The 144,179-nt window shown below is 42.9% G+C and overlaps 3 protein-coding genes and 1 long non-coding RNA gene across 4 annotated transcripts; all 4 read left to right on the forward strand.

The window, feature by feature from the left end:
• Positions 1-19,129: 19,129 nt before the first annotated feature.
• Positions 19,130-56,758, forward strand: LOC144104478 (venom peptide isomerase heavy chain-like). Its single transcript, XM_077637519.1, has 7 exons — positions 19,130-19,158; positions 32,587-32,660; positions 36,363-36,478; positions 38,842-38,980; positions 45,498-45,600; positions 49,484-49,638; positions 56,314-56,758. Exons 2-7 carry the CDS (start codon positions 32,658-32,660, stop codon positions 56,653-56,655), a joined length of 858 nt encoding a protein of 285 aa, XP_077493645.1. The 5' UTR covers positions 19,130-19,158; positions 32,587-32,657; the 3' UTR covers positions 56,656-56,758.
• Positions 56,759-59,501: 2,743 nt separating this feature from the next.
• LOC144103429 (brain-specific serine protease 4-like) lies at positions 59,502-95,176 on the forward strand. Its single transcript, XM_077636149.1, has 8 exons — positions 59,502-59,748; positions 60,541-60,568; positions 69,807-69,880; positions 73,603-73,718; positions 75,964-76,102; positions 79,475-79,568; positions 84,395-84,607; positions 95,172-95,176. The coding sequence occupies exons 1-8, from the start codon at positions 59,677-59,679 to the stop codon at positions 95,174-95,176; spliced, it is 741 nt and encodes a 246-aa protein (XP_077492275.1). The 5' UTR covers positions 59,502-59,676.
• Positions 95,177-110,456: 15,280 nt separating this feature from the next.
• LOC144104495 (mite allergen Der f 3-like) lies at positions 110,457-132,160 on the forward strand. Its single transcript, XM_077637557.1, has 8 exons — positions 110,457-110,647; positions 112,862-112,889; positions 118,657-118,730; positions 122,383-122,498; positions 123,276-123,417; positions 126,814-126,916; positions 129,476-129,618; positions 131,785-132,160. The coding sequence occupies exons 1-8, from the start codon at positions 110,576-110,578 to the stop codon at positions 132,094-132,096; spliced, it is 990 nt and encodes a 329-aa protein (XP_077493683.1). The 5' UTR covers positions 110,457-110,575; the 3' UTR covers positions 132,097-132,160.
• Positions 132,161-135,586: 3,426 nt separating this feature from the next.
• Positions 135,587-140,180, forward strand: LOC144105000 (uncharacterized). Its single transcript, XR_013308681.1, has 3 exons — positions 135,587-135,925; positions 139,639-139,666; positions 140,072-140,180. It is a non-coding gene; the product is annotated as an uncharacterized LOC144105000 (long non-coding RNA).
• Positions 140,181-144,179: the final 3,999 nt, after the last annotated feature.

Below are 144,179 nucleotides of genomic sequence, written 5' to 3' on the forward strand. Positions count from 1 at the left end.
TACTAGACTCCTATGCACGTTGGCCCGAGTTTTAGCCGAGCCTCCGGGACGGTAGCTTTCGCGATGGAAGATAGCCCGGAACGCCCAAGCAACAGGCAACAAACTATCAAAACATCGATCCATATGTGAACAGTAGCACACCCTGCACGAGCCGTTTTCACCTTTCCAGACACGGCAGTCTGCTCAATTGAATGCGGGAGCGTGGCTTATGAATATCAACGCAATATCATAATATATATCTCTGTATACACACTCAGCGTCACCAATGCGCAATGTTGCATGCGCTACCAGACGCCCTTCGAGCTTGCGGCGGTAACGGTTTCGGCCTCTAACGAGTTTTGCTCGAGTCGGCTTGGCAAGCTCAGGCTAAAACCAGCCACGAAATGAAGAAGGGCTGCGGTAGTTTGGTGTCTAGCTTGCGCCGGTCGCAATCTAGAGAATGGATCAGAGTGAAATGTTCTTAAGCATACCAAGCTTTATACAGCAGAGACGATAAACTGGAATATCTAATCACTCGTGACAACTCATACAGGGTAATGTACAAAACTATGTACCATATGCTAAGTAACACCAGAGAGGGTGCAGCATTAAGAAAGATCTAACGGCAACAGCACACCAACGCAGGAGAGAGGCAAACAAATAAATGAAATTTGCGAACCAACAATAGAGGATGACCATGTTGCCGTCCTGCAGACTGGCGCGCGCTTCATCGCCGGTATGTGGCTGGGCGTCAGAAGAGCGCTTGGCTAGATGGGGAACTATGGCACGGGCTGACCCAAAGGTAGTTAATTATCCCTCATATATAAAGTGTGCCGCTTCTGTTTATTAGTTCGCACCGAAGTAAACATGCACACATGCGTACTTTTGACTGCACAGCCGCTCTCTCATTTTCTGACCAAGGAACGCCTCGACAGTTTCTGCGAGAGTCAACCAAATCGGTTAGCAACATGTTTTTTGGGCGCGTCAAGGCTTGTTCTCTGTATCTGGCATTATCTGTTTATCCACAGTCAAAGGATAGCAGTTGTCAACCGTCGAACCTTTCGCCAAGAATTACCGGATTTTTAATACGTTAAGCACTGATAAAAAATTATCATTATTTTGTTTATTTTTTCTGCTTTCAGTAATAAATAAAATTTCAATTTAGTTTAGAGCCAGCTAAGAGGGTGTCGCCAATTTTTTTTTTAATGGCGCAAGGGCAGCTGCGGCCAAAGAGCTCCATGGCATAAGGTATATTCGTTTGCTCAAGGTATGGTCAAAGACCCATTTCCCAAGCATTTCACCCTAAAGAAGCCGAACATCAAGCAGGGGAAGCTTGTACCCATTCTATCACCGGTGGGTACCCGGTGACAATGAGGATCGAACTCCGCACCTCCCGCATGCAAAGCGGAGGCTCTACCACTAGGCCATCGCTGAGGTCAGTCGCCAAAATTGGACGCTTACTGAACCAGGCGACGACAGTGAGCCGAAAATGTCTAGGTGGTCATGTTCGAGTGAATATAAAGTGGACTAGAGGAGCAGCCGAGCGTACTTAAAACAAAAACAAGGCCATACGGTAACACACTACCAGAGGCGCTGCTGTGCCATTCCGGTCGGATGCCTTGTCTTGGAAATGCTGTGAGTGGCTGCTAAACGCTATATATTTTCGTTTTGTTTTTCTACCAGCGCTATTAATGACTAGCGTTTTAGAGGCCCCGTCGCCATGAAATTATATTCCAGCCCTCGCTTGTCGAAAGAGGTTACTCTTGACGCGATAAGCTTTTGTTAAAAAAACACTTCCTAAAAAGCCAACTTCGTTCGCGCTTGAACTGCACAGGAAGGAGCAGCTTTGAAAATTCAAGCCCATTTGTGAGCGAGTTTTCATTGCGAATGAGTGCGTGGTGAAGTCATTGTCATTAAGTCATGATGACTTTAGTCATGAAGCCATCGAGCACGCAATCTATGACCATTCCACGCCGGGACATAGCCAATCAATCATGCAGTCACAACACCAGAGAACGACAGCGTAACTACGAGTTGGGAATAAAATAAATAACAGTAAGAAAAGTGAACAAGGCTTAAAACATTGCTCATATTATAGCGGACACAACAGCAACTCGACGGCCTAGACTTGTAATTTCAAAACGCTGCACGCTACAGCAGTCCTATCAATGCCTTTGGAACCTATGCACTTCACAAATGCATTTCTGATCGAGATTTAGAGTCGGAAATGCCGAATGTGGAAGTGGGGCTGCAAATGAGATGAACGAAAACAGGGAATTGTCTAACAAATACTTGCGCCCGCAGGGCGACCGACACAATTTCATATGCTTGCAGAAAAAGGAGGTGACACCAAAATCGGCAAGTTACAAAAACTACCAGGGAGAGGGCTAATATATGTTCGCTGCCATACCCTAACATGGAAACGACTATTCCACATTAAATCGTACAAAGAGAAATAGAGTGCCTTGTTAGAGCTTTTCCCACGCAGGGGGAAGGAATGTACCATTTCCTTCTCTGCGCATACATCATTCCCAAGTTTAGGCACAATCGCTTTCATTCCCTTTTCCACGACACGATTCTAGGATAAAAGAAAAATTCTTTCTTTATAGTAAGGCTTTTCAACGCCTTTGAAGCATCATGAGGGTATCGAACAGAAATGCCTTAGTGCAACTACTTGTCGATGGCGAAAAAGCAAGACGTAGTGACGCTCCTAAATGAACCGTGTTGTGATTCAGGAATACGAAACATCGTCACCACCAACATGTCCCCAGACCTCACATTGGCCAAAAACGTGGTTAACTGCTTGTGGTTCAGCACAGAGGTATGCCCGGGAAGCGACCACTATATATTGAGTGCAACAATGCCCCAACCCTAGCTTTTTTTGTGCTTTTTCTTAGTGTAAGTCACCTTTCAAGGCTGGACCTGCGCCATCAAAGCATTCTCCCGCCACCTGGTCATATAATAATTTCGAGTAAAACCAGCATGACTAACATAATGGGATTGAATATAAAAAGTCAGATAGGAGGTGGTGCCTAATAGCAATCACTACATAGAAAAGTGAACGCACTAGCTCTCTGATGGCGTTCGAACCCTCAAACTCGATATCGCAAAAGACGTGGCACCACAGAGATCGACAGTCGGCTACTTCACATGAGGAAGGCACGAAAACCTCTCCGTAATTCCACAAAAGTAGAATAGCCCCTCAAACTCAAGTCAAGTTAAACCAAGAGATTGAAGACTACGCATCAATAGCACCAAGACTGCTGCAACATGAAGAGGACTTAGTGATGTCGGAAACATACCATCTCCAAAGGCACCAGCTCGACCAAAAAAACAAACGCGGAACCAGAGACGCAGCATAAAAGGACTCGTGCATCATTGCCAGGATAGTATGAAAGCAATCTTATAAGAGCTACAGAATTAGTACATTGGGGGCCAAGCACCTACCAGTATTCCCAATTACACAAAAATATGCCTTTCACGTGGCCTCCGATTGTGACTCTGCCTTCCGCCTTTTTAAATTTCTTCTGACGTTAGGCGTTATCCTGCGCCAGTTCTGCCCTTCTGCTCCCATCGAAGTTCACAACCAACGCCAGTGGTGTCGGAGTTGGTGCCCAAACTACACACTCATCACTGTGCTGCCGATGTACGTCACTTCTGACCCCTACAATTGGGATGACTTTTTCTCTTTCATTGTTTATGCGTACAACACTGCGCAACATGACACAACTGGATACAGCCCATTTTACCTTCTGTATGCTGACGTGTCCCGCACCTGTCGCGGTACAATCCTTCTTGTTGTTCTTCACGAAGAGCCTTCAATCGCCGCCACTGTTTCCCGAGCTGTGTAAGCACGCCGTCTTGGCCGCACTCGCATTTTGGACTCACAGCAGCGCTCCAAGCAGCGCTGCGACATCCACCGCCGGCTCATCTCCTATGTCCCTGGCGATTTAGCGCGGCTACTGACGCCGCTCTGAAGGCGTATGTTTTGAAAGAAACTTCTGTCACACTGCACTAGCCGTTTTGTTGATTTGCAGCCTTTAAGTAGTTTGAACTACGTCCTCTAGCGCCTTACTAACAGCGGCAATGCTGAAGACAGACCCAGAGGGTGCAGGTCGCTTGGCTTAAAACAGTCAAACTTTGGGAACCTGTCCAGCCTGCCTGGAGAGCTCCGCCTGCAAGAAGCGAAGTTTCAAGTGCTCTATCGACGACGAAGCGAAGAAGGAGCTCAGCGTAGATGTAGACAGAGCTGGTCGACCTGGCCGTGTTGAACTCTTGGTCGCCGTCACCGAACGTTGCAGACAGACGCCCAAGTGCGTGCTGAGTGCGTGCTGTGCATGTAACAATATCTTCTAGTGTGACACGTAATTTTTTTTTTCCAAGCGAACAATGTAGACCTGATATTGAGCCTTTTTGTAGTAATGCGTATTTTTGTGTCCGCTAAGGAGAGATCTTTTAACCGTGAGTTAGATTCATCGTTTGAAGCAGGAACGAATGGAATATATTTGTTAACAAGATTAGTGATCATATTTTTAAAGCGGCCAAATGTCTGCCCAGTGGGCCTCTCAGAAGAATAACTCAACAATGTTTGAAAAAAAAATCGCTAAGTGTAGTGTTTATACCGTTAAAAATGGCCTTATTGTAGTCGCATATTTGTTTGAATGCATTTACTTGAATTTGCATTAGGAAAATTAGTTGCAGCTATATAGGCTTGTTTTCAGAGAAAGCGTTGAGAAATAGTACTTCCCCAAATATTTTAGGTACACTTCAGAATACACGGTCTAAAATGTCACAACCGAGAGTAAAATATAAGCTCTAACGCGTGGTTTATAAATTCTGCTGAGGCGAGACACCAAGATGAGAAATGTTACCAATCTGTATGTGGGACATTAGTAGTCAATAAGAATTAGTCTTCAACCATTGGTGCATATTTGAACGGATGAAGAAATACACGCACGTAGTTTAGGAATGGCGCGATTATAAAAACAAAGCGGATGGTAACAGACTGCAACCACTGCCGTCAGCAACGCTGTCCCACAGTGAGCCCAAACTTATTCAAAAGAAAAATCAGTACTCACGTGATATGAAGGTAATGCTTTTCTTATGGCGATAGGTAAACTGTGACTTCTTTTACTGAACGATAGTGCTATATATATATATTCTTAGAGCACGATGCCTCTTCCAAGAAAGTGCTTGTTAACAAAGAGTACCAAATGCGCTCTGATTACAAACTCCGTTGTGTCGAATCAGCTGCATTAGAAAAATATGAAGCCAAAATCTAAATGAACTTAGCGCCATAAAAACAAGAAAGTTACTTCGTGACAACGTGGAGTGCTCTTTTCCCCAGCAACAACTTAATGGTTATCATTTCGGTCCTCATTCAAGAGCCACAGATTGGCCCTCTGCTTTCTCGGAAGTGCCCGCCATCAACAAAAATCTTAGTAGTCAAGATATTTCGACCGTAATGAATCACTCTGTTTACAAATTAACCTTGGAAGAAAACAACGTGTTGTCGCGTGGCCTTAGATTTTGCCCCTCTATAGGCGGCTACAGCGGGTTCCAGCTGCTGAAAGGTGTGGACAATTTTGCCCGCAACCTGCGCCTGCTAGAATGTTTTTACGACAAAGCTAATTCTAACGCCCCACGAAATTCATTGCCATCTTACAAGCACTGGGCTCCCCCAACACAGCGGGACAAGTGCCTAGAGTTGTATATTGGTGCTGTGCAAAAAGGTATTCTACAACTGTACAAGAGTAAGGTACCTTTCCATCGTTACCTTTCAGTTCGCAAAAGAAGATCAATGGAACAGCAGTCAGCATCTCGTAATGAAATCATCATTAAGCCTGCTGTCAAGGGTGGAGCTGTGGTTGTAATGAACAAGAGTTATTATGTCACAGAGGCATACAGGCAGCTAGCAGACAGTTCTTTTAATCGACTTCTAGACTATGACCCCACAAATCAGTTCAAAGAAATTCTCAAGAATACATTGCTAGACCTTTATAATGATAACCAAAAACAGAAAACGTTTTTCGCTCAATCATTCCGCTTAGCCCGATTGCTGGTAGATTCAACTTGTTACCAAAAATTTCTAAAGTAAACATTCCGTGTCGACCCACCGTTTCTGGTGTCGGCACTGTTACAGAAAATCTATCCCGCTACGTCGATACGCTAATTAATAGAATTCCGCCCACATTTCCGTCCTACATAAAGGACACTACTAACTTCCTGTCTGATATCGTTGATCTTGTCATTCCTCAGGGTTCTTTGCTTGTCACCCTCAAAGTCACTTCACTCTATACGAACATTCCGCATGCAGATGGTATCCGGGCAGTCGTGGCCGTCTACAATGAAGCTCGCATTGAAAAGATAGTGGACGGTGGTACACTGGCCACCTTACTTAAACTGATATTAGAACTTACAACATTGAGTTTGAGAGAAAGCATTAAGTTCAAATTAGTGGCACTTCTATGGGCACGCGCATTGGGCCTAATTATGCAAACATAATTATGGGTTTGTTCGAAACCGAATTTTTGAGAAGCAGGTCATTAGTACCATTTTACTATAGGCGTTACATTCATGACATATTTCTTACTTGGCCCCATGGTGAAAACGAGCTTCTTTCATTTGTCACGTAGTGATGACGGTAGTCGAAGCAGCGATGAAGACGGACGAAAGGGTCTTCTAAAAGAACTGTTTATTTGGCTGACTTGCACCCAAAATGGACTGAATCACTCGGCGGCGGCGAAGCGACAAGCGTGCTCGGCGGTCGTCGAACAGAATGCCCGCCGCTGTCGGCCGCGCTCCATTTAAAGCTGATAGCGAACATTCGAGATAAAGAGCGCAAAGTTACTAGAACATTCCGGAACGATGTAGAATAAGCTCTGCCTGGCTGCGATCAATCGAGATAAATCTAGTCGCGTCTTGCGTCGCAAACAAAGCGATAAAGTGGTGTGGCTGCTGATTTGAAAAACAAACACTGCAAATATTCGCGGCATTACTCCCCTCTCAAAGAAGCATCGACCCGATGCATCAAAAGAAATAATGCGACTAGTAAGGGAAAAAAAACGGATCTTTCGAAAATAGAGCATGGAAATGCAGCGGCCTTTAGCGCGCATAATACGGCTTCAGACGGACTACATGGACAACTTCTGGTCGTACGCGGCGTCGCTGGGATGCAGTCATTGCGTCAGGGATGACTTCATAATCCAGTTCACCCAGCCGACGAAGAAACTTGCACGGGCTGAAATAGCGGCGCAAAAGCTTTTCACTCAATCCACGGCGGCGAATGGGCGTGCACACCCAGACTTGGTCTCCTGGCTTGTATTCCGCGTTGCGTCTTCGTAGGTTGTAGCGTCTGGCGTCGGCCCGCTGCTGATCTTTGATCCGTAATCGGGCAAGCCTTCGAGCTTCTTCTGCGCGTTGAAGGTAGGCGGCAACGTCAACGTTCTCTTCTTCTGTAACGTTGGGCAGCATGGCGTCTAGCGTGGTCGTGGCATCCCTGCCATGGACGAGCCTAAAAGGCGTCATCTGGGTGGTCTCCTGCACTGCGGTGTTGTAGGCGAAGACGACGTACGGCAGGATGACATCCAAGGTTTTATGTTCGGCATCGACATACATAGCGAGCATATCGGCGATGGTTTTGTTCAGGCGCTCGGTCAGTCCGTTGGTCTGCGGATGGTATGCAGTTGTCCTCCGGTGGCTGGTTTGGCTGTAGCGCAGGATGGCTCGCGTGAGTTCCGCCGTAAATGCTGTTCCTCTGTCCGTGATGAGCACATCGGGGACGCCGTGTCGAAGAAAAACGCACTCCACGAAAAATTTGGCGACTTCTGCTGCTGTTTCGTTTGGTAGGGCTTTCGCCTCGGCGTAGCGGTTCAGGTAGTCGGTTGCTATGATGATCCACTTATTTCCAGACGTTGACGTTGGAAAAGGGCCAAGCAAGGCCATGCCAATCTGTTGAAAGGGCCTTGAGGGAGGTTCAATGGGGTTCAGAAATCCTGCTGGTCGTGTGGGAGGAGTCTTTCGTCGCTGACAATCTCGGCATGTTGTCACATAGTGTGCGACATCGGCAGACAGTCGGGGCCAGTAATACTTGTGTGAATGCGGCGGAGGGTGCGAGTAAACCCGAGATGTCCAGCTGTCGGCTCGTCGTGTGAAGCCTGTAGAACTTTTTCGCGGAGACAAGTAGGTACAACAAGGAGGTAGGCTGTTTTCTTCGCTGTAAAGTTCTTCACAAGGACCTCATTCTGCACACAGAAAAAAGACAGTCCTCGCTTGAATGAAGCGGGGGGTGAAGAAACCTTGCCTTCCAGGTACACGATGAGGCCTTTTAGGTTGGGGTCCGAGCGTTGCTGCTGTGCAAAACAGCTTGCACTGATGGGTCCCAGGAAGGCGTCCTCATCGTCGTCCGGCGGCGGTGCATCTACTGGGGCTCGTGAGAGGCAATCGGCGTCAGAGTGCTTGCGTCCGGACTTGTAAACGACGGTGACGTCAAACTCCTGGAGACGCAGACTCCATCGAGCGAGTCGGCCAGAGGGATCCTTCAAATTGGCAGGCCAGCAGAGCGCGTAGTGGTCGCTGACCACCCTGAACGGCCGTCCGTAGAGGTAGGGGCGAAATTTCGACGTAGCCCAGATGATGGCAAGGCACTCCTTTTCAGTTGTCGAATAGTTAGCCTCGGCCTTGGAAAGGGAACGGCTAGCGTATGCGATGACCTTCTCCAGCCCGTCACTTTTTTGAACGAGAACGGCACCTAGGCCCACGCTGCTTGCGTCGGTATGAACTTCATTATCGGCGTTTTCATCAAAATGCGCAAGGATCGTTGGGGACTGTAAACGACGCTGAAGTTCTTTGAAGGCTTCTGCTTGCGGCGCTTCCCATTTAAATGGCACGTCTGTTTTCGTCAGTTGGGCCAGGTGCTCGGCGATGCGCGAAAAGTTTTTCAGAAATCGTCGGTAATATGCGCACAGTCCGAGAAATCTGTGCACTGCTTTCTTATCGGCCGGCGGTGGAAACTGTTCAATAGCAGCTGTTTTCTGCGGGTCCGGGCGTACTCCCTCCTTGCTAATGATATGGCCTAGAAACAGTAGCTCTTCGTAGGCAAAGAGGCACTTCTCTGCCTTCAAGGTTAGGCCAGACGACTTGATGGCATCTAGTACTGTTCGAAGTCTTTTGAGGTGCTCTTCAAAGTTCGAGGCAAAGAAGACGACGTCATCTAAATATACCAGACAAATTTGCCACTTCAGGCCTGCCAGCACTGTATCCATTACTCGCTGAAACGTCGCCGGTGCAGAACAGAGACAAAATGGCATCACCTTGAACTCAAACTGCACATCCGGAGTTATGAATGCTGTCTTCTCGCGATCTCTTTCGTCGACCTCAATTTGCCGGTAGCCGCTCTTGAGGTCCATCGATGAGAAATATTTGGCGTTGCAGAGTCGGTCCAGTGTGTCGTCGATACGGGGGAGGGGGTAGACGTCCTTCTTTGTTATGTTGTTCAAGCGGCGGTAATCCACGCAGAATCGAAGTGCGCCGTCTTTTTTTCTCACTAGAACAACCGGTGCCGCCCATGGGCTGTTTGAAGGCTGGATGACGTCGTCGCGAAGCATTTCTTCGACTTGATCCCGGATGGCTTGTCGTTCTCGCGGAGACACACGGTAGGGGCTTTGACGGAGAGGTTGGACGTGTTGATCCGTTATAATGCGATGCTTGGCAATTGGCGTCTGTCGCACCTTCGGCGATGTCGAAAAGCACTCACTGCAGCTTTGAAGCAGATTGCGGATCTGGTCTTGTCTGTTCCGGTGCAGGGCTGGGTTGATGTCGAAAGTGGGCGAGTTGTCTTGGTCAGGCGAATCTTCTGCGGACGGGTCGTAGAGGGCGAAGGAGTCTCGTACGTCAGATATTTCGTCGAAGAAAGCAATCGTCGTTCCTCTGTTAATATGCCGGTATTCTTCGCTGAAGTTAGTCAGCAGTACTTCGGCCTGGCCATTGCGGAAATGTGCGATGCTGATTCCTCGGTCTAGGAGCAACTGCATGTTGCCCTCGATGATGGCTTCAGCGTTAATGGCTTTCGTGGCGCCTACGGCCAGGATAACGCTTGACCGGGGTGGGACGCTCACTTCTTCCTCTAGGACACTAAGGGCAACGTGATTTTCCAGAGTTCTCATCGATGCGATGGCTTCGTCCGTCGAAAGCGTGATCAGCTTGGATCGCAGATCGCCTAATGCTCATTAAGAAAATCCATACCCAAGGTCACTTCGCGGGAGCATTGCGGTAGCACAACAAAGGTCGCAGGATAGGTATGTCCTTTGAAAGTCACTCGCAGTGTGCATCGTCCTGATGGCGTAATGAGGTGGCCCCCTGCGGTGCGCATTTGTGGGCCGTCCCAAGCCGTTGTGACTTTTCTCAGCTGCGCAGCGAATGTTCCGTTCATCTCCTAGTAATCGGCTCCTATGTCGACTATAACGGTAACTTTCCGGCCGTCGATAGTCACTTCTAAGTCAGAGGTCCTGGCTCTTGCATTGCTCTTCGCTCTTGGCGTCGGGTCACGGCTTTGGCGCGTATACGAGTCGCGGGTGGGGCGTGTGGTCGAAGCTCTTCTGGGTGGCGGCGTCGTTTTCAAGGCAGCCTGCGTCGTGGTCGGGGTTCTCATTGTGCGCGGCGTCGGTGCAGCGTGTGCCGGTTCATCATGCGTCGTCGCGGGTGCAGCATCTTCATGGGGCGTGGTTGGTGGAGGATCTTCGGCGTTTCGCTCTCGAGCAGCCTCACCTCCAGAGGTTGCTGCCTTTAGTTTCCCCTACGGGAGCTGGGAGACCTTCCTCGTACCGCGGCTGCGTAGCTGCGGCGTGGCGACGCAAAGCGCGAGGTTGACGGCGATGGTGAGCGCGAAAAGCGGTTCGGCGTGTACTCTTCTCGACGCAGGTACTCATCGATTTCCTGCGGACGTCATCCGAAGCCTGGTCGTGGGGCGTCAACGGCAAATCCTCGAAGATCGATACGTCGGTACGGGCAGTGACGAAGAATATGGGCGGCCTCACCGCAATGGAAGCACAACGGCCGGTTGTCGGAAGTCCTCCAGGCGTCGCATTTCCTGGGGCTTGAGCGTCGGTCATAGGTTGGGCGGGCGGGGGCTGGGAGGCGGCGTTGTGGAACAAGTGGCTCATCTCGGGGAGGACGGGGGGGTTGTCGTTAGGGCTGGGCAGTCCTTACTGCAGCGGCGTAGGTCATTGCCTAGGGTTCTGTGGCCGTCGGGGTGCCAAGTGCCTGTTGCACTTCTTCCCGTACCACGTCCATCGGAGTCGCTGCTTGTGGCTGTGGGGAGGATGTCAGTAATTGGCGTAGCTCCTCTCGGACGATTTCGCGGATAACTGCTCGCAAGCTGTCGCTGTTGGTAGCCGGCGTGTCTGAACGGATTGCACAGGCAGAGGAAGGACGATTGTACTGCCGAGCTCGGACGTCGAGGGTCTTCTCAATCGTGCAGGCTTCTTGCATGCATGAATTCCTCGACTGTTTTTGGCGGCTGGCGGACGAGGCTTGCAAAGCGTTGTTCTTTTACGCCGCGCATTAAAAACTGAACTTTCTTTTCCTCGGTCTTTCCGGGGTCGGCGCGGCGAAATAGGCGCTTCATCTCCTCGACGTAACCGCGGACGGGCTCATTCGGAAGCTGGATCCTGGACTCGAGTTGTCGTTCGGCTCTTTCTTTCCTCACGACACTGGTGAATACCTTCAATAGTTCACTCTTGAATAGCTCCCATGCCACGCGCTCAAATTGGTCCAACCATTCTTCAGGGTCTTCGCCTAGGGATCAATTGAAAGTTGGAGGCACCCGCGGCTGCTGCAGTATGATCAGTGTCGACATCTTCGGCGAGGTTGCGGTGCTCGTAGCCGCGTCTTTTCGCTGTCTTGTGTGGTCCGGCACTTTCCCGAACTCAGGCTCCTCTCCCTGGAGACGTCGGCTGGCTGGCTGAGCTGCTGGTTCGTCCTCGGATGCGAAGCGCTCAGGGCTGGCTTCACGACTTGAAGGGGGCGTCCGGAACATGGAAGGCTACCCCGCAGCTCCACCAGATGTCACGTAGTGGTGACGGCAGTCGAAGCAGCGATGAAGACGGACGAAAGTGTCTTCTAAAAGAACTGTTTATGCGGCTGACTTGCACCCAAAATGGACTGAATCACTCGGCGGCGGCGAAGCGACAAGCGTGCTCGGCGGTCGTCGAACAGAATGCCGGCCGCTTTCGGCCGTGCTCAATTTAAAGCTGATAGCGAACTTTCGAGATAAAGAGCGCAAAGTTACTAGAACATTCCGGAACAACGTAGAATCCGCTCTGCCCGGCTGCGATCAATCGAGATAAATCTAGTCGCGTCTTGAGTTGCAAACAAAGCGATAAAGTGATGTGGCGGCAGATTTGAAAAACGAACACACTGCAAATATTCGCGGCAATATTATCCACTAGCTCGACCTGTCGGACGCCTGTTGCGAACATTGTATAACTGAATGAAAGTATTTTCATCTGTAACACCTAAAATTCTGAGAGAAGAATGATATCCACAGGGTGCACGAAACATTCAAATTGCAGACCCTAATTTTTAATGCTAAACGACAAGAAACGCTTGACAGCAGCCGCGTAACTGAAGGTGGCTTTGCAGACTTTTTTATGCGAAGCATACTAGCCGTACAAACGAGCTCTTCCTTGCTGCGCCGCGCGCGGACGCGTAGCTACCACTTGACCTACATCGGCGCACCACGTGATATGACGACACAACAGCTGTGAAAGCTGGGGCTGAACTCGTGCGCTCGCTTGCTGACGCGCAGCCTCCGCAGGCGGCCTAACTCCCGCTCCCACCGCTAGGAGATACTGACGTCGCGCAATTGTATAAAAGGCGACGCACTCGTTGAGTCGGTTGAGCAGCGAGATGTCGGCCAGGGAGAGGGCGGCTCGCCAGGCCGCAAAGCGCAAGTTACAAAGAGCCACGGAAACGGGAGAAGTACGGCTTGCCAAGCGACGTATGCTTCGCATCCTAGGCTTAGCCATAAGCCAAGCCAGGCCATCTTTTTTACTTGCAGAAAAAAAATAGTTCCCATACCTAAGTTCATGCAGACGTAACCATGTACGATTGGTGGTTGACTCAGTACACGCCGCGGTGGTTCAGTGCTTAGGGCACTTGGCTACTGATCCGGAGTTCCTGGGTTCGAACCAGACCTCGGCGGCAGCGTTTCGATGGAGGCGAAACGATTAGGTGCCCGTGTGCTGTGCGTTGTCAGTGCACGTTAAAGATGCTCAGGTGGTCGAAATTATTCCGGAACCCTCCACTATGGCACCTTTTATGCGAAGCATATTAACGTAGGTTTCGGGCCTTCGCGCGACGCCCGGCGGTGGCCACCATTGACCGTGAAGTGGGGTAACGTGACATGACGTCACGTGATGACGTCACACAGGCTGCAGATGGGGCCTCATATCGCGCCGTCCGTCGACTCCCGGCGGTGGCCACCATTGACCTTCAAGTAGGTCACGTGACATGACGTCACGTGATGACGTCACACCGGCTGCAGATGGGGCCTCATATCGCGCCGTCGGTCGCCTCCCGGCGGTGGCCACCATTGACCCTGAAGTGAGATCACATGATGTGACGTCACGTGATGACGTCACACCGGCTGCAGATGGGGCCTCATATCGCGCCGTCGCACGTCGCCCGGCGGAGGCCTCCACGCTTCGGTTCGCGCCGTCGAGCGCGACGCGGCGGCGGCGCCACCATCGCTGCATCACGTGATAAGTGACGTCACGCCAGGGATGAAGCGGCGCGCGCCCGCCGTCGCGTCAGTCTCTGTGCCCGCAACCGCGCCAGCGTCTTTGCGCCGGGCGTGTATGCGGTCAAGATGCCTCCAAACGCTAAGGACGCTGCTTAACATGCTTCGCATCCACTGGGCTTAACCTTGATAAGCCTCCAATTTTTTTTCTTACTTTCTTCTTTCACACCCTCCTTTATTCCTTCACTTACGGCGCAGTTCAGGAGTCCGCCGATATGTGAGACAGATACTGTGGCTGTTTGTTTCCCCAAAAGCCAATTTTCAATTCTCATTTTTGAATCAGTAATTATGTTCGACAAATTTTCCCGGGCAGACCGAAAGCGGCGCAGTTCTTGCGGTTTTTAGCGCAGCAATAAAAGGTGTTAAGTGACGATGGGTACCAAAAAGAGTCTCAGATTTTCTACTTGTAGCTTCTAGATGCGCAAATGTTGCTTCTTTCGAAATCCGCCTTAACAAACGGCACTGCAGAGCTACAGCGCAAACCCGTTGCAATGTAGTGGTCGGGAACGAATTTTCCTGTCTGAAATTTTCTCTGAAGAAATTTTTTAGAACGTTCCTGACGGTTTGTCTCCGCTTGCGAGCTTAGTGAGAACGCCTCCTAATTAATATGCCTTGCTGATCGTTACGTTGCACGATGAGAAATCGGTCACAGGTAAGGAATAAATAGAAAATGCTTCTGGGGACTAATGCATTGGGCAGGCATGATTTTCTTTCAAAAACGCACTCCCTTTCTCCGCTCTCCCACGCTGCTTTTTGAACGCTTTCCTCCTTTCGCTGTCCTCCTTGCAGAAATACTCAGAGGGAGGCTAAACCCATCGGAACTACCACGAAACAAAATGTACGCCGCGCAGCGGGGCAGGTGGCGCATATGACCCGCCAGCGTAGTGCCCAAATAAAGTTACTAGAGGAGCCGGTGTGCCGATTCGAGTAGGTCTGTGCTTCCCCACTTTATGACAAGAAAATAGGCGCTGCGACCAGTGCCCTCTGGCTACGGCAGGTGCTGTCTTTTACTGTGCCGTTCACATCACAATATTTTAAATAATAAAATGTACGATATTTCTGGCTGAAATGAGGTTTATTACGATTAATTATAAAATAGATATAGTGCAACTTTTTAATGTTTGTTTCTTGATATGAATAAAAAATGGCGCATTTATAACACCCGCTATAGCGTCATAGCACTTGAGCTCGGAACATAGCACTGCAATTTCTACTTATTTTGATCTCTCATACCGTTGAATTTTACCGCAACTGTATCCTGCGCACATTAGGTTTGAGGAAAAGCTTCTGGTGAATCCGAAACATGTCAAATAACTGCAAAAGTAGGAAAACTTTAACTGAATACACTTGTTTCGCACCGAACGAAAATTCGGCTGTAAACACGGAAGTGAACGTTGAAGAACTTCGAAGTTTTTGACTCCACAGGACAGAGAACTGTTTCTGACAGAGGATCGTGCTCTTGATAGGTTGTTTGAGACAAAGCTTGAATCGTTTGCTTTCCGCTTATGCGTGTACGTCAAACTTCGGCGCAAGATTCGAGTATGGGGAAACCAACCCTCCGCCTTTTAAAGATATATGGTGCTTGACTACATGGCCACCAATATACAGACGGCTAATGAAATACCGGTCGTCAGAACGTTTAAATGTGTACAGTGCAGTCGTAGTCGATAAAACAGTACTCTCTGAGCACCTCACGTTAAGGTTCGACACTCAAACCTCTAGACGGCAGTTAATAAACAGGTTCAAGCGGGTAGTCCTATTTTTTAACAACCAATTTATTCTCCAATTTTCCCGGATTGAATCACACAGGAGAGCCTCAGGAGAGGTGAAAGGTAAGATGATCTGAAATAAAAAAGACGGCGTTTACACTCCGAATCGCCGGTATTTGCCCCATTTGCAAAACTACTGAAAAGTGCAAATTTTTTGCGGTCGCTCCGATTATGAACTACGAGGACGGCGAGAACGACGTTAAGCAGGACGTAACGTTAGGTGTTGAGTAATTGCTGACTGGAGAAAGGAAGAGGTGAAGGCCTCGACGCTATGGTGAAAGAGAGGATGGTCGGGTGAGCGCTTGCCCGTCAGCTCCCGGGTCACAGGTCACCCGGAGCCGGCGGCAGAGGCCTATGAACGCACTAACGGGATGGGGAGAGGGCTCTGTTCTTATATGCAGGCGGCTTGGCGGGTCGATGGCCGGCGTCGTCATTTCATCCTGTCTACTGATGGAGGCGAGGTACGGGGTTGTGGGGAACGTCGACGTCATATCAAGGGCGGAAAGTCGAGGTCAGGTCAGGCGGTGCTGATCAGAAATACGACGGAAGCAGCACGCTGGAGTTCTGGGACCATGATGGCGTTGATATCCCGCACCTCCACAGAATGTCACATAACAGCAAGACAACAATCACAGAACATTATGGAGCATGATTGTTTGTTATAAAGGCTTCAGGCCTTTCGCGAGCTCGCGTGCCCACGCCACTGCCCGCTTTGTGTTCGTCTAGTACTTGGCAATATAGCCAGTACTTAACATAGTATTCCTTTTTTGCGTAGTGCATTAATTTATAGCTATTCTCCGTTTTAAATAATGTATTTACTCTGCAACTGGTCGATACGTTTTATAAATTCACGAAATTCACAAAGTGTGAAGAGGAATAAAAATTGAGTCTAATCCTCACCGGAGAAGAGATCCTTCGTGTTTTCCACTATCGGGCGTACTTTTTGTAAAATTGAACTGGCGTATGGTGCCTTACTTTTTTTTATACCTGCGCGTATAAGTGAAACGCTTGCTTAAAGCATGGTGCTTCAGCAACCCGTGCTGTTGTTCCTATTAGGCTTTCATTATCTTTGATGAACAGCCCAAAATAACAACGAGGAAGAAGCCCTAACTTCTACGCGGCCAATCAACTTCTCCTTTGTCCTGTTGCCCGGGTTCATCAAAGGTTAAAGGATGGTGCCGAGATCCCTTGCCAACATTCGGGAGGTGCTTGTCGCCGTAGAGCGGGGCACCTGCAACAAGTTTTGGTATCAAAAAGAGGCCCCCAAAGTGTATTTCTGAGCAGCGGTGAGGAGGTCCGGCTCAGGTGTTTTTGTTGAAGCGTAGCTTTGTTGAAAAATTAGAACGTAGCTACACATTTGCGCTGAAATTGCGGTAGAACTTCGTAGAAGTGAATTCTCAAAGGCGGCCAGCATTCACAGGTGCCCACAAAGTTTTCACAACTCCCAAACCACGAGAAACGTCAGTTTAATTACTGACTAGAAGCGTAACCAGTCACTGAAGGCTGCATGGAGTAGGTCACGTTATGTACCACAAAGCACACAATTCAGTTCATGGCTGCATGCTTATGCTGCCCAGTAATTAATGTTTTGTTTTAATTTTCGTGTTCCTAAAACTTTTGTGGGCACCATTACAGTTGTCATCAATAGCAACACTGTCGTCGCTTTCTACCAGAAATTCGAGACAGCGGCCAGTGAGCCCCATTAAGCCTAGCGGCCTATAACCCCTAAATCGTAGCCATAAGTCCATTCTCTTCCTTTTTTACATCATGGATGATGCCCACGCACTTTTTATTTATTTAAAGCTATGCGCGCCGTGGTGAAAGCGAAGGCCACTAGAACCGTCGTTTCGAAAATCTTACCACTGATCTGACATTAGCACTCGGTTCACGCCTCTCGCTTATTAGCCCAACCTCCGGCTTGAGGAGCCCAAATTTGAAGAAAATATAATCAGGCCCCAATGTACACCAGGGTCAGTGAAGAAATGTATTGCGTGCTCAAATTGATATCTTTTATTTCGATTTTAGAGTACGTCTTGCTCATCTGCGCTCTGCGTGATTACCTTAAAGTGCGTTATATGCCTTTTATTGCAAACGATTTAAGACACATCACAAGAATCAATCATACGAAATGCTCCAAGTCATAAGCAATCATAGCGCACTCCCGTTTTTTAACAGTCAGCAGGACAAAATGTTTACAGCAGGCTTTCTTGAGCCGTCAAGCCTTCTGTTTAGTTGTCAGTTGTTTGAGAGCACGTCGCGATCTATAAGTAAGGCTTGATTTTCATCTCCTCAGTTTTCGATGCAGAAGCTTTGCGCATAGAGACGGTACCAAGAACCCTCATTGATTTACTTCGACACAAATTTTATCGCCTGAGATACATTATGACATTGCCTGGCTGGGCACTAGGCGTCTCAGTACCAAACCAATTTGCTTTCGTTCAATGGGCGTCGACAGCTAGGTAAGTCGGAGAACTTTGTTTCTATGGGAGCGCTAAAAGAAAGTTGTTTGTTACTCAGCTCCTGGGCTTCGCCAGAAGTGAAGCCACGTTTCAGCCCAGTCAGGTGTAATACTAAAAGCACTAAGCACAATAAAAACATGGTGCAGAAGCAATGCTTCCGCTTTCTAAGACAGACGACTCAGTTGTTTCTCTTCCAAGGTGCGGAGATATTGACTGGCAAGGTTTCGATGCCTCTAACAGTAAATATTCCTGCCTGGAATATTTTCCTGTTGCTTCTGTTCTTTAGCATTTTATACGAGGTAAGACATTGCGTGCTAAATATTTTTCACTCGCATCTAAAAGTTCAAGTTTTTATCTGGAAGTTTTTATAATGAAGTTTTTTTTATTTCATACTTTTCCTGAATAACGGCACACGCTGAACTGCCTGCTGGTAGTCGCTTTGCTTGCATTTGCTCCTTCTATGCTGCAGCACTGATAAGAACAGTGCGCTCAGAAACTACAGTGCCGCATTGATGAACAATTGATTTCAGCGAAGTACGCATCAGGAGCGTACAGAAAAGAGACAGGTGACGAATAAGAAGAATAAAAATTCTGCTTCAATGTTCAAATTGCCTGAAAATTTTACATCCTGATATCCATAGACAATGCGCTGGCTTTCCAAGTTTATTTAGAAAGAGAAATGTAATTTCGCAAAATTAAAAACTCAGGAATTTCGAAGACATCCTGGAAATTTAATAAAAACGTTTTCTTGACAATAGGCGATTTAAATCTTTTCCGTACTATTACGCTAATATAATATTAACCTCAACATTTAGATCAGATAAATATTTTTGACCGAGGCATTTTGTATCATTGTCAATTCTAGATGATGGCCTTCAGTTGCGATCTTTAGAGCTTCAAGTGTAACGTTAGTCTACCTTCCTCAACTTATTCTCAAAATATTTTCACAATGCAATTTTTAGTTAATGTGAATACGAGTAGCAATTTATATACTCATTTGACCTCCGTGCGAGGCTTTTGCTCCATATACACAAATTCCTAAATATTTGAGAGCCTAATATAGTTTAGTTTCCGTGACTTGTAAAAACAACTACATGTTCATAAGTTTTCTATGTTTCATTTCAGGCATGTTCCGACCAAATAAACTACTCAGGTAAGCTTTGAAATATGATTTAGATATATTTGTTGATACTCTGCAGTTGCTGAAATCCTTGCTACAGTTATAGGTCAATTCTTTGAAACTAAATAAATCTATCTGCTTTGCACACTGATTATAAAATTAAAATTGAAAATAGTTTTTAGGGAAAGGAAATGGCGCGGTATCTCTCACATATCGGCGGACACCTCAACCGCACCCTAAGGTAAGGAATAAAGGAGGGAGTGAAAGAAAAAATTAAGAAAAAGGTGCCCAGCCGCGGTCGCTCAGTGGTTAGCGCGCTAGAGTACTGATTTGGAGTTCCCGGGTTCGAACCCGACCGCGGCGGCTGCTTTCGATGAAGGCGAGAGGATCTAAAACCGATAAAGCTTTTTCTCGGGACCAGAATATCTATGCCTTCTTTCCTTGCTCTTGCACATGCGCCAGTGTAAGGGCTGAAGACATAATTTAGGAGTGCGCGCATTGTTCGGGCCACACGCTAGCTAATACAAACCACTGCTATGGCTGCCTTCATATTATTACACAAAAACATTTTAGAAGGTGAAATATTGTTCAAATTTTGAATGCCCTATTACAAAGCAACGAAGAAGCCAATGAAGAATAAAAAGCCTCTGCGGCATCTCATTAGAAGTATATTAATATACCCAGAAAAGGCTTTAGAGTAATTCTTCAAAAGACATAATACACTTTGTCTCATGATATGAGAAAGGTGTGATCGCGAACCTTCGAAATTATGTGGTAGCTAGAGCAGGAATCTAGAACTCTGGAGGCATTCACGTGCGGTGGGAGAGTACTACTACTGCGTTTTTGGGTGAACAGGTTTGTGCATACCTATAAAGAAGTATATCTATGATGTCTCTAGCTCAAGCCTTTGTTTTTCGTTAGAAGTGGTTATACGTGTAGTTATTGATTTATTAGTTAAGTATGAGGTGCTAAGCAATCAGCAACACGCTTAGATTAGAATATTTGGATTAAGCTCGCTGGTTTACGGCGAACATTTTCTCAGTCTTCACAGATCTTATATGTTTTCTTTTCGAATGAGAATGAAAGCTTTTAATACGGTGAATCAGGCATAGTATGCAACAAGCTTTCTTACTATGGATTTGTCAGGCGACTGTTTTAAATATACAAAATTACCTATTATGCTCACAGATTGAAATTTTTCCTCCTGTTCATAGTAATATACAGTTGTAATGAGGAGTCACATAAGAATGAAATATTAACTACTTAACTTATTCCACTGAATGACTTTTTCAACGTATGCTGATCCTTATTTTGAAACTTATGAGAGACGTAGGTACGTTTCACGATGCTCGAATGCTCAGCCTGGCTGGCAATATAGAGCTCATATGGATCAAAGCATAGATGAATATACAACCTGAAATAAATAATAAACTTTCACTCTTAGTAGGATGACACGGTTGTACTGCAAAATTCATGGCTGTCAATATCTCAAGTTAGCTCTGTTTTAAATTTTCTTAATTGGCAATGTCGGCTGAAGTATCGAAAGTCCAAAATACACATTAGAAAAGTTCTTGAATGGCTTTCCCGCATTACAAAATATTACTATGCAGTCACTGCGCATGCCATCTTCGCAGAAATCTATGTAACTTCTGCGTCATGCAAAGACGATCGAAATCATCCAAACAAGAACAGACACACCTGAGGTAGACTGACATCTACTCCATTTATGGGAAGTGCAAAAAGGTGTAGAAAAATGGTGGAAAAAACAAAGATGAAATAGAAAAATACAATTAAAAATAGTGTAGGTTCTGGAAGAAGCCCTGCAGTGCGCTATAAAACTCAGCAAGCAAAACTAGATGGGGTTTTGTGACTCGCTGAAATGTACATGGTACATGAAAGGTACATACACCCATCCACAGTAAAATCGGGCTCAAACAGAACACTACAGTCTTAGGTTAGCCCATTAATACCCGGGCACGAATGCAGATTTAATAAATGCCATGCACAAAGATACATTGGGTACTCGTCCCCGGCTTGCCAAGCTCCATATGACTGCCAGCCAATCTACACCCTCGATTCCGCCATAGCACCGGCAGAGGTGTACGCAGCAGCCCGTACGTCCCCAAGAAACACTACCCCGGGAGGTGTCATGGTTACAAAGGGTATAACCAGTAACCTGAACACCGACTACCCGACGAACCTAATCTAGTACATCAAAGAAAAACGGTGGGAGAAGAGCCAGCTGCCTTTAGATTCGAAACACGTGGACATTATCACTATGCCTAAGCCAGGAAAGCCTCCGGCTATAGAGAATCTCCGTCTAATCTTCCTCACTTCTTGCCTGCTATAGATCTATGGACGAGTAATCCACCTGTGCCTTCAAAATTATATAAATGAAAACAACCTATTTCTTTCCTGCATGATGGGCAGAAGAAATCATAAATAACAACCCTAAACACGGCGAAAACCTCTTATTTGCACTAGGCAAGAAAGGAGCACTCGAGAATATTGGCCACAGCACCATATTACGAGAATGAAAATATCAACTGCGGGGAAAAAATCTTCAACTACGTGATGGTCTTCGTCTCGGATCGCACAGCCACATAGGAATTGGAGAGATCCGGTCACCCACGGTACCCATGCCCAACAAAGGCACGCCGCAGGGCTTTGTAGTCTCTCCAATGCTGTTTAACATAGGAATGCTCAACTTAGCGAAAAAGCTCTTAACCCGCGAAGATATCGGCTTCAACTTCTTCACGGACGACATCACCATATGAGCTACAAAGTGATGCTTGGTGCAGAAGGAAGAAGGAAGAAAATGGTTGAAGAATTTGCTGAAAAGAGCGGTCTTTATTGGTCCCCGGAGAAGTTTGAACTTATCAGATTACACAGGAAACATACAAGTCCCCGGGAGAGATTGAACTCTACCTAGGGAAGCAAAAAATTCAGGAAAAAGAGAAGATCAGAGTTTTGGGCCTGTGCCTAGAAAGCAATCTGAGAGCAGATCTTACAATCAAAACTCTGAAGGCCACAGTCAAAAAAATACTAAGAATGATTAGAAGAGTAACCATGCATAGAAAAGGGATGAGAGAGGAAGACACCCTCCGCCTATTCTAAGCCCTAGTCGCCAGCAGGATTACATATTATGAGCTCCCATATTAAAAGATTAGAAACGTTGATAGAAGGGCCATTGATATCATCATAAATCAATTCAATAAAACTGACTTAACATCCCACCAACGACATCAACAGAACGTGTTTTGGCAGTCAGAGTACTCAGTGTACTGAGGGTACTCCGATTAACATCCTCGAGGAGCTCAGGGAGGCGGATCTGGAAGTTCAGGAAGTACCTAATCACAGCAAAAGCGGGCAGGGATATTTTAACTAGACTGGGGCTATGGCAGGCACTACGAACTAATAAGAAAAAGTCCCATATTCCGACACCTGCAAGAGAGAAGATCTATGTAAATCCGATACCAAGACGCAAGCACCACGAGCGGCAGAAGGGTAGAAGGAGAGCCAGAGTGAAAGCGCTGGGAAAAAAACTCAAATGACCCGGTAGCAACATAAGTGGACATCGGAGCCTTAGTCGAGCCAGACAGGTTCGGAATTGCTGTGCTCGGCAACGACTAGAGGCCAATCATTAGGGCTTCAATCATGCGAAGGACCCTGCGGAAGCTGAATCATTGCCCACAGCCATCACCATCAGGATTCAAGACCGACAAGGCGAGTCATCGCATGTCGTGACGGATTCCCAACAAGCCCGCAGAGACTACCTTGCTGGAAACATCACGGATGGACTAGCCCATAATCAAATACACTCTCACAGTCACAGAGAAAAACTTGTCCACCTCTCACAAACCGAGCGGATCCCCAACTGTACTCCTACCTTTTCCTCGGACCGGATTGTGACAGGCTTGAACCCCTTAGGTAAGAAACACGAAATTTCTCACCGTGAGACAACAAATGTCCTCCTCACATGCCATTAACTGGAGGAGAATACAAACACATATCCAAGTCTTCATATTTTACACAATACGAGAAACACATAAAGCAAAAGTTAATGTACTTGGTGCGGAGCAAGCCCCACGCTCTACCATACATCTTGGGAATGCCAGGAAAAACCGGTTAAAAACTAGTGCCACAGACGACACTTGAGCATTGGTAGGACGACCTGGCCAGCGAAAAAACTGGACCAGCAAGCCTAGATAATCTAACTACTCCGCAAATAAGCTGCCGCCAGTGCAGCCCTTGACTCGGAGCCCCGTCTCGTCGGCTCCTGCGAATTAATCAGCTAAATAAAAGTTATCTCTCTCTATGCATCATCAAATACACGCGTTGTGCCCGTATTTGGTGCATAGCAATTGTGAGGGATACAATTGTATATATATGAAATGCAGAAAAGCGTGCTTAACGAGCTCTTATATGCGTATTTCCACGGTCGATATTACAAACAACTTTGCTGATCAATTAAACACGGCACAACTTCGAATTTGACAATCATAGGCTTCCAATTCTAACCTTGCCTCTCAGCTAAAAAATAGAAGTATTCTTATTTCATGACTATCAGTCATCTGATTATTCATGGTACAATCAGGCTCTAGAGATTGTGCAGACGTGTCTCTCGCAGTGTTTAAAATAAAACCCTGTAATGGTTAGAAAAATCACCATTAATACAGCAATAACTTCAGTTGTGTGGTAGTGAATACTTAATGTTGTAACCATGCTGACAATACGTTGCTGGCATCAACAGAAATGAAAAAATTTGATTCCCATCCAAATCTTCAATCAACTTCACCACGGCTTTTTGACTGGATATAATCAAATAGAATTGAAATGACTGCTTCAAAAACTGAGTTTAATTACTTCGGAAACCCCCACAAGACTTTACCCACTGTCTTAAGCATCTATCTGCATGTAAATCAGGTGTCTGACTCATAGAGATTCGTCCTTTGGGTCAAAATATCTTGGCATTCATAGTGATTATGATTTGTCTTGGAACACTCTCACGAGAATATTTAGCAGAAGACCCTCCACGGTGCAGAAAGATTTTTACCCTTACCAGGTGGCAAGATGGTTTCAGTGCCCTCTGATATAGAGTGTGTCGAATTTAAGTCTTGTACCACATGAATAAGCAGAATTGTTTTATCAAATTCAAAGCAGCAAAAATTATGTTATTTGCCACAGGAGGTGTTAGCTTTCAAATTTCTTTTAAAATGTCGAGTTTAAGTTCATTTGACACTTGATCTAAAAAAGCCGATCCGCGAAAAAACTTCCCGAGCAGTGAATTCAAAGTCACAACTGCAAGGCCCCTTTTTGTATCTGAAGCAGATCACTCGTTACTCTCGCACGCTGGTGTGCACATACTTTGCATTAATTGATGCGAGATTGTGCTGCATTCCGTTTATATTTAATGAATATCCTGATATAGGGTCAGTTGCTGTAATCTGAGAGAGGTGCGTTTTGCTGTCAGATGTAAAAAAAATTTCTTAAAGTTTAATTCGTTTTTTAGTTAAGTGATGCTTGCCTTATGCCAACAAGTATCGCAACGCATCGAGTATCCCAACGCAACAAGTATCACAACGCATGCCATTCATTTTGAAGCTTGAAGGCTCAAGTTCATTCATTGATAACAGGTTACAAACGCGCAATAAAGCAGGAGCTAATTGCGTAGCCTGACGGCGGCTCCTGATCTATCGGGCAGTAACGACAGACAAGGTGCAATTTAAAACAAAACTGGCAAACATATACCATACATCTTCTACAGACAGCAAACGTGAACCGAAAATAAAACTGTAAAAGAAACACTAACACGCATATAAAATACATCAAATATACGTAGCACATGTTTAAACAGAAAGTTAAATTGTTGTATTTTAACAAAGCAAATAAGGAGAAATTATAAATTGAGTCATTTATTATTTCACTCTCAAGCAGGAATCTTCTTAGTGACATCATTGAAATACATGCCCTGAAATCAATCCTGTTTCCTAGGTTATTTAAAAATAAGGAGACTTGGTGGTTTAAGTGTTGCGTGCCATAGATTGTACGTATGCATACAAACTATGGCACGCAACAGTTGTGCGTATGCGTATGCGTTGAGAATCGTCGCCCTACAAGCCCGCCTGTGGACCTCTAGCGTCCTCTAATGATAGCTGTGTGTTCATTTAATAAATAACGCAATTGTTTTTCCTACTACTAACAGCTGCACAACAGTTACTGTTATTATCTAATTACACTTGCTTAATGCGGACTGGTCTGCACAATTATACTTATCACCTGACGACAATCTGAGCAGAAGGCCACCCGTCTTTGGTCACGACAGCATAGACTTTGGATTACCTAATTTTGATTTTCTTTCGTGAGTAATCACGCAGTATCTCGCAGATAACTGCAATGTGCTGAAGTTCTGGAAATTAGGTTCGGCTAAAAACCGCTGCAGGTAAAAAAGAGAAGCAAACAAATAGAAGCCAGATTTCCCCTCATGACCGCCGATGACTGTAGTTCGGAATAAATGATTATACCGGTGGTTATACGGTTTGCAAGCAGATCAGTGGCCAGATTAAGAAATTCTAGATGCGGTGCTTCAGGAAGCAAAGGTGAGCTCACATCTAGTTATCTGATGCGATGATTGATGCTATTACTAAAAGGTTGCTTTTTTCCGGCAGCGCGACAAGCTTTTCCGAAAACCTCTGACATTCACAGAGATTACACAATTGCCATGTTTAGGTTAGTTGCTCTGCATCGTTCTCAGAAGCGCTAGTATTTTCAAAAACAGTTTAAAGAATGTCCTTTATTCAGTTTTCTAACGTGGGCATTAGTTAAACATCCTTGCGAAAAACCAGCAGGACACGTACCTTTACTTATCAGCTTTTAGAACGACCCTGAATTTCTTGGAAATGCATTTGGCAAGCACTTTGGTCGAGCGGAAGATAAGACGCTGTCAACATCAACAAACTGATGCATTTTGAAACGGACTGAGCAAAACTGTACCTTCCTTCAAGCTTGCCGAAAAGATCTACCACGTAATATTTTCAGCTTTTTGTGTAGAAAACTGCCCAGAACAGGCAGAATATATGTGTCTCTGGTACAAAGGCATTTTGAAACCTCAGTAGAGGTAGTGCTCTTTATTATCAATAGAATACGAGCTTCCAGTAAAATGGCAATTCTCTCCCAACTGTTTCAAATGAATCGAAAATGGTTATTCAGGATATGCCATTTTCTGCGTTGCTTGTTACGGTACAAATATTTGAAAAACCTTTTTTATAGTATTTGGCATGTATATTAAAAATTTTTATTTGTTTCGGGGTGTCAGATCGTTTTTCTTGAAAAATGGGCCTAATAATATTTTCAAAGATTTGCAAATTATATTTTAAGTTCCTTAGAAGAAACCCTGCGTAGCGATTGCTTATTTCAATACTGGTCGAATGATTAACTATAGAAACTTGATATGCTCAATTTTTTAGAGAAATTTGCTTATGAAATAACCGCCGTGGTGGCCAAAATTTGTGGATATACGCCAACAAGTACAAATAGGTAATACATTCTTCAAAAATGCAGGTTTTACGCAGCGTGTGATACTTTCCTTTGTTCTAAACTTTTATATTCACGACTTTCCTGCAACTACCAAAAAATACGTGGTCTTTCGATAAGTTGATAACATCTTGTACATATGTATGTATGCTATAAGACTTAAGTAAAGGAATTTCAAGCCAATGCACGTTCAGCAATGGAATGGATCGGCAATAAACACTTTAATGAAACAAACATATAACTAAAATTATATACTTCAGAAATCTCCTAAAGAGTGTAGTAACCCTTTCTGAGACAATATAACTCGACGTTCCCCAACCTAGAGGGCATTTAAGAGGCAGTAGGACGTACAAGTCTCACTTATGGTGTGCTCCCACCTATCTTAGTTTTCGATACTTTCTTAAATTTTCTCAGCTGCGTCTGCTAGATGAGGTAGCGCGTCGAGACTACTAAATTTCTTTCTACATTTTGGGCGTGTTGCAAGTTTGTGGCTATATTTGATCTCGCAAAAATGCGAAATCAAAATGCTCAGTGAGCATTTCCTTTTTCTGCATAGAGAGCAAGATCTCTAAATCACAATATGCACTTGTCCCCAGCATTCGAGATATGTAAGCTTTTGAGAAAGCACTTTTTTACGATGCTGAACATTGTTCGGCACTAATGACTTAATATTTAGTGGTAATTATGAAACAAGCTAAGTAGAGTCTCTCTTTGGAAGTGGAATCATCAGAAGATAAACATTCATAACCACCAGCAGCAAGAAGACCTTCCGAATGAAGACAGAGGGTGAAACATATACTAAAAATAGCTGTCGTTTTCGGTAGACTTACACTCATCGGCTAAGAACACAACCCTGTGACAATCGAAAAAAGACGTAGACGCCCTTGATGTTCCACGACGAGAGAAGTGCGAACAAGTTCAGAAACGAGCCAACAAGTTTTGAATTCGTTATTCGGATTTGGGCTTCCTTAAATAACAGAGAACAATATGTACAATCAGATGAAGAACGCTCATGGATTTTACCAATATCATCTGGTGTTCGTTAATCGGACTTAGGCTTCCTTACATAACAGAGAACAATATGTACAATAAGATGAAGAACGCTCATGGACTTTACCAATATCATCTGGTGTTCCGCAAGGGTCCGTTCTGGGTCCTATATTGTTTTTATTATATATTAATGATATTGCGAAAGACGTATGCCCTCTCGTCGAAGCGCGCTTGTTTCCTGATGATATTGTGTTATTTTGTCGCATAAAATGCCTGCAAGACCAGGTTCTCTTGACTGACTCTTTGAAGCTTGTGTATGATTGGTGTGTAAAGTGGGACATGAAAGCTGATTACGAAAAGTCAACTTCATTGATTTTGTCGAACAAAAAGCAGCCAATAACATTCTTGTACGTAATTAATGACAGAACACTAAAGCGTTCTAATAAATAAAAATAATCAGGTATCACATTTAGTCATGACTTAATTTGGAGTGATCATGTAAAAAACATTTGTGGAGCAGCTCAACGAAAACTCGGATTTATAAGGCGAAAGCTAAAAGATGCACCCGTCAGATGTTAAACTACAAGCCTATAAATCAATAGTAAGATCAACTCTGGAATACGTAGGTATAATTTGGGATCCGAATCAGCAATATCTTGTAGATAACGTTGAACGTGTTCAAAGATCGGCAGTAAGGGTCATATTTTCGTCTTAACAAAGAACGCAGTCTGTATCAGAAATTCTTTTACGAGCGCAGTTACCAAGATTGGCTATTCGCAGAAAAATTGCTAGGCTAAAGTTTCTTTATCAGCTTTATAACAGTATGTTCAATCTGAATTCCAGCTTGTACTTGCGGCCACCCGGAAGATTGTCATCGTGTACTAACCATCTTTTTGCAGTTATGCCATTCATGCCGAGGGTTGATGTGTATAAGTTTTCATTTCTTCCTAAAACAAGTACAGAATGAAATAACCTTGACCGAGGCGTATTCGACAAAACATATTCACTTGAAACCTTTGTAAAACAGCTGGGACTGTGTTGTATTGACTGATTATCCCACTCCCATTGTGTAACAACCCGCAAGGACGAACAATATTTGAAAATAAATAAATAGAATGAAGTGGTCAAAAGAAACTAACTCTGTGAGGAAGCCAGTTTGGGTCAATGGGACAAATGCGTGTCAGTTTGTTTACCCCTATTCAGTGCCACTGGGACATAAATGTCCTACATTTTTCCACTTTACCCTTTGTACTACAATTCTGAAATTTGTTGTTAACGGTTCCTGTGTGCCTCATCTGCATGTGTAATCCAAAAATTTTTATCAGTTTTGCAAAAAAAAAATATATGTTGTCCCACAAAGTGTTAAACGTTAAACCACTATTCATTCACGAGTACGTTTTTTCTTGTGTCAGTGAAGTACAAATGAATATCTAGATATCTGGATACGTTTGCTGCCAGAATTCACAAAATAATTGATAAGTACATTCCAACCCGCACCATCATTTCTAACCCGCAAGCTCCATTGTACACAGCCCATATCCAACGCCTATCAAGCAGGAAGAAGGTCGATATCGCACCGCTAAACTGTCTACCAGTAACTCTCATTGGCATGCATATAAAGCAGCGGCTAATGCCTACATAACAGAATAAAACAAGGAAAAGAAATTTTTTTGTAACCATACCATCTATGCTATCGACGAAGATTAGAAAATTCTGGCGCATTATCAACCCACCAACTGACGAATCTATTGCTTTGGTAGACGAATCAGCGGATCCTATACCGAGCAATTCAGGTGTTTTCGTCCTTTACAAAATCTTTGTAAACATTTTATCCTGTACATCAAGCGTTAACCTTCCTGCCGCCCACCGGTATAATTATGTAGTAACACCTCCTACACACTTTCACTCGCCGGGAATTGCTATACTTATTGAAGACCTAAATTTCAGTCGTCACCTGGCTACGACTGCATTAATGTCAATTTTTTTAAATATCTTTGGCTCTACTTTTGTTATACTAACCAAGATTTTTCAGCAATCTCCTAAATCCTCAAAATTGCCCACACAATGGAAAATCGGGAAGGTGGTTCCATTCTTCAAATCAGGAATAAAAACGTCGCCTGAAAATTATCGACCCATGTCGCTGACCAGTACATGCTGCAAATTATTAGGACACGCAATTTTCACAAAGCTTGTTATTTTCTCGAGACTAATTCTTTCTTCACAGCCGCACTGCACGGTTTTCGAAAATCATATTCATGGGAAACTCAACTTGCCTGCTTTACTAACAAGCTGCACCTTAAATTAGGCAGCGCCGCAGAGGCGGACTGCATTTTCCTCAACTTTAGATTCTAAAGCTTTCTACAAGGTGTGTCAACGTTTATTACTTTTTAAGCTAAATCAACTGATCATTGATCATAACGTTTTGAAATGGATCGAATACTTTATTCGTAACCGATCACAATTTGTTTCCGCTAACAACTACGATTCACCTTTCAGTGACGTTTACTCGGGAATGCCTCAAGGATCAGTCATTGAAACGCTTCTGTTTCTTATTTACATCAATGATCTTCCTTCCAAATTAGCATCTAACATTCATTTCATTGCTGATGACTGCGTTGTTTTTCGCGAATTAACATCACACGAAGACGCTAACCTTCTTTAGACCGATCTTACCTATATTTCTAATTGGTGCAATGATTGGCTCATGGACCTAAATACAGAAAAATATAAAGTTATGCGAATGTCCCGACATGCTAACACACCTTCCAGGTACTACTTAAACACATCACCTTAGAATTGTCCGCTTCATATAAATACTTGGACATCCACATTTCTGCAGACATCTCCTGGTCGCACCACAACGAGTACATTATTAGCAACGCTAACCGCATGCTGGGCTACGTACGCCGAAACTTTACGAAAACCCCGTCTTATCTTAAAGAATTGATTTACAAAACTCTGATTTGTTAAAAACTGGAATATGCAGCTGCTGTAAGGATCGCCACTACGAAAAACTGATTACTTTGCTGGAGATGGTCCAAAAAAATGCCCGGCGCTTTATTTTATCTAACTTTAATCGCTGCGCAAGCGTATCCAGCATCAAATCTCACCTCCCTTTACAGCCTTTAGCATGCCGCAGAAAAACAATTCGTCTCAGTCTTTTTCTTAAATTGCACCATCCTTCCACTCTCTGGAACGCACTCATTGCTGCTCTCCACTATGTTTCAAGCCGCACTGATCATCGCCACAAGGTTGAAATTTCAACATTTCACACCTTATCAGCATTTCATTCCTTCTTGACTGGTGCTTCACCTGAATTGAGCCATCTTCCTGCTGAAATTATCGACTTCAATGAAAACCAGCATTTTCGCAACTCAATAGCTAACATTGTATAAATAGCAGAAATTTCTAGTAATACTTATTTCCTTGTCTATGCATTTTTGTACTCACTCCCATCTTAAATGGCTCCGGCACTGAGGGTTCGATAAATGAACTAAATGAAAAATAAACTATCTGGGTCCATTCTTTAGCAGAGATTAGACCCAGAATTATCTTTTGCCTATTTTAAGGCTTACAATAAAGTATGGGGAATTTTATTTGCTATAAATTGCTTGCCCCCATTTTAGGTTGAAAACAATATAGGGCATGCTGATGCGCCTCGCCGCGGTGGCTCAGTGGTTAGAGTGCTCGACTACTGATCCGGAGTTCCCGGGTTCTAACCCGACCGCGGCGGCTGCGTTTTTATGGAGGAAAAACGCTAAGGCGCCCGTGTGCTGTGCGATGTCAGTACACGTTTAAGATCCCCAGGTGGTCGAAATTATTGCGGAGCCCTCCACTACGGCACCTATTTTTCCTTTCTTCTTTCACTCCCTCCTTTATCTCTTCCCTTAAGGCCCGATTCAGGTGTTCAAAGATATATGAGACAGATACTGCGTCGTTTCCTTTCCCCAAAAACCAATTATTATTATTATTATTATGCTGATGCTTTTAATGTACAGCGATATCGAATTGCTGTTCCTGCACGCTTATCCGCTTGTTTCGAGGACAAACCAAATAAATACTACAGATATTTAAGCTACACTGCTTTTAACTTGTCTACAATCTTTGCTGACAATTTACTGAGGTTCGTTGGTTCTGCGTCTTTTGAATAACTTTTACAGCTAACAGTAACAATAGGACACTTTGCACTGGGGAAGTTAAAAAGAGATACGCAGGTCGAAGGCAGCACACCCAGGTACGGTCCAGCGAGGAGGTCTGCCTATGTGGCGAAAGCTTTGAATGCATTTTTGAATTGATTTTCACAGCAGGCATTACAAGTAAGATTTAAATGTTTGCAGTCATTTTCGAAGTTCTTGCTCTGCGCTGTATACATTCTGCAGAATTATAGATACTGGCTTTTTTCTTAGCCTAAGATAATATAAGACTTATGTTGGGTGTAAATACTGGCGACCTAATGTCCATTTTGTGTGCTTTATTATTCTTCATAATCTTGTGCTTAAGTTATTTTTGAACATTCAATGACTATTATTTCTTTGCGTTGTTGTTTTTGTTCTTTGCATTTTTCTTAATTTCTCTTGATCACGTTGATGTGAAATTTTTTTGATATTCTTATTTCGGGTTTTCTAATTTATCTTTTATTATGTTTATTCTGCTGGTTTTCTTTATGATGTTTCAGCCGATTTGCCAGGCCTAGACCCCCTCAAATTGTAATAAGCATTCTGGCAATAAAATTATTATTACTAAGTTTACTACTACTACTAGAAATACTACTGGTGCTAATAATAATAATACTGTATTGTACTTCCCGTCGGACAACACACTTATAGATATGATTCAAATGTATGAAACAGTTCATCTTCTAATGTCATAGCCACCTGCAAGACTTCTCTGCACATAATCAAGGCTTTGACTGGTGTCTATGAAATGGAATGCTTTCAGATTGTGGCAAGCTGAGAACCAATGCACGAATTCTTAATGGGAAGGATGTGAAAAGGGAAGAACAGCCGTGGATGGTGACGTCTTTACTTTTTTTTCTTGAGACCGGATAACTTTGTGTAGTTTCGCAATGCTGCCGCGGTAAACTTTGAGTTCCAAGCAACCAGGCACACAAAGACACCTTTGTAATTAGGTAACTTGTACATATTTGTTCCCCGTTGGTTCCCTAAAAATTAACACCGCTTTTTTGATGCAAATGAATTTTCCATACTAGAACTTCAATTTTTTATATTATGCGATATTACATTCCATCATCAATGTTAAATTGCCTTTGAGGATACTAGGTACTGCATGGTACACTTTGGCATCATTTCAACGAGCCGGAAGTCTTCAAAAATGGCAATTATTTTAATTCTGATTGTTGGACTTGGATCCTGCACATCCGAATTACATATTTGCGCTGTTGCATATGGTTAAATGAGGGAAGGCTCCAAAGCTAGAAGATAAGTTTACAGGGACACGAATAGATAATCGAACCTCTTTGAGTGATCGGTATGTTTCAACGAGTTTTTAGACATAAATTTCAAAAGATGGTTGCTATTTGCTCGGAGTTTTAGCTAAATAGTACTTGTGAGAGGCCAGAACAGGCTTTTACCAGTTTAAAACTTTGCAAGAACTGACTTTACCAGCTGGTTCTTTCCACTTGAGAATTATTATTCGAGAACATTGGAGAGGCATTTGGTGATATATTTACGCGCTCGACAAACAGAGTGTTTGGTTGTATCATGTATATTGTGATGTGCAAGGTCAGCGTGAAAAGGCGATTAAAATGTGGCCGATAAAGTGGCAGTCTGCTGTCAGCTGGCCTGGGTAGCAAGTTATATTGAGCGTACAAGGTTGGAAAAAACATTTAAGCTATATGATCCGGCTTTTAGCATTCCAAATAAACACATAATTATTAGCGATACAGTAGTGAAAGCCTCTACAATCAATGCGACCACATGGGTAAGTTAAAGTACGCTTACATTGCAAATCACGCGATTAATGTTGGTTTCGAATACATTGCCATTCTGTCCCGCCAATAGCGATTAGTTTCCACCATCTGCGAATCACAGTACAAAACACTGAGAATCACAGCGGCCGGCCATCTGCAGTATAGTTCGCGGCTTTCGCATTTACACTGACGTTCAAAAAGTGAGGTGGTGTTAATGTTTAGTGAATTTTCGCTTTGTTAATTAAAAAGGAAATAAACTATAACTAACTGCACTCTCTCACGCGTCTCTAGAGCGAGGGCATTAAACGAGAGATTACTATTTTTATTGCCGGCATCCCTCTGTGTACGTCCCTCAGTGTGGAGTAATTTCACTTCAAAGCTTGAGACGGAAAGCTTGGATAGCTGATGGATAACATAATCTACGTATAAAAAATTGTGGGACTTCGTAGCGATATTTAATGTCCAAAATGCGGGAGCACTTAGGTGCTCAGCACAGCCGCGTGCATGAAAATTTTATTGTTAATCCTTTGATTAAAATGTGCGCCTTTGGTCTTCACTGTTTTATGTCAACACAATCAGAAACAACCTTTCAGAGACACACCGACATACATTAAGCTCCCTGCAGAAAGACGCTGCGTGCCACATCGCCGCACATGTGCCATTTTTTACTGCAAACTACCGCTTTAAACAAGACTTCACCTCCATTTACACATCATGCAACCGTTTCCCTCCAAAACCAGTTCAAAACATATATTCCTGCCCTTGTTACATTATGCCACCTTTTCCTGCCAAAACTGGAAATCCACCCACTATGGCAACCGATGTTAGGTAGACAACTGCCGCATTTGTTAAAGGTAAAAGTACACCAAAATTTGAAGAGGTGGCCAAGTGCCAAAATTTTGTGCTGCGCGAAGCGAGAAATGTTTTGCAGGTGGGTCAGCTTTGAATTACTCTTGGTCTAATTGGCAAATATTGGGCGCGGGCCGACTGCGATCTTTTGCAGATGGGCGCAGTGACAAATTTTATGGGCGGGCGAAGTGCCAATTTCTTAGCGCGCAAATTGCAAAATATTTGGGGTCCTTCGGAATTTTGAATTTGAATGTACTCTCTGGAAGGTGCAAAATCTTGGGAGTTCTTAACCATTTAAAATGCTCTCAATGCTCTCTGGTTGTTTCTTGTGGGTTCACGTAACTCTGATGACGCCGTCATCCAATTCACCAATTAGCAAATTTCGTTATGAGAAACTGGGGGGGGGGGGGGGGGGGGTTCAATGCGAGATCCTAAATGCTTCGCATTAAAACACTAGCGCTTCAGAAGAAGACACGCATCTAGCTCTGGTCAAGTCTTAAGTCTCAGGCTTAGCGCACCATGCGTCTTCATTTTTTTTTAAAGATATTTTCTTGTGGGCACACTTCCGTTCCTGGTCGTTTTAGTGTTTTTATGGATTTCATGAGATCTCGCGGACAATTTTAATAATTTGTCATTCATTTCGCTCAGGTCATTTCTCTTCCATGGCCTTTCTGCAAACTAGAGTGCTATGCTCCTTCAGGTGGAAGTTGGCCGACAGTTTCTCTTTTTTCGTTCGTCTTGCATTTCTTGTTATGTTATCAGAAAAAAAATAGAAGTAAACTTTTCCTCATGAACCCACGAGAATATTCCCTTGCCTCAACAAAGACTCAGTCTTCGTATACTTCTACTTCCCAAGCGTATGCATTCATAGCATTAAGCCGAGCGCAGTGCCGATCGAGACCGGCAACTCTAGAAATGTTTCACAGGTCAGCCCTACATAACGTACGCAGATACTTCCCACCACCCCCTTCACCCGCGGCTACGCTTTCGGTCGTATTAGCACCGCAGCGCAACAGGCACAATGCCAGCAACATCCTCGACACTGCAACTGTTACCACCGCGGAAGAGGTTGTCATCGCGCCAGCTCTGACCGACCCCTCCCTCAAACTAGTCTTAAGCGGTTCACAACAAGCCATTCGTAACTTTGATGCAGGTGGTATTTACGACAGGCACACCCTATCCACCGATCTCTCCCATTACCGTCTACACTCGTCTTCTCATATTAACCTCAGCACATAAGGCGCTCAGTGGGAACGTGCAGGCGCATGCTTTAGCCCGAGCGATCTCATCAGCCCGCCCCTTTTTCTCACACGCTCCGAGACACTCATACGCTAATTTTTCGCAAACGGACATCCTCCAGCATTATCGACTCGAGCGGTCGCTATACTCCACCAGCACACCAGGACCTCTCCCGGCGCGAAGCCATCTATTGGCGCAAAAAGCAAACACGAACCTTCCCAAACCAATGTTTATATAATTGACGTTCCCTAAGTCTTACTGCACCGGCGTGAAAGCACTGCTCATAATCGGATACATTTCTTCACCTGATGTGTACATGTACACAACACAAAGCTGAAAATACATTAACACTACCGTGGATACATGGGAGTCCCTCCTCCATACAACTGAGCTGGTCCAAGAGCGCCAGCTCATTTCGCACGCAGTGTAGGTGGCAGTGTCACAAGGGATCCCTGACGATCTCTTCAAATGCAGTGCCATTAGTCTTTGGGCTGGTTTTCCTATTTTTGAGAGTTAACAAAGTGTTTATCATCATCATCATCTCTAACCACGTTCTAGAGAGAGATTTCAAAAACCGCCCTGAAGGGTGCTAAGGATACGTCTTTATGTGTTTAGTAACCTGCCACTGTAGACGATATTGCATATGCGCTCATGCGGTTCACAATGGACGCATTACTAACTCTACCAATTTAAACAGGTGAGCGTGGTCTCTATGTTTGTTCTGACATCGAACCTCACCGACAATGTTTACTGCGGCGGCACACTGATCACGTCGAGGTTTGTGCTCACCGCTGCCCGCTGTGTCACCAGAAAGTAAGTCGTTGACAGCGTTCTGAAAACGCATTGCGTTCAATAAATTTGAACGAGAAAAATAAGCCAGCATAAAGTCAAGAACGAGTGAGGAAAAGAAAGAATCGCCAACAAAAAAAACTACTGCACTTCCGGTAACCAACCTGGACAGCGAACAAATGTTTATTTTATCCAGCTCTTCAAGCTTAATTTACTCAAGAGATTTGTCATCTCTGATATTAAACGCGTGTAGTTACATCAAACAAAAGAAACAAGGTTGGCGCAATCTGTTGAGATGTTGCGAGAATTAAAAAGAACCAAAAAAAGGACACACGACCACAGCCCTCGGAAGGAAACGCCCGAAAATGTGGAATTGAAAAATAACGTCTCCTTGCTTATTAAACTCCTGGAATTAGGTGCACTTTGAGCCCACCATTCTGTGTCGGCGTAGTTTTGGGCGCTTTTCATCTCCTAATATCAAACAGCTTTTTTACACCAAACTGATTTTTTTTTCTGCCGTAGGCCGCATAATACATACCGGAAAACAATATATCCCGAATCATAAAGCAAATGCAAAATACTAATAATCGTCTTCATTCTGAAGAAACACCATACTTTCAACATGATCTGGCTTAAACAGGCAGATACGCTAATGTGACAAAAACTTCTATGTTTGTTTGATAAGTAAGTGTCAAAGTTCAAAAATAGCTAAATTCTAGGATCTAAGGCAGTCCTGTTACATAATTTTCGGTTTCATAGCTCGTTTGCAAAATTTGTTTCACTAACAAAACAGAGCCTAATATTGTAATAAATTAAGCGGAGCACCACACGTTTACTCAATGTAATGCGTTTATTATCAAATATTTTGGAAATGTTACTACGGGCGAAAACCGGATTTTAGTAGATAATCTACGCAGCTGACAGAAGCCTTCGTAAAAAAAGAGCAGATGATCACATAAACTTGCGTCATTCTCTGTACCAAAACAGCATGCCTTATTAGGCACTAAATGGAATTAAGACACCTTTATTTCCTATTACTTAGTTTATGCATAAAAGGCCTTGCCCTGTTTTAAAATAAGTTTAAATTTGAATTGAAATATAAGCTATAAATAGAAAAGGGTTGTTCCATTTACCTTGTTAAGGTAGATTTAAAGCTGATCTTCTACATTTAGGAAGAGTTATAAATATAGGGTTTGTAACCGGTCATCTGGGGAGAAGGTTGTTCCATCAACCTTGTTAAGGTAGGTTTAAATCTGATGTTCTGCATTTAAGAATAGTTTTAAATATAGGCTTTGTATCCGGTCTTCTGGGCTCTGCCAAGGAATAGCGGCCGATTCCACGGCTATCAGTATATCACGCGCCCTGATGAAGAAATTATCTGGACAGTGAAGACAAATCGAAGATTTTGTGATGCAGTGTTGTATGTATAGGAAAAGAACTGTCCGGCAAAACTTGCTCTAGCATTGCCAGTCTAAAAATTTTCTTATGCTTTTTTTACTGCAATATTGTCGTCACGTCAAAGCTGCCTAACGCACCGACTTCTTTATTGAACCCTGTGATAAATGTAACAGAGAGTGCACAGAACGAGAGGTTTTCCGAAATAAAGGAGAACTGTAAGTTTTCCGTAACCACAGAAGAGCACGAGAATAAAGTTCGTTGGGTTTAATAAAGTATGTATTATACCAAACCTCAAGCTCGAGACAACAACGGATTTTTGATAATAAAGTGTCGGATATAGAATTGATTTGGCCGCTTTACAATCATTCATGGGAAGGGTACCATCATCAAAAAAATGTAAAGAAAATAGTGATGGAATGTTTTCTATTGGGAGATATGCGCTTTGTAATCAGATTGTTTTTCAGTGTCAAGTGAAATTATGCATTTATTTTTTTATATCTTTTTTAACTTTGCGCCTCGCATATCTCGTTGAAATGCATAGTTGAATTTGTTTTGTGCCTGTTGCCGTACTTGCTGTGCTAAAAAGAGAGAAAATGATTTTTTTCAATAATTTTTCTTGCTTAAAAAAACGTACATGTGATCTTAAGACCTGTACATGAGTGTTGAACGCTGTTTGCCGCAGTGTTACGTTTGCTCTTCAAGCAGTTTATTGCCCACTTCACTTCTCCGAAGAGATTTGCTCTTTCTAATTTTCTTGATTAACACAAAATATAGAAATGAAAAGAATGATTTTTCTTGCAATGAACGCTTGCTAGAGACAATTATGCAGGTGAATGGTTCTAACATCGTAATAAAAATTCAAAAGAACTTACACTAAATATGACCAATAAATTGAACTGTCTTTTAAGAGATAGTAATAGAAAACTTGACAATGCACTTCGTTGGTGCGCTCATTTTCTCATTTATCCTTGTTCTTTCCATTTCCCCAGCTCTTACCATGGCAGCAAAGTGTACGTGTACCACGAAAGTGTACATCTTGAGCAGAAACCCTACATTAAGGCGCGGGATGTAGTGGTTCACCCTAACTACGAATGGAAAAAACGGAAACACAACATCGCTTTGCTCAGGGTAAGTTTCTGCGGCATTCTGAAGGTATTTTTACGTGCAAGCGGACACCACATGTCTCCAGTTTGTGCTAAACCAGTTCACAGTTAAAATAGCACGCATTTCGCAGCTCTCCTGTACCCTAACAAGAAATTGAAGAAAGGACCAAGAAAGGTGAGCCGAACTTAAACGCTGCGTACTGATGCAGATTATAACGAAGAGAGAAAAATAAGCTCAGAGTTGTATGTAAAGCATTTGAAGTAAATAATGAAGTGTTACAAGTAATTTTTCTTTTGCTAAATTTGAAATCCGTTGGTTCCTTGTTGCAAGTTGTAACACAAGTGGTTGCAATAAGCTGCTTTCTAATCACAGAACAAATTGTAACTACTGGCAGCACTTTGAGATTGTGATCTTTGTGAGAATTATGCTCCATAAAGAGAACGTTCAGTCTGCCATATGCCGACTGCGCGAGAATGTCCAGGCACGCATTTTATAGCCCCATCTTACACACTTTTCATTGCTTTGCGACTAAAAGACAAAACGTCATGGTTTGTGAGCTTGAGCTTTGTCCGTTCCGCCCGCGCACAAGAAAGCAATCCTATTTCCTTGAATTTGAGTTGGGGCGTTACGTGATTGCACATAACTACGCCGCCTTTCCATCGAGCCCGTAGAGCGATGAAGCCTACTTTTCCACTCCTGATGTTTTCACGAAGAAGCGAAGAGCGAGAGAGAGAGATGGTTTACTGACGAGAAAAGAAACGAAGAGAAAATGCAGACGTAGACTTGAAAAACAGATGCTGGTGAAAATAACACTGTGAATTCTAATAACCAACAAAAAAATGAGAGAAGTAGAATTTCTTTTAAAAAAAGAGAGAATTTTGCCGGCGTTCAAACACTGCTGGCATTCTATTCTGCGTGGATAAGGGAATTTGAGAGACAAAGTCGGAAGGAGAGCCCTGCGTAAAGATAAAATGAAATCGGGAGAAGATAAATTACGACCATTAAATATGCACTAAAGTGAATCGGCAAGCAATGACATTACATTTGAAATGATGAACCGCATGGCCCGCAAAATAGGCTAAAAAAGCTCACTGCTTGAAGAATGCATGGGGATGAAATGCAAGGTGGAATTGCAGCTTGTCAAGATGTCAAATGTCCTTGAAATAAGCAAAGAAAAAGTGTCTTGCATGTCTCTGTTGCCTAGGGCAAGCTAAGGAACCTAAACTGCTGACCTTTAATACAGGAAAGAGGTCCATTGGATGGAGAGAGCCTCTCTATTCAATGTTCATAGTACGCATGCTCGTCAGCATACGCAGGGAACTCGAGCAGGATACGTTCCAGAATTTCTATCGAGCCACAGTTGTCCCAAGCTAACTGTTCATTTCACCCAAACGCTATAGAAAAGCGTTTGTAACTGCAGCGCTCAGACGAAGTGAGTTATAAAGTGCTTCCAGATGGGGAGGAATTTGGACTAGGAGTGTTGATCTGAGATTTGGTTTGACTGAGTGCAGAAACTGGTAGTTATGTGTCGGCAAGCTACATAGCCGATGCATTTCTTCGGAAGCAAATGTTTTAGCCATTTGGGAGGCATCAGATTTCGAGAAGAAAGTCCCAATGCATCTCCGATGTTGGTGGCTTTTACGAGCTGCTTCACCTGCTTATTCAATGGCCAGAATGCTAGAGTGTGCTGTCATCCGGTGAAATGTTATGAGTGGCCTGCGACAATAACCAAATGATGTAGATACCCGATGCCAATCGAAATAAGCTGATGACTGGTGCTCTTCAGCTGGTTAGTAAAAGTCGACAGAGATGTTTTAGAGTCCATAAAGATAGCCCGTCGGCCATGGATTTGGCGCAGGATATAAGCAGCAGCTTCGTAATGCCGTGAAAGTCTGGATATCTTCCGCTGCAGCCGGAAAGAAAGAATATGGTTTGTTGAGGGCGCATAAAAACCACAGGAGGATCAATCTTGAGTAGTCGAACTGTCGGGGAATATGTGGGTGTGCTGCGTATATTTTTCGGTTGAGTAGGCTGGCTAGAGTTGCTTGCAGAAGCGCTGCCTCTGCCATGCGGCTCTTTGCATTCATATAAAGAATAAACTTATTCACCCTTGGAGGCGAGTGTGTCCAGGTTGACATGGACCGAGATAGTTGTTTCTGTGGCTGGTTAATAGTATGGAGGAGCAAGAGCTGCACAGCTTGGCTGAAGGCAGATTTGCAGTGAGTTAGGAGAACACGGTGTAGGAAGTGGTTCTTCTCTTGGATGACATGGCGGATGCGGGCACGCATAGTTTCCTGGGCGGCACTTACATCTAGAGAGAGAGACAGCCTGCTTCCGCTACTGTTTCTGATGCAGAGGGACCCTTTGGGAGGAAAAGGCACATGTGCAGGCAGCTTATCCGCGAGGCCTCCAAAATCTTCTTGTTTGTAGGAGATAATCTTTGAAGCACCGGTAGACAATAGCGCAAGGTTCCTTCAACGTAGGCGTTTTCAAGCCGAACTTTTCAACGGCAGTGGCTGCCCCACCGTGTTCCCCGCGCTTAACATGAAAACCTGTGCTGATTCACTGATCCAGTCGCGAAGTTTTTGATATGAGGTGACCACGAGAGGTTACTGTCTGCCACAACACCTAGGAATTGCTGTGATTGTAGATAAGGTAGTGACCGTCCACCTAAGAGCAGCGCGTATCGAGTCATCTTTTTTCTTGTAAAAGCCATGGCAACACTTCTTTCTGAGAAGAGACGAACACCTGTTAGGCCAGGTGCATCAAGATGTGCAGTAACACTCTCTGAAGACGTTGTTGGGTATTATACCGCGAACGTGACGCGTTCCAGGTGCAGATGTCGTCTGCATAAAACGTTATCGGTAGTCCTAGCGGAAGGTTTCTTGTCATTTGTATGAGGGTAATATTGAACAAGAGACGGCCGAGCACCACTCCTTGAGGTAGCCCCTATCTCCGCTGCAAGAAGGAGTGCTGGACCAAATGAAGTGCCCATAAATTATTGTTGTTCTTTCAAATAGTGTCCAATCCATTTCTGCAGCTTTCTTCGAGGGCCAAAACACGCCAAGGACGCGAGAACTGTATGGTGAAAAAGAGAGTCAAAAGCGGCCTCGATGTCAAGGAAAACGGCTATCTGGCTGTGCCCAGCGTGAAGGAACTCTTTATGTGAAGAGACGAGGGCAATGGCATTATCAGTCACAGACCTATTTTGACGGACCCCGTCCATTTCTTGGTGATACCCATGGCGGCTTTCTAGGAACTATATAATGCGCTTGCAGATCATTCGTTCCATAAGCATACGTACGCAGCTAAGCATCGGCGATGGGCCAGAAGCATGCGTTGCTTGTTGGCTGCTTGGAAGGTTTCAAAAGAGGCACAATTTTTGCCAGCTTCCAATCTTTGGGGATCTCACCAGCCATCCAGGAATAATTGTAATATTCCAGGAGTCGAGGACGGGACTTGTGCGGTAGCTTTGCGATTTCGTCATAGGTCACTTCATCGTGACCAGGACACGTGCAACTGTTTAATTTAGCTCTTAATTTGCGTGCTTGCGTATTCTCGTGTATAGCTCTTCATTTGCGAACGTCAGGTCCAGCGCTGGCACTGCCGTCTGTGGAATGCCTTAATGACCATCTGTGGAGAATGTCGAAGTCCCTGACTCCGGAAACAGTATTCCGCAGTATATTTTTTAGGCTCCTTTTAGGAATTTTTGTTCATAGAGACAGAGTGCAGCGAAAGGTTTAAGCTTTTCGAGTGGCGTACGCATACTTCCAACAGTGCGCGAAGTTTTTGGTTACTGGTTGGCGCAGACCCAGCGTGTATAAATAGTCGCGCCATCTTTGCTGACTGAGTTTATCCAGATAGCGCCAAATGTGGCGTTATGGCTTTCCTTTAAGCTGCCGTGCGAATAGCGCACAGTCTTTAGATTTTCTGATGATTTGAAGTTTTCCTATCATTTTTTGCTGTATTGCTTGTAGATTCTGTCAGGCAATGAGCCATCGTCGATGCTAATTCCTTAATCCGGTCTGCGGCAGTATTTTCTCTGCTTGCAGCGGTCGTGTAGGCAACGCAGTCTGTATATTTTATAAGAAATTTCTTTGGTGCCGTCTGTGGGTGGACAGCTGGTGTGAGGACTGGGTAATGGTCACTTCCACGTGTTGCCAGTTTCGTGCACCAGGCAAAGTAATCGGCAATTGAACTTGTAACAAAGGCGATATTGCTGGGGTCGTCAGGCCTCGGAGGTAGGTTACGCTGCCATCGTTTATCGGCTCAATTCAATGTGTTGAGAGACGTTCTGGAAGCTTGGCTCCTCGGGCACATGAATGTGAGCTTCCCCAAATTTCATTGTGAGCAACAGATGAAAGAAGCCGCACCAGCTCATTAGATTCCGTTGCTAAGGCTAATGAAAGCGGGAGGCTAAAAAGCTCATTAGTAATCGATTATTTTTTTTTGCGGTTTTGAAGTGGGTTTTTAGGTTGTGATTTAACTAAGCTAAACATAGGATGATCTACATGTTGAAGCAGTTTTGTTCTTGTTTATTGCAACATAAACAAGAATATTCTCATCAAAAGTAATGTCCTATCTGCGTCTGTGTTGTCACTAGGGTCTGATAAGAGCAACAGATTTTTGCGAAGGAAGTGCAACATGAAAATACAATTAGTCAATTAATAACCAGCGCATAATGTACAGACGCACATACAATCTACGGACACTTCATTGTTCGAAGACTTCTGCCGCGCTCGGTAAAAAAAATATAAGAAGCTTCTCTTCAAGCTCGCAAAAGAATAACAAAATATCTACACTACGGCGTTTCATAAGATATAGGCACGCGAAAGAAAACAAATGCTAATCGCTTGGTGCAGGAACGCTAAGTGTAAAAGCAAACCACCGCGCCAGCCATCGTGCTGTTAAAACTGTTATGCTGGTTCATAACGAAGAGAAGAATTTGTCTTTTTTTAGATAATATATTATATGCGCATGAATAGTGCTCAGCAGATATTTTTAAAAAGAAATAAATTTCCCTAATACTTTGTTTTTATTTGCAGAACATTAATTTTAACTCAAATGATGCATTAGTTTTGCTTTTCTATAATCTTGGCGTTGTATGCAAGGATATTCACAACCCTCTACTTAGTTATTGAAAGCTGGCAGCACAGAGATCAAAATATTAGCCCCAGAAAAAAAAAACGAAAACGATACTAAACCAGAACTTTACTTCCATAGACGTAACGAGGTTGTTCGCAAAGCTACTGCATTTTTTAACGTTCTCAACTACTTTATCTTTAGGAAATAGAAATTATAGAGACCACAAAAAGACACGACCGTAGAACATCTGAAATCTTAAGGATTTACTAAAGGAAAGGAAAAAAAACAAACACCTAATTCCAGACGCATTTATTCTTAGAATATATCTAACAAAAACATTGCGACTCAAAAAAAAAAAAAACATCTCGGCATCGCAGGGTGTAGGCTTGAAAATTGTAGTTTACGATCCCGTAGCGGTGAGAACAATAAAAGGCATACATTTATTCTTACATAACTTTTTGTGATCAGAAAAATTTCAAAAGACATCTACCACTCAAAATCTTTCAAAAAGAAAGTCGTCACAATTAAATTGTCTGCCTTGCTCACTCCAACAAAGAAAAGCCATCGGACATAGCTATAGACACACGTAGATGCTGGCCAGTTTTCCTGCCCAAATTTCTAGACGCGGATCAAGCTAGGCTTCACTAAAAGCGAAGGGAACTGTACGGAATAATACAGGCGTAACTTTTAATTGTGATTGCTACTGATTTTTTGAAGTCCTCGGATCAAAATCTAGAACTCTCTTTTTATGCTGAAGCCTGTTTGCCAGCCATTGAATCACTATTTATTACATTTATTTATATAATACACAAATGTGCATCGTCCGAAGGCACTATTGCAGGGATTGGGGACACAATAACTTCTGCTCGTTTGGGCAAAAATACAACATAGCAAAAATACGACACAACTACTAATGGATGAGGAAAAGCATGCACTGAAGGAGGACATGGTTGGTTTATAGGGTTTAACGTCCCAAAGCGACTTAGGCTATGAGAGACGCCGTAGTGAAGGGCTCCGGAAATTTCGACCACCTGGGGTTCTTTAACGTGCACTGACATCGCACAGTACACGGGCCTCTAGAATTTCGCCTCCATCGAAATTCGACCGCCGCGACCGGGATCGAACCCGCGTCTTTCGGGCCAGCAGCCGAGCGCCATAACCACTCAGCCACCGCGGCGGCTACTGAAGGAGGACAATCGCGCTTCATAAATACAATGACACTAATGAAATGAAAGACACGCGCAAGAGAACTACGACACGCCACCTCACACATCAAATAAGAATCTGATAAGAATCTGATAAGAACCTTTTCTGTGGTTAGAATTGTGAAATAACTTTTTATTTCTGAAACGGCGGTTGAGTTGTAGCGAATCCTGCCACATGGTTGTTTTTTTTTTTTGAAACTCTGCTAGCTTCGAAACGCTTTAAATTTTCATGCATTATTATTTTTTCCTAGCTGGAGAAACGGATAACCAAGGGTCCAATGTCGCATCCAGTGTGCCTCATGGATAAGAAAATTACCCTCCTAAATAAGGGCGTGATCGTGGTAGGCTTTGGTCGTAAGTATGTCACTTTTTATTGGTATATTAAGCCTGGTATTGTATCGTGCGGTATCCGCGGTTCACGGCACTGGTGGTATTACAGCCGCCGTATAGTAAAGGGGCTAAGACTATTCTCGACCAACTATGTTTATAGGTGTCCTTGAGATCGATATTTATGCGGGCGCGTTTGCGTGTCGGCTCGACGTGAGTGCGGTAAACTCATCATTCATAGCTTTACTTTAATATCCTGTTTTTCATAAATATCCTGCCTAATTTCGCTTTTCTGTGTGATGAAGGTTAGAGTGCAATGACTCTGATTGTGCTTGAAAGAGGAGATCAAAAATGCGCCGTTAATGTTTTTTTTTGAAAACATACATTAATTAGAGAAGGTTACATCCTTCTTCTTAGTAGAGCCAAAGTTTTAACTTGCTTATTTCGAGGTCACTGCTTTGGCATGAAAAAGCGAGCAGAACAAGCTATCTCGTCGCATATAATAACAAGAGTACTCTGCATGGCAGTATTTATTTTCACAAGTATGGATGCCCCACGTGAGAGGAAGTACCAAAAAAGTTAAAATAAAGCTCCGGAAAAATATTTCCGTGCTTATGTTCGTTAAGAACTCGAACACACTGAAATCAGGCAGACTCGCGCAGTTTCACATTAGAAAAACATTTTCAATGACACAGCATTGGACACAACAAAAGTCACTGAGCGGCCAAGGGGGCGATCACTTTACAAGGTCACGTGACCATGGCGCGAAAATCAAAAACTGAAAAACAAGCGGAGAATGTAACGGGGAAAGGGCCACATAAGAAGGTTGAGAGTTATTTGCTTGTAACGCGGAAGCGAGTGCAACCGGCGGCAAAGAAAGCAGAAGACTGAAATATAAGGGCGCAGCACACAACAGGAATGAGCGAGACGAGCAGGTTTGAGCAGGTAAAAGTGCGGGTAGCCAACTGTAGAAAGAGCATTGCACTGAAAAGAGTTTTATGCGCGCGCTTGGGAGACGGCAAAACATGAAGATCTTAAAGAGCTTCTGGCCGCGAGAAATGAAAGCACGGGCAATAAACAGCAAAAAAGTCACAAACTGAAATCAAGAGCAGAGCTGGCTAACGAGAAAGGCGAACAAGCAAGTTTTTTAAGATATTCTCCTCGCGGGAGCCAAAAGTGCATACAACAAGTTGAAAGAGACAAAAATTAAAAAAAGCAACGGAGAGAGCAAAACCGGGAAAGGCGAGAGAAGGACGTTAAAACATGTTCGCGGATGGCGCGGCGGCCCCCCGTCGACCGCTGTGTCATGGACGTCGTTGAGTATGACGTTTTTGAGTATAGACATGAGGGGGCCGAGTAGCATTAAGGTGTAGGTGCAGCATTAAGAGACAGGAAGAGGGCAGAGTGGGTCAGGGATCAAACACGGCATAATGAAATACGAGTCGTAATGTAGAGAACTGGGAGTGGCCGGGTCATGTAAAGCGAAGGCAGTATAACTGATGGTCCTCAAGGTGTACAAACAGGATTCGAAGGGAAGGGAAGCATAGCGGGGGGAGCAGAAAGTTGGGTGGGCAGATGAGGTAAAGAAGTTTGCGGGGATAAATCGGCGGCAGCTGGCCCAGAAGAGGGTAAATTGGACGGTTAGGGAAGAGGCCTTTGTCCTGGAGTGGGCATAGTCACGCTGCTGCTGATGATGATGATTATTACTCTGTGCAGACCAGCGGCATTGTGCGGGGAACGGGCTGCAAAGTATTCAGGTGATAGTAGAACAACGTAAAATTTTTGAATGAGTGCAGGACGCTTTAACAATTACTAGCATAACGGAAGCAATATTTGTGGTTGAACACTTATCTTATTTTTCGAACAGATGCAAAAAAGATTCAAATTCAACATTTTAGATCTCATTAATATCGACACCGCATTTCTCACTCAGAGGCTGCATTGGAGCAGAGATGCAGTAGTAAGGCTTCTTTTCTGGAACAGGAATGCAAGATATCTTTCCTATTGCTTTGGAATATCACATTTCGTTCACCGCTGCCAGTGCATAACGAAATGTCGAAACATTAGCTATGGAAAACTTGTTCACGGGTTGATGGACGCAGGTCAAATTGTTTCGGCATGTTACTTCAGTTATGTTCCCAGCAATATGCACATTCTGGTTTTGAGGCTAATGTAGCAAGGCAAGCATTTATTTTATTTTATTTTATTTATTCAATACTGCCAGGCTTAGTAGGCCCAGGCAGGAGGGGCAATTCAACGAGATGCAATGCAAGGTAACATTTAGCACAAAATTTAAAAGATAAACAAACCAAAGACAACACATTCATGATTGGAGTAAAAAAAGGGGAAATTTAACACAATTTTTCGCTGGGGCTGGGCATACAACATTCAAAAGTCTTTACAAAACTGGCAATGCTCTCAGTGCTTAACAGCCGACTTAAAGGAATCTTGTTCCAGCATGGTATCTTTCGGGGTAAATAAGAATATTTGATCAAGTTCGTTCTGGCACGACAAGGTGTTAAGGACTGTGCGTGACGATGTTTTGCTAATCGCGTCACAAGTGGTTTTGAGTGAGGGTCCGGCCTCATTGATAACTTGTTAATTTTCAACAAAAAGATAAATTTTAGTCGCAAAAGCTTTCTTCGAGTTTCCAGTGTCTCTATGCCATTAACATTCATTAAAGTTGTGAAGGAATCGGTAGTGCGGAATTTAGAAAAAATAAAACGAACTGCTTTCTGCTGAATCATTTGGAACGCATGGATATTAGTTCTAATGAAAGGATCCCACACTGTACAGGCATACTCTAATGTCGGTCTAATGATTGACGTATAAGCTAAGAGCTTGGTTGCGGAAGCGGCTCGTTTTAATCTATATCTATGAAAACACAGTTTATGGAAGGATGATGCACAAATGTTAGAAATGTGAACAATCCAACTCAGGTTATTTGTGATTGTTACGCCAAGGTACTTGTACTGCGTCACTTTTGAATATTAAGCAGACTGCAGTAGTACCCTTCATGTAATCACTTTCCAGGTTGCTTTAGTTTTATTTGGCACGTTGAATAATGCAGTGAATATTCGAATTTGTAATATTTCAATTTGAATTTTAATGAATTTGAATTATAATGAATATTTCCAAAGAACAAATGTACATTCATTGGAATACTACAACAGGCCTGTGCGACACTCGCGCCGAGTTTGCACGTTAGTGCTACCGCAGCTGCTTGAGAGAAATTTTGAACACACCTAAGCTGGAGTGCTGAACAACTACTGCTGCTTTTTTCCGACACAGTAATATGATTCCGGAGCCTCGTTTTTTTTTCTACTTTTATTTATCTAAAGGGTGGATTTCAATTTATAAGATCGGCCTTCCTGACTAATAAAATAAAGCCAATACAACCTAAATGCCTGAAAATCTTACTTATTGTGTTGGCAACATTCATGAACAGTTTATATTCCATATCAACGTTAATAATTCAGAGAAAGAAAAACGTACCAGACCCAAGAGAGTTTCAGAAAGCCAAACTTGTGAATTTCTCTTCTGCGCAATCCTGTGCAGTACTCACGGATTGAAATAGGACATTCGGAGCGCGTGGCCGTAGCTTCATGGAACGCCGCCCGTAGACGCTCATGGAACCAAGGTGGTGCATTGTGGTATGGCGCGAGAGGGAGAACATCTACAAAGCAGAATTGTTCCTTCCAGTAGCCATGAGCCGGCCTGTGGTTTACCACATGCCTGCGTGGCACTGCAAGGCTAGCGCTCCGAATGTCCTATTTCAATCCGTGAGTACTGTACATTATCTTGCTACGTCTTTGATTTTCGGATTGTTAAACGGCAACGCTAACTTCGCCCATAATGTTCGTTTGTACGTGATTACACCTGTTCTTGAAATGCCTTCTTGCTATTTCAGCATCTCATGGTCAAAAAAAGCTCCGTTCCGTAGAGGACAAAATACTTCCATTCACAAACTGTTCGAAGGCCATAAAACCACTACAGGAGGATGCTATAGCATTCAGCAACAACACAGTAATTTGCACCGCTGGGAAGGGCAAAGGAACATGCTTGGTAAGTAAAAACCTCCTTTATTCTTCGTAAGATTTGTTATTGTTCGGCAGTTAAGTTCAAATGGCATTGTTTAAAACATGTGTTAATTTTCTCCTCATAGTCTTGAAATGTAATCACAGTGCATTCGTTGACTACAAGCTTCCAAAATTTCATGAAACTAGCAAAACGTCTGGCCTCAATGACCTTGATTAGACTTCGTTTCAGAAGTAGAAGCAGATATAAAACCATGCTATATTTGACATTATGAAATTTTGGCCAGGTCTTTTATTGTTAACAATCACACTTTACAGGAGAGGGAACAAAATAAACAAATACATTATAAGCAAAGATATTCACTTAGGTTTGAGCATACCAGACTGCTCTGAAGAATCTGGGAATCAAATTGTAATACTGCGACTGCACGTCGACAAGGCTGTCTACCAAGCTCACCAAGAAAGCCTCCTGATGTACAGCCCTGCACACCTGGGCTCAGCAATATTATAGAGGGCTGAAATGGCTTATGGTAATCGCGCGACTAAGGCGGTCACCAATTAACTAGTTACAGAAAGGTTTCTGGTAGGGTTGTGTGAATGAGAAACATTTGCTGATTTTAGTTTTTTCAATACCATGGGTTTTCAGCCATTTTGTTTGTGCCATTCAAAAACAAACGGAAAAAAAAACATAGATTTTTGATAGTTAACTAAAAATATACGCAGACGACATATCCGTTTTTTGCATCTCTTTTTTAAATACTACTGCCAACCAATTTATATGCGGAAATGTATTGTGTTTTGTCATGGGGTTCAGTGCAAATCAATCTTTTTTTGAACGCCCTTAGGACAGTCTTCGCACGGATCGTCGCCTCATCTAAGTAACTCATGCCTCAGCCTTTTCTACATTTATTTTTGTCTTAACTCAGAACACAAGTTCTTCCACTAAAAACGAAGACCAACAAAATTCTGACTTTCCCCTCCTTAATCTTTGGGCAAGGCGCAAACAGCTGGGCGTATACGTCACTCAGCATCCCTCAGATCAAAATGCACGAACAGAACTTCACAGAGTCACCGCTAAAACCCGTCCGTATTCTAAATGCCTTCTGCACAAGTGCTGTACAGAGTGGCGTACTCAACTCAGTACTGTCGCCAAACGCCACTTGCGGCCTGTATTTCATTCCATGGAACGCAAGCCATCCGTAAAAGACTACTCCAAGAGTATTCGCCTCGCCCTTCGTCTTTCTCCAGATGTATTCGGTTCGCTAGCTGCCCTTCAGTTCTTTTCGATTTATGACTGCTCACCTGCCCCTGTTCCAGTCAGTCCCAAATAAGTGCCAGAGGATAAGATGACATGTCCGTTAACCATGGCTGAGCTTATAGCTGCCATTGAAGATATCTGCGCTAACACTGCACCTGGCCCTTACGGTGTACCTTATGCCCTAATCCGGAATCTGGACGGTGGAGCATTGACTTCACTTCTCAGAATTTCTAACGAAATCTGGACATCCAGTGCAATGCCAACTGATTGGAAACATTCAGTGGTAATTCCGATACCAAAGCCCGGAAAAACGCCCACAGCACTTGGGGCTATACGACCAATTTATCTTACCCCAACTATTTGTAATCTGTATGAAAAACTGCTTTCCACTGGAGTGTACTGGTGGCTAGACCATCATCAGAAATACTCGTCTTCCTAAACTGGTTTTCGACCAGGATAAGGAGCTGAGGATGGTCTTGACCGCTTTGCCAACGACGTGATACGTCGCTCAAGTTACAGCCGCATCGTTCGCAGTCTTAGCAACAGATATCACGAAGGCCTACGACAACATTCTCCAGGAAGCCATTCTGAACACTAAGTCATCATTTGGCATGCCCTTGAAGCTATGTCGAGCAATTCATGGTTTTCTCTCACAATGGGCATTTGCTATCCGCGTTAATGGTAAACCCACCGCCGCCTCATTTCTAATCGCGGAGTAGCGCTGGTCTCAGTTCTAGCCCCAACTCTATTTAGCATCGCATTCATTCCTCTGATACACAGTCTTTCCACCCTTCCTAATGTTCAAGTTCTTGCATATGCAGACGACATCACTCTCTGGTCCACAAACCGTTCAGCTCAGGTGCAGCAAGACTACCTGCAAAATGCTCTCAATCTTCTCAACTTTCTTGACAACAGGGGCCTCTCCCTAAACTTTTCTAAATCCTGCTATGTCCATGAGGGCAATAAAGCTGGTCGCCGTATTTTCAAAGCCGCTGCGTTCGTGCTCACTATTGAAAATGCACCACTTCCTGAAGAGGAACATACCATGCTTCATTCGTGCTACATTCATGCTTCAGGCAAATTCACGGCTTAGTTTTCAGCTATGCCCAAGAGTGCTATAAACACACTTGGCCTCATGCGCAGAATAGCCAATCACACTGGAGGCGCCCGCTCAAATAGAGCTCGTCGACTTGTTCGTGCTGTCTTTGAACATCAGCTCCTATACCAGGCTTAGTTTCAACAACTTACGAAACGATAGTGATCTACACTTGAAGCACTCAGTCACGAAGCCATGCGAGTCATTACTGGCCAACCCCTAGCAACTCCTGTTTGTTTGCTGCAGGAGTATGCGCAGCTCAACACACTGGAAGATTTAATTACCCAGTGACAAACCAATCGAGCACGGAAAGTTTATTTTCGTCTGATGTTCAAGCCTCAACTAGCTCCATGGGACTACTGTCACATTACATCAAACAAACCCGCTCATCATAGGAAGTCGGAGTTCTCTCCGCCGTTGCCACCAAGTTTTTCTACGCAACATGATGCCTGTATCCTTTTGCACAGATGTAGCCATAACCCCAACGGGTGGATCAACTGCTTTTATAAGCCCTGCACACCCTCAACTCTACAGCCGCCAAACCTACTGTATTGACACTTCGTCGTCTCTTCATATGGAGCTGCAAGCAATTTTAAATTCTGTAGCAGCTTTAACTCACGGCCCTCCTAAAAACCAGGTGCACCTATTTACTCATTGACAAGAAGTTCTGAAGCATCTAAAGAACGTCCGTGGTGCCCTTCAGGTTTCCCAGGCCATACAAGCTGCTTGTAAATCTTACCCGGTGCCTATACTCATCCACAGAGTTCAAGCGCGCACAGATGTCGCTAGCATCGCACCTGACATGATATCTCGTTTAACGGACGTTCGACAAACTCCTCCTGCCTCTTTGCCACCAAATCCACTTCTGACACATTTAGCATCTTCAGCCTCCGTCAGGCACTGTGCACGTGCTCTTATTCGCCCGTGTACCTACCCTCTTCCCCCCAACCTATCACAGGTTGAGGAGGTCTCTCCGAGGCGGCTGCAAGTCGGAGTGTCCCTTACGCCTGCAGTTCGCCACTAGTGGCAAAGTGAGAAGTTTTCTGTGCGGTAAAAATGGCCTCACTACGAAACACCCGTTTCTGACACCACTGTGCACCACCTATTGTGTACATGCCCAGGAACTTCGTTGGTGCGCGCTCGCGTTCTTCAAGAGGCAGGCCTGTACTCAAACAATGACTCCGATTTCCACTTGTGGCTAACAAAAAACATTAACGCCCCAAGATTATGTGACTTAGTGTACATGACTGGACGTAATTAGTTTTGTTAATGCATTATAACGTTCGTTAATGACACCACGTTTTATGCCGTGCAGTACATTTAGCTTCCCAAATAAATATAAATAAACGAGATTCTTAGTGCTCAACACTAAAGCTGACTAGGTTGTTTAATACGCGTGCTGAGGGCGTTAAACAGTGAAATGGGGTTCATTATTTCTTTTTAATGGCGTTCCTGATAATATTTTTTGTTACAGAAGTATCGAAAGTAGTGCAAGCACACTCCTTGTAATGAGTTAGCATGCTTTGAGGCAGTGAAGTGGTCGTTGTTTTAGTGTGGGATTTGTTTTCAGGAGATCTTTCCAACAAGATTTGTCACCGATGGAACATTGGAGGACTCTGTTTAGCCTAATTTATTTCTGCAGAAAATAACGGCAAGGTTCACGTTCTTCCAGCATCAAAGTGATTCTTTTCTATTTATGCTGTAAATTTAGACTATATCCTCATCTTCCTTTTTGGTGCCTCCGGGAACAATCAGACATGATTGAGTCGATTTTTCGGAAAGCACTTCCGGCTCCGATTATATTGAAAGTGAGGTATTCAGTCCAATTCCCCTTCGTAACGACTCGAAATGAGCTCTACAATGGCTTCTTGGATGCCATGTTATGAGTTCCTGCTTAGCGCCCTTTGTGCTTCGGTAGTTGCCCGTTGGACGATGGCTGAGAGAAGCTTTTTTATTCATGCTCGGTTGATCGCCCGACACACCAGAATGAAAAAGACACAAACAGATCCTTTTCTTGATCGCTAGGATACAGTACTTCTATGGGATATTTTGCAACGGGCTTCAATCAATTGCTTCCCTGCGGCGCCATATGGGATGCGATTTCAACCTCTCGGATGGCAAGCGAGTGCATTGTGCAATTATTTTACTCGCCCTCCACTTTTTACGCAGAACTAGTATGTCTTTTATGTGTGCAGATGTGGATGCTCGTGGAAGGGGGTGCTGCAAAATAAGGGACATTTGTTTAAGAGAAATGTGCAACTGGCAGGCTAAGATTGCCGAAATGATGCCAGTGGGAAAGAAGCTGGCCAACTTGAAACGTTCATAAAATGAAACATTGCCATAACTCACGTGCCGCAGTTAATATTATTGTATCGTCCTTCCGGGTTCTTCTACAATTTGTTTGCTTATGAATTGTAATTCTGAAAAAAATCAGTCTTTCAATACTGTTTTCAGACGTTGGAAAGCCAAGTTGCTGTCGTAGCCAAAATGCACGTTTGAGTACTTCATGGCTTTGAACTCTATGTCCTGACTACCATCTGTTCAGGAAAATTAAGAAAGCTTTGCAGATCACCTTCATACTAGACCACCTGTTCCCAGAAGTTTCCTGATGGACATCGCTTCAATTTTCATTGTATATACGGAAAAGGAAGTACGTGCCCAACACATGGAATGAAATACCTTTCATTGTTTACCCAGAAGGAATTTTCAGAAATCTTTAGTCCTCTCCATTGAAGTGCGACTTCTCCGCCTGCTGGAGGTCTAAATAAAGGCAATCGTTTGATGATCGTTGTTATTCAGCTCTAGATGACGCTTTTGCATGCCAAATTTGTCGTGAAGATTTAGGCACCGCTAAGTTGACATCACAAATTTAACAACGCCTTGGTAGGGACACACTCATTCACTATCCTTACCGCAGTTTAGCACATTTTTCCTCAACGCCAGCCGTAAAGGAGGTTTTGACGTAAAAATGAAAATGGCTGCTGCTGTTTAAGTTTAGCTTCAGTAGGAAGAGTTGGAAGTACTAAATGGTTCGACACTCATTCTTTAGCCTGAGAATGGTATAAAAGGTTGTTCAGTAAATGTAATCAAGGATTTAGAAAGTGCCCTAGCACAACAGTATCAAGCGAGATCTCTTGAGTGTCGCCTCACCTAGCCCGCATTGTTTGTCATTCTCCAAACGTAATTACTTAGCGAAGTATCAGATCGTTTTGATAAGGAGCTCACCGAAATATTAGCAGAAAGCTACAGTTTATGGAAGTTAGTTATTTTGCCGGCCTAAACCTTAACTCGTTTAATAGACAAAAGACTCCAACAGACTACGGGACCAATTCAGCCTCTGTACTCGCGTCTAAGAGAACAAAATACGATTCTTATTCGAGTAGTTTTGCCGATGAGGCTTTACGCGTATTCCACTGAAGAGATGCGAGCTAGAATCTGGCATTAGTAGATTTCCTCATGCGCTAATGCATAAAGCTACTGCTACCATAACTCTCTTCAAAACGAAAAACATTCTGCTGACTAGCCATGCAACTCTGAACATCTCACAGTTGACTACACCTCTCTTTTAAAAGAGTGGCTTTCTTTAGCGATTGCGCGAGTGGCTGAGGCCAATCGACTTCTGTTCACGACCTTACAGTCGGTAAACCTGCAATGTAGTTCGACGCATCCCCCTGCAAATAGGATAGGTCATTCACGACAACTTTTTGTACTTTATGACGACAGGTAATGCAGATAGCTGTGCTGAACGACTCTAACAGATATTGAGTATGGCATGCATTTTGGCCTAGCAATGAGACAGAGTAATTCAAGGAATCATTCGCATTCTCGTCAGCAGTGCAATAAAATGGATTGGTGCACCTTTAGTAGCATTTACACCAACGCTGAGAAAGGATGTGTGTCCAAAAAGCACGCATTTTCAATCTCGTTTCAACTTACGCGAGGTCGCATGGTATTAGCCTCATTTGCCCGATATTTCGTGTTACGCGATATTCCTTAGCAAGGATGTGCCCCTTACGTTCCAAATAAACATCCTTTATTTTAAATAACAAAAATATAGCTCGATGAGGCGCGCCATGCATATTTATGCAAAATTCATGTGAAACTATAAATGTTGGTAGGCAAGACAGTGACAAAAATAAAGCACTGTGATTGTGCACGGTGTTTGCGTTGAATATTCAGCGAAGTAGGTATTGGCGCCCTGCCAGGTTCTATGTGAACAACTGGTACTTCGTCCAAGGGAAATTTTCAAGCGCAATAGCGTATTTAAGACGGCCTTGTGATTACCGCCACTATGAACTCAGTGATGAAAAAGGTGACTTATTTGCTTTTTTTTACCCTGATCTTTGCAGGCTGACGGTGGTGGACCTGTACTCATCATAGAAAAAGGACGTGCCACTCAAATTGGTGTGATCTCCTATTCGTTAAGCTGCAATATGTCTATTTCCTCGCCGAGCGCTCATGTCCGCGTGGACTATTACTTCGAGTGGATTAAGGAGGTGCTAAGCTACTTTAGCAAATATCACAGACTAGGGAAGGGCAAACAGCCGAAAAAGAACGACACAGCACAAAGTCAACCAAACCCACCACCCGGGAAACAAAACAAGCCACAAAAATTGCCAACGCCACCACATAATGGTGACATTGGTCATCTACCCAACTTCAAAGACCCTGAGCCACCAGATACAGAATGAGCAAAAAAGTGTACTTATACTTCGTTCAGTGCTTCCACACGAATTGTTGAACCAACCAAACGGGATGTGCTCTATTAAAGCATCATTTGAGCCCATGGCAGAATTTGCTTTCTCGCATTTGAGGGCTGGCAAGGAATAAGGTATCACCTCCAGCCTTTCTCGAGTATGCGATTTTCGTAATGATTGCATATATTAAGCATATAATACGAGTGTACGCGGAGCCACGTAGGCAGTGTTCGCATGTGAAATCGCATTATAAATTTTTTTTTGCTGATTAGCAATACTTTGTTCTGTAGAGAGATAGCATAAACGCAGACGTTATTATTGAGTACTAGCGACCACCTTGAACAAATAAAGCACGCACAACACGTTTGAAAGCATTTATTGTCTTGAAAACTAGCAATGAATGCAACTTTGCATTGGTCTGTGACTAAGTTTGGTAAGCGGTACTCACTAAAGGGTCTCGTGATTCAGCAGGAAGGAGTCTACTGAGCATAGGAAAAAAAAATTAATGTTCTCTTTACGCGGAGAAAATCACATAAATGAGAGAACAGTTGGCGCCATATGCCCTATATGCAGCTATTTCCTGCTTAGCTAGAGGTTCCCTGCCCTTTACGTTGAAGTGACCAGGAGGTGGTGTGTCCGTTATTGCGCTTATTCGTTACTTCTGACATTATCACCGGCATGACTTCGCCCAGAGAAGCACAACTCAGTATTCAGGAACGGCGAGCGTTGGTTAATCCAAAGGGGGGGGGGGGGGGGGGGGCAGAGGATGGGCCGGCCCCCAAACAAGGGCAGACTACTTCTTTCTATAGAGCCTGTCTAAGAGCGTGCCCGCTGTGAAGTTTTATTCTTGCCAACAGACATTTTTCATTGCGGATTCGCAGTCGCATTCATAGTGTACTGGTTGACTCGTTGGAACGTTTTCCAGGAAGTCTGTGTCGTCGTATAGCCTTACGAGTTTTGCAGCCGTCTAGCTCGCAGAGAACTCTAGTCGGCAGTACATGGTATAACCGAGCCAATGATGTAAGCTTGAAGGCTGGTGTATAGGGTCTCCTTTAAGAGTGCTGCGGATGCTTTTCTCACTGCAGGGATGGTATTGCGGCGCTTGGCTTGGCCCAGCATAGCTTAGTAGACAGGAAGAGGAGGTCTAGTTGGTTAGAATGGTACGATGGTTGGCGCCGTAGTGGCACGGAAGAAATTATAGTAGAGGGCACAGAGATGCTTCACTGTTTTTGAGCTAAGATGCAGCAGCCAAGCCTGGGATTCAGCATAAATCGACGTCCTAAATTCGCAGTCTCACAAGAGAGGAAAAAAACTTGACTCTCATCATCGCTGGAGAAAACTACCCTTGTGCTTACACTATCACGCGCAATTTCTGCGAAATGAAACTCGCGTGTGGTGCGTTACTTTTTTGTATGCCTGCACGTGTGTTTTCGAGGAGGGCTTAAAGGATGATACTTCAGTAATACTTACTGTTGTTTTAGTTGGTCTTCCAGTACCTTTGATGAACCAGACCAAAATGACAACCCTTACATCTACATCACCCATCTTCTTGTCCGTTCTTCTTTTGCGCTGGTTCATCAAAGGTGTAAGGATGATGCCGAGAACGTTTGCCGAAATTTGGGGCGTCTCTATCGCCTTAGGATGGAGCGCCTGAAACAAGCTTTGGTTTTAATAAAGGCTGAGTTTGGGCGAGTTGGTTTACCATGCTGAACGTAAAAGCACAAAAAACAAGGACGTAGAATAAGACACACAAAACGATGCCCCCAAAGTGAAGTTCCTAGCAGCTAGGAGGGGTCGGGCTCACGCGATTCTTCGTATCTTGTGTAGCTAATCATTTTATCGTCGCTGTGTTGAAAAATTATGACTTGGCTTTACAATTGCACTGTTTTTTGGTCGAACTGCCATAATATTGAATACTCGAAGTTGGCAACTCCTTACAATTGTCAGCAATAGCAACAATGTCGTTGCTTTCTACCAGAAATTTGAGAGAGCGGTTAGTGACTACCATTAAGCCTAGCAGCCTATAGCGCCTCAATCACAGCCACACGGTCATTCTATTCCTCTTTACGCCACGGGAGATTTCTACGCCCTTGTTTATTTATATAAAGCCATGCGGGCTGTGGAGGAACCGAAGGCAACTAGAAGCGTCTGTCTCAAAATCTTATCACTGCTCTGATATTAGCGCTTGGTTCACGCGACTCTCTTATTAGCCCGACCTCAGGTTTGAAAAGCACAAATTTGAAGAAGAAAAAAATAAACGGTTCGGAATATACGCCTGTATAGGGTAAGTCAACAACTGTAATGCGTGCTCAAAGTATTATCTGTTATTTTGGTTTTAGAATACGTCTTACTCCTCCGCCCTCTGCATGAATACCGATGAGTCTGTTATATGCATACGCCTGCGAACGCCTAAAGGCCCATCATAATAATAAATCATACGAAATGCTCCAAGTCGTAAGCAGTCATATCGGGCTCCCCGTTTTCTTAAAAGTCAACAGGACAAAGTGTTTATGACAGGCTTTCATGAGCCCTCAAGCCATCTGCTTAGTTGAATGAGAGCACGTCGTGGTCAATAATGGGCTTGATTGGAAGGTTTGGAAGGCTTGATTTTTATCTCCTGAGCTTTCGATACAGAATCCTTGCGCAAAGAGGTGGCACCAAGAAACCTCATTGATTTATTCCGGCACAAACGTTTTCGCCTGAGACACATTCTGACATTGCCTGGCTGAGCACAAGGCGTCTCAATGCGAAACCAATTTTCCTTCACTCTTATGGGCGTCGACATCTAGGTAAGTTAACGAACTTCGTTTGTATGCGGGATCAAACAGAAAGCTGTTTGATACTCAGCTGCCGGGCTTCGTCAGAGTAAAACCATGTTCCAGCCCGGTCAAGCGTGATACTAAAAGCACCATTCACAATAAAAACTTGGTGCAAAACAAATGCTGCCGCTTTCTAAGTCAGAAGACCAAGTAGTTTCTCGTCCAAGGTGCGGAAATATTGACTAGCAAGGTTTTGATGCCTCTATCAGTAAATGTTCCTGGCATGAATATCTGCCTGTTTTTTCTGCTCGTGAGCATATTTTACCAGGTAAGGCAACACCTGCTGGATATTTTTCGTTTGCATCTCATTCTTGAGTGTTTATTCCCTGAAAGTTTTTGAAATTGACTTTTTTTATTTCATACTTCAGCTTAATGACGGCACATGTTTAAATGCCTGCAGGTGCACGCTTTACTTACATTTTCTCGTTCTCCGCAGCAGAAGAGATCAAAAACACGTTGAGAAACTAAACTCCCGCATTGATCAACAATTGACTTCAGTAACGCACGCTTCGGGAGTGTGTTTCCAAATTCCAAACCGGTTTCCAAATTCAAATTGCCTCCTAATATCACATGCTGATCTCCAACCATAATGTGCTTACTTTCGAAGTTTATTTAGGAAAACAAATATCATTTTGTAAATAATAACATTACCGGAATTTCGAAGGTATTGTGTAAATTTTAATGACGCAACGTTTTCTTGAAAATGGGTAATCTAAATCTTTTAGCGTAGTTTTCTGATAATATATTATAATCCTCAACTTTTTGATCTGATAAATATTTTGTGCCGAGGCATTTCGTGCATTTGCGATCGTGTTAGCTGTGATCTTTAGAGTTTCAAGTTGAACTTTAGTCTCCCTTCCGCAACTTATTCTCGCAACATTTTCACGATTGTATTTTTCTTGTTGTGAATACGAGTAGTAATTTATGTAATGATTTCATCTCCGCGCCAAGAATTTGCTTCATATGCAAAAAATTCATACTTTTCTCACATTATAATAGTTTATTTTCTGTGACTTACAAAAACAAGTACATTTCCATAAGTTTCCGTGTTTCATTTCAGGCATGTTCCGACCAAGTTAACTACCAGGGTGAGCTTTGAAATGTAATTTAGATTAATATGTTGATACGTTGTAGTGCTGTCATCCTTGCTATAGTTATAGGTCAATTCTTTGAAAAGAAATAAATCGTCTCAGTGTTTTGTTTAAAGGATATGTGAAACAGATGAAGAATGTTGTCAGGACCAGAATATTTATGCGTCAATTCCTTGCTATGCGCATGCGCCAGCTTATAAGCTCAAGAGCTTATTTTAGGGACTCTACGCAATGCAAACCACTGCATAGGCTGCCTTCATTTATTAAAGAAATAGATTTAAAAAAAACTATTGATCAAATTATGAATACTCCTACAGACCATAGCGGTGAAGCCAATGATTCATAAAAAGCTTGTAGCCCGACGGCATCGCACTGGAAGTATATTAATGTAACTTAAAAAGCTTTATATTAACCCTTCTCAACACATAATACATTTTGTCTCATGACATGAGAGAGGTGTGATAGTCAACCTTCAAACTTAAGTGGTGTATAAAGCAGAATTCTAGAATTCTAGAGGCACTCACGGACAGTGCGAGAGTACTCCTGCTGCTTTTATGGCTGATTAGGTTTTTGCATTACCTTAAGAAGGTATATCTGTGGTGGCTTGAGCTCAAGCCTTCGTTTCTCGTTTGAAGTGGTACTGTCATTTTACTCTTTGCTGCCAAGAGGACCGTGCATAGCTATAAATATAGAGAAGGTCGCACTTTGAGGATGAAGTAAAAGGGAGCACAGGTGTGCACCTTAATGCGCAGTAAGAGTTTTAAAGAATCTGCTGACGCCCAACACGTTCATCGAACTCTAGCGTACTGCCCTGGAAAGGCTGAAAGAAGACTGTGTAGCATGGCAGCTGACTTTCTACGTTTTCTTAAGAAAAAAGCGGATGTTTTCCCACGAGTATTCAGCAGGTTGAATGCGACAATTTTGTGGAAATTTGATGCCTCCAATACATAAAAATTCGGCAAGTAAAATTTAGCTTGTCAGTACAAGATATCACACAAAAGCGATTTTGTTTTATTCGCCGCTCTAAACCCGTGAAAGCGGATTTTGTGAAGGTTCGGGCTCGATTTAAAGCATCCCTACTTTCATTGAGCAGGAAGGTTCTACTTTTCACACTAAGTAACAGTTTCACCTCTGTGTGTTTAAAAAGGGGATGTTATTGTTGGTAAACGTTGTCTTGACATAGTATATGTACGTTTGAATAAGCGTGTTTTGCATTTCGGGTTGCTTAAGTTTCCACGCCAGACACTGCTTATTATTGCAGTGAAGGTACTTTCGAGTACTTCACTTGTGCTGTGCTCTCACGTTCGATCCAATGATCATTCCGAACGAAAAACCGCAGCGATCTAGAGACTATAAGAACGTGTGCGATCATAAATCCTGCGCTAAAACATTCTAAAAATGGCTGAATATGGCATGCCGTTCGGAAATGACAAGTTGTACTAGATTATTTCGGCGAAATACATTTGGCGAGAAACTGTAAGAGGTTTCATATAAATAAAGCAGTGCCAAGTTTTGCGGCAGCATGCTTCAAAGCAAGAAAAAATATATCATTTTTTTTTAAAGAAACTCAAAGTGCAACCATGGGGCTAAAACTAAGAACCATAGACCAAGCATTTTTTGAAAAACATTCAAATAAGTTGACGAGACCGTCTTTGTACCTCGTAAAAAATAAAACAATTAATGAAACAAAATGTTAAATTAATTTAGGAACTAAGCAGTCATCTAGCACACTTCCTTTTAGGGGCAGGGTACACACACGTGTAGCTGGGTAGATTTTTATCACTAAATACGCGAAATGTTTTATTGTTGGCACCCGGGGCACACTACTACCTCAAATCGTTGTACCTTCATGCAGTATCCAATAAAAAGGGGCTCATAAATGCGCCATCAGGGCTCTTGAAATTAGCGATTATAAAAGATTTAAACCTCATTTAATATTTTAGTAGACTGCTCGCACTACGCCGGTTTTGAAGGTGAAATGTGCTCCTGTTGTAAGCGATAAATATTTAGTGTTTAATTTATAAAATATAGCCCAGTGTTGACGAGCATAACCTGCCGGCAATACTTGTATCAATAGATGACTGTGTATTCACTATTTTAGTCTCTTAAACAGGTATTCCAGTCTAGAGTGTGTGAGGCTTTACTCGGCACCCTGAGCAAAACTCGGAAGCATTGCTTATAAACAGGGGGTTTCACCTAAGGTGTTACACAATTTTTAAAAATATGCTTTTTCAGTTAGAAGAGCGCTTCTTTGGCATAGCACTAAAAGCGGTGTACTCCATCAAAATGCAGCTGTGTTCAGCAGGAGGCTGGTTCACTAATATAGAATAGTTAGTTTTAGCAATCACTGTTAGGCTGCATAATTATTTAGAGACGTCTAGCCCACCGTAAGTGATATCCATATCAGGTTTAGAATTTATCAAGCACGGTTACCCTCGCCGCTGCGGCCCAACAAATTTTGGCGACATCACACCAAAATACATGCGCTTTCGAGGAGCGTGCAGGCTAAGAAACCTCTCCAATATACGCAACTAGTCTAAATAGCCAAAATTTTTTGGGCCACAGCGCCGCAAGTTTTCGCGTTTTGGATATTAAAACAGTTGTCAGGATATAACTTATGGTGGGCTACACGCATCTTAGAAATTAATGAGCCTTACAGTAGTAGTTCTTTTAGTTATTCAATGTTAGTTAAGCTTCCTGTTAGCGCGTCTTAACTGTACTCTGATGTACTGCACCGCTGACAATGCTATGCTCAAAAAAGCGGTCTTCCAACTCAATAAGGCTGTTTTCAATAATTTCGCCTCTGTATATGCGGCCCTTTTACTTCGAGAAGGCAGAGCAGGTCTATCAAAATACTAAAACCGACTTTGTAAACAGTTGCCCAGCTACCTTCACTTTAAACCAGAAGGTCGAGCTTGCGTGTGATGACATATGTGGTTCTTCACAGCAGCTAAGCGTTCCTTGTGGGAAAAATTTTTACTCATGTTTAGCTCTTTGCAACCGCAAGAAGTGAGAAGGAACTAATATTTTATGGGTGTCACACGTCTTACCAGCCCTTCCCACAGGACATATTGGATTGGCTTGTTTTAACAACCTGGAAGCTAAATCACCTTGGTTAGAAAACACGTAAGCAATATTAGAGCTCCTATGTACTTCCTTGCCCAATAGCACATTGCTATGTGCCCCAACATTCTATTGTAGTTCACTGTGCATCTAGGCAAACAAAAGGAATGATATGAGAAAGAAAGGATTCACTCTGGGAACGTGTCTGGGATCTCCAGAACACCCAACATGCCTTCTTCGGCTTTCTAACTATGATTAACTGATCATAGTGTCTGTAGTATCAGGCATACTATGCAACAGTCATATTATGCAATCAGGCAAATTATGCAACAGGCTCTCCTGCAATGAATTTGTTAGGTGATTGTTTTACTTATTAGAAAATTACTTATCCAACGCTCACAGATTGAAATGTTCATCTGCAGTTGTAATGATGAGTCTCACAAGAAGAAAATTTTTTTATTGATCTTTTTGAACTGGATGATTTTTTAACGTAACCTGGTTTTTATTGTAAAAACGATGAGAGATTTCGGTGCGGTTCATCACGCTCGATTGTAAAGCCTGGCGGGCATTATTTACCTCATATGCATCAAAACATAGACGAATTTACAGCCCTAAAAAATAATAAACTTTTCTTTTTACAGAGGGCACGGTTCTACAGCGAAACTGATGGCTGTAAACATCGCAGTTTGCCCAGTTTTTAATTTTCTTAATTGGGAATGTCTCTCGAAATATCAAACATCAAAAATACACATTCATAGTTCTTGAGCTGGCTTTCCCCCATTGTAAAATTTTATTATGCACTCTCTGGGCGTGCCATCTTTGCCGAAATTTAATTGAACTTCTTCTGCATCTTGAAATACACGAGTTTTGCCTGTATTTCATGCATAGGAAGTGCTAGGGATGCAACTTTATAAGTGAAATGCAGAGATCCGAGCTCAACGACCTTTAAAATGCTTATTTCCGCATTCGATATTGCGAACTACTTTGCTGATTCAGTTAACAGGGCTCAGCGTTGAATCGGACGAGCATAGGTTCTCAATTCTGACCTTCCCTCTGAAATAAAAATATAAGTTTATTTTTATTTTTCTTTGATTAGTCGCTTGATTATTCACTGTACACTCAAGCTCTAGAGGTCGCGCCGAAAAGTATCTCGCAGTTTTTACAATACAACGCTGTAAATGTTAGAAAAATTAACCTTAATACATGAATACCCTCTGTTCTGTGGTGGTGAAATAATGTTGTGAACATGCTGATGATACGTTGCTGGCATCTACGCATATAAACAACTCCGTTTGCCATTATATCTTCAATCGAATTCACCACGGCTTTTTGACTGGAAATACCCAAATATAATTGAATTGACTGTTTCAAAAATACATCTTATTTGCTTCGGAAACCATCGCAAGATTGTACGCGCTGCCTTACTTCTGCATTCTCTTTCCGTGTAAATCGGGTGTCTGACTCATGGAGATGCGTCCTTTTTGTGAAAAATATCTTGGCATTCATAGTATTTATGAGTTATCTTGGAACACTCTTGAGAGAATAATTATCAAAAGATTTCAGTGTTGCATGCCACCTTTGTAGTGCAAAAACATTTTACCCTTGTCAGGTGGCAAGATGAATTCAGTGCGCTCAGATATAGAGCGGGTCAAATTTAAATGTTGTACCACACGAAAAAAATAAAATTATTTTATATTACTAAACATAGCAAAAAGTGATATTTGCTACCCAAGTTATCACCTTTCAAATTGCTTTTAAAAGGACGACATTAGCTTCATTCAACACTTTATGTAAAAAGCTGATGCGCGGAAAAATTTCTGGAGGAATGAACTCAAAATCGAACAGCAAGGCCTCTTTTAGATCAGAAGAATACACCTCGTTACACTCAGAGATTGGTGCACACATATTCTGCATTATTAGGTACGAGATTCTTTTGCATACCGTTCATATTTAATGAATTTTCCTATGAAGCGTTTGCTTGAAGTAAACTGAGAGAGGTGCGTTTTATATCACATTAGCAGAAATATTCTTATGCTCGTGTGTTTTTATTTGTGTCATGCTTTGCTTTTGCAAGCATCACAACACATTAGTTGTGCACAATTACGCCATTCTTTCTGCCTGTCGTCGCCCTAAAACCCGCTTGTGAATTTGGAGCGCCCTCGATTCATAGATCTTTGCTAATTGAATAAATAACAATTGGTTTCTTAATATTACCAGCTTTATAACCGTTATTAATATTATGTAATTATTCTTGCTTTTTACTACTTCAGTGCACATTTATACTCACCATGTGAAGACATTGTGATCAGAATACCACCTTGCTTTAGTCTCAGCCATATAGTTATTCGGGCATCGAATCGTCAGTTACCTTCTTGATTTATCATGCACAGCCTGGGAGATAATTACAATATGCTGAAGTTGCTGAAATTTAGCGCAGCTAATAACCGCTGCCGGCAAAAAAGTAAAGCAGCCGAATAGATGCAAGACTTCCCCTTTCGACCCCTGTAAACTGGACTCCGTCACAAATTAAACCTGTGGTTGCAAGGTTTACAAGTAGTTCAGCGACCTGACTAAGAAGTTCTAGATGCGCTATACGCGTCTACTCTTCATGAACCAAAAGCGAGCTCACATTTAGCTATCTAATGTGATGGTTAGTGCTATTACTAGCAGATTGTTTTCGCGGGAGCTCTGGAAGCATTTCCGAAGGTCTCTGACATTCACACAGGTTACACAATTGTCAGGAATAGGTTAGTTGCTCTGCATCGTTTTCAGAAGGGCAGGTATTTTCAGTAACAGTTTAAGGACTGTCCTGTTACCACTTTCCAAAAGAAGGGCATTATTTAGACATCTTCGAAAAAAACCAGCTGGACACTTACTTTTATTTACCTACTTTCGGAACGGCCTGAGTTCATTAATAAATGTATTCAGTAAGAACATTACACGAGAGGAAGACACGACCCTGTCAGCATCAACAAATTGTTGAAGTTTTAAAGACGCTCAAGGAAAATTATACCTTCCTTCAAGCTTGCCAAAAATAGCCACTATGTAATATTTTCTCGTTTTGGTGTAACAAACCAGTCGTAATAGGCAGATTTTATGGGTCCCTGTTTCAAGGAAATTTTGAAATCTATGCAGAGAGTGGTCTTCCTAAAAATTGTAATCCTGATGCAACTTTTTCCAATTGGTCGCAATACGACATTGGAAATTATAGGCCATTTTCTGTCTTGTTTATTACAAGACGAATATCAGAAAAATGCATTGTAAAATATTTGACTTCTGTTGTAGAGAGTTTTTTGCTACTTTCTATGTGTATGTATTTCTTTTTCACAACATGGGCTTAATGATATTTAGAAAGATTTGGAGAATGACCATTTTTATTTCTTTAGATGAAAACCTGCATAGCATTGCCTTATTTCTAATTTATCGAAGGCTTTTAGTATTGTTAGTTAAGGCAAATAACTTCAGAAACATTATTTGCTCGAATTTTGAGGCAAAAATATAAAATAACTGTTGTGGTGGGAAAAATTACTGGATATACGCAACCAGGTAGAAATACGAAAAAAATTGTGCAAAAATTGAGGTTTTTAGGAAGGGTGCGGTACTCTCTTCTGTTCTTCTGATATCATATACTTGCGACTTTCCCGCAACTGCCACAAAATTCGGGATCTTTCAATACGCTAACATGATTTTATTGAATATATATGCAACAAGACTGAAGTAACTTCAATGCAAGCGAACGCATGCTTGGCAGTGGAATAATCTGACGATGGACACTTGACTGAAACACACATAAGGCTAAAATTATATGCTTTTAAAATCCCTGAAAGACTGCATTAACCCGTTCTAAAATCATGAAATGCATATGTCCCACTTTGTTCCCTATCCAAAAGGGCTCGCAAAATGCAGTGGGACGCAGCAGTCCAACTTATGCTGTACTCTCACCTATCTCAGGTTTCTGTATTTTAAAAATATTTCATCCGCGTCTATTGGATGAGGTATCGAATCGAGACTTACAAACATGTTTCTTGGCTCTTTTGCAAGCCCTGAAGGGCTTGTAAGAGAGCAAAGATGTCGAGGGCTTGTAAGACGCAATCGGACTCAGCAGTCGTACTTATGGTGTGCTCAAACCTATCTTAGGATTCAATACGTTGTTAAATGTTCTAAACTGCGCCTACTAGATGTGGAAGCGAATCTAGACTACTAAACTTCTTTCTATTTTTCGCGCGGGTTGCAGGTTTTTGGCTATATTCTATCTCGCAAAAAAAAAATCAAAATTCTCGGTCAGCGATTCCTTTTCTCTGCATGGAGAGGAAAAAATTTAAACCACATAGCGCACTTGTTCCGAGCATTAGAGATAAAAAGTAACGAACGGAAATAACTTTTTTTTCTCTTCCTGAAAATATTTGAATGCTTAACAACGGAATATTTAGTGCTAATTCTCAAATACCTGATGTACAGCTTCTTATTTGGCGCGGAATCAACAGCTAAATATTGAGAACCGCCAGCAGCAAGAAGACCTTCAAAATTAACATGGCGGGTGAAAAACATTGCTAAACATAGTTGGCATTTCCGGTAGAGGTCGGCTCTCAGCTAAGAGCCTAACACTGTGAACGTTGATCAGAAGAATAGAGGCCCTTGTTTGTCCCCGACGGGAGCAGTGCGAGCAAGTTCAACAACAAACCAACCAGTTCATGAAGTCTTTAGAATAAACTAACTCAGTGAGGAGTACTCTGCAGGTGAATGGGTTAAATGTGTGCCAATTTTAAAAAAAAAAAACCCCTCAAGTGTAAAAGGGACAAATATGCCCACTGTTGTCCACATTACTCTTAGTACAATAATTTTCAAAATTGTTCTGATCCGTTTCTGTGCACCTCATCCGCTTGTCCGATATCATTTTATTCAGTTTTGCCAGAAAATGTATGCTGAAATATATATAGTATATGCTTAAATATATGAACCTTTATTCTCTCACAGCAGTTTTTGTTTCTTGTGACAATGCAGTCCAATTGAATATATAGATGAAATGCAACCTGGATGCAATCTTTGACAAAGATTAGACCTAATATTATCTTCAGCCTATTTTTTGGGCCGACAATAGAGAATAGAGGCGATTTTATTTGCAGTAAAAGGATTACCTACATTGAATTTAAAGAAAATTTCGGGCAAATGTTGCTCTTAATTTACTGCAATATGCAATTGCGTTTTCTGCACCCTTATCTGCTTGTTTGAAGGACAAAGCTAATTAATACAACACATATTGAAAGGACACTCGTTACACTTCTTCTACAATTGTTGGTGAGGTTTTATAGAGGTTCTTTCATTTTCCGTCTTTTGAAAAACTTTTACAGCTCACAATATTATTTAGACATCTTGGACTGGGGACTTCAAAACGAGGTACTCGGGTCCCAACGTACTAAGCAACGCATAAGACTATCATAGTGTCCAGCATAACCAACTACAGTCAAGCGGAAATGTCTGCCTATTTGGCTGAAATTTTCAATACTTCTGAACAGATATTCGCAGCAAACAATAAGCGTAAGATTTAAACGTTGCTACGGTCATTTTGAAAGTTTTTCCTCTGCGTTGTATTACCCCTGTTCTGCGACTTTTATCATGGTATACATTCTGAGCAATTATGAACATTGCCTTCCTTTCTCTGGACCTAAATTATTACACGAATTAAATTTTGTGTGAGTATTGATTATCTAATGTCCATTTTGTGTGCTCTTTTGCCCTCTGTAATATAGTGCTCAGTCATTTTTTTTTTCACGTTCAATTAACGCGTAGTTCTCGTCCATTGCTTTTCTCGTTTTCTGTATTTTTCTTAATTTCTTTTCATCGCACTGACGTGAAGAATTTACTGATAATTTTCTGAATTTTGGGTTTTCGAGTTGATCGTAAAATTATGTTTTCCTGGTGGTTTTCTCTATGATGCTTAACCCGATTTGCCAGGCCTAGACCTCCACAAAATGTAACCAGGATTCAGGCAATAAAATATCATTACTCTTACTACAAATTATATTATTATATCTTACTTCCAGCTGGCTTACAGACCTATAGTTATGGTTGAAGCGTATGAAACACTTCATCTTCTTATGCAATAGCCGCCTCCAAGTCTTCTCTGTGCACTATTACGGCTTTGACTGCTCTCTGTGAAATGGATTGCTTTCAGATTGTGGCAAGCTGAGTGCCAGTGCACGGATTCTTTTTGGGAAGGATGTGCAAAGGGAAGAACAGCCCTGGATGGTAACGTCATCTTGACTTTCTTTCTTCAGACCGGATAACTTCGTGCAGTTGGGCACTGCAGTCGTCTCCAAGCGAAAAGTATAAAATATGGTACATCAATTATACGACAGCGGGAAACTGATTTCCATGTAACCGCCGTGATGCAAACATAAAATTTTATTTAAATAATTTGTACATATTTGCTCCCGGTAGGTTGCCGAAAAATGAACACTTTTTTTTCAATGTAAATAAAATTTCCATAGTGTAACTTTGTTTTTCTGTAATGGGCGAGATTACATCCCATCTTCAATGTTCATTTGTCTTGGAGGGTAACAGGTACTCCATGGTATGCTTTCACATCAGTTTAACTGGCCGCAAATCTCAAAATGGCTAATATTTTAATTCTGATACTCGGACATAGATTCTGGATTTCGGCATTACAGATTTGCGCTGCTGGCATAACGTTAAAAGAGGGAAGATTTCAGAGCTACAAGTTAAGCTTACAGGAAAACGAATGGAGAATCAAACTTCTTTGAGTAATGCGTATATTTAACAAGTCTTTAGATATACATTTTAAAAATTGGTTGCTTTTTTGCTCAGAGTTTTAACTAAACAGTACTCTTTTGAGGTCAAAAGAAGCTTTTAATAGTTTAAAGCTTCACAAGAAGTGAAATTGCCCGCTAGGTTTTTCCAGTTCCAAATTATTAATCGAGAACACTGGAGGGCCATTTTTTCATAAATTTCCTGTTCGACAAAGGGAGTCTTTGGTTGTATTATGTGCATTGTGTCCGGAGAGATCAGCACAAAATGGTGATTAAAATGGGGCCAATAAAGTAGCAGTGTGTTGTCAGCTGGCCTGGATAGCAAGTTATATTGAGCGTACATGTTTGGAAATACAATTTAGCTATCAGATCTGGAGTATAGCATTGCTAATCAACACATAAATATGAGGGCACAGTAGTGAAAGGCTTCAGAATAACTAAGGCCACACGGGTTAGTTAAACTACGCTAACGTTGCACAGCACGAAGTTAACGTTGGTGTCGACTACATTGACATACTTCCCCCGTGATAGGAATTACAACCCGCCATCTGAGGAGCTCTGTACAAAACACAATAAACCACTGCGAATGGTCGCCTAGAGTATAGTTTACCGTTGTCGTAACTACAGCGACATTCAGAAATTGAAGTGTTAAATTTTAGCGGCGTTTTGCTTGGCTAGTTAAAGAGAAAATAACACAATCACTAACTGCACTCTCGCACGTGTGTCTAAGGCGAGGGCATTAGACGTCAGATTTATATTGCCTTTGCCGGCATTCCTTAGTGTACAGCCCTCAGTGTGCAGCAATTTTATTTATGCAGTTGAGGCATAAAGCTAGGATAGATGCTGCATAATCTACGAGTCACAAAACTGTGGGACTTCATAGCGATCCTTTAGTGTGTAAAATGCGGTAGCAATTAGGTCCTCATTTCTGCCGTCTACTTGGTAATTTCGTTGTCAATCCTACGATTAAATTTCGTGCCCTTTGTCTTCGCTGTTTTATGTCGATACAAAAAGCAACAACCCTTCAGAGACACACCGACGTACAGCGAGCTCCCGGCTGACAGACGCCGGGCGCCCCAAGGCCGCACCTATACCATTGCTTACTGTAAAGAACTGCTTGAAACCAAACTTCACTGCTATTTTCACATCATGCAACCGCTTCTCTCCAAAACCAGTTAAAAAGATATACTCCTGCTTTTCACACGATGCCACCTTTTCGTGCCAAAACTACAAATCCACCCACAGTGCCATGCCATATCAGGTGACACAACTGCCAAAATTTTAACGTCGGAACAACACCGAAATTTTAGGAGGTGGGCCAAGTGCCAAATTTTGGCGGTGCACTAAGCCAGAAATGTTTTACAGATGAGCCAAGTCCGAAATTTTTCACATGGGCTAACTGCAAAATTGTGGGGGTGGGCCAACAGCTAAGTTTTACAGATGGGTGAAGTGCCATATTTTGTTGGCGGGCGATGTGCCACTTTTTTGTAGATTACAAAGTGTGAAATATTTTGAATTTTAAATCTAAAGGTTCTCTGAAAAGCGCTAAGCTTTGGAGTTAAAAAGAATTTAAAAAAGGATCGATGCTCTCTGGTTCCTTCTGGTGGGTTGACTTGACTCTGATGATGCCATCACCCATTACACAAATTTGCAAGTTTTGGTACGGAGAAACCGGGAGATTTTGCAGTACGATGTCCTAAATGTTTCGGATTAAACACTAGCTCTGCAGACGAAGACACGTCTCTAGCCGTGGTCATGTTTTAGGTCTCACTCTTAGCCCATCTTGAGTTTTTATCTCTAAACATACCTTTTTTTAGGCACTTCTTTTCATATTTTTTGTGTTCTCAAGGGCCATTTTTCAATTCTCGAGGCAAATTGTCATTTTTGTCATTGATTTCTGTCAGGTCCTTTCTCTTACATGCCCTTTCTGGAAACTCAAGTGCTGTTGTTCTGCAGGTGCAAGTAGACGCAGTGTTTCTTTTTTTCTTTCGCCTCACATGTGCAGTTATGGTAACATAAAGAAACGCAAACCCCTTTTTCTCATAAAACTACAGGAATATTTCCTGGCCTCAACAGAGACTCAGTCTTCATATATTTCCACTTCTAAAGCGTACTAATAAAGAGCATCAAGCCGAGCGCAGAGCCACACGAAACTCGAGAAACGTTTCGCAGGTTGGACCGATTGTTACCTATACAGATTCCTCCCACCATTCAATTCGCCTCGCTTCAGGTACGGTCGTATTGTCACCGCAGCGAAACGGGCACAATGCCTGCAGCATCCTCATCGCTACAACTGTTACCACCGCTTAAGAGGTTGTCATAGAGCCAGCTCTGACCGCCCCTCCACCAAACTAGTCGTTATCGACTCCTAAGAAGCCATTCGTAACTTCGATGCAGGTGGCATTTACCGGCAGGAACACACTATCTTCCGATCTCACCCCTTACGGTCTGCATCTAGTGTTTCCACATGGGCCCCAGTCCATGAGGCGTTCAGCAGGAACGCACATGCGCATCCTTAAGCCCTAGAACTCAACTACCGGGCGGAGCGCTCTCGTCAGCCCGCCCCCCGTTCTCACACACCCAAAGACCCTCGCACGCTACTTGTTAAGTACATGGTCTTCATCCAGCATTACCGACTGGAGCGGTCGCTATACTCCCACAGCACACCAGGACCTCTCTCGGCGCGAAGCCGTCCATTGGGGCAAAATGCAAATAGGAACCTTCAAAACCCACGTCTATATAGCGGACGTTCTCCTAGTCTTATGCACCTACGTGCTAGCACTGCTCACAACCGGCCACATTTCTGATCATGTTGTGGTCATGTGCATAACTCAAAGCTGACAATACAATAGAACTACCGTAAGTGCGTGGGAGTCCCTCCGTATAACTGAGCTGCCCCTACAACGCCAGTTCATTTATCGTGCACTGTAGGCAGCACAGTCCCAAGGAATCCCTGCCGATCTCCTCGAATGCAGTGACATAAGTCTTCGGGCTGGTTTTGCTGTTTTGGAGAGTAAATTAAGAGTTGAACATCCCCATCTGCAGCCCCGTTATAAATGGAGATTTCAGAAACTGCCCTGAAGGTTCCTAAGCACAAGCCTTCAGATGTTTCATAACCTGCCGCTGTAGATGATGTTCTATTCCTAGATGCGCTCATTCGCTTCACAATGGGTGCATCACTAACTCTATCAATTTAAACAGGTGAGTGTGATCTCTATGTATGTTGTGACATCGAACCGTACACACAACGTTTACTGCGGCGGCACATTGATAACTTCGAGGTTTGTGCTCACCGCTGCCCGCTGTGTCACCAGAAAGTAAGTCCTCATCGGCTTTCTTGAAACGCATGGCGTTCAGTAGAGTTAGCAGGAGAAAAATCTGGTAACATAAAAACAAGAATGAGTTAGAAAGAGCAAGAACTGATATAAAAGTAACTACTGCACGTCATTAGAGTAGCGGTCAAAGTGAACAACTACTTATTCTATCGAGCTCTGCACGTCTATTTTAGCCAAAGCTTTTGTCATGTCTCATATAAAACGCGTGTAGTTGCATAAAACAAAAGTTGCATGATTTCAGAAATCTGTTGAGGTGTTCAGAGATGGAAAAGAACCAATAAAGAGGAAACAGGAAACCAGAGCACGTAAGCAAACGCCTCACAATGTGGAAATGATAATTGACGTCTCCTTACTTATTAAATTCTTGGTATTAGGTACAATCTGTGCACAGCTTTGATTGTCCTCGTAGTTCTGAGTGCTTTGCATCATTTAGCACCAAATTAATTTTTATCTGTCATTATCCTTGTATTAAATGCCATAACATAAATATATCTCTACAGCATTAAGCACAGCCAAAATACTAATTATCATCTTCGTTCTGAACAAGCCCCACAGTTTCCGCAATTATATGGCTTAAACGGAAATATGCGCTAGTCATAAAAACTTCTTTTATTTGATACATGAGTGTCAAAGGCCGAAAATGAAAAACTTCTAGGATCTCAGACAGCTCTTTCTCATCATTTTCTGTTTGGCAGTGTTTTTTGCGAAACTTGCTTCATTAGGATATAAAGCAAAGAAGAAACTGATATAGTAATACATCAGGCCAAGCTTCATACGTTTGCGTATGTAATGAGTTTCAAACCAAATATTTTTAGCAGTGTTACTACTTGCGGAAACCGGTTTTGTAATAGATAATCTAGGGAGCTTACAAAAGCCCTCGAAAAAAAGCGCAGGTGATCCCATAAAAATGCATCATCGTCTCTACCAAACATCAACCAATACTCGATGGATTTAAGACTTACTTTTTTTTACCTATCTCCTAGCATATGCTTACAAAATGCCTTGCCGTCTTTTTAAAATAAGTTAAAACTTAATTCAGGCATAAGCTGTAAATACCAAAGGTTGTTCCATGAGTTTTGTGAATGGAAGATTTAAAGCTCATCTTCTGTATTTAGGAATAGTTATAAATATAGAGTTTGAAATCTTTCTTATGAGCTGTGCCAAGAAATAGCGGTCCATTCCACGGCTGTCAGTATATCACGCGCCCTGATGAAGATGGTTATCTGGACAGTGAAGGCAATTCAGAGAGTTTATAATGCAGTATTGTATGTAGAGGAAAAGAACTGTCCGGCAAAACTTGCTCTAGCATTGCCAGTCGTAATTATTTCTAAGCTTTCTTTCATTGCACCATTGTCGTCAGGTCAAAGTGACCTAACGCACTGGCTTCTTTACGTGACCCTCGTGGTAAAAACAGCAGATAGTACCCAGAATTAGAACCTTTCCGCAATGGTAAAGAAACCACAAGTTTTTCGTAGTCACACAACAGCATAAAAAAAGAACTTCGTTTGGTATAAGAAGGTGCATTAAAACTAAACCCCATGCTCGAGACAACAACAGATTTCGCATATTAAGCTGTCAGATATAAAATTTATTACACCGCTCAGGACAAGCTCATCATCAGCAAGAAAAGTCAAGAATACACTGGAGAAATGTTTTCTAGGGGAAGATTAGCGCTTTAGAATCACAAACAATGATTTCAAGTTCAATTACAAATGTGTCAATTTGAGATAACTTTTTGTGAGCTGCCTGATTACGTTTCTAGTAGAAGTGCGTAGTTAGTTTTGTTTTTGTGGCTGTTTTAATATATCATGTGCAAAAAAGGGGCAAAATTGTTTATTTCTAAGCTCTTTCCTGCTTCTAAAAAAAGTACTTGTGCTGTTTAGATCTGTGCTTCAGTGTAGTATGCTGTTTGCCACAGGGCGTCGTTTGCTCTTCAGGCAGTTTTTTGGCTGAGTCACGTTTTCAAAGAGGTTTTCTCTGTCTGATTATCTTTAAAAAACACAAAATAAAGCAAAGAAAAGCATAATTTTTCGTGCAATAAATATTGCTGTTGACTATTATGCGGCTGAATTGTTTTAGCATTACAATGAACGTTCAGGACCACTTAGACTAAATATAAAATCAATAAACGCAACCGTCTCTTAAGTAATATAGGTAGAAAAGGCGACAAAGCAATTCGGTTTTGCACTCACACTCATGTTTATCCTTCTCCTCTTAATTTCTTAAGCCATTACCACGGCAGCAAAGTGTATGTGCACCATGAAGGCGTGCATCTCGAAGAGAAGCCCTACATTAAGGCGAGGGATGTAATTGTTCACCCTAACTACGAATGGAAAACACGGAAGCACAATGTCGCTTTGCTCAGGGTAAGTCTCCGCCGGATTCTGAAGGTAACTTGACACGCAAGATAAGTACGCGTGTCTTCAGTTTGCGGTAAGGCAGTTTAACAGTAAAAATAGTAGGCATTTCGGCGCTCTCCATTACCCTACAAAGAAAGAAAGCGCTGCGTACTAATCCACATTGTAACGAAGAGAAAAAAAGAAGCTCACCATGTACGGTGACAATGGTAGTTCTCAGTCAGAGTTGTACTTAAAGCAGTTCAAGCAATTGATTACTTGTAATAATTAACACATTTTTGCTTAAATTTGATATCCCTTGCTTCCTTGTTGTAAGTGGTAACACTCTCGGATGGCTAATAAATTTTTCGCAGGTCTACTACAGGTAATGAGCTGTTTTCTATTCACAGAACAATGTGTAATCACCGCAAGCACTTCTAGAGCATGACCACAATGAAAAATACTGTTGGTATTGAAAGAGAACATTCAGTCTGTCGTAATGCTGCCTGCACAAGAATGTCCAGGGGCACATTGGATAGCCCCGCGTTACACGCATTGCATTGCTTCACGACGACAACGAAAAAAATGTCTTGTTTCGTGAGCTTGAGCGTTGCCTTTTCCGCCCGCGCACAACAAAGCGCATCCATCTCTGAAACGTCGAGCTGGTGCTTAGTGCGTTGCAACGTAACTCAGCCGCCTTCCCATCGAGCGCCTAGAGTGATGAAGTCTCCTTTGTCTTTCCTGATGTTTCCACGAAGAAACGAGGGGAAAATATCAGTGGATCGGTGTAGACTTGAAAACTAAATTCTGGCGAAAATAACACTGATTTTTAAGACGCAACAGATGAAAGAAAGACAGAGAGAGAAAAAGCCATTAATAAAAAACAGAATTCAGCCGACGTGTAAAAATCGCTGGCATGTTACGCTGCGTGAAGAAGGTAATTCGGAAAATAAAGGCAGAAGGAGAGCGGTGCAAAAAGGTAAAATAAAACAATTAAAAATGAGAGAAAGTAACATCCTGTCATTAAGTGCGTGCTAAGGTGCATAGTGGAGCAATCATGATGCATATGAATTCACAACGTGCATACCCCGAAAAACGCGTTAACAAAGTTCAGTGCGCTAAGAATCTATGAGGATAACATACAAGGTGAAATTAACCAAGGGGATATAATGGCACTGTGGCGCATTCATTGTGTCCTAGCACTCCTATCCAAACCATCACTTGGGTTGATATCGCTTGCGCGATGCCCTCTTCGCTTGGCTTCCTACTAAAATGCTTGTTCTTCCCAGAATAGTGGGTTTTCTTTCTCGGTGTAAGGTGCTCAACCAGTGGTCTTCTGTGCAAGAGTCGTGCCATGAACCAGCTAATCGAGGCTCCTATGTTGGCTGTCTAAACTCTGAGAGTGTTTCCCATTGTCGGGATGGCTTTCAAGATCTGTCTGGATGCAGCTATTATGCGGTTCACTGTAATTTATCGGTGCTAACCAGACAGAGAAATCTATCCAAATGTTAAGGTTCCAAATAACTACAAAACATCGGGAAGGGGCACTTACAACTTTTCCTTACCTGTGTGCAACCTTGTCGCACATGAGCGCAAGCACATCGCTGGCATTAGCAGGTAGGATTGGCGCCGACATCATACATCAATCTTACTTGTCTAGTTGCTCTGCCGTACAAAATTTATAAGACTGTTCGACAACACTGCTGATCCTTTTGTCGCTCCAGAAAAATCTTAAAGCTCACAATTTTCGAGCAGTGAAGCACCTAAATATTTCGCGGGTGACTTCCTGGAGCATCTTTTTTGCGTTCTTTTTTATCCTCTTCGCCAGATTTATACTCCAGCTTGTGTTTTCGCTCGTCACGATCAAGATCAAATTTTACTAGTTCATCTTTCTCATCATGATCGAACCTGTTGACGCATTTCTTTTTAAATTTTCTAATGCTCTCGCACATGCCGCTCAAGAACTTTCTTTCTACGCTCAAGTACATTCTTTCTACAATCCATAAATCTATTCAAATATCTCCTCATATATAAACTCGGTCCGGTTTGAGCATCCCTCTTCGGTGCTTGACTGCTCTCAAGGGAATAAATAGTCTCTGCACCATGGGATCAGAGAAGGAGTTCCCACCAAACTGACAAACTATCTAGCATAACCTGAGTTCACATCCATCCACAGTTTGCAAAAGCTGTCAGAACTCAGAGAGAAGCCGGCACAGTCTAGCCCACTGCTGCCACCATTTCAATAATTCGGTTGTTCTTAAGCATCGTGCAAAGGAACAGCAGAATTCGAAGGCGAATCGTTCAGGAAACGAAGAAAACACCAATTCTTATGAACGACTGTCAAAAATGGAAGCTTGTTGTGCTCGGTCAGTTCAGACAGAAGGGGCAGGAATAACCGGAGAGTTTTTGGAACTATCTGCAAGCCAACACCGGTAATTACAAAACAGTGGAGCCTGATAACATTCTTTCGATGCGTCAGTTCCGATGACTCAATATTTTAACCGATGTGATTGCGAAAGCAGACAAAGTAGACATCCAGACCAGTCTAAAGATGTGAATGAGAAGATGCGTACAAATGAAATAGGCGTTACTGAGTGCAAAGAAAAAAAAATCATGACTGAAGCCCCGAACAGGAAAGTATAACCTGTGTGCTAATTTTCGTGCACGACAAAGGCAGAATGAAAAGTACTTTTGATGCGTGATCTGTTTTTTTGCTTTCCCCCAGACAAGCGAAGTAGGGCAAATAATGTTAACAATATAACAGCACACTGAGCAGCATGCATCTGAGTACACTTCGAAAACTGGAATTACCGATCTTATAGCAGTTTCAGAAGTTTTTCTTGCTATTTAAAATAGAGAGAGAAGCTATGACTTCTTAGTGCGTTAAACGGCATACATTTAGTCTTGCATTACTTTTTGTGATAAGAACAACTTCAAAAGACATCTTCCTCTCGAATAACTTTGAAAAGAAATTCTGCCTAAATATATTCCGTCTGCCTTGCTTACTAAAACAAAGAAAAGCAATAGGGTGTAACTGGACACACGTAGATGCTGGCCAGCTTTTCTATTCAAACTTCTACACGCAGATTAAGCCAGGCATCATTAAAAGGCAATGGACATCAACGAAATATTAGAGGCGTAACTTTTCATTGTCATTAGTACTGATTTGCTGAAGTGGCCGGCACGCTAAATTTAGAACTCCATTTTTGTGCAGAAACCAGTTTTCCAACCGTTGAATCACTATCGACCGTTTGCGTGGCTTAATTTTCGAGTGAATCTTTGCTGCTGAAACTCTCGAGCAGAGTGGCAGCGTACCCTGCAATTTGGTTTTTGTGGAAACTTAGCTGCTTTCGAAACGTTGCTCGTTTCGATAATTTTCATGTGTTATCTTGTTCTTCATAGCTGGCAAAGCGGATAGACAAGGGTCCAGAGTCACTTCCGGTGTGCCTGATGGATAAGAAAACTGCCCTCTTAAACAAGAAGGTGACCGTCATAGGTTGGGGACGTAAGTATATCGCTTTTTATTGATGTATTAAGCCTGGTTCGACGTCCTCTTGTACCTGCGGTTCAACGTCTTTTAATCGCATAGGTGGTATGAAAGTTGCCGTAGTGAAAGGGCTAGGATTTCACTCGACCGCACGGAGTTAGAACGACCCCTGGCATCAAGGTTTACGCGGGCGCGTTGACGTGTCTGCTCCATCTAAGTGCAGTCGACTCATGATTCGTATTGGTACATAAATATCTTCTCTGTGCTCGAACCCCGGACCAGGACGAATTTTTCTTTAACTGCGAAGTTACCGAGAAAGCTGTATAGATTTCCTTTGCAGCCGCATGGTTGCGCTTGGGTGGATGGCAATGAGTAATTACTCCCTAGCTACATAAGAAATTCGGAAAAGTTCTCGGTGAGTGAAAGAAGAAGCGAGAACAACCGGCCGGAAATAAAGCAACAGAATGAAATATAAGGCATTGCATCATCAGTGTTTATCCTCCCAAAGAGACTCTGGCTATGAGAGACGCCGCAGTGAAGTGCTCAGGAAAGTTCGACTACGGGGAGTTTTTTAGCGTCCAGTGACATCGCACAGTATACGGGCGTGTAGAATTTCTCCTGTGTCAAAATTCGGCCTCCGCTGCCGGAATCGGACCCACATCTTTAGGGTCAGCAGCCGAGCGCCATAACCACTGAGACAGCGCTGCGGCTGAAACATGGGAGCGGAGGTTCTCGGTGCACATGTAAAAGTGCGGGCAGCGAACTGTAGAAAAATAATTGCACTTAAGAATAATTTTAAAAGATTCTTGCCTTGTCCGTTCGCAGTTACTCAATTTAAAGAATTTCTCTCCGCGAGAAATAAAATCACGGGCAATCAAGAATGAAAAAATTCAGACTTGAATCAAGACCGCAGCCGGCTAAAGAGAAAGAGCGAACAAGCAAGTTTTAAAGATATTGTCGCCGCGAGAGGTGAAAGCGCAAGAAACCGACAGAAAGAATCAAATATGAAAAAAAAGCAATGGAGAAAGCACGACCGGGAAAGGCGAGAGAAGCAGTTTGGAATCCGCTGGCGGACGTCGCAGCGGCCCCTGTCAACTGTTGTATGTTGGACGGCGTTGAGTATGACGTTATTGAGTATCAACGTGAGTGGGCCAGCTAGGTGTAGCATTTAAGTGTAGTTCTAGCGTTAGGAGACTGGAAGAGGGCAGCGTGAGTAAGGGATCAAACACGACGTCCTAGTCGAAATCAAGGGGTATAAGTTTGGGCAGGGCATGCAATGCGAAGGCAAGCTAACAAATGGGCCTTAAAGGTAACAGACTGGATTTGAAGGGAAGGGAAGCGTAGCTGAGGGCGGCAGAAGCTGAGGCGGATTAGTGAAAAACTAGCGCCAAACCATGCACACCATAAGGTATGAACGACGACCCGACACAAGCCCTAGCGCTTGTCTGGTGTTAATAAAACACGTGTTAATAAATTTAGGGAGAGGGAGATTAGGTAAGGAAGTTTGCGGGGGTACGTTGGGTGGAGCTGGTCCAGACCAGGGTTAATTAGAGGGACAGGGCAAAGGCCTTTGCCCCGCAGTGGGCATTGTCACGCTGATGACGACGATGAAGATTAGTATTCCCTGAAGATTCACTGAACCCTGGCCAATCCGCTGTCGTGGGTATGTGCCATGTCACAAAGGCAACAACAACCACCACAAGATTAGAAGTACTCCGCGGTGAATGGGGTCAAAAGCGTTCAGGTGGTCAGAGAATGATGTTATTTTTTTAGTGACCGCAGGATGTGTTAAAATTTATTACTTTATAGGAAGCATGATTTGCTGTTGAAATCTTCACACATTTTTCGGACAGATGCAAAATGCTTCGAATTCAATGTTTTGGATTTAATTTATAGCGACGCTAGCATTCGCACAAAGAGGCTGCTTTAGAGCCGAGAAGCATCACGTGAGGTTTCTTTCCTGGAGCAGGACCACAACAAGATCGGTTTTCTACTGTCATACAATATAACATTTCATTCATCGGTGCCAGTCCAGATTGGACGGCACAACTATGAGCTAGGGTACACTTCTTTGCAGGTTTATTGACGCAGACAAAATTTTTGAGCATGTTGCTTCCGTTATGTTCCCAGAATTGTGGACATTCCAATTTTGAAGCTAACGTAGCTAGGGAAGTAGTTCCTATGGATATTAAGCGGACTGTACTAGTCGCCTTCATGTAATCACTTTCCAGGTTCTTTTCTTTTCATTTAATTGGCAAGTTGAATATTGTGTCGAGTTCGTCAGTTTAAAATCGAGATAGGTGCTCATATTACCTATAGCTAAGCCTTTTCTGAAAGATGTGACCTCTCATCCTCTATTGAAACTTCGGAAAGTAAAAATCTTGTTCAGCACAGGCGAAATCTACACAGTACATATGCGGGGTGCATTGGAAATTCATACTGCACAGGCATAACCTATGGGGATTTTTGCGTATAAAGTTGTTAGAAATGCAACTCAAGCCACGAAGCACGAATTATATTAATCATATCTGAGGCACAGTTGTAAAATCATTGGAATGTTAAAGCAGGCCAATATCGAATCGCGCAGAGCTAGCACATTAGTTCTACGGCGAAAGTATGAAAGTAATTGTGGGCACAACGAATCTGCAGGGCTGAAAAACTACTGTGGCGTTTTTCCGGCGCACATGTTTCAGTATATCGAGTATGGATTTATCTGAAGGAATGGTTTGACTTAATGAGGTCTGCCTTACTGACTTATTAAAAGGAAGTCAATACATTCTAAAATGCTTGGAAATATTGTGTTGTCTACAGTCCTAAACATGTGCGAGGCGGTATGAACGAGTTCAATTCAAAAAAGAAATAAAAACATTCAAGACACAACACAGTTCCGGAAAGCAAAAGTTGTGACTTTCCCTTCTAGGCAATCATTTACATTACCTCATAAAGTCCTCAAAATTCGAACTGCTAGATGACACCGAAAATTGCCGCATAGTATTTCTTCCTACATGATTACCACCCGTTCTTGACATGCCTGCTTGCTATTTCAGCATCCCATGGTCCAAGACGGCTCCGCTCCTTGGATGAAAAGATAATTCCGTTCACAAACTGTTCGAAGGCCATAAAATTTCTGCAGGATCCTGCCGTATTCACCAATAGCACAGTAATTTGCACCGCTGGGAAGGGCAAAGGAACATGCTTGGTAAGTAAAAAACTCAATTTTTCCTCAGAAGAGTTGTCTGTGCACCGTATGTATGTTAAAATGGCATTTTCAGAATATGTGTTATTCTTCTCGTCATAGAACGTGTTCAAAAGTGATAACGCTGCTTCCGTTCAATATAAGTTTCTCGAATTTCTGAAAACTGTCAAAAGGCCCAACCGCTATGACATTATTTAGACCCTTTTTGGGGAAGTAGTATCAGATATAAAGCCATGCTATATATATATGATTATGAACTTTCAGCCAGGGCTTTTATTGTTATTATTCACACTTTTGCATGCACTAATATTCTCTTAGCTTTGACCATAGTGGTTGCTGCGAAGTATTTGAGTACCAAATTGCAATACCACAAGTGGAGCTTGACAAAGCTGTCCACCGAAATTACCAAGAAATCCTCCTCTTGTACACATTTCAGCCCTCCTGGGTACATACTAATATAGAAAGATCAAAATGGCTTGCCATAATCGTGTGACTAATTCGATCGTCAAATAACCAGTCTGAGAGAGGTTCCGGATAAGTTTGTGTGCTTGAGAAATTTTTCCTCATTCAGCTTTCTTCAATACCGCCGGCGTGCAGTCATTTAGTCTTTCAGAAAGAAATGGATAAGGGGCCTTAAAGTTCTGAATAGTTACGTAAATATGTTATCATATGCACATGACCTAGCCTTTTATTGCGACTCTCTTTTTGAGGCGACTGCCAACTATTGCGTCTGAACAAATATATTCCGCTCTGGCATGACGTTTGAGGCAAAACACCCTCTGTTATTAAACCAAATCATGGCGCGCAACAATGGCAAGGTATTGCACAGCAAGGCTCCAGAAATCAAATAACATTAAACCTGATAAGGTTGTGTAATATATAAATCGACGTCCTCGAACAATGAAATAGGGCTCTTGACTTCTTCCTAATATGGTTCTGGATGGAATTCTTGGTAATATTTTCACAGTTAAAGAAGTATATCGTAAGTAGTGCAAGCGCTCTCTCTGTAAACAGGTAATGTGCCTTGAGGCAGCAAAGTGGTAGCAGGTTTCCTGTCGAATTCTGTTTTTTCGGACACTCTTATGGACTAAATTTGTCACCCAGTAAAGTTTCGATTACTTAGTTTACGGTAATTTATTTTTTGAGAAAATAACATTAACGAAGGTTTTGTTTTCTACAGCCTCAATTTGATCATTTCCTATTGCCGCGATCATTTTCGGTGTTCATTCTTCAAATATGCCGCCACACAACCTAATTGCTGCGTTTGCGAAGCAAGACGCCTTGTCGCGTCTCGATTGATCGATCTCGATTGATCGCAGCCTGGCAGCGCTGACTCTACATTGTTCCTGAATGTTCTAGTAGCTTTGACCGCTTTATCTCGAAAGTTCGCTATCAGCTTTAAATTGAGCACGGCCGACAGCGGCGGGCATTCTGTTCGACGACCACCGAGCACGCTTGTCGCTTCGCCACCGCCGAGTGATTCAGTCCATTTTGGGTGCATGTCAGCCCAATAAAGTTTTCTTTTAGAAGGCTTTTGTCCGTCTTCATCGCTGCTTTGATTGCCGTCACCACTACGTGACATCTGGTGGAGGTGCATGGTGGCCTTCCATGATAAGGACGCCCCATTCAATTCGTGAAGCCAGCACTCAGCGCTTCGCACCCGAGGACAAGCCAGCAACTCAGCGAGCCAGCCTACGTCTCCAGGGAGAGGAGCCTGATTTTGGGACCCAGCCGGACCGCACCAGAAATCGAAAAGACGCTGCTACGAGCACCGATCGTAACTCGCCGAAGATGTGGACACCGATCATACTGCAGCAGCCGCGGGTGTCGCCAACATTCAATGGATCCCTAGGTGAAGACCCTGAAGAATGGTTGGACCAATTTGAGTGTGTGGCGTCGCTCAACAAGTGGGTGATGTGGCAAAAATTGGACACGTGTTTTTCTCATTGGATGGCTCCGCACGCACGTGGTACGAAAACTACGAATCGGTCCTTACGACATGGGAGCTATTCAAGAGAGAACTATTGAAAGAATTCACCAGTGTCGTGAAGAAATAAAGAGCCGAACGACTTCTCGAGTCCAGGATCCAGCTTCCGAATGAGCCCGTTCGCGGTTACGTCGAGGAGATGAAGCGCCTATTTCGCCGCGCCGACCCCCATATGACTGAGGAAAAGAAAGTTGAGTTTTTAATGTGCAGCGTAAAAGAACAACTCTTCGGCAGCCTCATCCGCAAGCCGCCAAAACCAGTCGAGGAATTCATGCAAGAAACCTGCACGATTGAGAAAACCCTTGACGTCTTTGCTCGGCAGTACATCGCCATTCCTCTGCCTGTGCAATCCGTTCGGACACGACGGCCACCACCAGCGGCAGCTTGAGGGAAGTAATTTGCGAAATCGTCCGAGAGGATCTACGCCGATTACTTCCATCCTCCCCACAGCCACAAGCAGCGACTCTGATAGATGTGATACGGGAAGAAGTGCAACAGGCACTTTTCACCCCGACGGCCACAGAACCCCCGGCCATGACCTACGCCGCTGCAGTAAGGACTCCTCAGCCCCAACGACAACATCTGCATCCTTTCCGACATGAACAACTTGTTCCCGAACGCCACGTCCCTGCCTCCGCCCGCCCAGCCTACGATCGACGCTCAAGCCCTAGGAAATGCGACGCCTGGAGGACTTCCGACAACCGGCCGTGGTGCTTCCATTGCGGTGAGGCCAGCGATATTCTTCGTCACTGCCCGTACCGATGTATCGGTCTTCGAGGATTTGCCGTTGACGCCCCACGACCAGGCTTCGGGCAACGTCCGCAGGAAATTGACGAGTACCTGCGTCAAGAGGAGCACACGCCGAACCGCTTTTCGCGCTCACCATCGGCGTCAACCTCGCGCTTTGAGCCCCCACGCCGCAACTACGCAGCCGTGGTACGAGGAAGGTCTCCCAGCCCTCATAGGGGAAACTAAAGACAGCAACCTCTGGAGGTGAGGTTGCTCACGAGCGAAACGCCGAAGATCCTCCACCGACCACGCCCCTTGAAGACGCTGCACCCGCGACGCCGCTTGAAGAACCGACACTCGCTGCACCGACGCCGCACACTATGACAACCCCGACCACGACGCAAACTGCCTTCAAAACGACCCCGCTACCCAGAATAGCTTCGACGATACGCTTCACCCGCGACTCGGATACGCGAGGAAGCCTTGACCCGACACCGAGAGCGACATGCAATGCAAGAGCCAGGACCTCCGACTTAGAAGTGACTATCGACGGCCGGAATGTTTCCGCTCTACTCGACACAGGAGCCGATTACTCGGTGATGAATGGAACATTCGCTGCGCATCTGAGAAAAATCACAACAGCTCGAGACGGCCCACAAATTCGCACTGCAGAGGGCCACCTCATTGCGCCATCAGGATGATGCACAGCGCGAGTGACTCTCAAAGGACATACCTATGCGGCGACCTTTGTTGTGCCACCGCAGTGCTCCCGCGAAGTGACCTTGGGTATGGATTTCCTTAATGAGCTTCAGGCGATCATCGACCTGCGATCCAAGCTGATCACGCTTTCGACGTACGAAGTCATCGGTTCGAAGGAAACTCGGAAAAATCATGTTCCCCTGATTGTCCTGGACGAAGTAATGAGCGTCCCACCCCGTTCAAGCGTTATCGTAACCGTAGGTGCCACGAAAGCCAATAACGCTGAAGCCATCATCGAGGGGAACTTGCAGTTGCTCCTAGACCGAGGAATCAGCATCGCAAGAGGCATCGCACATTTCCGCAATGGCCAGGCCGAAGTACTGCTGACTAACTTCAGCGAAGAATACCGGCACAATAACAGAGGACCGACGATTGCTTTCTTCGACGAAATATCTGACGTACGAGACTCCTTCGCCCTGTCCGACCCCTCCGCAGAAGATTCGCCTGACCAAGAGAACTCGCCCGCTTTCGACATCAACCCAGCCTTGCACCGGAACAGACAAGACCAGATCCGCAATCTACTTCAAAGCTACAGTGAGTGTTTTCCGACATCACCGAAGGTGCGACAGACGCCAATTGCCAAGCATCGTATTATAACGGATCAACACGTCCGACCTCTCCGTCAAAGCCCCTACTGTTTGTAACCGCGAGAAAGACAAGCTATCCGGGACCAATTCAAAGAAATGCTTCTCGACGACGTCATCCAGCCCTCAAACAGCCCATGGGCGGCACCGGTTGTTCTAGTCAGAAAGAAAGACGGCGCACTTCAATTCTGCGTTGATTACCGCCGCTTGAACAACATATCAAAGGACATCTAACCCCTCCCCCTCATCGACGACACACTGGACCGCCTCTGCAACGCCAAATATTTCTCACTGATGGACCTAAAGAGCGGCTACTGGCAAATTGAGGTCGACGAAATAGATCGCTAGAAGACAGCATTTATCACTCCGGATGTGCTGTTTGAGTTCAAGGTGATGCCATTTGGTCTCTGTTCCGCACTAGCGACGTTTCAGCGAGTAATGGATAACGTGCTGGCGGGCCTGAAGTGACAGATTTGTCTGGTATATTTAGATGACGTCGTTGCCTTCGCCTCGAACTTTGAAGAGTCCCTCAAAAAACTTCGAACAGTACTAGATACCATCAAGTCGGCTGGCCTAACCTTGAAAGCAGAGAAGTGCCACTTTTCCTACGAAGAGCTGCTGTTTCTAGGCCACATCGTTAGCAACGCGGGAGTACGCCAGGAACCGCAGAAAACAGCTGCTATTGAATAGTTTCCACCGCTGGCCGATAAGAAAGAAGTGTGCAGATTTCTCGGACTGTGCGCATATTACCGACGATTTGTGAAAAACTTTTCGCGCATCGCCGAGCCCCTGACCCAACTGACGAAAGCAGACGTGCCGTTTAAATGGGAAGCGCCGCAAGCAGAAGCCTTCAAGGAACTTCAGCATCGTTTACAGTCCCCGCCGATCCTTGCGCATTTTGATTAAAACGCCGATACTGAAGTTCATTTCGACGCAAGCAGCGTGGGCCTAGGTGCCGTTCTTGTTCAAAAAGCGACGGGCAGGAGAAAGTCATCGCATACGCTAGCCCTTCCCTTTCCATGGCCGAGAATAACTATTCGACAACTGAGAAGGAGTGCCTTGCCATCATCTTGGCTGCGTCAAAATTACGCCCCTACCTGTACGGACGACCTTTCAAGGTAGACAGCGATCACCACGCGCTGTGCTGGCTTGCAAATTTGAAGGACAGCTCTGGACGACTAGCTCGTTGGAGTCTTCGTCTCTAGGAGTTTGACGTCACCGTCGTTTACAAGTCCGGACGCAGGCACTCTGACGCCGATTGCCTCTCATGAGCCCCTGAAGATACACTGCCGCCGGACAACAATGAAGACGCCTTCCTGGGACCCCTCAGCCCCAGCTCTTTTGCTCAGCAGCAACGCTTGGACCCCGACCTAAAATGCCTGATCGAGTACCTGAAAGGCAAAGTTTCTTCACCCCCCGCTTCATTCAAGCGAGGACAGTCTTCTTTCTGTGTGCAGAATGAGGTCCTTGTGAAGAACTTTGGAATGAGGAAAACATCCTACCTCCTTGTTGTACCTGCTTGTCTCCGCGAGGATGTTCTACACACTTCACACGACGAGCCAACAGCTGGACATTTCGGGTTTACTCGCTCCCTCCGAGGCATTCAAGACAAGTATTACTGGCGCCGACTGTCTGCTGATGTCGGACATTATGTGAAAACCTGCCTAGATTGTCAGCAACAAAAGACCCCTCCCACACGACCATCAGGATTTCTGAACCCCTTTGAACCTACCCCAAGGCCCTTTCAGCAGATCGGCATTGACTTGATGGGCCCTTTTTCAACGTCAACGTCTGGAAATAAGTGGATCATCATGGCGACCGACTACCTGACCCTCTTCGCCAAGGCGAAAGCCCTGCTGAACTGGAGAGCAGCGGAAGTCGCCAAATTTTTCGTGGAGTGCATTCTTCTTCGACACGGCGCCCCCGATGTGCTCATCACGGACAGAGGAACAGTATTCACGGCCGAACTAACGCAAGCCATCCTGCGTTACAGCCAAACCAGTCACCGGAGGACAACTGCATACCATCCGCAGACCAACGAACTGACCGAGCGCCTGAACAAAACCATCGCCGATATGCTCGCCATGTACGTCGATGCCGAACACAATACCTGGGATGTCATCCTGCCTTACGTCGTCTTCGCCTACAACACCGCAGTGCAGGAGACCACCCACAGGACGCCTTTTAGACTCGTCTATGGCAGGGAGGCCACGACCACGCTGGACGCCATGCTGCCCAATGTTACAGAAGAAGATGACGTTGACGTTGCTGCCTACCTTCAAAGCGCAGAAGCAGCTCGAATGCTTGCTCGATTACGGATCAAAGATCAGCAGCGGTCCGAAGCCAGACGCTACAAGCTACGAAGACGCAACACGCAATACAAGCCTGGAGACCACGTCTAGGTTGAGGCGCCCATTCGCCACCGTGGATTGAGTGAAAAGCTTTTCCGCCGCTATTTCTGCCCGTACAAGGTTCTTCGCCGGCTAGGTGAACTGGATTATGAAGCCATCCCGGACGCAATGACTGCATCCCAGCGACGCCGCGTACGACCAGAAGTTGTCCATGTAGTCCGTCTGAAGCCGTATTATGCGTGCTAAAGGATGCTCCATTTCCATACTCTATTTCGCAAGATCCATTTTATCTCTTGCTAGTCGCATTACTTGTTTAATTCATCGGGTCGATGCTTCTTTGAGAGGGGAGTAATGCCGCGAACGTTTACAATGTTTGTTCATTCTTCAAATCTGCCGCCACACAACTTTATCGCTTTGATTGCGACGCAAGACGCCACTAGATTTATCTCGATCGCAGCCTGGCAGCGCTGATTCTACGTTGTTCCAGAATGTTCTAGTAACTTTGCACGCGTTATCTCGAAAGTTCGCTATCAGCTTTGAATTGAGCACGGCCGACAGCGGCGGGCATTCTGTTCGACTACCGCCTAGCACGCTTGTCACTTCGCCGCCAGCGAGTGATTCAGTCCATTTTGGGTGCAAGTCAGCCAAATAAACAGTTTACTTTTAGAATACCTTTTGTCCGTCTTCATCTCTGCTTCGACTGCCGTCACCAATACGTGACACTATATACGTTGAGTAGAAGTTAGGCTAAGTGCTGACTCTCTTGACTTTTTGGAGCCACCTGGAAACATCACACATACATGAGTGGGAGGATTTTTTGCAAAGCTCTTGCGGCTCCGAATATATTGAAAGTGCGGTATTCATTTCGATGTCTCTCGAGTAAGACTCGAAATGGCCTCTACAAGTGCTTACTTTATGTCATGTTACGAGCTCCTGCTTCAAGCCCTTTGAGCTTCGGCAATTTAACGTTGAACAATGCCTGACAAAAATGTTTTTGTATCCATGCTCGGCTGATCGCCAGACAAGTCAAAATAAAAAAAAAACACACAAACAGAACCTTTCTTGATTGCTGGGATGTCGTAGTTCAATTGCATATTTTACAACGGGCTTCAAACAGGTGCTTACCAGTCCCGCCATATGAGATACTATTTAAACCTCTCTGATGGCAAGTGAGTGCATCGTAAGACGTTATAATATGCTCGGCCTCCGCTTATTTTGAGAGAATAGAATGTCTTTCAGGTCTGCTGATGTGGACGCTCGTGGAAGAGGTGCTGCATAAAAAAGGCCGTCACCGTCGGGAAGACGCCGATGTAACGAGCGTTAGCAGCTTGGCTTACTAGATGAAGAAAGCGAAGAAGAACGCGCCGCTCGTCTCGAGAAACGCAATGTAATAATAACCTTTGAAACGGGGTGGATTGCCACCATGCTCGGCTACGAGTGCACGCACGCCGCATAGCGGAACGATCTCCTCCTAGCGCCATCCATCAGAAAAACTACCATGCACATCTACCCATTGTCTAGTTGCACCCCCTTAAGATACGTCCCTAACGAAATTTAGCTCGTTTGGGGGCTCAAGGTGGGCCTAGATTTCGGCTTGCGTTGCGATATCGTAGCGCTTCACTTAGTAGTGGCATGTATGCAGTGTTTACCTATTATTCAATTGTGGTTTTATTTCTAAAGCTCAACCCATAGGGTTTTATATCCAACCAAATTCGGTATACAACTTTCGCCACGTGGGTGCCCGTTGTTGTCGGAGTATATATATCGGAACGAATGTATACATGTATAGCGGTCCCGTAACGGGACAGTTTTCCTACCCGTGTTAGGAAATTTTTGTGGTGAGGAGAGCTGAGAGGGCGAAACCAATTTTATAAGCCACCATTTCGGATTCAAGAAACCGAAACTATGCCGCCATTTCATCCCCTGAAATCATACTCGCATAGTTCCACCTCCGTCCACCATATTGGGTCGTGACGTCATCATTGGGACGCGCCAGGTGGTTCTTTCTACAATACTATTGTAGATGGCGCTACAAGTCTCAGTGCGAGATGCGCAGTCTTCTAGTTGCAGCCACAGATGGCGCTTTGATCTCAGGGTGGTAGGAGACCTCACGAAATCTCGAAACGATATGAGTAGTTCCTGCCACAGATGGCGTTGTGATCAAGTGTGGTAGCAGACCCTACGAAATCTCGAAACGTGATGAGTAAGAGCTAACGCTCTTAAAACTCATTTCTAAATACAAATGTCCAACAAATAGACTCTGATAGCCAAATGATGCCTGTGTGGAAGACGCTTGCCAACTTTAAACGTTCTTAAAATGATGCATTGCCAATACTCTCCTGCCAACGTCAATGTTATTGTATATTCCTTCCGTTTTCTTCTCAAATGTGCTTAATTATTAATTATTAGTCTAAAAAAACAGCCTTGGAAGATTGCTCTCAGATGTTGTAAAGCCAAGATGCTGTCGTCACCTATCCGTAGGCTTGAGTCCTTCAAAGCTCTAAATCGTTTCTCCTGGGTACCATCTGCTCACAAAAATTCAGAAAGTTTATAAGATCACCTTCATGTTATACCTCCGGTTCACTGAAATTTCCAGATTCCATCGCTTCAGTTTTCTGGGCATATGAGCAAAAGGATTTACGTGCCTAATAAATGGAATAAAATGACTGCCTTTGTTTACACAGAACGAATTCATTGCTAGTTGTAGTCCTGTCCACTGAAGTGGCACTTCTCCGCGTGCTGGAGGTCTAAATGAAGGCAACCGTGTGATGAGCATTGGTTTTTGAGCACTAGATGGCACTTTTACGTGCCAGCATACTCGCGCAGATTCAGGCACCGCTAAGATGGCCTCACAAATTTTACAATTGCTTGGTAGGCACACAATACTTCGCTCCCCCTACCGCATTTCAGCACCTCTTTCCTCCATGGCAGCAGTAAAGAAGGTTTTGATATAAAAATGAATCCGGCAGTGGGCAGTTTTGCTTGACCACATGAACCGTTCCTTTAGGAAGAGATGAAGGCGCTAAAAGGAGCGACAAACACGGAGTAGCCTGAGAATAGTATACCAGGCGTCTCAGTAAATGTAACTAAGCAACAAAAGAAGTTCTCTAATCCAGTGGAATAAACCGAGATCTCTTGAGTGTCGCCTGGCCTAGTCTTACATTTTTTTCATTCTACAAACTTTATTACTTAGCGAATATTGATTAAAAGAACGTCTTGCTGGGCAAGTTGGTACATCTTTGGATTACAGGCGCGACAACAGACAGACCACAAGGTAGATAAACGGGACGGAGCGCCACTCACAACTGATTTATTCAAAGGCACGACAAACATATATATACCAGCTGACACGCAAGGAATACTATCATGTTCCAATCTGATATGACAGCGAACGCGTGAAAAAATCGTTCTCTGCCCTATACAACGATATGGACGTGTCGCTGACACACATGCTTCTTTTCTTAGCAATAAAGCAGGGAACATGAAAGAAATGTGGAGCAAAATAAGGAAGGGCCAAATTTGCCTAAGCATATAAGGTCTTGCCCGTCACGCTCTTGTGAGCCATGTTTTTCTGGTGTGCGAATTTTATCAAGAAGTAAAGACACAAAAGCCAGGGATTTAATCGAAGCATTCTTTATTGCTAAGAAAAGAAGCATGTGTGTCAGCGACACGTCCATATCGTTGTATAGGGCAGAGAACGATTTGTTCACGCGTTCGCTGTCATATCAGATTGGAACATGATAGTATTCCTTGCGTGTCAGCTGGTATATATATGTTTGTCGTGCCTTTGAATAAATCAGTTTTGAGTGCGCTCCGTCCCGTTTATCTACCTTGTGGTCTGTCTGTTGTCGCGCCTGTAATCCAAAGAATATTGATTACATAACATTTTTATAGGCCTGAGGAACAATCAGAGAATATGGAAGTATCAGACTATTTTGCAACTTTTGCTCAAAGCTGCCATTTAGGTAAGTTAGTTTTTTAGCCGTTCTAAGCCATAACTCGCTCAATAAATAAAGATCTGCAAGTAACAATGCGGCCAATTCAACTTCTCCAGTCGCGTCTCGGAGAGCACAATACGCTTGTTTTTGGACCGCTCTTGCCAATGAGGCTTCGCCCGTGCTCTGCGGTAAAGATGTTAGCCAGAATCTAGTCTGAAAACAGCGTTGCTTGAACGCTAGCACATAACCCTACTGTAATCATTTTTTTGACGAAAACAGCACTGGTAGGTGTTTTCGAGACTGTCTATAACTTCTCTATTCACACTGTTCATGAAGCGGATAACAGAATGGTTCGCTAACAGTTAGGAAAAATTAATCCAATAATTCGCAAATGCGAAATGAAAGGACGACCGTTTCTTATGATTTCAAAAGATCCAAATAACATTTACATCACGAAATGACGGTTTGTTTGGTGCCACTCGCATCCCTCTGCGACCACTGGTTCTCCCACCACGGCCCTCAGTGGGTCGCCCATAATTACGGTTGCAAGGACCAAAGGTCGTAGGTACAAGTTCCTCACACATACCAGGCTTCACCTCAATTAACTAGTTTGTGCGCCAGGCTGTGACTATTCTTTTGCCTTCACTCCTAACCTTCTGCGCCTAGCTGGGGGTCAAAATTTTGTCCCCAATGGCAACCCCATGTGACCCCTGTCTGTGCACCCGCTCAAATAGAGGAACGCTATCATAAGGGGTAAACCGCACTCCATGGCGTCCCGACGATTGCGCGCTCGCGGTCGCGTGATGGGGGGTCAGATTTTGAGGTTCGCATTTTGCTGGCCTTATATTTTCAGCCGCCATCTTGAAATCTCGGACGGACAAGAAACTTTCGAATGCGAGTAGTAAGAACTAAAGGCCCTAAAACAATTCAATCCAAGAACGGTAAACCTGCAATGTAGCGAGGTGCATCCCCTGCAAACTGAATAAGTTCGTGTTTGCGTTTTGAACCACGCCGTAAGGGAAGGGATAAAGAAGTGAGTGAAAGAAGAAAGGAAAAGAGAGGTTTCGTACTGGAGGGCTCCGGAATAATTTCCACCACCTGGGGATATTTAACGTGCACTGACATCGCACAGCAAACGGCGCAGCCACCGCGGTCGGGTGCGTTTTTGTGGAGGCAAAACGCTAAGGTGCCCGTGTGCTGTGCGATGTCAGTGCACGTTAAAAATCCCCAGGTGGTCGAAATTATTCCGGAGCCGTCCACTACGGCACCTCTTTTCATTTCTTCTTTACTCCCTCCATCATTCCCTTCCCTTACTGCGCGGTTCAGGTGTCCAACGATACATCAGACAGATACTGCGCCATTTCGTTTCCCCCTAGACCAATTATATTAACAATTAATATTATTATTATTCACGAGAAATTCTTACACTTAATGACGACAGGTGATGCAGATGAGCTTCCTGAACAACTCTGCCAGATAAAGTGAATTATATACATTTTTGCGGAGCAGTGAGTCAGCGTAGTTGAATGTATAATTCTCATTTATGGTAGCGGCGCAATACAATGTATTGATGCAGTGGCAGTAGCTTTCACACCAACACCGTAGAAGGATTAGCCTTTTCCAATAAAACAAGAAGTTTTCAATCCAGTTTCAGTTTATGTGAGGGTGGAAAGTATTAGCCTCAATTGCACGATGTTTCGTGTGACGCGATAGTTCTTAGTCAGAATGGGTCCCCTACATTTCAAATAAACATCCCTAATTTTAAATACCAGAAAGCCAGCTCGAGGAGGCTCAAAATGCTTCAGCTATACGCATGTGAAACTATAAATGATCATAGGCGTAAGCGTTCCATAAAATATTCACTGTTTTATTTCCAGGTGTTTTCAGGGAATATTGAGCGCAGTATGTTTTGGCGGGCAGCATAATGTCCTGTGTGGAAAATGGGTATGATTTCCAGTGCAAAGTTTCATCTCCAGTATAGAATTTAAGGCATTGTTCAAAGTATCGCCACTTTGAGTTCAGTGAAGAAATAGGCAACTTAGTTCCTCTCTCCTATTGTTTTTTGCAGGGTGACGGTGGTGGACCTGTACTCATCGTAAAAAAAGGACGCGCCACACAAATTGGCGTTATCTCATTTCCGTTAAGCTGTAAACCCTCTCTAACCATGCCGAGTGCCCACGCCCGTGTGGACTATTACTTCGAATGGATTAAGGACGTGCTTAGCTATTTTAGCAGATATCACAGACTGGGGAAGGGCATGAATCCAAAAAAGAACGACACAGCACCAAGTCAACCAAAACCACCACCCGGAAAACCAAACAGACCACAAGAGTTGCCACCGCCACCACAGAATGGTGATATTGGTCATCTGCCCAACTTCACAGACCCTGAACCAATTCGAGGATGAGCAAGAAAGTGTACTCAAACTCCACTCAGTGCTGCCACACGGATTGTTGAATCAAGCAAAGGGATTTTCTGAATTAAAGCATCATTCGAGCCCAGGGCAGAGCTTGTCTTTATCATTTCAGGGCCAGCAGGGAATAACAGTCAACCTGCAGCCAATTCCGCATATGCGGTGTTCCTAAATATTGCATATAATAAGCATAAAATAAGAGTGTACTCCGAGCCCCTTATGTAGCGTTCTCATGAAAAAATGCACTAAAAAAGATTTTGTGATAATTAGCAATACTTCGTTTTCGAAAGATCTCACATGAACGCAGACGTACTGTTGAGTACGATTCAGTGCCTTCCATAAAGGAGGCACACGCAACACGTTTCAAAGGATTTTAGTTCAAATCTAGCAATGAATGAAACTCTGCATCAGTCTCTGACTGAGTTTAGTAAGCAGTACTCAATAAATAATTTCGGCATAGAAAGAGAAAAAGTCATGTCGGCATAGGAAGATTTCATGTTCTCACTGTGCAGAGAAACTCGTTAAAATGTGAGAAACGTTGGCGCCATATGCACTATATGTAACTGCTTCCTGCTTCGCTACAGGTTTCTCTCACTTCACGTGGAAATGACCACGAGATGGTGTGTTTGTTATTGTGGCTAATCGTTACTTCAGATATTATCACCGGCATGACTTCGTCTAGGGCAGCACAACTCAGTATTCGGGGACGGCGAGCGTTGGTTTACCGAGTGGGAAAGAGAACGAAGGGGTACCCTCAGATCGGGGCAGACTACGTCTCTCTACAGAGCCTAAGTGTGTGGGCGCTGTGAAGTTGTATTCTTGCCACTAGACATTTTCTTGTGCGGATTGGGAGTCGCATACAAAAAGTACTGGTCGGTCGGCCGGAATATCTGCAGAACGTCTGTCACATCGCATATTCGTACGAGTTTTCCAGTCGTCAAACCCCCAGGAAAGTCCAGTCGGCTGTACTTTGTAAACCAAGCCGTTGGTGTAAACCTGAAGGCTGCTAGAGAGGGTCTCGTGTAAGAGTGCTGCGGATGCATGCGTCACTGCAGGGATGGTATTGCGTGCTTGGCCTTGTGCAGAAAATGATAATGATAGTAGACAGGAGTAGGCGGTCTAGTTGGATGGAGTGGTACGACGATTAGCGCCGTAGTGGCGCGGCAGAAATAACAGTAAAGTGCGAGCTAATTCTTTTTCTCTCAGGGAAGATGCCGCATCCTAGCACCGTAACGGGCGTTCGGAGCAAGAGAGAGCGGGATTGATGGACAGAGACCTGGCACAAGATATGGAGCAGCAGGTTGCTCAGACCTGTCTCATAGATCTTTGTCTTGTATATAGGTGTACCCTTAACAGCTTGCAGTTATTGGGAGGACTTCTCAGTTTACTCGATGCAGTCGTGCATTAACGCCCTTTTGTGCACGGATAAAATATATCATGGTCTCATTTATCAGCAGCCTGATTACACTCGCATAAAACAAAGTCTTCAATCATGTCTGTCGAATAAACTCAATGTTGTGCTGCTGCGCCCCACGTATTGCTGAAATATCCGTAATCTCTTACGCGCTTATGACTTTCTGCCGGTCCCTGCTATGTTGCCTTCCCATGAAATCCACTCCCGTTTAAAGACCATCCGTTATCTAGCCTTCGCATTACTTGAACTGCACGCGCCATTTTCTTCTTGGACTTGGCTACAATATCAGTAACTATTGCTTCTTCTTTTGTAGACTCTACTGTCTTCTTTATTTATGTTGCACCTCTCATTTCTTTTTCTCATGACTATCTGCCCAATGGCGCCTGATGTTATGTAAGCGTCACATATGTTGTGGCCGGTCCGGACGGTACCGCTACCCACTGTAAGGGTTTTCCCCTGAAGTCCACGTCTTGCTGCTCGAAGTTATGGTGTCGAAGGAGAGGGACAAGCCAGTCGGGTTGAGCCGTGAATCGGAGGGAGGCCTTGTGTGCACATATCGTTAGATGTTAGGAGAAAGACCGAAGGCAACAAAAAGGCATGCACGGACGTCAGAACACGCCATCACTTCCCATGGCTTGTCACGAGGTTGCCTCATAGTGGTGGGACTTAAGGAAATGGGGAAGTTGTCCTGCGCCGATGCACCATGTGCTCCTGTTTATATCTGTATATGCACCCGTGAAGAGGTTCAGGTAAATCGCAGAGGTCTGTACACCTCGATAAAAAGTAGGAGGAGACGCCTGGAGTATAGTGAGATCAACCTTGACTATACCGTTTGGGGAGAAGAGTTAATAGAGGACGCCTAATTAATCTGCGATTTGATAATGACACTACCTTGATGAGTCATTCTGGAGATGAACTTCAGAAGCATGACCAATGAGATAGGCAGAGCAGAATGGTGAGCCTAAAACTAACGTGCACAAACCCAAAGTAGTGTTTAAACGACTAGTTAAGGAACAGCGATTCACAATTGGTAACGGTGTGCTGTAAGTGGGAAAAGATTACGTCTACTCAGAGCAGGTAGTGACCGGTCATCGGAATCATGAGAGGGAAATAACTAGGAGAATAAGAATGGGGCGGAGCGAAATGGCAGGTTCTCTCAGATCATGAATGGCAATTTAGCAATATCCCTGAAGAGAAAACACGTGTATAACACCGGTGCTCAACTATGGGGCAGAAACGTGGAGGCTAACGAAAAGGGTTCAGCTGAGGTCAAGATAACTTAGCGAGCTATGGAAAGAAAAATCATGGGTGTAACGTTGAGAGACTGGAAGTGGGAGGAGAGAGTGAGAGATCAAACGCGGGTTAATGACAACCTAGTTGCAATCAAGAGGAATAAATGGGCTTGGGCAGGACATGTAATACGAAGGCAAAATAGCTGCTTGTCCTTAAAAGTAACGGAGTGGATTTCAAGAAAATGCAAGCGCAGCAGGTGGCTGGTAGAAAGGTGGGAGGGTGAGATTAAGTAGTTTTCAAGTATACGGTTGGCGCACCTAGCAAAGGGCAGGGTTAATGGCAGACACATAAATTAGGCCTTTGCCTGCAATATGCGTAGTCAGGCTGATCATTACGATGATTATGTCAGGGATGAGTGCATGTCTGCGTCTAGTGGCGTCCATGGCTCACGTCCAAGGCGAGCCCACTGACAGTGCGAATTCCACGCTTTTTCTAGCATTCTGCTAGGAAAGGTAACCATCTGATTTGAAGAGGTGGTGATCGTGTCCTTATGCGGTGCGTTCTCCCTCTATTTTGTGCGCATGTGTGAAGGGGGAAAAACGCTGCAAGCAGGCAGAGTAGTAGAAATCTCATCGTCAGCGTGCACGCTCTTCTAGCAGTTGTCAGCAAAGTTTGGGCAGGAGAGGACCGAATGATGGATAGGACCAACGCGTAGACCGTGTGAGTAAGGTTATCTAGAAAGTGCCTTTAATCTGAAAACATTTTGCAGGTCTTTGCTCGAGTGCAGCTTACTTTAGAAGGAAATGGTGTGGTGGCACCTCGCGCGAAACTGACGAGGAGCGCAAATAGACGTTTATAATAACAGGCGTTTGGCCGATGTGTTTCATTTTTTTATGTAGTTAGTGGCGACAGGGCCCGGATGAGCGAAAACAAATTTTTCATGCGTTGAGCGAACACTTCAGCACTGTTTAGTTTAAAAAAAACTGCTAGAGATTTTTGTTGTAATGCCTAAGAAGCGGGAACTCTTCAGTACCTTTCTTCTAGGTGGTACAAGTTTCATTTATAAGCCGTAAGTCTTACTTGTCCCGTTAAGCTAAACATTGCGTGCGTGTGTGTGTGATGACACTCTATAATAGGCATAAAATATTGCGTCCATATGTAGCCTGTGATGTGGAGGTTAAATTAACGATTCGTCGCGTGAAGTTTCTCGAGAGCAGCTTACTGGATCGCACAAATTCCACCGCCGGCAATACTTGCCATTCCATGGCAGTGCCGCATTGCTTATAGGCTGAACTACTCTGCCAGGTGTTATATGAGGACTCCGAGGGATCTGTGAATAATAGGTGGAACAAGACTAATTCTGTATATATGGGCATTAACCCGTTAGCTGTCTCCTCATACTCTTGATGAGGAACGCAGGTCCAATACATGTTGTTCAATACATACGTTAATGACTTGGTGAATATTGATAATACAGTAAAACTAGTGATATATGCTGATGATAACACTATTCTTATTTCTGGCCCAAATGCTGATGGTTTAATCATGCAATGTAATGAATTTTCAGCTAAGCTATCCACATGGTCCAAGTTAAACAGACTTCAAATCAATTGCACTAAAACTAAAGCTATTATATTTTGCGCTAAAAACAAATTAGTTGAAATAAATCACACTATAACCTATGAGCACCAAGAAATTGAAATCGTTGACAACCATAAAATATTAGGTGTACATTTTTCCTCACATCTAACCTGGGATGCTCACACTGATCACCTTCGTAAAAAACTTTCCTCGATTACAGGAGTTATATCGCGCTGTCGTACTGTACTTCCACCCAAGATAAAACTTCAAGTATATCATGCTTTGTTTAACTCTCATTTAAGATACTGCAGTCTAGTTTGGTGCACAACCACAAAAACCAATTTAAATAAACTCCTGGTTTTACAGAAAAAAATCATCCGTTACATAGCAAATATTGAGCCCATGGAAACTACAAAGGGTGCATTTGAATCATTCAATATCATAAGTGTAGACAAGTTGTATGAATTTCGCCTATTACAGTCAATCTACTTTTCCTCCCCTGAAGTTACTAACCTTCTAAAGTCCTTGGCATCCTTAGAGCGACGAAATATTAGCGTGCAAACAAGAAATGTTGATACGTGGGCAGTTCCTCATTTTCGTACGTTTTATAAATATCAGTCACTTACCCATAACCTCCCTACAATACTAAACAAATATAGACACACAGTGGGCTTGAACAAAAACAATTACATTCCTGTTTTGTGCAGTTGTGATGCATTAATTTTTGTTTGTTGTTTCCGTGTATGTGCTTTTCAGTTGTTTTATTTTGGTTTCAGTTCATTACTGGTAGCTTTATGTGATTGACATCATTATTACCTGTCACAGTAACTGTTTTATTATTTCCCTATTACTGTCTACCTATGTACTATTCATCTATTATGTTTCTATTCTTTACGCTGCTGCCTTGTAATGGTCTCTTGGGCCTCGTCAAGCTTTTGTGTAGCTTTTAGCCCAAGAGACCATCCAGTTGTCTTCTGGAAATAAAGAAATAAAAAAAAAAGTAAGGCGGCGATTTCCGTCACGAGGTTAGTGACATATTTAGACGAAATGTTGCGGTGTTGCGGCAGGGGATACGTAAGACATGCGGAGATCGAATCGCCAGTGGCATGGCATCAGCTTCCATCACGCCGCAGCGCGCGGTGACTGCGTTCTCAAAGTGAGCCGGCGGGCATTCACCTTTTTCACACGTGAGGAGTCATGTCTCCTCCGTCTTTTTTACTGTACTGCCCCTCTCCTATGCGCACAAAATATTAGTGACCAAGCCATGCGCTGTGTCAATCACATCACCCGCGCCGTCTGCCATGCGAGATTCCTGATGTATTGCGTTAAAAAGAAAGAAGCCCGGTGGAGTTTGGACGTTGATTTCATTTCTCCATTCCTCATTGACGCATGTGAGATGCATGTGCAAGTTGTTCAACCTAAGTATACTTGAATGCGGCTACCCTGCTTGAGAAAAGAGTTGAAGAGCGCTTTAAAGAATGCTCTGAACTATCAAGCCAAGCCCGTTGGCTCCATGAGTAAATGCTTCGTTGCAGAGTTAAAATTGTTTCACCGGCAGCTAATAGTCGGTCACCTACCAACCTCCCAAAAAGTAAGCGCGAATCTGCGGGAACGGTGGATGTTTAGAGGCAAGTCTCACTGCCCCGGGATCTTTGAGCAAATTTACGAAAAACCATTGAGTCCACTTATGAGCCCATTCGTGACAAGCCACAACTACTAGCAGCTGTAAGACCAATGGCCGATACAGCTTGTGTACTCAGCATGGCGCTGGTGTTTACTGGTAGTTTGGATTGCCCCCTGCGGACACTGGCCAGCATAGAAAGCTTGGCGTGAATAACACAGCGAATGTGATACTGCAGAGATCTGCAGTTGTGCTTCAGGCTGATAAGGAAGTAGGATTCGTGGTAATATCTTAACTTCATTCTGCAACAAAGTGCAAGCCGCCTTGAGCAAAATTCTGCAGCTGTGTGTTGTTCTAACACATTGAAAAATGAGGCAGAAAAGTCGAAGAGTGTCTGTGTGAAGGTGCGCATTTCGGGTAAAAAACCATCAACCAAAATGCCCTTCAGCGAATGGAGGATATATAAGGGGCCAAGCTACAGTCATAATTTGTATCTCGCTAGTGCTAAAGCTCCAGGCAGTTCAGGAGTCTCTTCTACATAAAAGTAAAGCAGCAGCCGCCAGCGATCTCCAAGGGCTCAAATCTGCCACTTCAGAGTGTTCAATGGATATCGAAAATCTTCATTAGTCCGTCGACATAAAATTCAAAGAAGCTTTTTGTGAGGAAAATGTCAAGAGGATCAAAATAAGCTCAAAGAATTTTACTGGACTGTAACAAAAATTTTATCCCCTCCTTGAGTTTCACTTGAGCTCGGCAGCGATATTTGTAAATAAAAAGTCTATGTGCAAAAAATATGTATCTAATTAGGGTGTTCTATTCCACCTCTGCTTTGGGATACGCACTTTTTTATCATAGCTAACCGGATGCGAGCACGTTGGCAGGAATGGATGTTCTCGAAGTCTTGAGGTGTGTAAATGACTACGTTTTCATATTTGACGGTTCCTCAGAGTGCAGGGTTGTTTACCTGGTTCCATTATTGTTCAATTCTTCACTGCAAAATTAAGGGTCTCACGACTGCCAGCAAAATGCCGCCGCAAAATACAATTCCGCTCCTGTACTTTGTACTTTGCCTGCACTCATGTACACATGCACTTCTGCGATTCTGGATGCCACCCGTGCTGTAAACACAATCCAATCACCAAAGAAGTATACTTTCCTACCAAACCACCCATACGACGTAAGTATTCGCGGAACTATGAAAGAACTTCTTCAAGCAGCGCTGGCCAAATGCGCCTGCTCTTTTAAAAAAAAAGTCGTTTGAAAGCCAGATGCATATTCTTGAGAAACAAGCTTCACAGCAAAAGTCATCACCAGTGTCACAGCAAGACCATTGCAGGATAGAAAAGAAAACAAGACAGAACATCGAATACCTACAGTCCGAATGCCACGTGTACAAAGCATTTTATAGTGGTGTAAAATATTTTCAAGCGAGAAGACAGGCCACAGATATGCTCTGAAGACGCGTTTGGACGTACTAAACAGGCTGTCAAGCTTGATCAAATGAAAAACTGCTGCAGAAGAAGCGAGAGCTATGCCAAAAGAAGCATCAACAATGGCTAATCAAATATTTTCACCAAATTTGTCAACAGACTTGGTCTTATATGCTGCTCTATATGCAATAGAGTAACTTTAGGGGGGGGGGGGGGGGGAGTTGTAAGTAAGGAACGGCATGAGCGCAATTAGATATTGACCTACGATGTACCGGCGAGCCTTTCATTGCGCGCAATGAATTAAAATAGTAGCAGTTTTATAAAAAAAGCTAGAATTCTGGCACGTGTTTGCATATAGATTCAGAGAGAAATAATTGAGGTCTCTGAGAACACTAAATACGGTGAGAAATGTGCCAGTGCTTTATCAGTTTTGCTTCTGAGTGAAGAATTACTCATCTTTGAGGGATACGTGTGAATTAGTAGCGTGCTTGGGCTTAGATTACTGCGGTGATGATTCCATTTCATTGGTTGGAGGCCAGTTTCGCCTCGTATGCAGTTTTATTTTTTGAATCTGCATTACTGCACCAACTTTAGTTCTTTTAACCACACCGTTAAAATTCGCTAAAATTTTTTTTTAGTTTTTCACATCTTGAATTGGTATTTTGCTCATTTAAAAGCTGAAGATTCTGGGCCAGAGAAGACCCTGGCTCCTTGCCGGTTGGTCGCACTCATACAAACTCTGAGGTTACTCTAGACTGAATACAGCAGCACTAAGGATGAGCAGGTATTCAGTGGTGGGAAAGGCTTTCTAATAAGCAATGCCGACGAGGCTCGGACGGTCAACCAGCCAGGCCATGGCAGAACAGCTGGCGAGTGAAAACTTGTCACCGACGAAAAAACAGAGTAGCCTCGATCGGCTTGGTCAGTATGTCGAGCAGAAACAGTAGCGAACTGCATTGCATGCGTTCATGCATCAACACTGACGAGAAATAAACACCATACCCTTAAAGTGTAGTCAATGCCAGCCACGCTCTGTAAAAAGAAGGCTTAGTGAGTACGTTTAATTATGTCCACGATTGCAGAAATCGAATTCTTAAGTCCTAGTGTATGAGCTAGTCATAAGTGTAGTTTTTGCAGCATTGACCTGAAATCAAAGGCTGCTTACTTCGTAGAACACAAATACAGTGAACGAGATTTGACGATGGTAGACGAGGTGAGACGAGGTGACATTGTCTGTCTAGCAATGGATTGGTTTGGAAAATTCGACGGCGTGAAGGAATGCTTAGTTACATCTGATTTTTTGACGTCATTTCTGTAGTATCATAGTGAGGAATTGTAGTTCCTGATTGATGACATAAATACTACTGCGCAAATGAAGAAAGGTAAAGGAATATTCAAACATCTGGAAAGAGACCCTTTTACGATAGGCAGTGCGGTTCTAAAAGTTGTAACGGAGTACATCTAGGCCAGGCCATACACATGTCTAGGCCAGGTAATGCAGAGACGTAGAGCACTTGAGAAACGGTTGAGCTAAGAATGGGGTTTATTCCCTTAGGCATCCACGCAGAACTTACGAACAGCGCCTTGCAGTATGCTCAAAAAGAAAACTTTTAAACTATCTTGCCCCTACAAAGCTGTCGGGCTATGTGTGGTACAATAAAAGGTTCGAAAATACGAAGAGTGCAGTGAACCACAGAAAAATGACAGGTTTCTTGCTAAGATAGAGTGAGAGAGCTGCGTGGGTAGGCAGTAAATGCGAATCAATATCTGGGGGGAGTTGAAATCATGAATGAACATAGGCAGGACATGAAATCCAGGGTTCGACGTAAATCCGTCTTGTCGGGTGTGTCCATGGTGAAAATTCTTCAAGTGCCTACCAATCGTTTAAAATATGACGTTTCGGCCCCGGCTTAAGGGGCCTTGTTCACAAGTAAAAAGAAGAATTAAGGCAGGTTATATAGGTTTCATGATATGACGTAAGCAGCGGGAGTATATCGGGGGTAGATAGCCTTCGTTGCGATAAAGCGTGTTTGCTGTTGTCTAAATATAAAAATATTCCACGTAAAGCCTTGTCGTCTTGCTCTTTTCTTCCAATTATCTTCGTGCCGTCCCAGTCGATGTTGTGGCCCTCGGAGACAGCATGATCAGCCAGTGGGCTGGTTGCCACGCGCTTGTTTTTGACATTAGTGTAGGGCTGTGGCAATCTTTGCCACCAATCGCCTGTTTCACCAATCTAGACACGCTCAAAATCAGCGCTGGAAATCTCTATACATGATGCCCGGGAAATTCTCCTTCTTTAGCTGTAGCGCACCACATCGTCACTGATGACGATCCTACTATTAGCCGCTTGCCATACCGGGCGTCCCATCTTCTGGACAGGTTTTCAGTGCGGAGGTTACAAAATGTTTTGTAAGAACGTTAACCAGCCTTCTCGGTATTTACCTGGTGCCGGGGTCAGCGTGGTCACTAATATCTCTCTGTGGGCCTCAAGCCCGTTGTGCTCTAAGCGGTGCGGGCTGGACAGCATTATTAATTTTTTTTTACTGGTCCGCCTTAAATTTCGTCTGTGCGCCTCCCTACTCATCCTTGTCAAGAAAAAGATCATTCATGGCGTTTATGTGTTCATAACAGCCATAAAAACAACACCACTAAAACCAAAGTAGAACCACTTTCTCGGTTCGACAATGCCTTAAGAGTGCCTCTAAGAGGCCAAATTGCTTTCTTCCATAGAACTACGATCTGGCTATTGGAAAACTGCCATGTATGTCCAGGACGGTGAGAAGACTGCGTTTGTAACGCGAGGTGGGCTATAGCAGCGTAAAATTACGCCTCTCGGCTTGTGCAACGCCCCAGCCACATATCAACAAATGATGGACGGCGTATTGCGAAGATTGAAATGGTTCACTTGCATCTGCTATTTAGTTTACCTCAATAGACTTGAAGCCATGTATTAGTCTCACCTTGTAGACCTTCGTAACTTTATTTTGCTTTTCCGCCATGAGGTATTCTATCTAATCTCTTCCAAATCCTGTTTCGTGCGTCGTGAGATCGAAGCAATGAAGCGCTGCAAGTAGTGCTAGGATCCAAGCAGTGAAGTAATTTCAGATCGAAGCAGTTCTAGAACTGAACCATATGCAAGCAGTGAAAAAAGTTCCAAGTGGTGAAGTACTTCAGTGTGCCGTGTTCAAGCAACGACGTCTGAAGATTTTAGCATTTCATTCGCACATTCGCGGATTCCCCGAAAGGCTTCGCCAACGTTGCTCAGCTGCTCACAGAACCTGTTAAAAAAGGTTTCGCTTTATTCTAGCAACCCTCATAATAACAGGCGGTCGCTAATGTTTCACAAAGCTAACCTCGCACCTCCGCCAAGATGTTACAGGGTAGAAGGCAGTCGTAGCATGTAGAACCTCCGAATAACTCACAATACAAGGCACACAAATAATACGGGGCAGAACCACCGTGGCGGCTCAGTGCTTATGGCACTCGGCAGCTGACCCGAAAGACGTGGGTTTTATACTGGCAGCGGCGGTCGAATTTCGATGGTGGTGAAATTCTGGGGACCCGTGTACAGTGCTATGTCTGGCGCTCTTTCTGTCTGAGTGTCTCTTCCTGTGTTTGTTCCTTTGTGCTATTCAAATTTATGCTGGTTAAAGCATCCTATCTGGTTGAAATTTAAGCAACTCTTCACAACGGCGTCCCTCATAGCCTGAGATACTTTGAAACGTTAAACGCCAATAAATCAAACAAAAAAAAGCCGTCGCGGCCGCGAAGGAGCGAAGCAAGCACGCGCAAAGAACACAAAACTTAGTCCGCGTCGTGGCGTCAAACCTCGGTTCAAATGATTACACGTGACCTGCAGGCTACCGGAACACACTCTGTGTCTTGTGCAGTTTTATATATTTTGTTAGCATTACGGCCGTTTCTCAGAAGCGCGTACACACAATTACACTGAATAAATGTTTTCTGTACTAACTTGCCAGCAAATGTGGCACTCACCGACAATCTCGATCATTTCAAGAAAAGTTTTGTGCCTGCGTTTCTAGCTCATGACATGTGTGCCCTTCGGTTTACAGTGCCGCATGAAATCTGTCTTGCTTATTTGTAATTTGTCTCGTTCGGTTTTTCTCTGTTTTCCTTCTAGCTTTCCATGCTGGTGCAAAATTGCTGAAATGTGTAATTCTCAGTGCATTGAGCCATTGTAGTGCTGTCCGGGGTCCGGGGTCCGGGACCCCTCATGTGATCGGTGATCACTTTTTACCCAGACCTACCCACATCTATAATGTAAATAAAACAAACTTGAAACTTGAAACCCTTACACGTGTTCCAGTTTTGTGTCATCTGTGTAATTTTACGCATTGTTACACTCCCCTCAATAATGCCCGCCGGGCCATGAGGGTGTTTGAAATAATTAAGTAAATCAGGTTTGCAGCGAGGCGCATTGTATAACCCTTATTTTTATTCCCTATATCAGGTACACGGAAAAGCCGCCGCGGTGGCTGAGTGGTTATGGCGCTCTGCTGCTGGCCCGAAAGACGCGGGTTCGATTCCGGCCGCGGCGATCGAATTTCGTTGGAGGCGGGATTCTAGAGGCCCGTGTGCTGTGCGATGTCAGTGCATGTTAAAGAACCCCAGTTGGTCGAAAGTTCCGGAGCCCTTCACTACGGCGTCTATCATAGCCTGAGCCGCTTTGGGACGTTAAACCCCCATAAACTATCAACCATAAAGGTACACGGAAATAGCGTGATATCCTCCCCCAAGAACAGAACCGCCAGAAAGGGATGAAGTACATATCTCGCTATCAACTCGTGAGCAAGTTTTATTACCTCTTGCAAAAGGTAATCTCGAGAGAAAACTTCCTCATGTAAACACCAAGGCAACAAACATCCAGGCAAGGCGATGCTTGTACAATTTATCTGCTGTCTCGTCAGCGAAACAAGCATTCACACCCAACATTTTCGGAAAACTAGATAATTGTCGACTGCGCAATTAATTGCTAAAACCGGTACCACAAAAAGAATTGCTGCCTAAATGTATTGACAATCTTTTCCCACTAAGTATTCCGCAGGCCATGAGTGCTATCATTATGTTCCTGGATCATTGCGTTTTATTTTGAAGCAAAGGTCATTCCTTAAGATGCATGTACGTATTAAACAGCCTGAAAGATCTGTATGGCTTAGGGTTCACATCCTCAACTACTAAGCTAGCCATCTAGAAGCATGCAGAAATGTCCTAATAAATCTGTTTACATATTTTGCAGGTGACAGGCTACAGCAAAAGAATTTTCGTCGACGGCTGTGTTTATAAATCTTGCCAACAAGATCTTCAAAAGCGTTAGTGTCGCTACTTTGCGCTGCTCTGCACACATATTAGATATTGAAATATACATATTATATTAGCCTGCACATCTGTGCGAGCGGAGTGGGTTTGCCTCGGAAATTTTTAGCAGTGCTGACGTGGGTGCGTTTTTTTGAACAAAAATAGTAAGGATCAACATATCGAAACTGAGCAGATGATCGAAAGGATGTGTTTACCCTTATTGGCTCATGGTTTTGTAGCCAAAGCTACATTGGCCACGAACTCGCAGTTTCGCCGTGCTTACATTTCCACCGTGGTCGCCCCACACCACGTAACCAACCACGGGACTGGTCACGTGACCAACCGCGTGACGAACCACGTGACAAAAACTAGCCACATAAACAGGCCAACCAGAACTGTCAATCCAAATAAACCAAGGCTAACCAAGCTATCGATTAGCTTTTGCTACATATATCCTGGCATACCCGATCTAAGCCACTGACAATTTTTTTTGTTTTGTGGTGTCATCGGCAGGTCTGGCGACGATATTAGACACAGGTTAAGCTTTGATCGAGGTTAAGCTGATTTTAACCGTTCGTGGCGCTGATGGAAGTTGATGAAGACAACGAGCAATGCAATGCTCGAGCCAGTGTGGGTATGTGTCATCTTTTTATAGGCTAACAACAACAACAACAGCTCGAGAGAGTTTTTCGGTTTAGCCCGAGGCGTGATCAGCTGCGGTTATAGCAAAAGCGAACTCGAACACTGGTCGACAAAGCTAATCTGTTAGCGCCCGCTCGAGTTTGAATTCCATTCGCGGCATTACTTATTTAATTTATTTATCGAAGAGCAAGATCAAGGCTTGAGCAATTTATCGGCTTTCGTAGCTTTGGTCGTGAGGCTGCGCTTTCGCTCCAAAAACGTGCCCGTCAGTATGAAACATTGCATGCTGCAGGCATCTACAAGAAGAGGGCTTGGTCGGTCTCGTTTCTTTATGACGACAGAAACGACTGAACAGCGCTAAAAAACCGGACGGAAGAGAACAGCACTCAGTGCATGTGTCTGCGTTGTTCTCTTCCGTCCTATCTGTTAGAGCTGTTAGCCATTTTCACTCAAGGCATCTATTCATGGAGCTACAAAATCACGTGCTATGACATAGGTTTAAAAACGTTTGCAGCTGAATTTAGATAAATGATAAGCACTCGTCCAAATCCCCTAACGAATTATTTCTTTACACGCATCTTAAACATGTTTTCGATAAGTTTAAGAAACAAAAATGATTTCAGAACTGCAATGCGGACCAAATATCACAGCATGGGACGAAGAAAATGAATGTTTTCAGGATTCGCACTCTGAATATTAGCGCAAAACCAATCATAGCTTCAGCTGCACGTGGGTGAGTGCCATTGTTCAGATGTTAATGCTGCAGCATTATTGAAATTAAAGTGTACTTCACTCTGAGCTGCCTAATTAGTGAGAAAATAGTATTAAAAATAGCAGAACATATTAATGTGGGCACCTTGGCTCGAAGAGTGTTTGGAAAAAAGCTGAACTAAGGGATATCTGCTGCTTTTGGAAATTTTTCTTTCATTTCGAATGTTATTACACAGCTTATGCCAGCCAACAGCAACCTTTGATTGGTGTCACTGGCAAGTGATGAGCAAAAAAGAATTTTGTTGTGCTTTCTCTCAGTATTCAATGTCTCTGTTATGATGCTCATTTTAAACGAGCACTAAACTATGGAGCTGAGAAATGAAGTCTTATCGTATCATTTGAGTCACGTCAACTCCTCCCTCTTAGTATGCATCAAATGTCTTTGAAAGCATCCAGCTACGATGTATTTTCCTTTTTTTACGTTATTGAGGTTCCAGTGCCAGCGACAATAATTTCTCACAGAGCAAGACTAATTCACGAGCGCCTTGAAATTCTCATTGAGCAAAAATAACCAGCGGAGAACAGAAATGCATATATGAACTCCACTTCTATCTTTTTCCTCATTCTATTCGCGTTCTGCTTGAAAAAAAATACTGAGTCATCTCCATCGAGCCATTTGCTTGGTGCTTTCAGAGCACGTATAACTAGGAACAAAGACTGTTCGAGTTTGAGGTGGTTGACATTTAGAAGCAATTGAAGTATTGGCAGTAGCTCTTTTGGACCACTGTGCCTCTTGAAATGCTCGCTGTTTTAAATGTCAACCACCTTGCCTTTCATGCTTGCACAAAAGGAAGGCATACGCATCTTCAGGCAATTCGGCAAATGTGCCATCTGTGCGGGAGTCGGTGCGAAATTACCTAATACAAAAGGTCTGTTTCTGATGGAGGCCTAAAGAGCACCTTGAATAGCAGGTATCTTATCGCTGAATAGATTAGCTTAGGAGAGTTCTAGAGATTGGCACACAACCACGTGCGTGATTAAAGTAGTCCCAGTGAGCGAAGTAAGCGGGGAGTTTTTCCAGCCCCGCGCTTTAGCGGCTGCGTGTATTCCGATGGTTGCACGTGGCATGAAATTCGCTTGGAACACTGGCCTTCTGGTGCTCTTCGCTTGCCTTTGTTTTCAGGTCAGTGCAAGCTAGTTCATCGATTATATATTGCTCATTGTGAGGTTGCCGAAAAAGAACTTGACTGCTATTGTTGCACACGCCGACCTTAATATGAAAAAAAAAGTAAAACACAATTACAGCAAATAATTTGCAACAGAGTGCAGCGTGCATACCTGTTGACCGTGGTAATGTGGATGCAAATAATTTTCTATGCATGTGAAGAATTCATTGCGCGTATTCCACCTATATATACAATGGCTTTCGCACATGCCAAACGTATCCTTTCAATTAACTACCAGAATTACTCATTGCTTACGTCAAACAAAACGAAGCAGACTAATCAGGCACGTTTTAAGATTTGCGTACAATGTGGAGATGCCAGATACAATGATGCTCAAGAAATATACTTATTCCGCTTGTGTGGTGCGCAAATCTAAATTCTAAAGAATCTTAAAAATTAGAGATTTATTATATTACTAGGACCAGTTATATTAGACTGCACGCACTGACGCTATCCGCTTTGGAGTCAAGCGCTTACCTATTTTAGCGTGAGGGTTTTAGTAGCAGGCTGCCTTGAACCAAAAACAAGGACCCCTTTAGCACCAGTTTCAATCTATCAAGAAGCCAGTCGCAAAATGAATTATTCCTGAATACTGTAGAAATGCGCCCTTTTTGAATGAAGAGTAAAATGTCAAGCCCAAGCGAGGTGCAGCGAATTTCTGAAATTTTTAAGATGTTAATGATTTGCGCCGGAAAGCTACCATTAACATCGTACTTGTGGAACACTAAGAATTCAGGGTAACCAAAAAAATTTAAAATGTTTGATATTTACTTTTGCTTGATTTCTAGTAGTGCATTTTGTTTTTGCAGATTCTCCAGTGTTGCGCTTGTTCTTGCATTGTATATTTTCTTTACACAGTAGCTCTGAAACTGAGGAATCGAGTGGCCGGGCCACAGTTTTGGTAGAGGTAATGTTTTAGTAGCCATTTCAAACATGACTGCAGATGGAATCTTGGTGTCTCTTAATTTCATTGGAGTAGGAACATTTTTAGGGATAATCATGGAGTTCTTTGGCTCCACGCTAGAAATTTAGGCCTTCTTCGCGTAATATGCAGGAAGCTCCAAAAATCCACTTTAGTAGTAGAGCGCCTAAGGGTTTTGCGTAGCAGATGTCCTCAAATTATTCGAGCGTATTAAAGTAGCAAGAGGAAAGTTACTGGAGCCCTTTTGGCTAACCTGAAAAAGTAACGCTCTTCACCGGCTGAGAGAAGTTGGCTGGTGACAAGTTTCCTCTCCTGGCGGAGCAGCATACGAAGCAAAAAAAAAAAGCCGAGGGAACTAAATGAGTAGCAGAAAACACCAATGCAAGTTGAATAATGACTTTCGAGGTCATCCTCTGAAAAAATTGGTCAGCAAAAGTTGGAAAACAGGGAAAGTAGGAAAAAAATTTATACTGATACGAGGTGGCAAGCCAAGGACTTTCTACAATACTTTAAACTCATTTTCTCAAACAAGTTCTTTTTTTTACGACGTTATCATTATATTCAAACCAATACGAGGCACAAGGCAATTTTTTTATTAGGACATTTATTTATTTTGTCCACATAAGGTCATATAAAGATATGACCTTAAGTGGACATACTGAGCTAAAATGAGGCAAGTGAAGGATCTGTTTTGATTTTAAAGACAGAAATAGTGAGCAAGATTACTTAAGTCTTGTCCTCGGGAGACATAGTAGAAATTGTGCTTTAAGTTTGTCACACAGTTTTGGTTCTGTCAAACAGCAAAAAGCAACCATAAAAATGTTATAAGAAAGTAGGGGCTACCTTAATTTTTTGACAAAAATGCACTGAAGCCTGCCCTAAAATTAAACAGAAGAATAGGGCTTACCCTATCTCTTTACCTCATAAAAGTACTCTGATATATTCGCGGTTGATGATGAGAGGCGATGGATCGCAGGTCTAGCATAAAATTTTCGCCATGGAAAAGATGAATTCTCTCTATACAAAAAAAAAACCACGACATTATCCAAAATGCTTACCAGGACTGGCATATTAGGATACACCGCCTCTTTTAATTAGGCAATCAGGTGGGATAATCCTAGAATTAAGAGCAATCTCAGACACAAAGCACAGCTCTCTTCAATGCAAGATTAAACTCAGTGCTCACAATTGGTGATAAATTGCGTAATTCGTACACAGTTTATCGCGAAGCTTCTCAACTTTTTTCCAGGGCCGCTGTTACGACCTGAATGGAAGCGGTAAGTTTCGGACCTCTTCAAAATCCTGCAACTCTAAATATCTAGAAAGTGCTTTTAGCAATTCCACGTGATAAATTATGTCCGAAATATAAGACAGCTCAGGTCAAGGATATTTGCTGCAAGGCAGTGGAAGACATTTCCTCATGCAGTAGCTCTTGCATATTGTCTGGAGCAAATATTGTTAAGTAGCGACCAACCGAAGAATGAGCGTGGTGAAGGATTGCAGAGATATGATTTAATGACCACTGGTCAAGCGCGAGCGCTCTATACCGCACCACTACCACTTTCGTCGTCTTCGTAACAATAATGATACCTATGAAAACAATAAAGAGACAGGATGAATCGAAGAGACACAAAGACCATTAATTCAAAAGACTCGGGTTTGATCCCAGCCGCGGCGGCCCAATTTCGATGGAATCGAGATTCTGGAGGCCCGTGTACTGTGCGATGTCAGTGCACGTTAAAGAATCCCAGGTGGTCAAAATTTTCGGAGCCCTTCACTACGACGCACCTCAAAGCTTCAGGCTCTATGGGACGCTAAAGCCCATAAAGCATAAACCACGAAGACCATTAAAATGGTGTTCCTTATTGATCTCTGCCAACAAAAGGTCGCCGAAAACGAATTAAATTCGGCCTATGTTCATACATTACCGTAATCTGGGCACAAAAGTTTTACTTTTATGTTAAACAGAATTTTATTAAGTAAGTAAGTTTATTTGCAGGAAGTAATACAATTAATCCCTGCGGGTGGCGTAAGGCTAAAGGCTAGGAAGCCTGACGAGGCCTTAGCCCCCAAGTGTGTACAGCCTGCAGCAGCAAATCACATTTTCTTTACATAAAACACTTACGCGGTTATAATAGCAAAAACATATTCCCGCACTATCAAATATAACACGAGTACAGCAGTTAAACAATACATAAGAGCAATACAACACAAGTACACTTAGGGGATTTTGTTAAGGAAAAAGGGTATAGATACATTCATGTACAGCCGAAAGTAACAGTTGTCAGAAATCAAGGAAATAAAAATAAAAAAACTATGTTAGTGAGAGTTTCTAATAATACCATCCGGTAGAATTGAGCCTTATATTGTGTGGTGCAAAAACAGCATATCAGCTACAGACTACATGATAGCCATCTACAGAGGTTTATGGATTCTTGTAGTTTATTCATTGCTCTAAAAATATTTTTGAGGAGAACAATAATTCTTGATATGTTCTTTTAAAAGCTCTGATTGGCTGGGTGAGAAACAAACCGCAGAAACAAACCGCAGTTCGTCGATAATGTTAAGCATGCGGGTACCAAACAGCCTCGTTTTTGGCTGTACATGACACGGGTTTGTGACGTGTGGGAACAGTGTTTCTAAGCCAAATTGGAAATGCGTATTTTGCTACCGGAACAACATAAACATACACAGAAGGATCCATGTAGTTGATTTTTACACAGGACAAAAGTGGAAGGTGTTTGGAGTATTTTTTTACGGCAACCGCACAGACGTCTACTACGCTCTTCCTCTACTTCTTCTAAAAACAACAAAGCACGCCTTAAAGATAACGCAATTCAAAATCATCAACAGGCTGCATTCGTCCTCTTTGATTTGAAAGGGTACACAGCTCCAGGATAAACTTGCGCAGAAATGTTTTTACGCGTGGCGCAAATCAGCCGTGAGCCAACTGGAGCTAGGGAGAAAGAGGCATTCAAGAGAAGGCATGCGCGCGCATGGAAAAAGTACTAAACAGCCAATAATAGTTAAAGAAATAATGATAGACATTTTATATGCATAATAGGTGCACTAGCATTTTGATTTTGATTCCCGCGTTTGTTAATTTCAACTTTGCATTCATACATCACCTCGGAGTTCCTTTGTCTATACCGGCGCGGTGGTGCAGAGACAGGTTGCTTTTTACGAGCAATCGTTGGCTAATAATCGTTATTCGACTGCTAACTGCCCAGCTCTTGAAGGTCGCAGAAGGACTTCACAAGCATCAACACAATTGAAGATTCGATGTTCTACGGCTAGCGTGCGAAAATTCCCAGAGGAGCAACCTGGATAACAACGATTCAACTATGCGATGAAGCAAATTATTGTCTAGCGGTATTTGAGAGTATGACGATATTCGAAATGAAAGCTGTGTGCGCTCTGGAACACGTAGGAGAAGCACACCTTGAACACATAGTACGAACAAGAGAATCTGCATATTTTGTCCTAAACTTTACCTTCCTGAAAAAGGGAATGTACTCAAGAGCTTATGCTGCCTAAGGCTCACGTCAGTGCTATGCTTCCCCTCACATCAAAACAGTCCAAATAATTTGCTCGACGCTTCCGAAAACCGCCTAACTATACAAAAACAATCTACCTTGTGCATAAACGTTTGGAAATGTTTAAAAGCTTTTTTTGTCAAGAGCCAACTTGGCAACGGGATGAAGCTTTTACAGATAAAAGCTCGAAGTTTCTCTGTCGGAAAACGAAGAATGCATTATTAAGCAAAACATTTGCTTTGGTAAGGCATGCGACTGAGTTATAAACGTTTCAAGCAACGAGGCACGAAATTAACAAACAGGCACGGCTTCTACACCATAATGTTCTAATGGTAGCATAAATATGAGTGTCAGCTTGGCAACTTCTTTTCAGAGAGCCGATTTATGCGTGCAGCTCTTTTACTACCGCTTCTTATAATTACCAATCGCTCTGAAAGCGTATTGAAGGAGCACTTTTAAAATAAACTGCTAATTTTTTTTTATTCACGCCTCACGGCAAGTTAGGGCAAGTAGAGCAAGGCTATATTCCTCTTGATCTGCATCAACAGATAAAATATGCCTTCAGACAAAGGCCAGTCAGACCACGTTTTTTGACAGAGTGCTCAATGATCTCATTTTTGTTGCAGTTGCAAGTATGTTTTGAACATTACAGATATATAACTACTACTACTCTAGGAGCTTCAGTGCATGCCTATCAGAACTTATACCTAATGCGTTGCCGGATTGTTCTTGCGAGCAAAGGATCCCCCACTCAACTCTGTTTACCTTTGTACAGACGCACCGATCGAGAAAAGAGAATTCGTCAGGAAACTCTGAATTACCTAGGATTTTGAGCTTAAGAGAGTCAGCCGGTCCCTGGAAAATTGGTAAATATAGATTCCCAGCGATTACAACATCAAATATCTTGAATACTCATCGAATCTTACAGGTTACACACAATTTTCTGTAAGAATGTCGGTACTGAAAAAAACTACTGCTTTAAAATCACTGTACGCATGGAACAGCAGGTGGATTGCTAGAGGTCCTCGGTACTCAAAGCCAAAAAATTCAGCGTATGAAGTTCGTTTTCTCTGAAAATTTCTCCAACACACACCTACCAATAAGCTGCCGGCACCTGTTGGATTATTACGCTGCAGCTAAAACATTATTTACACATTGAGTACCAAAGCAAAACAAGAGCTTTCGATGAGAAAAGGTTTCAAATATTTGCCTACACTCTATGAGAACAAAAACTGCGCGATTTAAAAGTGAAATAATTGCTCAAAGTTTTCCGCGCCAGAGCCCACTAATTTCTTGTGGGAATATATGAAATATCGCTTGCATTAAAAATAAGCATTCATTAAATCTTAAAAATGGACGCCAGCTAAAGGAAAAAAAACGTTTTGGATTCTGCCTGGGAGCCAAAATGACGTTTCTTGGCCTGCATTTTTTTGTCGGCAGCCTTTTTAAATTTTAAAACTAATATTTCTTAGCCCAAAAGATCATGTACACTTTTCGGCTACTTCAGTAAGCATTCACGTTTCATATAATACTGCGCAGGAATAAGAACTCGCTTGTCACCTAGAATTTTATGTATAGCTTCATTTAAAAATATATATAGGCTAATCACTGGCCAATTTTTGCTGGCAGAATACGTCACTACAAAGCACAAGTGCAAGTTTTTCAGACCAAAGAGCAACGAGGAGCATCCTTGTAAAACTATTTCCCCTTAACGAAACTTGAATGGAAAGGACAGCAGAAAAGATTTCGAGCTCTTCGAGCATGACCTGAAGACATTAAGGAACATTAACATAACGGAGAGTAAACGAACAAGCCACCGCTTAATCTTTGCCAGAAAATAATTCTAATTTACCTTTCCAGCCTCAATTCATTAGCTTCCTACGAAGAAAATAACTTGTTTGCAGATTTCAGTCAAATTAAGAATGAGTCACAGGGATTTCAATGAGAAGCGCAGTAGTGAAACAGCATTTGAATGGCAGAAATAAGTACAAGAGTCATTCCAACAACCCCATTTTGTACAACATTGCGTGCTTTCGTTGTAGCCTCCGTAAATGTTGTTTTCAGAGCACAGAAAAAGTCTACGCTGCAAGTACTGAGTGTACTATTTCATGTAAATGTGTTTGCTGCCAACAGACCGAAAAGTGCGTCAGCGTTCTTCGTCACAATAGGTCCTATTTGATTTCACCTCTAATTGTCCTTGTGCTCAAGCAAACGCTGACGCCTACTATTGGCAGCACAGGTAAAACAGCCTAGCATTAGCTTCTTTATTCTTTTAAAGCGAAAACGCAGATTCGACTAATTTCTTGTGGGAATATATGAAACATTCACGTTGGCAGGCAAACAGCTATTTTTTTCATAACAGCCCAAACATCTTATCACGCCCGGTCATTTGTCGCCATTTTTGGCTACATATATTTATTTTCCAAAACAAAATCATATATATAATAGGGCTCATTTTTGAATAATAATATATATCCTAGCCCACACCAGGACGAGTGGTTGCTACCATCAACCCCTTTGTAAAGTTCATATTATATACAATAAACGCCTACCATGCTCTGAATGCATTACTTCTGCTGGATTGAAAATGATAATATGCATACAGCCACAAATGTTAGTTTGAAGATAGAAAAAAAATTGCCTGTGGATTTGCTCGACTAATCCAGGAAATACATAGCGAAAGCGGTTGGCGTTGATTGTGTCATTGGCGTTGGCGTTGACAACGTTCAAGACTCCGATGAATATGAGGATAGGAAGGGCGCATATAACAGGCTCCCTGGGTCAGTGGACGCCTCAATCGCGCTTTGAGATTAGTGGGGGTTCTGAGATAGACAGAGATGTGGGCTGCATGCATTAGCGCTGACAACGTTGTTGCCGACACGCGGCACTGCAGCAATAGGCCGCAGCGTTCATTGGGTGAGCAGATGTCACGGTTAACCGTTAATTTATCCTCCACCTGCCAAGGTGGCTGGTTGTGCGCGCTGCCTATGCAGTGTGCGGAACGAACTCGATGTTATAGATGCCAAGCGGCGTCGCCTTGCCCGATACACCACTGCTTTCGCTCTCTAACCAAGTTCAACAGTAGATAAGCCGCAGCTAATATTCTTTATACAGCTGAGGCTCTGCTAGATCACATGGCCAGGCAGCAGCCGATCCGCGGCCATGGAGCCCGGGCGCAGCAGCGGCGAAGACTCGAGGGCGCGGCGAAGTGACGTGATGCGTTGCTACGGCAGCGGCGCCACGTGACGTGGCGTTACGTGTTGTGACGTCACGTTTCTAGGAGCCCAGTTCACTCGCTCCTGGTAGGCCAGCAAAGGTGTTGCTGTAAAACACATATGATTGATCATGTTCGCTGAATATTTCCGGCTCACCGCACAGGTCAGATACCATGCCTGAAAACGTAGAAAAACCGATATGTTCCGTGCCGTTAACACTAATACGAACTAAATTTGTATGTTTAGTTTGGCGTCTTATTTAATTGCTTTCTCTGGAACGCTGAATTTCGCAGGATGCGGTACGTATGGAGCAAGAGGAAAAATTGCAGGAGGTACAAACGAAAAGAAATCGGATCTTCCATGGACGGTAAGAACTAGCAAATATTTGCCCTTTTGAAGCGCGCCACATCTTACCGGTCGATTATCAGAAGCGAGAGTCATAAATGACTCTTCACGGAGTGCTCACGTGAGTTTTCAGCGAAGGAAACACGTGCCTTTGGCTGTTTTATAACAGCACAGAGAAAACATTTTTATGAAGATATTGTGGAGGAAACCAGTTAATAAGGCGCATTCTCAAGAAATAGCCGACTGGGTGATGCTGGAAACGCAACTGAATTTTACTCAGTGAAAGCAGCATAGAGAAGGAAAGAATGAATAAAAGAGAACACTTCCATCGACCCGAACGGCCCCATCAATTCTAACACACCTATATGTTATTGAGAGCAACTGGCCCTCGCTCTCTGTTTCCGTTTCGAAGGCGCGGCTTTCGAATTATTCGCGTGCCGCTCAAATCAACTTTACTTTAATGAGCGGTTGGTAAACAAGCTGGTCCACAGTTCTCGTCTCGATTCCTCTTGATCGAATTTTAGATTGCTTATGTGCAGCCCAGTCTATTTTAGCGCACCTAACGGTTGGTGAAAGCGACTGAGACTCGTTTCTTGTTTCTGTTTTACTGGCGCAAATTTTGAACTTCTCGCGCGTTACCCTTTTTGGCTGTGGCCGGAGGTGGACAGAATATCTCGTTTCATCGTTTCTGCGAATTTCGCCGTACCCAAAGCTATTTCAATGGAACTTTTACAGAAAATAATTATAATACATGCCGCTATGGATTCTTGTATCAACAAAGGCTCTTTATATCTGGTGCACCTTTCTTCTTTTTTAAAGCAAGTGGTCATTCAGAATGCAGTATTTAATAAAAAGGCGGATTAGGGAGGAAGCATAATTCTAGGGCAAGATAAAAATGAGCATAAAAATTCTGGACACAAACCAAGTCCAGCATGGTACAGAAATGCTTGATACAAACATAACATCCTTCTTTAATACAACCAAGCCTAGAAATACGATCAGAGAGAATACAAGACAGGTACCTAACACATCTCTAGTGCTTGCAGAAAAAAACAAGCTGGGAATTATCAAATAGTAGTCCTTTGCATTTGGCGCATAATGTGAGTAATAAATGGCGCTCTAACGTAGGCAGGACGTTTCCCTCTGTTATGCACCACCTTATCACAAGTTTAGCGTATTGTGTGGCATGTCAATGATAGTCAGTGGTCCAAATATCGTCGAGGCGACAGGAACTGCACCCCTCACTCCACCGTAAAGGCGATTTCAGGATTTAAAATATGCGACACGCCGCGCTTGCGCAAGAATGCGCGTCCAATGCGTTTTCCCACGATCAGAAAAATATATCGGCAATTGCCACTATAATAAACACGCATAAGGTTTCTTGAATGCGCAAAATATTGTCCTGAAACTGCCGAGAGCAATGAGTGCATGCAGTATACATTCGTGTTCTGGCGCCCCATTGTCCCCTATTTCTACCCCTTACTTTTTAAACAAACCGCCCACACGGGCGCCGCGCGTCTACGTCGTATGCTAACAGCTCACTGCGGTCTAAAAACACAACAGCCTGTGCCGACTCTATGTTTCCGTGTTTTCAAGAGTATTCTTATAAAAACGTGTCTCACCTATTGACCAACACTCGAAAAGTCGTTTGAAAACGGCAACACCGACGCCACCAACCCCACAATCACGTACTTGAGTTGAGACGATGCATGTCTAGCCTGCTCATAACTATGACATTCAATGTCTTCAGATGGCTTGCCAATGGCAAAAACAGCTCAGGAATGTTTTTCAATACATTATATCTTCACATATATGTTAAAACGGTGGTGTTGAAGCATAATATATTTCGTTAACAATCAGAAGGGTGCGGGCTTGAATATAAGAATATTTCTTTTCACGCTTGCGTCCCCAGGCGTTTGGTGAGAATACGAGATGCTTGCGAAATCGAGGCGTACTTTCATAGGCCACTTTCAGTCGAGTATACTTTGTTTATGTTTTCTTTCTCTATGAAATTAGTCTTAAGCCGAGTGCACATGCGCGTACGGTGCATCGCCGACAAAAAAAAAAACATTACATAAGCCAACAACAAAAAACAAAACATTTGATAGCACAGGTGGGTTGTCTTGACGTGACAAACTATGTCCCGTTTTGGAAACGAAATTCTGTTGAACTAAACCGGTCCGAGCTGACGCTTACTCATACAGTGCCAAACATCTTGATTTTAAATGCTTCCGCTATTTCTTGCTCTACTTTGGTTTTTCCGCGACCGATGATTCTGATATCATTAAAGAGAAGGCTGCAGTATTGACAGTGGTTGAAACGTTTAAGCAGATTGGCTGGGTTAAGCGATCACTTCTACGTTCGGTACTGCCTTACTAATCGTTAATGTAATGACTTGTCTGGCCCATCTAGACCTTTTAACATGTCAGGGGGAAAGTATATAACACTAATAGTACATTTCATGAACATACTGTGGTGTTTGACATTGTATTTCTTCTTTGTGCTGATAGCGGATTAAATGCGGGCACACAGTGACGACAGTTTTGTGGGAGCAGAAAGTACCACGTTGACACCATATCAAGTGGCAACCATTTTTAACATTATGCGAGACTTTTTATCTGCCTGTCTTTAGAGCAGGTCTCATTTCTTCACACTGCTAGATAGTGACTCAGCAACAGAATGGAGAAATAGTTCAAGGTGACCCGCTGACCACCGGCAGAACACCTGTTCTAAAAAACTGTTATGCAAAAGGTGCGGGCACCTTTTTCTTTGTGCACTGCCTAGGCAGTGATTGGTTATGTCCTTTTCATACGTTTAGAGTGTGACGAGGTGCAGAGAAACAGTCTTTTCTTAGTGCTAGATGCGTAACTCCAGCAAACGTGGCTATGGTCCGAAAAGTTCAAAAGCAAGTCCAAAAACGTCATGCAATATATAAGTCTTACTGCATGAGTGAAGTAAAAATCTGTAGAGGTTTCATAAAGATGGACAAAATATTATTTGCGTGTACTGAAAATTGTGAAACTCGATATGGCTCCTCTGCGCAACTAAAATACCCTGCTGGTTTATACAAAGTCGCATGCTATAAAGAAACGGCCATTTTCCTACGTATAGCGCAAGACGCTCATACAGCTGAAATACTCAATCTGGGGCGCATCTCCGTCGAAGAAAATTTCCACTTTCACCCTCTTTGCACATCACTGATGTCGTGGTGCGCTGAAACTATAATTCAATAACCTCTCTGAGCGGAATCGAGCATTCCATTCAATTCGGTAATTTTCTTTCTTAGCTTGATGCTGTTGTTGGCTACATTATTACTATCCAAATCGTTCCTTGAAAATTGCTTGCTAAAAAGAAACTAAATAATCACTTTTCATGCCAGAAAACCAAACATAAACTTTATAAATTAAGCAACAACTCGATTATATTTAGTACACCACATGTTTTTAGTACATCACATGTCAGTTATGGCGGCTATTTCTTTTCCAGCATTAGTTTAAAAAGGGGGAAGGGGGTGCCCTATTGCAATTATGCCATAGTACGCTGCGTTGCTGTTATATCTAAACCTAAATTATAAAATGAAAGCTAGTAATCAGGCTTTTGGCCATGAGATTTACATTACCTCAGAAACTTCTAGGCTGACTGCATTTCCTTTCTGTATCCCTTCATCTACCCAGGTGGACATACACGCTTCCTTCGCTACTGCTAAAGGCAAGGTTGAGAGATATCGCTGTGGCGGCAGCATCATCTCTTCCCGATTTGTGCTAACAGCCGCCCGATGTGTGCTGAAGAAGTGAGTGCTTCATGTGTGGCTATTCGTGCTCCCTTTTGTGTCAAGTGTGAACAAATCGTCAACACCTTTATTTAATTAATAGGCGAGCGAGGGTTTAAAGGACCTCGATAAAGCGATACGAACAAAGTTGTGGATGGTATATTACTCTCATAGCCACGCGACATCAAATACTTAGTAGTAATACTTAAATAATCGGGTCTTGCATAACATTACATTTCTCGAAATGATATATTATCTCCCGAAAAATGAAGTTTGCGTGCAATAAATACGAGCGATTACTCATGCACTAATCACCTAACATGGCGCTGTAAAATACTTTTGCATCGAGCTAATGTATACAGAAATGCAACATTTCAAGCTTGCTAACTGTTTATGAGGGTGCTGTTTTGTGCTGTTCTGCCTTTTGCCTAAGACTTCAAACCGACCGTGAAAATTTCGTACACCTACTGCAATATTTCAAGGTTTTTTCATGAAAATATTCTTTGGACCTAAGAGAATTACCTTCGCTTCGATGCAAATTTTGAACTGTGTGTTTCACGCCATAGCCTCAAAGACGCTCCACATTACTGAAAGTAGGTAGACTATTTAGCAATCCTTTGTGGAAAGTTTTTTTTTTCATACGCGATCTTTTGAAGGAGAATATACCGTTTTGAAGTCATTGATTTAGCTGTCTGTTACAAGGAATCTTACAGCAATGAACTTTAGGACACGCAGTGCACAATATTGCGTTTCTATAGCTTTATACTTTTATTTTCCTTCTTTGATCGCTCAATATAGAAAGGACGAGATGGCCAGCACTATAAAGGTATATTACAAAGACGCAGTCAGCGGCACGGGCCCATCAATTGTCGTGGCTGACACGCAAATTCATCCGAACTTCGACAGGAAGACTCGACTCCATAACATCGCAGTGCTTCGGGTAAGATTTGCATTGCCTTATATGATGATAACCAGAAAATAGGCGAACAAGGTAATTTCTGGAGCCCACGTAGTGATTTTTTTCTTATTTTCTTCTTGCCTTTAAACGGTTCTGTGTTCTCAAATCGGGTAATTTGATGACCATCATTTATTTATTACGCCAACATATTTAGCGCTGGGTAGGAAATCAGCGTTTATCAATTGATTTGTCCCTGACCCCTATCCAGTCAATAATTATTATGCCCTAGTGGTTTTTAGGTATTCTCTCGGGAAAGTGCGGCTGCCAAAAGTTTGTGGAAAGATTCAGTAATAGAGGAATTACAGTTACATTGTCGAACAAGCAACTGCGCCACCCTCCTTCCCTTCCGTGCCATCTCCAGGGTTCTCTCTCTACAACCTGGTTGACTATCTTCCGCAAGCGAAATTGCACGTACCCAACAATTGCGAGGCCGGTTAGGAGCAGACCTTATGCCTACGCCTTAGCTCCGACGTCGAAGGCATATTTTTCTAGCTTTCTGCTACCCACAGTATTTTGCTCGCTACTCTGGTCGCTCTGGTTGTCGCTTCCATTTAACGTGCGATTTGCTTGCTCAGTAACAGGAAGATGTGGAGGGAAGTGTAGTTCAGATTTGCGTTCAGGACGGTCGTAATCGTCCTTGCATTGATATAAACTTCATTTCTCGTGCCGATTTGCAATTATCGCTTGGTAAACATTTCACTTAAGTGCGGGTACGATTCATTATAACCCGTCACGCTTGGCACTAAGCAGGATATAAGGCTGCAGTGCCGGGAGCGCGCAAAGACGAGAGTGCAATGGCTTCCAAAAAAACAGTTATTGATTCGCTTTCTGTGAAGGCTGTTGGCAAGCGAGCACTGATCATTGGAAGAGCATGAAGGAGGCGAATATTACACGAGTACGCGGAAACAGAACACCCTGAAGCATACCCAGTCCGTGTTAAGAAATAAAAACATTTTTTCTGTCAGCCTGTATGCGAGTGCCAAAAAATCGTGGGATGAAAAAGGTACCCCGCAACAAGCAGGTGACGCCGTGTCGCAGGAACTACCGGATTGTGTGCTCTGTTGAAGTGCTAACTACATATCCCTGACCTACGATTCACAATGAACAATTGAATATCGTTTTTTGAGACGTCACAGCGAACGTTGAGAAGAACAGCTGGAGGTGTTAGGAAGTAAACGTTTTGATGGAAAGCGTGAAAGGCTTTGATTGGAGTTTTAATTACTTTTCAAGACATGCGTGGCTGTAGAATTTACCCGAAAGTACCTTCGATGTCGGATCTAAGCACTCCTTTAGTGTATCTGAAATCTCCAAGGTCTTGTCAGGGGTCCGTATAAGGCGTATATGATGCTTCCAGCATTTTCTGCCACAGTTCATGAACTGGACAAGGAAAAAATTTTACCACGACTCCTGACAGTGCTTCATGGAACTCTTAAAAATTGTTGAGAATCTGCCAAGAAGCAGTGTTAGTTTTATATGTTACTTTTATGCATGTGCTGGTCAACTCTTTGGACGGGAAACATTTTTCGCTGAAGGAAGGAATGAATTTTCAGGATTAGGGTACGTTGAAGCCTCAAGAACTTTCCATTATTGAGAAAAAAATTTTTATAACAAAAGGGAAGAAGGCCTGAAACGGCATTCGGATATGAAATACCAATCGAGAATAAATATATTAATTATAAATCTGTACAGCAAGCGCCGACACAAAGCACAAATAGATGTTACATTACGTTCGTGTAGCTGTTCGTTCGGCGATTAAAGAGCAAAGGTCATGCGTTGAAACCTTTGAAGAAAACAGCAGTTCCCAAATACTGTCAGAGAATGAATATCATCATACGTGTCCCGCTCTTCCTTGTTACGCCAAGCATTGCAGAAATGAGAAAAAAAGAAGGGAGTAACATATCGGAGGAAACAGGGTAGCATTGGTAAAGTATGGTCAAAAAGATTAGCTCTACACTACACCGCGGCGGTTCAGAGTTGGATGCCCACTTTCGCTGCGAAACCCACTCGTGACAAAGTGTAAACACACAACCCCCACGCATATTGTTTGCACTCTATGTGGTGAGATCCTTTAAAAATATTTCTCCCTCCCCCTGCATTGCGTGAAGGTAAAAAACCTTTCGCCATGGCGCTGTGAGAGTTGAGATGCAATTGCAACAAAAAAATACACATCTTTATCAAAAACAAAATTAAATTCGGTTGTCAGCCGACATAAATACATTCAAACAAAATAATTGTCAGCCTATAGTCAATTAACCATTGTAAAGGGAAAGAAATGCGAGCCCTACAAGCCATGGAGAGAGTCTGGGCAGATTGAAAACTAAATATTTTGACAGATTTGCCTGTCTGGTTCGGTTTGAAAACTTATAATATACTGCACATCTCCAACGAAAGTTTTAACTTTAACCCAACGTTTCCAAGTCGACTCGGCTCCTTCATCAGGTCTGACTGAGGGCAGTAGCTAGCGTGTTTTAAGTATACTTAAAATTATATATATATTTATTTAGAGCCAGTATATTTAGAGTATATTTATATTTAGTATATTTAGAACCATATAAAAAATAAATATATAATATAAAATATATAATATAAAAATATATTTAGAGCCAGTAGACTTGGCTCTAAATGGGTGCCTAGAAAACTTGCGTGATCTGTGGTCAACATTGAAAGAATCGCTTTTCAGCCTGTTCTTTGACATCACAGGTGTTTCGATCAGCGATATTTTCTATTAGAGTTCTGTGACCTTAAACACAAAAAGAAAATTTTTGTATTTTTATTCTTTTTGGCCAGATTGTCTAATTTAAAAAAGAGAGCCTCTCAACTCTGACCAATTCTAGAATATATATAAAGGCTTCTTGTTAGCCATTATAGCCTTTAATCCACTAAGGAACTCTAAAGCCCTAAAAATAATATAATTGCACCAAGAGACATGTCTGCTGCTTCCGATATATTTAATTCCTGTGCACCATTGCACTATTTTAAATGTTTTCTTCAAAGGTATCGTATATACTATCATTAAACTGCAGCAGTATAGACAATGAGTTTCAAAACTGCCTAGAGAATCCATGGCGCTGAATATTATTGTTAATTGCATTAAAATTTGTTTAAAAAGTGATAATGTAAGCATATACCGAGATATAAAAATTTAAATTTGCGAAAAAGGTACATCTTTTCTCCTCAGCAATGTTCACAATACGATAGACGTTCAACCACTCGCACAATGTTTTAATTATAAAAAATTAGAGCAGTACTCAAGTCACTAGCCATACTCATACCAGGCCCCTAATGCGCAGGAAACGCCATTAATGGTATCTCTTATATTTATGTTTATCTTTGTTACGTGCCAAGCTGTAAGAGCCTAATCTTGTCATTTGCTTTCAGCTCATGAGCCCTATTCCAATAAGCCAGGATGCCAGACCGGTGTGCCTCATGAAAAAGAAAATGCGCTTGAAAGACAAGCTTGCTACCGTGTCCGGCTGGGGTTGTGAGTACTCTCCTCTGCATTAAATATTTATAAATTAGTATCCCTTGTTGGCTCTTTATAATGTATGGCAGTATAGTTTTCACTTTCATAGAAAAAAGGTTTAATCATCAATATAATTACGACATGCCGTGACCACCTAACTTTATTCATTCAACGCGGAAATATTTGTTTCCTTAATATACTGCAATTTTCACTATAAGAACCGCTAGACGGAACAATTGTGTTTGATAATCAAATCGTTCAGGATTAAGCAGCACGAAAGCAGATTAACCAAGTGTATATGTATGAGCCAGAAGTGCAGCTAATTCCGCATTTCTCGGTGCTGAATGCCATGGCTATGTACGACACTTTAATTTGTACACAGTGTGTTCATTGAGGAATATTTCTTTCTTTCGTGCGTTAAACTATGTGCTGTTTTTAACAATGATTACAATTTCTCACTTCCCTTGTGTATTGAGATGTTGGCAAAGCTAGTTCTCCTTTTTGTAACACTATAAATACACTATTCCAAATAAGATTTAGCTCCTAGTATCCGAACAGACATACTAAAGTTCTACACTCAGATGTAGTTGAAAACGCGAGCAAAGCAAACCATGGGATATAGATTTAATAGCCTTTTTTACGTAAAACAAAGAACGCGCTACTGGCTTATGAGCTGATATGATTTAAAATAACAGTACAAAAGAAAGGGGAAGCTCAAATCAAAACTAGCCTTAAGGTCGATAGAAAAGCATGCGTATTTTTACACACTTCACAGCGCTACACTAGTTAAAAGAAGATTTTTTGTGTCATAGTGAAGTGATGGGCATGTATTTTTAATTGCGGGACTATTTAAGCTTCCAAGCCATAGGACCTTTGAGCAGGAGTGAGCAGAAGCAATTGTGCAGGTCAAGGTGGTTATAAAATGAAAGCTCTTAAGAACATGGCATTTGACTATCGTTTCGATCACCTAAACAAGAAGCATGGCCTGATAAAATTGATTTGCTCGGTTTGGAATAAAAATTTACAATTTGGCAATTTTCCGGACAGCATTTTATACCACATAAAACACATGTTGCCTCATGCCTGTCTCACTGAAAAAGAAAGAGAGAAAGGAGCCCTTTAATGAAAAATCGGAGAATTTAGCCATCGTTTTAAAATCGCTGGCATGCTACTCTGTATGGGAAAGGGAATTTAGGAGATAAAGGCGGAAGGAGAGCGGTGCTAAAAAGTAAAGTGAAACAAATAACTGGAGGAGAAGATTAAATCCAGCCATTAAATGCGTATTAAGGAGCATATAATGCGTGTAAGGTACATGTACTAAGGTGCACGTTAAACGCATGTGAGTTTATCGACTTGGCAAAGGACACGCTACGGACATTAATATAAGAACCCCTGGAATATACCAAGTACATAGTGTCTGGAATTCTATGAAGATCGCATACGGATATTATTTAAATTAGTCGCCAGAGTAAACGCTCAGCATAATACTTTAGCAATGTAAAGAAAAATGCGCAGTCGAAGTACCCCTTATAAAATGCAGCCGTGTTGATTCAAACACTGCATCTATTAACCACGCTTGCCATGGGCAACAGCATTACTTGAGACACAGCACCTTTAGCTGATTCTCAGCATTTGTGCTCTATAAACAGACTGTGTGCAGTAACTTGAAAAAGGGAAGTGTCTAGTTATTTGTTTCGACTAATTACTATTGTTTATATACACATCTCCTCTCAAGCATGATTTCCAACGTTTCACTGACAGCTATTTAACTGCCACCAAATCTCTTTCGCAAAACTGCCTGTGTTGTAACCGCCCGCGGAACGAAGAATAAATTCGGTTAGTTAATTCTCAAGCATACTGGAAACATAGACTCGGATCTGAATACGTGCACTAGAAGACAACGACAGAGATTTTTGAATCGTTGCACTCCCAAACCTTTCTAGGCGCATGCCTAAAATTAATATTTGATTCCCCTGTTGCTTTTTAACAAATAAATGAAAGGCTTTCTCTCAGAATTTTCAGAAATTCATCTTTTGTACTCCGGTGAGCTTTCGCAGAAAGGAATCTCTGGTGAACATTCCCGATTATCAGGCACGTATCGGTGCAATTTTCTGTTGCTATCTGCTGATATCATGAAAGCATTGAATAAATTAATGCAATGAACCAACACATTTAGGGGAACTGCTGCAAAGCGTGTCACTTCAGCGCTTATCTCTTCTACACTTGTCGTTAAGGTGTTCGATAGTTAACGAAAGGCGGCATTCTTTCGACATGCAGCTATCTGAAGTTGCCGAAATGAAGGCAGAGGCACCATTTCTTGAAAAATCGCACTTCATTTTAAAGCGAAGCGCTGATTTCTGTTTACATCTGTTTACATCTGTTTACATCTGTTTACATCTGTTTACATCGCGAACATGCTCATTATACTTGGAAAGTAAAATTGCGAATTTGAAACTAGAACATATTTTTCTTCTCGACTCAGCCCCTTTTTTCTCTTCTAATTGTTTTGGAATGGACTCGATGGTGCCTACCACATTGCCTTCAATTTACCTGAATAAAAGCAATATTGCCTTCCAGATGGACGGAGCCTACAGTCCAGAAAAGTGAAGATTATTGCATTCAAGACTTGCATGCAGAGGCTGCCAGAGGTCAAATCGAGGGAAGTATTCAGAAACGGTACATTGATTTGTACCTCAGGGCAATACAGAGGTCCATGCAAGGTAAGTTTTGCAGCTGCAGTTTTCGGTTTGCAAATGACTACGTAGTAATTTCGGGTGGAGAAACATTCCCAATATTAAGAACAAAGCTGTAATCTACAGATAAAGCAACTTAAAATAAAATAAAATGTATAAATACACAGCTGGTACAAATGTCCTGGAATGGTCTCATGTGCTGAAAGTTGTAACAATATGCATACAAAGTGAACGAAGTGTCTCGGTTGCGAGCATATTCTGGGCTTATGTGTACTGTGATGATGATAATGATGAATCTGATGACTTCATTATAACCGTAATCTCTATGCGGGTTCATTGCGCTCGGCCTGTGTGCTGTGCCTGGGTTGTCCTTGCTTTGTCTTCGCCTTGGGGCACATAACAATATATTTGTTGATTTATTTGAACTTCCCTGAAGGCCCAGCAGAGCGTTACATAATGGAGCATGCAAAAGCATCACAGGAGGAAAATGCCGAATAGACTGGGACATGATTTTAGCAGTAAAAGCTACATTATTATTAACGGGGCAAATAAGGTTCGACAAAAGCATTTGTTGGGCGAGTTGGTGTTTACGATGATCCATAACTACAGCGCAAACGACAGGACAGAGATGAAGAAGGGACGCCACACAGCGCTGTGTGGCGTCCCTTCTTCATCTCTGTCCTGTCGTTTGCGCTGTAGTTATGGATCATCGTAAACACCAACTCGCCCAACAAATGCTTTTGTCGAACTTCATTTCTCGTACAAAGGGCCTTCCTGCAGCGCTGTGTGGCGTCCCTTCTTCATCTCTGTCCTGTCGTTTGCGCTGTAGTTATGGAGCAAATAAGGTAACATAAAACAAGCAATAGAGGCAAAACATACAATGCATCATTGAGACAACAGTACTGCAGTCCCCCACAAACACATAACATTATTATATGTTTTATAACAAATAAGTAATCTTAAAAACATGCACGTAGTTCTTTCTCTACTCTAACTGCCACATTACACGTTATTGTAATCGATACATCTTACCATACTCACTCCAAATTTCGACCCGACAAAAAGTCACAATTTATTACCCAGCTCAACGTACGCGCTAACACACAACTTGCCTCAGTTAAGGAAGCAGTGCGACATCAACACTTCTGAAAGTTTGCGCATTTAGATGTTGATTCCCTGAACAAAGAGGCACTGAATATTTTTGTATATTACGTGCTGCGTGTGCCGACCCTTTGTTACCCTAACAGTTGGTGCCAACTGCTGTTTCGCTGCGTACGCGTCACAACTCACAATGAACGTGTGCCGCGTCGTATGCCGTGCAGCCCTCTTTTCTTCCCTTTTCGTCCCGATCAAAGGCCAAATTATATATCTCACGTTTCCTGTTCGCAGAAGGCAGCTATAAAGGTAAGCATTCCAGTAGCGTTCGGGGGCTGGTCCATTTCCAGAAAATAAATCTAATAGCCAAATGCCGCACCATTTTGCGTGTTTCGGGAAACACATCAAGTCAGTTTAGTTTTATACATGATATATTTAAATATTCGGCGGTAGGTGGCTGCGTTTGAAACAGCCATCTAACATTGCTGATGCGCATCGCTTAACTTCTGCAGCACAGCGCCAGCAGAGGTATGAGGACTCCCTGGAATAAATGAATGCCATTGAGGGGCCGTGCCGGCATAAACTACGCATCATCAACAAGCGCGTCAGTCATAGGTCACCGCCAAAGTTGATAATGTGAGGACGCGCCAAAATTTGGCACGTGACCCGCACACAAATATTCCTAAGAATCCCGAAAATGTTTGAAGTAGACCCACCACAGAAAATATATTAAGGTGTATCAGTGGCGTGAGCTTGTATAATTCGATGCTAAATTTCAATGCAGGCTAGTCGAATATTCTAGAAACTGATGACGCATAGATGCCTTAGCCTAAACGACTATAGAACCGCTTTCAAACAGCGTTTTGATCAGAAAATAAAATAACATGAGAAGCTTATTGTAGACACTATAGGAGTCCCCTTAAATGCACAAATTTTCTTTAAGAATGTGGTTAAGAAGGCCCCAGGGTTTCTATTTGCATGCAAAAAACTGCGGAATATAAAATAGGATCTAGCAGAACATATATCTATACGTAAAATCTCAGCAAGTAATATCGCCAAATTATAATTCATGCTTTTGTGGTTCGCATTCCCTTCCAGGGTGACGGCGGTGGACCAGTGACAATCGTTACCAACGGTCGTGTAACTCAAGTGGGCGTAATATCGTTCCCGTACAGTTGCAGTTACGGAAAAGTAATGCCGAGTGCCCACACCCGTGTGGACAACTATTACGCTTGGATAGAGTCCGTGATCAGCTACTACAATAGGTGGGACAGGAATGCAGTTTCCGGCGTGAAAAAAACAGCCGGTTTCACGCAGCATCCCTCGAACATTCCCCGGATGAAATTAACAGCGGGCATTCAGGACGTTTCAAGCCAAGAAAAGGAAAAACATCAGAGTTTATCATCTTAAGCTATCACGCAGTTTGAGAAAAGCAATCTGTGTAATCTGGAAATAAATACTGCTCATCAAATTCTCTTCGTCGTATTGTTTTTGGACGCATAAAAGGTATGAAAGGCGTTACTGTCATCAATCAGACCTCAACGAATGCTGAACAGATACCAACGCTACACATCGTGTACAATCTGACGCTGGTTAGTCGCAATTCTGCCGAGTCTTAATGCAGCACAAAACCTGCCTTTCAATTCTTCGACTTTATCTTTAATTGCGTTTTTGGATTGTTTTATTTTGTCGCCCTTTTCCATGTTGCTTACATCGTTTTGATATTTTTATTTTACTTTGTATCATGGTGTTGTTTTTATTTTCTATTTGACTCCTTGATTTCTTATTCATTTTCTTGTTTTAAGTTTTGTTTGTTGTACAGTTCCTGTTTATACCTTTTTATTTGTAATATATTTCGTGATGTTATTGTTTTATTATATATATTTTACGCTCCCCTGCCTCTCAAGCTCGCCTTGCATGCCTGCCGACATCACCTTGAAGAACAGGAGTGTACATATTTCACGCTAAATAATGTTCCAGGTGTTGGGAGTCAATCTTTGAGGGTTCAGGATTCGCTCACCGCCAATTTTGACTGCAGCAGCTCTGCCTCAGAAGCGATTCTCTGCAACGGATTGTCATGCCCTTGCTACAGAGAGAATCTTCATAACAAAAACACATCCTGATTTTTCTGTGCATACAATCACATGTGTCCTTGAAGTTGAATTAAGAGTTTAAAGCGTGGGTAATTTCGGATGCAATAAAACTGCAGAAATAAAGTATTGAAGGCAGTAATTTATGAAACATCCCTCTTCAGAGTTTTTATTTTGCAGTACTCGCATTTGTAGAAAGACAAAACGTCCACTAATCAAAAATAAAAATAAAAAATGAAACATAATCCAATATGGTGAAGGATTTACGGAAGTTTCCGTAACGATGACATCAGCATTGTTTTTGCGAAATAATAAAGGTTTTGATCTAATACTCTGGCCTGACGAATTACACGTCTTTTACCCTGAGAAAAAATTTGCAGGAATGCAGCAGGTCTGAAGGGCACGTTTCTGCAGGACCCTTCGCTGTGGAGTGGATTTGTCGTTGTTACTCAGTTTTACAGTACGTTCACTGAACGTAAATGGGGCATCGGGGCTTTGTTTTGCCGCATCTGGCCTATAACGAAACATACGAACGGTCCACTTGCTCTAATTGTGAGGTAGAGTAACGGTTCTTCCGCTCCTAAACTTCAGGAGGAGCATCGGCTTGATGAAAATTAATTCCAGACGGCGCCCCTAGGCGGAATTGTCCAATGCAATCTATTCCAATACAGCTGCGTTTGAGTCTGCGTATGTTGAACTAAAGGGGGGTTAAGAGAAAAAGCATAAACTCCAAGAACCTTTATGAGAAATAGAATTTTAACAACAGGAAAGGAGGACAGGTCTGCTGCTGATAACATGGCCCGAGCCTGCTAGTCCACAACACAAAACGTTAGTGTTCTGCAATAGTAATTGTACATACGTGGTTCTAAAACTGCCTAATATCTCTATCGAATGCTAGTGGTGCAGGATAACTTTGTTTAAAATAATTCATCTGCGTGACAAAGTGTATCTGATATGTACATCTAACGTGAATTATACGGATGTAAAAGAGGGCCGGGATTTTGTTACAAGGAACTGCATGAAAACTTTTCTCAGTCACTTCTCAAAGAAGGATTCAGGTCAAAAATTGACACGGACTCAATCTCATGCTCTCAGATCATCAATGAGAGTTTAACAATGTTCCTTAAAAGAAAAGTATGTAACAGTGGTATCTATTCTGTACTCACTTATGAGACAGAAACGTGTAGGCCGGGGAACAGGATTCAGTGGAAGCTCAAGAGACAACAGCGATCAATGGAAAGGAAAATGATAAGTGTAACAGTATAGCAGTAAGAGAGGCCAGAGTGGCTCAGGAAACAATCACGTCCTAGAAGAAATAAATAACAAAAAAATCCATCACAGACAACGAGAAAGCACTTGACTCCGAAGAACCATCAGTAGTAATGCAGGCATTATTGAATCAGAGTACATAGCAGCGTTTTATGAAAACTGCAAGACATACATAACCCATCGACAGCAACCACTGCCCTCTGTAATGTCCGGGATGAAATTCCAATTCAGGTAGGGAAACAAGGTCTGCACTGTAATATTCATTGCCGGTTTACAGGGGGTGTTGAAAAACTTGGATTGGGGACAGCTGGCGAGAGTAAGTGAAGCTGCGATTCACGGATTGTCTTGCTCACTCACTCAGGAGATAAATTGCAAAGCATGGACAACGACGTAGACTGACAGAGCAGAACGGTTGGTATTAAAATAAAATGCAGGAACCCAAACTGATGCTGAACATTTTCATAAGGACACAAAAGCTTGCGATGGGCAGCGGGGCACTGAATATGGTATTCGAATACGTGTACTTAGGGCATGCAGTGTCCGCAAATCCATATAACGAAAATGAAATAACTAGTAAAATACGAATTGAGATTACCGCACTTGGCAGCTCCTCTGAGATTATCAATGACAGTTTAACAACATACCTCAAGAGAAAAGTATATAGCAGCTTTATATTACCGCTACTCACCTTAGGGGCACATATGCGCAAGCTTATGAAAATAGCTTTACTTCAATTGAGGACAACGCAACGAGCTCTGCAAAAGAAACTGGTAGGTGTAATGTTAAGAGAAAGAAGAGAGTACACGGGTCAAGGAGCAAGATTAGGGTAATGAGGTCTTAGTCATAATCACGAAAAAATGGGTTTAGACAGGGCATTCTGTTGCACTCATCACACATGTTACTGCTTTAAAGGGATTGCTGCAGACAGATAAAGCATGACTGACACTGCTGCTATCTGTACATAACCTGTACAGGCATTTAATAAAATCGCCTTCATGGTCCCCTTCTTTTCTTCAGTCAAACCTCTAAGCAAAAGTACTCGGCGGTACTAGAGCTGCAGCCAGTTGATGTACATAGATGATCTAGCAGTCTAGAAGAGTGTTCGAAGCGGGCAGTCTTTTACGCGGGGAGGAGTCTACATCGCAGAAGAGTTCAGCAGCAGCGAAAACGGACGACAACGCGAGAAGCTGCCAAAAAAGTCGCTGTCAGAAAAATAAAAATAATGACGTGATGTTGAAAAACATACAAACCTCGGCTTCTAGAACCTCACACCGATTTAAAAATTTTCGACGGCGTTTTCTTAAAACAAAGCGCTGCGTGCTGCCCTCTACATTAAGAGCGAAGAAGGAACATTTTTTGCGTATTAGGATCGCCGATGACACGAAAAGCTGCGCGTGCGTTGAAGGCCTTCCAAAAGAAGACCACCTGTTTCAAACTGTCAGACTTCTTTCACGATCTTCTGGCTTTGACTTGTCAAGGTGCCACCACAGTCGTGGTGCTATACAACTGTAAGGTATGGTAGTCCCCCAGCAGCAGCCTCGTTTAACTATCCTGTCGTTTTATGCGCGTAAAAATTAAGACACTTTGTTATTTTTGAAAATTTCATAATGATGAAGGCCGTGAAGATACTCTGCTGAAAATTTATTCTGAGTATAAAACCGCTGCAGTTTTAATTGGAAAGAATTTAATTCCCAACATCTGGAGCCGGTTTTATTTTTTTGTGAAACGTTGAATCAATTCAACATTGTTTAGGTTGGGTAAATGCCTGCAACACCTTTCAGGCCTGAACTTCGGTGAAGACAGAGATGTGTGTCAACTTGGCCTTCATTGTGACGCGGATATTGTGCTGTGCCTTTTTCATCGCGGAACCTTTTATTCAGGTGAGATTCATTTCCGCTTAAATTATCTGTAAGCCTGTGAATCGAGCTCATTAGCCTGGAAAGGATGTTTTATTGTACTTCATATTGTAAAAAATCATTAAATGTTAGGATCATGCACCAAACTTATCGAAAAGCCTTTTTGCAGCCACACACAAAATAACTCTGCTTATTCTCGCTGGATCGTTTAAATGCGTTAGCGGTTGGCACTTTGTTACCTGCCTTGGTGAGCAGGTTGTGAGGACTTTACAAACCTAGCACCGCGCTATGCTTGACGTGTGACTACGGTCTCCATTCATGCTTGCACAGACTCTTGTAAAGCTAACGCATCATTATTATATTCAACTTAACAACATAGTAAAAGCTACTCAAAACTGCATCAACTTCACCGAAAAAGGGGATGAAATTCGAGAACTACACGAGAGACTGATGTCTGCAGATCAATTGTCAAAAAAGCCAACCCATCAAACGTTTCTTGGCTGGACCAGTGTAACAGTCGAGAATAATATGCTATCTATTGACTAATGCGTAGACTCGTGAGGTGAGTATACAACCCACCGAACCTGTTTTCCCGATTACGGTTAAGATGCACCGATGTGTGTATTTGCGAACAGAACCATTGCATGAGGGAAGTATTCAATTTTTCCTTCTCCTACAAAAGAGTTTCAGAACTGAGGCGAAGATCAAGGCTATTGAGGGAGCAAAATATCTTCTACGTATCTTGCATAGTTCATTTCGCATGAGAACTTGTATGCAGGGCATTATCCATTATTAAATAAATTCCGCATTAAATTCAGACTGCGAAGCCTACGACAGTGCTTTAATTTATTCTATTTATTCTATACATCCATCTTTGAGTTCGGCACGAGGCGAAGTGGACGCTCGACTTTGTTTTGTAGGAAGCATGATCATGCTTGAACTAACTTACAGGCTTCAATCATAAAAAAAATAATTGGGTGCACCTCTCATTACTGATCTCTACAGCAGAACGGTAAAGAACAGATGCTTCTAAAAGGCCAAAAGCAAAGCGTATGAACCTGTCTGAAATCATTAAGGGCTGCGAAGGAATACAGCTCATTCGTAGATAATATGTGAGACAGAATATAACCTGCACTTTGAGCCGAAGAGACGTGGAAGCAAGCAAAATTATCGTAAAAACGATCGCGATAAAAGATTCTCCTGCTCCTTTGTTAAAAAGCATTAGAAAAAGTACTAAGGCCCACGCACTCTGGCCTGTCATCCTCGGACTGGCTTAATATGGCTGAATAGTAATTTGACAACGCTAATTTGCAGAGGCTGACTAGCAGGCAGCTATAACTCTTATAACATTCATTAAAGGCAGGAAAAACTCCTTCAGTGCAGGGAGATATTTTTATAAGCACACACAGCTAGACCGCGACTTTGGGGCTCAAACATTGAAAAATATAAAAAAGTGTAATCCTACTTCATATAGAGAGGAGTAGAGGGACGACAATTTGCAACGCCTTATATCGCAACATAATAGTGTCTCCACTGAGAAGTAAATAAGTAAATGATAGAACTTGGTACTCCGCTACCGCCCAGGTCAATACAAGAATGAGCTCCGAACAAAAAACTGGGTTGAAATCTCAACCACTGGAGCTTCTGATGGGTACGGCTCCCAGAATCCTGGTTTCAACTGTTTTACAAATCTGTTTAGATTCTGAGGTTGAAAGAAAATACAGCAGACTCGTCCTCTTATTCCAGGGACCTTATAATTCAAGCAGAGGCTATTTACCCTGAGCAGTGAAACCCACATCCAGGAAAGACCACTTCGATTGTGAAACTGATAACTGCGACTTACTTATTCTTTACTTATTCTATGCTTGCATATGACAAATCTTGCACAGTGAGAAAATTAAGGCCAACTGCATACTTTCCTCTATTCACCTGCTTGATAAATGAGAAAATTGAGTGTTTAATGCTGCTGTAGCCGTTCATTTCAGCTCTGCACGCAGGAGTGCCTCTAGAACGTATACAGGTGCCTTGGAAGGCGCAAATTTTCTGTTCAAGCAGAAGATAGCCGGGATGACCCGTTGCAGCCGACTGCAATGAGTCATGGCGGCTGCAATTTATAGATCCAGCATTCGAAAGCAATAAAGGAGGACATGATATTTAGGCTGTACCGGCGAAGGTATTCTACCTTTGTTGCTCATATTATTGCATAAACTACTTGATCAGAAAGAATATTCTTAGCACTGATTGGCTGAACAAATAAATGGAATGTGTTCTTCATAACTTCTGAATTTTAATGTACCACTTACCTTGATCAAAGTAAATTCGGTTCTCCATGGTTGCGATGCCTTCCTGTACCGCACTGACAAAAATCGGTCAGTGGAAATACCTGGTTTCGTCTGGGTACCTACGTGCGTTTCAAGGTAACGCAGAAGTTTTTCTCGCAGTAATTTATGCCTTACTTGCAAGCTTCCCGCTTTCAGAATTATATTAAATTTTTTACAGTTGCACTTTTTTATTTAGTAACACCTTTTCCAGAATTGATAGCTATAAGAAACATACCACATTGATTAATATATTATAGACATAACCGGTTCGGCTAGAGAAGATCAGGATTTCACTCGTTATACATTTGCATCACATGCGCCAAAAACTCTCACTTTGCGGACTCCTGTGGCGTGAGGAGCTGATAACCGCAGCTTTCCTATGTACATACACACAATCACAGAGGCAACATTCTCAGAAGACGGGCTCTGGCGTATATATCCACAGTGTGGAAACGGGTATTATTTGCGATAAGGTGACAGCCCGGAAGCCGGTCGCTAAGCTGACACTAGAGTTGCAAGTGCCATGACTAGCAATAATAATCATATTTCCTACTGCTATCTATTACAATCTACTAAAATGTGTCCGTACTTTGCGAAATCTTTTTCGCCCAGCTACTGCTACCTAAACTTTTTTCAGGGCACATGAGAGTGCTATTGTACACAAATCTTTCGTATTATTGTTCGACGTTTTCCTAATATTATTCCGTCTTGTGTTATTTTTTTATTGCTTTACTATTTTCTTGCGTTTTTACTTATGCTTTTTACTGTTCTTTGTACTTTTGATACTGCGTATTATGGTACGTATACGTTGTGTTTGCGGTCTTGGAACGCACCCCTTTTTTCAGAGCTTCATGTATTATTGCGGTTATGTGAACTAAACTAACTGCAGCGCAAAGGTCGTTCTTGAATAGGTAAGAATCCAACTATTAGAAATTAGTTATCAATAACTATAAGGGTAGTTCCCGATGTGAAAATTTTTTTTCCGGTGTCCGTCAACACTGCCGTTGCTTTGTACGGCAGGAATCTTTTAACAGAGTGCGTTATGAATTAGTGGATTCGTTTAAATACGAAGTGTTTAAAATTTACGAATCAGGGTGCTTACTCTGGATTCCAACCTCTGCTAAGGAAGGGCACCAGCCACACAATTCAAACCAAATCAACGTAAACATATATTGCTTACGTCCAGAATGTATTTGCCTTCACTGACAGTTAATTGCAGTAGCAAATAAATTACTAGCAGTGCAGTTCCGTTTGGCGCCATTATTCATATACTGACTTCGTGTACCAGGTAGCGATAATAACTGTTCATACGCTAAACGGAAGGGCCGTAATATCTTCTTTCAAAATGAGTCGCAACATAGTCACTCAAACAATCGTCCTGCTCAAAGATGTAAGTATATTTTGTTTTATTTTTAGGTGCGCTGTGAGAGAATCAATAGCCCGGGTGAGTTACTTTCATGCGGTACTCATCGCTGCATCTAAGAACGGTATAAATGTGTACAGAAAACGTGAATATAGGTAGACGTAGTAGTACACATTAAGAAATGTCTGTAAAGTGCGACTCAGTCGAATAAAAAAAGTTACGCTTCATTTAACTTGTATTGCTTAATATATTTGTTCACTGGGCAGTATGCGCAATCATAATAAGTCTCACAAGGTATCTAGGAGGGTATCCAAGTGGAAATTATTCACTCGACTTTCACTAAAAAGGCTCACGAGGCAAACGCATAAAACATCATGTTTAACCATGCAGTGGAAAGCCTTTTCTGTAGATAGGTCCCTATTATGTAGTTTAAGATAATATTTTAATGGAAGCAATAACATAACTGAATATTTTTTGCATACTCAGCGCATACTCTTGGTGATAAGACGGATCCCACGGTGCAGGCTGTGGAAGGGCAGCGCCTCTGTCAAGAATAGTGAACGGAAAGACTGTTTCAAGGCTAGCTATGCCATGGATTGTAAGTATCCTTTACATGACACATGTGTGCCCTTCTAAGAGTGCAGAAGCTTTACTACAGAGAACGAATATAAAAGAGTGTATTAATAAAGAATTTTATTGTTTCTACCCACTTCGTCTGTAATGTCATAATAAAATAAGTGTCCTCTGACTACATAATGAAGCTGGTTTACTATGGTCAATTTGTCTTAATGATTTGGGCTTGGATAAGTATTCTGAACACAAAACAAGACATACAGTCTACGAAGAACGCTATTAACAGGACAAACAGTATTTGTTTCGATAACTACGCCCATTCACAGCGCTGTCAAGTGCGCATTTAAGAAAGCGGCCAATTCCGTCCATCGTCATTGTGAACAAGAGACCCGTAGGGGTCCCAAAACGTCATATTCTAAAACCATGTTTTGGCGACTGTACGTTTTGTTTACCCAAAAATATAGAGCTGCGATATATTGAAAATGTTTTCCTCTCAAAAAATATATTGTTATTCAAAGGATTCCGGATGCGATTGAGAGCATGCAGTGGCTTATCAAGCAACCGTTTTTTTTTAGATACACCCTCAATAACAGTGAATATCTGCGCTAAATTGCGTTAATTAGCCTATTTTACTCCTGTATCAAATAGCTTGCGAAGAATTTTTTTAGAACTATACTATCGAGTTGCCTGGTGGAATCATTAAGGGAATAATTTTAGCACACATGCTGTAACTCTTTCGCAACAGCTTTGATGCTAGCAAATTTGCAAATCGATATAGTACGCTTGAGAGTCACCTGTGCTACCAAAGGACAAATTGTCAAAGGTGTTAAGCTTAACAGCATATATTTGGGAAAAAAAATATTTGAAACAGTACACTGTTGTTTCTTTGTTCACTTTGGCCCCTTTGTAGTTTAGAAATCATTCGTAATCATCACTAAAAAATGCTGTCCTTTCATCAACAAGTACATAATGAAACAAAATAAATCTTGCAAGAAATGATTATCATGTTTGGAATGAACGAAAGAATATTTTGAATAAAAACGCAGCCGGTGCTGGCGACCTCACCTTGATTAAAACAAGATATGGGTGCTCCTTTGGCTGTAGGGCGCTCAAGTAAATTTATGAGAATGAGTTTCATTTCTAATTAGGAATTTAAGAAAACTTGTATTTCAGTCCGCACAGCAAATGAAGCACAACTGGCCAAAATTGTGCCAATAATGCGTGATCGCCTACCAGATGGTCGCTCTGTGTGCAGCGAAGAGCCACAGATGTGAAATTAACATTTGTGCCCGCATGCGCAAAAGGCTTCCCTGTAGTCACTTCGCCCGCTCCGACTAGTAGACCACTCACAACCCTGACAAAGGATGATTTGGAGGCAGACTAAGCATGCACCTTGAAGTTTGCATCCGAATTTAGTCAAGAAAATCTACCGACTTCTTGCACTCATATCTAAGCGTATAGCTCCATTTTGGGACTTGTGTTTGCGTGAAGTGCCACGAAAGCTGAGCAAAACCAAACGACAGATGTCTATGCATATATACAACGCCGCTAACTGGAATGTTTCAGCGATAGAGCCCGAGGAATGGCAACTACACCGGGCAATGAAAGTATGATTGTGCAAGCTTTGCTGGAAAAACGGATCACTAACACAGCAGGCAACAAGCATCGCAATAGAATTGCAGACGAGGGCTGGCTCTTCGTTGTGCTTCTTGTGATATTCACTTCATGACAGCCGCCGAGATAAAGTACGCTGGTTCAATGAACATCACCTGTGAATTGATGCGCTAATGGATAAGAGAAGCAGGCGTGAAAAACAAAAGTGCAGCTTAAAAGCCTGTACATTCTCTGGAGGGGAAGGAATTAATTCCTGCTTTGTCCCAAGCGCGTGCTTCATGTATCGCCGCTGAACGGCGGAATATCGCCTTCACGGACGGGTGCATCACCTCCACGGAGTGGTATCAGATGGAGAAAGCGTAGTGGCCATTTGTGGTCAAAATAATATTTTGTTCCCAGCTCATTTTTTTGTAATAATCCTTGTTCCCCATAGAGCTAGGAGTGTGCGCGTTCATGTGTGAGGTGACAACATATCTGATGACTTATTTCTTACACGACCGTTTTTTTTTTTGCAAGGTATACCACTGAATGCGTACAAAATATCAAGTGCGAAATCTGTGCCCTTTTGGAACTTGATGAACAAAGATGCTATTGCACTTATCCGCAAAATTTTTGGCCGCTTCTGTGCAGTCTCCTGCATTACAATCTTTTGCCACAAAAAACATTGCGAATATGTTGCATTAGCCTTTTCGCGACGAATTCTTCCATCTCTACCAATATTTGCCACTACTGCACACAACTGACAACGTGAGGTGTCACATGGAGGACCTCAGTCTGATTTCAAGTGATTGGCCATCAAAATCTCTGGTTTTAATATAATAATGCAGTGCACAGGAAATACTGAAAATCACACATGGAAAAAGGGTTTAATAATGCTTTCTGCGACAAACTTTGGGACTCAGGCTGGTGAAAATAAAACAGGCTGTACGCAGATCAGGGGCTTGTGACAATCCATTACGAATGTATTCCTTGTCGCGTTGCTGCTGCTGTTTGCTATCACGTGATGGCCATAGGATCATCGCACATCTCCCAGATTTCCAGCCTACCGTGCACAGACGAGAGCATTTTCTAAAAAAAAGACTTTATATTTCTTTGCCTATTACCTCCTTTATTTATTCCTTTTGTGTTTTGCTGCACTTTTACTATGCGTTTGATTTATAACCAAGTTTACGCAAACATTTGTATTTAACCCTCTTTACTGCTTGCCTCTTTGACGCCTGTAAGGTATGTGTACACAAATAAATAAGTAAATATTATTTCGGGTGGTTGCAATGTCTGTTCATAAAGCGCAACACGATGAAGCAATACTGATAATATCCTTCTTTTACATTAAGCCATATGACAGCCTTACGACAACTGCGTCCAAAATTATAAAAGGCGAATCTTTTTGTGTGGTGTCCGTGCACTCTAAAGAAATTTAGCGGTTTGAAATAGTTTCATCGTCAAGATAAAGGGGATGGCGGCGAGAACTAAGCCCCCTCTCTGACGGACAGCGGCCAGCGAGCAGACGGCCAGTGGTAGAAAAAGAATTTGAAACTCTCGGGTATTTTGCGCACACGCATGTACTCTGGTTTATTTTACTACTGCGCTCCTTTATCCGACTCAGAGCGACCGTCTGGTCAACGCTTCCGTGATTCAGAGGTCTAAAGCAAATGATACGCTTTGCTATGCAATAGGAATACCAATCGGAGAACAAAATTATTAAGCGAGATCATTGAAAGAAGACTTTTAATAATGCGAAAGCATCATAGAGTTATATCGCGTCAGCAAAAATTGTCCGCAAGTTTTGTCTGCACGATTTTGTCGCTCGGCTGAGATAAATGGCCAAACGTATGATTGTGTAAGACAATGCGTGAATATATATTGATATGAGACTATCTGGTTGAATAATTGTGATTACTTCATTAAACAATTAAATTGAAATAATCAAATAAATGCTGCGGTTGAAGAAGGTTTTGTGTGACAGTTTCGTTGAAAAGCTCTGTAAATGCGTCAGAAGGACTACTTCGTATAAAAAAATGAAATACAGTACAAAAAAATATAAAAGAGAACAAGAAGAGCAACAAAATTTGAAATCTAAGGTAAAAAAATGAAAAATAGAAGAAAAAAGAGACGAAAGGGAAAGCCTATAGAATTTCCGCCCTAAGCAGATTTAAGTCCAGCCCGTAATTTTTGTCTCTGGCGGTTTAGGTATTTATAAACGCTCTCTATGAAGACCATGGTCTTACGATCGCTACTACCTGCAGCGGGAGCATCATATCGCGAAGCTTCATTGTCTCAGCCGCGCACTGTCTTTTTAACCCGTGAGTATACTTTCCTCTAGACAGTGGTATTCCAGCTCCACGTGTATTGGCTTTGTTATGCTTTAAGTGGCAATTTCTCTCCACGCAGGCTTTTAATTATCTTT

This window comes from Amblyomma americanum, chromosome 9 (genome assembly GCF_052857255.1).
Source record: "Amblyomma americanum isolate KBUSLIRL-KWMA chromosome 9, ASM5285725v1, whole genome shotgun sequence".
Lineage (NCBI taxonomy): Eukaryota > Metazoa > Arthropoda > Arachnida > Ixodida > Ixodidae > Amblyomma > Amblyomma americanum.

Bases quoted from the DNA above. Each gene is read 5' to 3' on its own strand.
- LOC144104478 (XM_077637519.1), top strand. The intron at 38,981-45,497 runs GTAAGTTTCTGC...ATTTTTTCCTAG, and splicing joins ACAACATCGCTTTGCTCAGG to CTGGAGAAACGGATAACCAA. The intron at 45,601-49,483 runs GTAAGTATGTCA...TTGCTATTTCAG, and splicing joins GATCGTGGTAGGCTTTGGTC to CATCTCATGGTCAAAAAAAG.
- LOC144103429 (XM_077636149.1), top strand. From the start codon at position 59,677: ATGCCTCTATCAGTAAATGTTCCTGGCATGAATATCTGCCTGTTTTTT. The intron at 73,719-75,963 runs GTAAGTCCTCAT...TAATTTCTTAAG, and splicing joins GCCCGCTGTGTCACCAGAAA to CCATTACCACGGCAGCAAAG. The intron at 79,569-84,394 runs GTTGGGGACGTA...CAATTCGTGAAG, and splicing joins CAAGAAGGTGACCGTCATAG to CCAGCACTCAGCGCTTCGCA.
- LOC144104495 (XM_077637557.1), top strand. From the start codon at position 110,576: ATGGTTGCACGTGGCATGAAATTCGCTTGGAACACTGGCCTTCTGGTG. The intron at 112,890-118,656 runs GTAAGTTTCGGA...TGAATTTCGCAG, and splicing joins TTACGACCTGAATGGAAGCG to GATGCGGTACGTATGGAGCA. The intron at 123,418-126,813 runs GTAAGATTTGCA...ATTTGCTTTCAG, and splicing joins ATAACATCGCAGTGCTTCGG to CTCATGAGCCCTATTCCAAT.